Raw genomic sequence first — 136,492 nt, 5'->3', positions numbered from 1 at the left:
TGGGCCACCCCTCCCAGATTACCCAACTCTAAAATATCAACCCCCTCCATTACCATCTATGGCGGGGACACCATTGATTCTACTGAAAACTGCGCTGGTCTGGCTCTCCCTTTGTGTGGGGGCCTACAAAGGTGCAGATGTTGGTCTTGTTCATGTGTGCCCTTTCCCCTGCTTACAGTAGGGGCTTAGTGTATGTGGATTGAATGAATGAAAGTTCTCTCTAGTTCATTGCGTGGGACTAGCTGATGGCGTTAGAGACACCCTCTGCCCATATGTCCAAAGTGGCTTCAGATCTGCCCCGGAGGAACCCCCACTCTGGGAAGACAGAGCTGGACCAACAGCTGCTGTGGGGTCAGGGCTGGGACAAATGGAAGGACAGGAATGGGGTGTCCCAGAGGGCTCTCTGGCTGGGAGGAGGAAGGAGAGGGTAGGAAAGGGCATTGAGGCGGAGCAACAGAAAATGCAAAGAGAAAGAAAAAGGGAGGCCAGGAGCAGTGGCTCAAGCCTGTAATCCCAGCACTTTGGGAGGCTGAGGCGGACAGATCATGAGGTCAGGCGTTCAAGACCAGCCTGACCAACATTGTGAAACCCCATCTCTACTAAAAATACAAAAAAATTAGCCGGGCATGTTGGCACGTGCCTGTAATCCCAGCTACTTACGGAGGCTGAGGCAGGAGAATTGCTTGAACCCGGGAAGGGAAGGTTGCAGTGAGCCAAGATCAAGTCACTGCACTCCAGCCTGGGCAACAGAGCGAGACTCCATCTCAAAAAAAAAAAAAAAAAAGAAAAAAGAAAAAAGGAGCCCTTGTGGGTGGCAAAGGCAGCTTCCCATACTTAGGGGCCAGGAGAGGACTTCCCCATCCAGCCCTGAAGACCTCTCCTCCCCTTCTATGGAGGAGACAGAACAAGACACAGATAGGGGACAGACAGCTCTTAGCCAGATGGAGAGGACTGACGGCGGTCCTAGGGGACATGGTCAGGAAGGGTTTCTTGGAGAAGGTGGTGGGTTTTGAAGGATGAGTAGGAGTTCGCCAAGAGTGTAAGGGTATTCCAAGCTGAGAGAACTCAAAACCAAAGAACTGCAGTTACGTTTGGCCAAATAATACAATCATAGAAAGCATTTATTGACCCCTTACTATTTCTTTTTTCTTTTTTTTTTTGAGATGGTGTCTCACTCTGTTGCCCAGGCTGGAGTGCAGTGGTGTGATCTTGGCTCACTGCAACCTCCTCCTCCTGGGTTCAAGTGATTCTCCTGCCTCAGCCTCCCAAGTAGCTGGGACGACAGACGTGCGCCACCACGCCGGGAGAATTTTTGTATTTTTAGTGGAGACAAGGTTTCTTTTTTTTTTTTTTTTTTTTTTGTGAGCCGGAGTCTCCCTCTGTCACCCAGGCTGGAGTGCAGTGGCACAATCTTGGCTCACTGCAAGCTCCGCCTCCCAGGTTCACGCCATTCTCCTGCCTCAGCCTTCTGAGTAGCTGGGACTACAGGTGCCCGCCACCACGCCAGGCTAATTTTTTGTATTTTTAGTAGAGACGGGGTTTCACCGTGTTGGCCAGGATGGTCTCGATCTCCTGACCTCGTGATCCACCCGCCTCGGCCTCCCAAAGTGCTGGGATTACAGGCATGAGCCACTGAGCCCGGCCTAGTAGAGACAAGGTTTCACTATGTTGGCCAGGCTGGTCTCGAACGCCTGACCTCGTGATCCACCTACCTCAGCCTCCCAAAGTGCTGAGATTACAGGCGTGAGCCACCGCGCCTGGCCTGACCCCTTACTATTTCTTCAAATCCAATAAAAATCGCAATGCTTTTCCTTTCTCCGCCATCGTGGTGTGTTCTTGACTCCGCTTCTCACCATGTCTTCTCACAAGATTTTCAGGATTAAGCGATTCCTGGCCAAGAAACAAAAGCAAAATCGTCCCATTTCCCAGTGGATTTGGATGAAAACTGGAAATAAAATCAGGTACAATTCCAAAAGGTCACTGGAGAAGAACCAAGCTGGGTCTATAAGAAATTGCACATGCGATGGCACACATATTCGTGCTGTCTGAAGCTCACGATCACGTTACCATATCAAGCTGAAAGTGTCACCACTATCTGGAGAGTTCGACGTGTTTTCCTCTCTGAATCTGTTATGAACGCATGGATTGGCAGGGTTCAGTAATAAATATGTGAGACCTTTCATTTCCAAAAAAAAAATCGCGATACTCCACGAAGTAGGTAGGTTTATTTGCTCAATTTTCGTGAAGGAAAAACAGGCTTAGAGAGGTAACAGGCCTCTGTATCTCACCTGCCTGCCTCCAGGAAAATGCTCCACTCAGTTCAGGCTGTCTCAGCCTACAGTTCACCAGACCATCTCCCCAGCTGCCAAGGCTGAGGCCCCAGTTCAGGGCAGGGCCTCTGTGCGCCGCCCACTCACCTCCTGCCTTAGGGAGAGGCATGACCCCATCTCCTCCACCCTGGCCACACTGCACGGGGCCCAGAGAGGGGTTCCCAGGGCAGGGCTGGCTACAGGTCTGGGGGCTGGATCTTGTCCCACTAGGGATCTCTTTGTCCAGGGTAGACCTGGGCTAGAGAGCACAGAGACCCACAGATCTGAGTATGTACCTGTGTGTGTGTACCTGCGTCTGTCTATACAACACAAATATAGACAGACACAGGTGCACACACAGACACACACTCCAATAGGCAGACAGACACCTTCCTAACCTATCTAGAGACAAAACAAACCCACACCCCCAGTTCCCTGCCCTGGCAATTCAGATCCCAGGCCTGCCAGGCCAGGTCTTTAATATTATTATTATTATTATTATTTTATTATTTTAGGCAGAGTTTCGCTCGTTGCCCAGGCTGGAGTGCAATGGCGCAATCTTGGCTCACTGCAACCTCCAATTCCTGGGTTCGACTGATTCTCCTGCCTCAGCCTCCCGAGTAACTGGGATTACAGGCATGTGCCACCATGCCTGGCTAATTTTGTATTTTTAGTAGAGATGGTTTTTTTTTGTTTTTTTTTTTTTTTTGAGACAGAGTCTCGCTCTGTTGCTCAGGCTGGAGTGCAATGACAATCTTGGCTCACCGCAACCTCTGCCTCCTGGGTTCAAGCGATTCTTCTGCCTGAGTTTCCTGAGTAGCTGGGATTACAGGCATGCACCACCATGCCCAGCGAATTTTTTATTTGTAGTGGAGACAGGGTTTCACCATGCTGGCCAAGCTGGTCTCAAACCCTTGACCTCAGGTGATCTGCCCACTTCAGCCTCCCAAAGTGCTGGGATTACAGGTGTGAGCCACCGCGCCTGGCCTATTATTATTATTATTTTTGAGACGGATTCTTACTCTTTTGCTCAGGCTGCAATGCAGTGGTGCAATCTTGGCTCATTGTTGCCTCCGCCTCCCGGGCTCAAGCAATCCTCCTGCCTCAGCCTCCCAAGTAGCAGGGACTACAGGCATGCGCCACCATGCCCAGCTAATTTTTGAATTTTTAGTAGAGACGGGGTTTCACCATGTTGGCCAGGATGGTCTTGATCTCCTGACCTCGTGATCCACCCGCTTCGGCCTCCCAAAGTGCTGGGATTATAGGAGTGAGCCATCGTGCCCGGCCAGGTCTTTATTATTATTATTATTATTATTATTTTTAAGATGGAGTCTTGCTCTGTTGCCCAGGCTGGAGTGCAGTGGCATGATTTCAGCTCACTGCAACCTCTATCTCCTGGGTTCTAGTGATTCTCCTGACTTTCTCCAGAGCAGCTGGGATTACAGGTGCGCTCCCCATGCCTGGCTAATTTTTGTATTTTTAGTAGAGACAGGGTTTTGCCATATTGGCCAGGCTGGTCTCGAACTCCTGACCTCAGATGATTTGCCCGCCTCGGCCTCCCAAAGTGCTGATTACAGGTGTGAGCCACCTCGCCCAGCCTATTATTTTTTCTTTTTCTTTCTTTTTTTTTTTTTTGAGACGGAGTCTCACTCTGTCGCCCAGGCTGGAGTGCAATGGCGCAATCTCCGCTCACTGCAACCTCCGCCTCCCGGGTTAAAGCGTTTCTCCTGCCTCAGCCTCCTGAGTAGCTGGGATTACAGGCACCTGCCACCACACCTGGATAATTTTTTTTCTTTTCTCTCTTTTTTTTTTTTTTTTGAGACGGAGTCTTGCTCTGTTGCCCAGGCTGGAGTGCAGTGGCGCGATCTCGGCTCACTGCAAGCTCCGCCTCCCGGGTTCACGCCATTCTTCTGCCTCAGCCTCCTGAGTAGCTGGGACTACAGGCGCCTGCCACCACGCCCGGCTACTTTTTTTTGTATTTTTTAGTAGAAGCGGGGTTTCACCGTGTTAACCAGGATGGTCTTGATCTCCTGACCTCGTGATCAGCCTGCCTTGGCCTCCCAAAGTGCTGGGATGACAGGCGTGAGCCTCCGCACCCGGCCTAATTTTTTTTATTTTCAATAGAGACAGGGTTTCACCATGTTGGTCAGGCAGGGTTTCACCATGTTGGTCTCAAACTCCTGACCTCAAATGCCTGCCTCAGCCTTCCAAAGTGCTGGGATTACAGGCGAGAGTCACCGCGCGTGGCCGACAGGCCACCTTCTTGGTGATGAGGACAGCCTCCCCTATGGCCTTCATGCCCCAGGGCCGAGTTGGGGGCAGAGGCAGGTGAGTAAGGAGGATAGAAAAGGAGTAAGGCCAGGCAGACAAACTGAGGCTAGAGACCACCCACACAAGCAACCTTTTGTTGCATTCGCCTTTATTTTTTATTTTTTTTGAGACTGGAGTCTCGCTCTGTCTCCCAGGCTGGAGTGCAGTGGCACAATCTCAGCTCACTGCAACCTCTGCCTCCTGGGTTCAAGCGATTCTCATGTCTCAGCCTCCTGAGTAGCTGGGATTACAGGCACACCACCACACCCGGCTATTTTTGTTTTTTGTTTTTTTTTGTATTTTTGTATTTCGGCCAGTCTGGTCCTGAACTGCTTACCTCAAGTGATCTGCCTGCCTCGGCCTCCCAAAGTGCTGGGATTACAGGCATGAGCCACCACACCCAGCCCCGCATTCACCTTTAATACTGAGCATCCATTCTATACTAGGCCCTGTCAGCAGGCTCAACATAGGCAATGTCCCTGACCTTCAGGGACTACGATCCACTCCATCATTCTGGCAGATTCAGAGGCTACAATAAAGGAATAAAGTCTGAGGGTGAGGCACTTCCTGAAGACACATCTTTGCACTGGGGGAAGGGAGTACCAGGCAGAGAGCATAGCACGTGCAAAGGCCCAGAGGTACGATTAGTCCTGCAACTGGGAGGCCAAGGATCAGAGAGACTGAGGGGAAGGAGGTCAGGGAAAGGAGGGTGTGGGCTCCATTCAGACAGAGGTGGGGAGCTGGAGGGGTGCATGCAGAGGCTGTAGGTCAGATCCAGATGTCCTAAGGATCCCTTGTGAGTACTGTTAGGGTGGGTCCATCTCTCCTCCCTCACACCCCCTTCCCAGCCAGTCTTAATAGTGGCCCATTAAGCCCTAACAGCCAAGATAGTGATAACAAGCATGTGATAATTATAGCCGGCATTCCTGCCTCATCAGCCCAGCCCCTGGAGTTGGGCACCCTCTCCCAGGACATCACAGCCCTGACAGACCTAGGGTTAAAACGTGGGCGGCAGAAGGAAAGGGCTGCGCAGGGGCCTGGACTCCCAGGTTCTAGGGTTCTAAGGGTGGACGAGAACTCAGGCCTAATCACAGCCCTGGCCCTGCTGTGACTCCTAGCTAACTCTCGGGAGATGGTCACTCCACCTCTCTAAGCCCAGTTTCCCATCTGTCAAGGCAGGAAGTCGGACTCCTGGTTCTAGAACGCACTCAGTGAAAATGATCAGGATCCAAGCGCTTCCAGCAACTTCTGGCGACCCTCCTCTCCCCTCCCCTGTCTCTCCCTGAGCAATCACACGCAGGGTGGAGGGAGGGAGGGTGAGGAACGCAGACCTGCCCCACACCCCCGGCGAGCCCCCGAAAACCCCACCAGGCCTCCAGCCCCGAGTCCGCACAAAGCCTCTCCAGAAAGCGCGCTAGGGGAGGCGCTGGCGGCACAGCAGAACAGGAGGCGCCAAGGAGTTATTTATCCATGCGGGACCCCATCCCCCTCCAGTCCCCGGAGGCCGGCACCGCCCCCGCCCCCGCCCCCGCCCCCGCCCGGCCGGGGCCCCACGCGCGGACACGGGGCGGGGCCTCGGGGCGGGCGGGCGCCTGGTGGCCCGGGCCCATCACGCCACTCGGGACGTGCCTTGGCGGAGGCGGCGCCAGGGAGATCGGTCGTACACAGCGGTCCCGGGGCGGGGTGACCCGGCCCGGGCGCGCGGCCGCCCCCATGACGTCAACCCACAAGGCAGCGCGCTGTTGTGCCGTTTACCGCGCGTCGCCGGGGCAACGGCGGCCGGGCGGGCGCCGGTGGCTTGGCCCCGCCCCTCCATGCAAATGAGCGACGTCACCCGCACCCAATGGCGAACGGGGGCGGTGAGCTCATCGCGCCGAGCCGAGGCTATAAGAGGGCGCAAGAGTGGCGCGGCGCAGGAGCCGGCGCCAGCGGAGGGCCGGGCGCAGCGGCCGCGGCCGGGGCGGGCGCAGGGCCGAGCGGACGGGGGGGCGCGGGCCCCCCGGGAGGCCGCGGCCACTCCCCCCCGGGCCGGCGCGGCGGGGGAGGCGGAGGATGGAAACACCCTTCTACGGCGATGAGGCGCTGAGCGGCCTGGGCGGCGGCGCCAGTGGCAGCGGCGGCAGCTTCGCGTCCCCGGGCCGCCTGTTTCCCGGGGCGCCCCCGACGGCCGCGGCCGGCAGCATGATGAAGAAGGACGCGCTGACGCTGAGCCTGAGTGAGCAGGTGGCGGCGGCGCTCAAGCCTGCGGCCGCGCCGCCTCCTACCCCGCTGCGCGCCGACGGCGGTCCCAGCGCGGCACCCCCCGACGGCCTGCTCGCCTCTCCCGACCTGGGGCTGCTGAAGCTGGCCTCCCCCGAGCTCGAGCGCCTCATCATCCAGTCCAACGGGCTGGTCACCACGACGCCGACGAGCACACAGTTCCTCTACCCCAAGGTGGCGGCCAGCGAGGAGCAGGAGTTCGCCGAGGGCTTCGTCAAGGCCCTGGAGGATTTACACAAGCAGAACCAGCTCGGCGCGGGCGCGGCCGCCGCTGCCGCAGCCGCCGCCGGGGGGCCCTCGGGCACGGCCACGGGCTCCGCGCCCCCCGGCGAGCTGGCCCCGGCGGCGGCCGCGCCCGAAGCGCCCGTCTACGCGAACCTGAGCAGCTACGCGGGCGGCGCCGGGGGCGCGGGGGGCGCCGCGACGGTCGCCTTCGCTGCCGAACCTGTGCCCTTCCCGCCGCCGCCACCCCCGGGCGCGTTGGGGCCGCCGCGCCTGGCTGCGCTCAAGGACGAGCCACAGACGGTGCCCGACGTGCCGAGCTTCGGCGAGAGCCCGCCGCTGTCGCCCATCGACATGGACACGCAGGAGCGCATCAAGGCGGAGCGCAAGCGGCTGCGCAACCGCATCGCCGCCTCCAAGTGCCGCAAGCGCAAGCTGGAGCGCATCTCGCGCCTGGAAGAGAAAGTGAAGACCCTCAAAAGCCAGAACACGGAGCTGGCGTCCACGGCGAGCCTGCTGCGCGAGCAGGTGGCGCAGCTCAAGCAGAAAGTCCTCAGCCACGTCAACAGCGGCTGCCAGCTGCTGCCCCAGCACCAGGTGCCCGCGTACTGAGTCCGCGCGCGGGGCGCATGCGCGGCCACCCTCCCAGAGGGGCGGGCTCGCGGGGGGGTGTCGTGGGCGCCCCGGACTTGGAGAGGGTGCGGCCCTGGGGACCCCCCTCCCCGAGTGTGCCCAGGAACTCAGAGAGGGCGCAGCCCCCGGGGATCCCCCGCGAGGGTGCCCAGGACTCGGAAGGGGCGCCCCGGACTCGACAAGCTGGACCCCCTGCTCCCGGGGGGGCGAGCGCATGACCCCCCGCCCTCGCGCTGCCTCTGTCCCCCGCGCGGCCGCCCCGTGTTGCACAAACCCGCGCGTCTCGGCTGCCCCTTTGTACACCGCGCCGCGGAAGGGGGCTCCGAGGGGGCGCAGCCTCAAATCCTGCCTTTCCTTTCCTTTTACTTTTTTTTTTTTCCTTTGGAAGAGAGAAGAACAGAGTGTTCGATTCTGCCCTATTTATGTTTCTACTCGGGAACAAACGTTGGTTGTGTGTGTGTGTGTTTTCTTGTGTTGGTTTTTTAAAGAAATGGGAAGAAGAAAAAAAAAATTTTCTGCCCCTTTCCTCGATCTCGCTCCCTCCTTCCGTTCTTTCGACCGGTCCCCCCTTCCTTTTTGTTCTGTTTTGTTTTGTTTTGCTACGAGTCCACATTCCTGTTTGTAATCCTTGGTTCGCCCGGTTTTCTGTTTTCAGTAAAGTCTCGTTACGCCAGCTCGGCTCTCCGCCTCCTTCTTCCCCCGCCGGGGCCTGGCAGGCTGGGCGGGGCCTGGTTCGCGTCCCCCCTACACCCCCGCCTCTCTCTCCTCCCTCTGTCCCTAGCTCCTCCCCTTGTTGGGAGGGAGCAGAGAGCGGGTGTCCGAGAGGGGCCCGCACATCTGGCGCGCAGCGAGCGCCCCCTAGACGCGCCTGGGCGCGGGGCCGGCTGATGTCCAGGTTGGGGAGGGGTCTTGGGGTCTTTGATCTGCGTTTGGAACTAGCTAGTGCCCCCTTGCCTTTTGGGAAGGAGAGTTTTCGAGGTGGAAAGGGCACAACCCCAGCCCAAGGCAGGAAGGAAGAGACAGAAACTCAGTAAACTTTTTAACCTTTTGGGCCTTGATTTGCCTGTCCGTAAAATGGGGAGAACAGTCGAAAAACTTGCCTCATAAAGTTGTGACGATTAATAGAGTTTATGTTTACAGAGCAGTGCTTGGCTTACAGTGTAAGCTTTTCTCGTTTGGTGGATCGGGGGATGCTGAGGTCCAGGACAAGCTGATGGACCCAGTACCAGGAGGAAGGTGACACAGGTGGGATCTAACCCAAGAGGTCTGCCTCCAGGACTGGGATTTTCCAAGTATCTCCCTGAAGTTCGCTTCTCCTCCTCCTCCCAACATCCTACTCCCCAGTTTGAGGAAACCTAAGGTTCAGAGAGGTTGAGCAACTGGCTTGACATCACACAGCCTTTTAAGGAGACTGTGCAGAGACAGTCCGACCTTGGACTCCTCACTTTCAGAGCCTTGACCCCAGGCTTCCTGCTTCGCTTGCCTGCTCTGCCCTTTGCTGTTAAGACCCTGCGCTTTGGGCTTCCAACTCATTGGGGACCCTGAGGGATGTGAACATTAGTGGCCGAGGTCACACAGCAAGTAGGGTTGGTGGCCATGTGTACCTAGCCAGCCCTGTTAGGGAGGGCCACTGAACTGTACCCATTTTACAGATGAAGAAACTTGCAGAGAATGGCCACCATCCCTTGGTCATGGAGAAAGTCAGGCCTTGCCACCAACAGCTATGTTGGGGTTCGTTTGTTTGAGACAGAGTCTTGCTCTGTCACCCAGACTGGAGTGCAGTGGCGCCATCTAGGCTCACCGCAACCTCTGCCTCCTGGGTTCGAGTGATTCTCCTGCCTCAGCCTCCAAGTAGCTCGGATTACAGGTGCCCACCACGCCCGGCTACTTTTTTGGACTTTTAGTAGAGACAGGGTTTCACCATGTTGGTCAGGCTGGTCTGGAACTCCTGACCTCAAGTGGTACACCCATCTTGGCCTCCCAAAGTGCTGGGATTACAGGTGTGAGCCCCCACGTCCGGCCAGGGTTTGGTTTTTAGCTGTCACACTGCCTTGTGGGAGGTCATGCAGACGTTTCAGCAGGGCCTGGAGGAACCTGCTGAAGGGAACTGAGGCTGAGGTGGGAGAGCAGGGGTGTCTTGACACACAGGACACCAAGAACCACATCTAGGGCAGAGTGTCACTGGTTGGGAGACTGGGTCCCAGCTTAGGTTCCAGTTGGCATTTGTGAGATCTCAGGTGAGTCTTCCTCCCCCGATGGCCTCTACGTCTTGTGCTGTGAGATGGGCGTGTTTGCATCCAGCGTAACATCTCTCAGGTCAGAAGTCAGAACTGGGAGGTGCTCAGGGGACGGACAACAGTGACCGCACTCAATGATGGTACCTACTGTGGCCCCCAATTAGTAGAGAAGGGGAAGGGAGGTTTTGAGACTTGCCCAACACTCCTGTTTTTTTGTTTTTGTTTTTGTTTTTGTTTTTTTGAGGCGGAGTCTCGCTCTGTCGCCCAGGCTGGAGTGCAGTGGCGCAGTCTTGGCTCACTGCAAGCTCCGCCTGCCAGGTTCATGCCATTCTCCTGCCTCAGCCTCCTGAGTAGCTGGGACTACAGGCACCCGCCACCACGCTTGGTTAATTTTTTGTACTTTTAGTAGAGACGGGGTTTCACTGTTTTAGCCAGGATGGTCTTGATCTCCTGACCTCGTGATCCACCTGCCTGGGCCTCCCAAAGTGCTGGGATTACAGGCATGAACCACCGCACCCAGCCAACACCCCTGTTAAATGGCAGAGCAGAGATTCAAACCCAGGTCTCTTGCCTGCCTGCCCCCAAGTGGTCTAAGGCAAGAGGCCTCTGAGGAGCCCTGCAGAGAGGTGGAGGAAATACCTTTTCTTTCTTTTTTTTTTGTGTTGAGACTGAGTCTTCCTCTGTCGCCCAGGCTGGAGTGCAATGGCCTGATCTTGGCTTACCGCAACCTCCACCTCCCAGGTTCAAGCGATTCACTTGCCTCAGCCTCTCGATTAGCTGGATTACAGGTACCTGCCACCATGCCCAGCTAAATTTTTTTTTTTTGAGACGGAGTCTCGCTCTGTCGCCCAGGCTGGAGTGCAGTGGCGCGATCTCAGCTCAATGCAAGCTCTGCCTCCTGCGTTCACGCCATTCTCCTGCCTCAGCCTCCTGAGTAGCTGGGACTACAGGCGCCCGCCACTACGCCCGGCTAATTTTTTTGTATTTTTAGTAGAGATGGGGTTTCACCGTGTTAGCCAGGATGGTCTCGATCTCCTGACCTCGTGATCCACCCACTTCAGCCTCCCAAAGTGCTGGGATTACAGGCGTGAGCCACCCTGCCCGGCTAAATTTTTTTTTTTGTATTTTTAGTAGAGACAGGGTTTCACCATGTTGCCCAGGCTGGTCTCGAACTCCTGACCTCAGGTGATCCACCCACCTTAGCTTCCCAAAGTGCTGGGATTACAGGCGTGAGCCACTGGGCCCCACAAGTTTTTTTTTTTTTTTCTTTACAAAATGAGGTCTCGCTCTTGCCTCGGTCAGAGTGCAGTGGCGAGACCACAGCTCACTGCAGCCTTGACCTCCCAGGCTCAACTGATCCTCCTGCGTCACCTCAGCCTCCCAAGTAGCTGGGGCCACAGGTGCACGCCACCATGCCCTACTAATTTTTATTTTTTTATTTTTATTTTTATGTTTTCTTTGAGACGGAGTCTTGCTCTGTCCCCCAGGCTGGAGTGCAGTGGCTCCATCTTGGCTCATTGCAAGCTCCGCCTCCTAGGTTCACGCCATTCTCCTGCCTCAGCCTCCTGAGTAGCTGGGACTACAGGCGCCCGCCACCATGCCTGGCTAATTTTTTTGTATTTTTAGTAGAGATGGGCTTTCACCGTGTTAGCCAGGATGATCTCGATCTCCTGACCTCATGATCAGCCAGCCTCAGCCTCCCAAAGTGCTGGGATTACAGGTGTGAGCCACCGCGCCCAGCCGCCCTACTAATTTTTAAATAATTTGTTTGTAGAGATGGGATCTTTGTTGCCCAGGCTGGTTTTGAACTCCTGTGCTCAAGTGATCCTCCAACCTCGGTCTCCCAAAATGCTGGGACTATAGGTATTGAGCCACTGTACTTGGCCTCTATCTTTTTCTTTTTTTTTTTTTTTTTGAATCAGGGTCTCACTCTCATTCAGGCTAGAGTGCAGTGGTGCAATCCCAGCTCACTGTAGCCTCCACCTCCTGGGTTCAAGCGACTCTCCTGCCTCAGCCACCAAAGTAGCTGGGATTACAGGCATTTGCCATCATGCCTGGCTAATTTTTGTATTATTAGTAGAGACGGGGTTTTGCCATATTGGTCAGGCTGGTCTCGAACTCCTGGGCTCAAGCGGTCTGCCCGCCTTGGCCTCCCAAAGTGCTGGGATTATAGGTGTGAGCCATCGCGCCCAGCCTCCTCAGCCTTTATTGACACCTAGTTGTTGCATACTCCCAGGAGGCCAGCCCTCCAGTCTGATGGGGGAGTCAAGCACGCATGAGCTGTGATGTGAAGGGTTTTTTCTAAATCACAGATCTGACTCCTTACTTGAAAACTTTTTGGAAAATGTCCTGACTGCACCAGTCCCTGGGCTGGCCAGTGTTTCCTTTCAGGAGCCTCTCTACCCAAATTCCCAATATCCTCCCTTCCTGGCCTCAGGGTCTTTGCACGGCTGCAGCTGTAGTTCTGTACCAGCTACTCTTCCCCCAGTCATCCAGCTGAGCGCCACCTCCCAGCCTCAGCTGCACAGTCTTCGGAAGCCTGTCCCCAGTAACCCTCAGGCTAGGCCAGCACCTTACTGGGCTCCTACAGCCTCCAATTGCCCTGAAAACTCCCAGTTTGTGTTTAGCTCGTTGACAGCACTGAAGGGACCTGTTCTGATGTAACATCCAAAGGATGAGCTGGGCGCAGTGGCTCACGCCTGTAATCCCAGCACTTTGGGAGGCCGCAGCAGGCGGATCACTTGAGGTCAGGAGTTTGAGACCAGCTTGGCCAACATGGTGAAATCCTATCTCTACTAAAACTACATAAATCAGCTGGGCGCCATAGCGTGCACCTGTAGTCCCAGCTACTCAGGAGGCTGAGGCACAAGAATTGCTTGAACCCGGGGAGGTGGAGGTTGCAGTGAGCCGAGATCGTACCACTGCACTCCACCCTGGGCAGCAGAGCGAGACTCAATCTCAAAAAACAGACAAAGGATTTAAACCCCATCCAACTGCCATATGCCATGTCCCTGATTTTGTCTAAAGTCACACCCACAGTATAGAGAAGGTTTTGGAGGGGGTGATCTCTGCAGAGGGAGGCCAGGCACCCCTGCTGGTTCTTGTCCCGGCAACCCCCAGCGGCTCCCCAGGCGGAGGCTTCTGGGCCAGGCTGGCTTTGGCTGGAGCCAGCTGCACTGAGTCCAAGGTGCGTGTCAGCCTCGGCCCAGCCAGCGGTGACTCATGCTGGGCCCCAGCCCAGCCCCAGGAGGTGACCCAGGACAACGGCCTGACTTCCCGTTACAGTGCTGTGGCTCAGGGTCAGTACCCACTTTTGCCGGGCCCAGTGGGGATCCCAAGAGATGTCAAGTCCGGCCCCACCCCAAGGAGCCCGCAGTTTCAGAGCCAGACCCAAGATGTCGATGAGAACCCTGACTGGCCCGTTGTACCCCCTTTTTGGTTTCTTCCCATCTAGCCATTTTACACCCCCAAATTCTTTCAGTTGTTTGTATCCCCAGACCTGGGGCAAATTCCAGCATATAGTAGGTGCTCAGAAAATGCCCATGGGATGAAAGACTGAAGCTGCCTCTAGGTACATGGAGAGGGAGATTTGGGATTCCCTCTGTGCTGAGAACCCTTTGTACTCAGGATGAGCCGGTGTAGGTAGCAACCACCATGACCTTTGGCTCTGCCCTGCCCTGCCCTGCATCCTGTTCCCCAACCTCTGGCTGTGCCCTCTAGAATCCCCGCCCCCTAAGAGCTGCCAGGGATTGGCCAGAACTCGGCTTTGAGTCACAAAGCTGCTGCGGCACCAGGGCTCCAAGACTGGTCGTTCAGACTGCTGGGTTCAGCTTCAGGGGCAGGTGAGTGGGGCTGGTGGCTTTGGGGGCGGGTGAGTGGGGCTGGTGGCTTCGGGGGCGGGTGAGTGGGGCTGGTGGAGGGCTTGTTTGCGAGGGTTCGTGGGGGACCCTGTCATTCTCCTCTGGCCCCCAGTGCCTTTAGAGCCCTTCTGGGTGACTGCAAATGATGGGTCAGCTCCTTGGCCCCTCAGAGCAGGGGCTCGAGGGACCTCTAAAGCCTTGATGGTGGATTTGTTCACCTGTGATGGGGGACATCCTGGAGAGCCTGTTATGTCTCTTTATTATTATTATTTTAAATAAATAGAGACATGTTACCCAGGCTGTTTTCAAACTCTTGGGCTCCAGCGATCCTCCCACCTTGGTCCCCCAAAGTGCTTGGATTACGGGCAGGAGCCACTGCACCCAGCCGAGCCTGTTGTGTCTCTTTGGCAACCTGAGGATGGTGATCTTACGTCTTGTGACAGATAGGGAAATTGAGGCTCAGAGGGGTTTACTCAAAATTACCGAGCCAGTCGCTCGGCTTCTCTGTCCAGGGGGCCCCTGTTCGTTCTTCTCATCCCCCACAATCCTGTTTCTCACCCCTTCTGGTTGAGTTCCTCTAAAGAGCTGCACCGTTTGGTTGATGAAACCTCAGCCCCTGGAATGGGCCCATTCAGCTCCCAAAGCTGCTGTCTCCTGGGTTCAAGTGATTCTTCTGCGTCAGGAGTTCGAGACCAGCCTGACCAATATGGTCAAACCCCATCTCTACTAAAAATTCAAAAATTAGGCCGGGTGAGGTGGCTCATGCCTGTAATTCCAGCACTTTGGGAAGCTGAGGCAGGCAGATTACCTGTGGTCAGGAGTTCAAGACCAGCCTGACCAACATGGAGAAACCCCGTTTCTACTAAAAATACAAAATTAGTCAGGTGTGGTGGCGCATGCCTGTAATCCTAGCTACTTGGGAGGCTAAGGCAGGAGAATCGCTTGAACCCAGAGGCAGAGGTTGCAGTGAGCCAAGATGGTGCCATTACACTCCAGCCTGGGTAACAAAAGCAAAACTCCGTCTCAAAAATAATAATAATAATTAGGCCAGGCATGGTGACTCATGCCTGTAATCCCAGCACTTTGGGAGGCCGAGGCGGGCGGATCACTTGAGGTCAGGGGTTCGAGACCAGTCTGGCCAACATGGTGAAACCCCATCTCTACTAAAAATACAAAAGTTAGCCAAGTGTGGTGGCAAGTGCCTGTAATCCCAGCTACTCGAGAGGCTGAGACAGGAGAATCACTTTGATCCGGGAGGTGGAGGTTGCAGTGAGCCGAGATCGTGCCACTGCACTTCAGCCTGGGCAACAGAGCAAGATTCCGTCCGTCTCAAAAAAATAAAAATAATAAATATATGTGTGTCAATTATCCATGCATTGCCTCTTGTCTCCGAATGGACCCTTTCAATATGTGATAAACAAAGGAATTTCTTTCGTTATGTCTCCTTTAAAGTGAGCACAATGCTTGGCCGGACGCGGTGGCTCACGCCTGTAATCCCAGCACTTTGGGAGGCCAAGGTGGGTGAATCATGAGGTCAGGAGATCGAGACCATCCTGGCTAACACGGTGAAACCCCGTCTCTACTAAAAATACAAAATATTAACTGGGCGTGGTGGCAGACGCCTGTAGTCCCAGCTACTCAGGAGGCTGAGGCAGGAGAATGGCGTGAACCCGGGAGGTGGAGCTTGCAGTGAGCCGAGATCGTGCCAGAGCACTCCAGCCTGGGAGACAGAGCGAGACTCCGTCTCAAAAAAAAAAAAAAAAAAAAAAGTGAGCACAATGCTAAGAATTCTCAATAGAGGGCGCTGGTGAGGCATTAGGGATAGAGGTGTGAAGACACCAGGTGAAGCCTGCCCGAGCCCTGGGTCCAGAACGTGGTCCTGTGACTTTGCAGTCTTGATCTGGTGAAAACCTTTCTGCAGCCCTCTCAACACACACAAAAAACAGAGCCCCTAAGGCCGGGCGCGGTGGCTCATGCCTGTAATCCCAGCGCTTTGGGAGGCCAAGGTGGGTGGATCACCTGAGGTCAGGAATTTGAGACCAGCCTGACCAATATGATGAAACCCCATCTGTACTAAAAATACAAAAATTAGCTAGGTGTGGTGGCGGGTGCCTGTAATCCCAGCTACTCAGGAGGCCAAGGCAGGAGAATCGCTTGAACCCAAGAGGAGGAGGTTGCAGTAAAGGAGATCGCGCCACTGCACTCCAGCCTTGGCGACAAGAACGAAACTCAAAAGAAAAAAAAAAAAAAAAAAGGCCAGGCGCGGTGGCAGCACTTTGGGGGCCGAGGCAGGTGAATCACCTGAGATCAGGAGTTTGAGACCAGCCTGGCCAACATGGTGAAACTCCATCCCTCCAAAAACAAAACAAAACAAAATTAGCTGGGTGTGGTGGTTCATGCCTGTAATCCCAGCTACTCGGGAGGCTGAGGCAGGAGAATCGCTTGAACCCCGGAGGCGGAGATTGCAGTGAGCCAAGATGGTGCGTGCCACTGCACTCCAGCCTGGGTGACAGAGTGAGACTCTGTCTCAAAAATCATAAATAAATAAAATAATAAAAGAACAGAGCCCCCACGGTGGCCCATACACATTGAAGGCCTCCTGCCCCAACAACACTTATGTTTCCAGTGCACATCCACAGCACCAACTGTTGATAACCTGTTCCCACATCTGCACCCTGGAGGGTGGGCCTTTTGCTTGTTCTGCAACTCCAGACCAGCTCTGGCTTGGCCGATCCAGCAATTATCTCCGTTAACTTGTTAGGCGGGATCATACTTTCTGCAAGGAAGTCTGAATGTTCTCCAAATTTGCCTCTTTTTTGGGGATACTCCCTCAGCCCTAAAGCACCACATAGAGTTTCATTTTATCTTTTTTTTTTTTTTTGAGACTGAGTTTCGCTCAGTCACCCAGGCTGGTGTGCAATGGTATGATCTCAGCTCACTGCAACCTTCGCCTACCGGGTTCAAGAGATTCTCCCGCTTCAGCCTCCTAAGTAGCTGGGATTACAGGCACCTACCGTCATGCCTGGCTAATTTTTGTATTTTTAGCAGAGAGTTTCACCATGTTGGCCAGGCTGGTCTTGAACTCCTGACCTCACGTGACCCACCCACCTCGGCCTCCCAAAGTACTGGGATTACAGGCGTGAGCCACCGCACCTGGTTTTTGTTGTTTTTTTTTTTGTGAGACAGAGTCTCACTCTGTCGCCCAGGCTGGAGTGCAGTTGCATGATCTCGGCTCACTGCAATCTCCATCTCCTGGGTTCAAGTGATTCTCCTCCTTCAGCCTCCGAAGTAGCTGGGATTACAGGTGCGTGCCACCGTGCCTGGCTAATTTTTGTATTTTTAGTAGAGATGGGGTTTCACCATGTTGGCCAGGCTGTTCTCGAACTCCTGACCTTGTGATCCACCTGCCTTGGCCTCCCAAAGTGCTGGGATGACAGATGTGAGCCACCATGCCCGGCCTCCCAGGCTTCCTTTTATCTTATACTTACTCTTTAATCACAATCTTTTTTTTTTTTTTTTTTTTTTTTTTGAGACAGGGTCTCAGCCAGGCACCGTGGCTTGCACTTGTCATCCCAGCTACTTGGGAGGGTGAGGCACAAGAATCTCTTGAACCCGGGAAGCAGAGGTTGCAGTGAGCCGAGATTGTGACACTGCACTCCAGCCTGGGCAAAAGGGTGGGACTCTGTTTTAAAAACAAAAAAGAGATAGGGTCTCATTCTGTCGCTCAGGCTTGATTGCAGTGGTGCCATCATAGCTTACCGCAGTCTCAACCTCCTGGCCTCAAATGATCTTCCTGTCTCAGCCTCCCGAGTAGCTGGGACTACAGGTGCATGTCACCATGCTTGGCTAATTTTTATATTTTTAGTAGAGACGGCTTTTACCATGTTGCCCAGGCTGGTCTGGAACTCCTGGCCTCAAGTGACCTACCCACCTTGGCCTTCCAAATTGCTGGGGTTACAGACATGAGCCACTGTGCCCGGCCAGTTTTTTTTTTTTTTTTTTTTTTTGAGACAGAGTTTTGCTCTTGTTGCCCCAGATGGAGTACAATGGCACGATCTCGGCTCACTGAAATCTCTGCCTCCCGGGTTCAAGATATTCTCCTGCCTCAGCCTCCTGAGTAGCTGGAATTACAGGTGTCGACCACTATGCCTGACTAATTTCTTGTATTTTTAGTAGAGACGGGGTTTTACCATGTTGGCCAGGCTGGTCTGGAACTCCTGACTTCAGGTGATCCACCCTCCTCAGCCTCCCGGAGTGCTGGAATTACAGGCATGAGCTGCGCCCGGCCAATTTTTTTTTTTTTTTTTTTTTTTTTTTTTTTAAAGAGACAGTTCTTGCTTAGTTTCCCAGGCTGGTGTCAAACTCCTGTCCTCAAGTGATCCTCCCATCTTGGCCTCCCAAAGTGCTGGGATTGCAGGCAAGAACCACTGTGCTCAGCCTGGACACCATTTCTGATGCCTGGATATCATGCCCTTGTATGATTAATTTAAGCCTGTCTTCATTGATAATTTTGGTTTCTTCCAGTTTTTCCTCTGCTAAGCAATGCAGTGTTAAACATCCCTGAACATACTTCTGTATTCATTTGTAGCAGAACCTCTACTAATCACTGTTTTGGTTATTTCCAGTTGTTTTGTTTGATTTCTAGCTACAAAATAACACTGGAATAAATTTCCTCATCTTTGCACATTTCTTTTCTTTTCTAGAATTTAGCGTTTTTAGAATTTAGAAATTTTAGAATTTAGCATTTTTGCTTTTAACATTTCTTTTTGTGTTGGTCTTGAGCCAGCCCACGGCAGTGTTGCTGCATATTGCATGGATGAAAGGCTGAAGGCTGCCTCCTCTTGCAGGCTGGCTTCTGAGATTGCACCTTCTTCTCCTGCTACTCCTCCAAATCTATGACCCTTCAAGGTAAGAAGTTGGTCTATGGGCAAGGGGTCTGGCTAGTCCAACCTGAAGAGAGGGGCTTCTGCCAAACCAAGTGTGCTGTGCTCCAGGCTATGCATCAGGGTGGCTTGACAGTGTCCCAGCTCTCTCTGCATCCTAGTTACTTCTGAAAGCCACAGTCACCACTTTTTCTTCCTTCTTTCCATCCTTCCATATGCCATTTACCTATCCATCCCCTAAATCCACCCACCCACCCATCCACCCATCAGTCTACCTCTTGTTGGGTTATCTCTTCACCAGTCTCTCCAGCTCTCTTTAATTTCCCTTCCTCCCTCCCTCCCTCCCTCCCTCCCTTCCTTCCTTCCTTCCTTCCTTCCTTCTTTCCTTTTATTTGACACGGAGTTTCACTTTTGTTGCCCAGGCTGGAGTGTGATGGCGCGATCTTGGCTCACTGCAACCTCCTCCTCCCGGGTTCAAGCAATTCTCCTGCCTCAGCCTCCCGACTAGCTGGGACTACAGGCACATGCCACCATACCTGGCTCTTTTTTTTTTTTTTGAGACAGAGTCTTGCTCTGTCACCCAGGCTGGAGTGAGGTGGCATGATCTCGGCTTACTGCAACCTCTGCCTACCAGGTTCAAACAATTCTCCTGCCTCAGCCTCCTGAGTAGCTGGGATTACAGGCATGTGCCACCATGCCGAGCTAATTTTTGTATTTTTAGTAGAGATGGGGTTTCACCATGTTAGCCAGGCTGGTCTCGAACTCCTGACCTTGTGATCCGCTCATCTCAGCCTCCCAAAATGCTGGGATTACAGGCATGAACCACTGTGCCCGGCCTACTTTTCTGTATTTTTAGTAGAGATGGGTTTCACCATGTTGGCCCGGCTGGCCTCGAACTCCTGACCCCAAGCAGTCTGCCCACCTTGGCCTCCCAAAGTGCTGGAATGACAGACGTGAGCCACCGCACCTGGCCAATTTGCCTTTAACACTTTATTTACCTATTCATCCAAACCTTCATCTGTCTTTCCAACCCATCTACCATTCACTCATCGACTGATTCATCCATTCAGTATCTAGTCCTGTATCGTTCTGTCCATCCAACTTCCAATCCACTCACCATTTATCAGTCAAGATGCCCACCCACCCGATACCTACCCATTCACAGCTTGGAACCAAGCCCTGTGACTGAGATGGGGACACAGAAATGACTCTGTCTTCTAGGATTCACAGTCAATGGGGAGAGGCAAATAATCTCCCCCACCACACTTCTCTCTCTCTCTTTTTCAAACACACACACACACACACACACACACACACACACACAGGCAAACAGGAAATTTCCAAAACATTGTGATCAGTGCTAAACCCGGGGTACATCCAAGATAAAGTTTGAAAAGCAGGCCGGGCACGGTGGCTCACACCTGTAATCCCAGCACTTTGGGAGGCTGAGGCAGGTGGATCACCTGAGGTCAGGAGTTCGAGACCAGCCTGGCCAACATGGTGAAACCCCATCTCTTCTAAAAATACAGAAAAGTAGCCAGGCATGGTGGCGTGCACCTGTAATCCCAGCTACTTGGGAGGCTGAGGCAGGAGAATCGCTTGAACCCAGGAGGCGGAGGTTGTGGTGAGCCAAGATCACAGCATTGTACTCCAGCCTGGGCAACAAGAGCGAAACTCTGCCTCCAAAAAAAAAAAAAAAAAGAAAAGAAAAAAGAAAAGCAGGTAAGCGGTCATGCATTCAGGTGTCATGCACTGTGTGCCAAGATGAAGTGGCCGTAGGATGATGAGAGGTGGATATAAGGTTGGCAAAGGCCACTTGGGAGAGGGACGGATGGAAAAAGGGAGGCGGAAGATCGCAAGGTGCCAGGAGCAAGAAGATCTGGGTCTGGGGGGCCAGTGTCCACCCCAGCCAGGAGACCTCTTGTCTGCAGGACCTGCTACACTCTGACCACCCCCTGCCGCCCCCACAGGCAGAGCTGACCTGTCCGGTAATCAAGGCAATGCAGCCGGCCGCCCAGCTACAGTTCACAAGCCAGTTGTCACCCAGTGGGCAGTGCATCCTTCAGCCCCCGCCCACCCCTAGTCTCCCGGACAAAATGGAGAAAGCGCCTCCACAGCCCCAGCACGAGGGCCTCAAGTCCAAGGAGCATCTTCCGCAACAGGCTGCCGAAGCCAAGACGGCGTCCCGCCGCATCCCACGCCTCCGGGCTGTGGTCGAGAGCCAGGCCTTCAAGAACATCCTGGTAGACGAGATGGACATGATGCACGCCCGCGCAGCCACGCTCATCCAAGCCAACTGGAGGGGCTATTGGCTCCGGCAGAAGCTGATTTCCCAGATGATGGCGGCCAAGGCCATCCAGGAGGCCTGGCAGCGCTTCAACAAGAGACACATCCTTCACTCCAGCAAGCCGTTGGTAAAGAAAATGAGGGCGGAGGAGGGGGACATTCCTTATCACGCCCCACAGCAGGTGCGCTTCCAGCATCCGGAAGAGAACCGCCTTCTGTCCCCGCCCATCATGGTGAACAAGGAGACCCAGTTCCCTTCCTGTGACAATCTGGTCCTCTGCAGACCCCAGTTGTCGCCCCTCCTACAGCCCCCAGCAGCTCAGGGTACCCCAGAGCCGTGCGTGCAGGTTCCTCATGCTGCCGGAGTCCGGGGGCTGGCCTTCCTGCCACACCAGACGGTCACCATCAGATTTCCCTGCCCAGTGAGTCTGGATGCAAAATGCCAGCCATGCCTGCTGACCAGAACCATCAGAAGCACCTGCCTCGTCCACATAGAGGGTGACTCAGTGAAGACCAAACGTGTAACTGCCCAGACCAACAAAGCCGGGGCTCTGGAGACACCATTGTCCAGAAGGTATGACCAGGCAGTTACAGGACCATCCAGAGCCCAAACCCAGGGCCCTGTGAAAGCAGAGACCCCCAAAGCCAAAGCCCCCTTCCAGATATGTCCAGGGCCCATGATCACCAAGACTTTACTCCAGACATACCCAGTGGTCTCCGTGACCCTGCCACAGACATATCCAGCGTCCACGACGACCACCACCCCACCCAAGACTAGCCCAGTTCCCAAAGTAACAGTAACCAAGACCCCAGCCCAGATGTATCCGGGGCCCACAGTGACCAAAACTGCACCTCACACATACCCCATGCCCACAATGACCAAGATCCAGGTGCACCCCACAGCCTCCAGAACTGGCACCCCAAGGCAGACATGCCCTGTGACCATTACGGCAAAGAACCAACCTCAGGTTTCCCTTCTGGCCTCCATCGTGAAGAGCCTGCCCCAGGTATGCCCAGGGCCTGCGATGGCAAAGACCCCCTCCCATACGCACCCGGTCGCCACCCCAGCCAGAAACCCATTGCAAACATGTCTGGCAGCCACAATGTCCAAGACTTCATCCCAGATGAGCCCAGTTGGGGTGACCAAGCCCTCACCCCAAACTCGCCTGGCAGCCATGATAACCAAGACCCCAGCCCAGTTACGCTCAGTGGCCACCATCCTCAAGACTCTGTGTCTGGCCTCTCCAACAGCGGCAAATGTCAAGGCTCCACCCCAAGCGGCGGTAGCAGCCGGAACTCCCGATACCCCAGGCTCCATCCATGAGAACCCATCCAAGGCCAAGGCCACCGTGAATGTGAAGCAGGCTGCAGAGGTGGTGAAAGCCTCATCTGCCTCCTATTTGGCTGAGGGGAAGATCAGGTGCCTGGCCCAACCACATCCGGGAACTGGGGTCCCCAGGGCTCCAGCTAAGCTTCCTTTGGAAGCCGAAAAAATCAAGACTGGCCCCCAGAAACAGGTGAAAAAAGACATGGCATTTAAGACCAGTGTGGCAGTGGAAATGGCTGGGGCTCCATCCTGGACAAAAGTTGCTGAGGAAGGGGACAAGCCACCTCACATGTATGTGCCCGTGGACACGGCTGTCACCATGCCCCGGGGACAGCCGGCTGCCCCACTGACCAAGGCCTCATCCCAGAGACATCCACCCTGCCTGTCCCAGAGACCACTGGCCGCCCCGCTGACCAAGGCCTCATCTCAGGGACATTTGCCCACTGAGCTGACCAAGACCCCATCCCTGGCCCATCTGGTCACCTGTCTGAGCAAGATGCATTCCCAGGCACATCTGGCCACAGGTGCCATGAAGGTCCAATCCCAAGCGCCTCTAGCCACTTGTCTGAACAAGACGCAGTCCCGGGGACAGCCGATCACAGACATAACCAAGGGCCTCATCCCAGTGCACCAGGCTGCTGATCTCAGCAGCAACACCCACTCCCAGGTGCTCCTAACAGGGTCCAAGGTGTCCAACCACGCCTGCCAGCACCTCGGTGGCCTCAGCACCCCACCCTGGGCCAAGCCAGAGGACAGACGGACCCAGCCACAGCCCCACAGACACGTGCCGGGGAAGACCACTCAGGGGGGACCATGCCCGGCAGTCTGTGAGGTCCAGGGTATGCTGGTGCCACTGATGGCACCCACCGGACATTCCACATGCAATGTTGAGTCCTGGGGAGACAGCAGAGCCACACATGCCCAGCCATCAATGCCCGGCCAGGCGGTGCCCTGCCAGGAGGACACGGTAGGCTCCCTGCTGGCCTCCTTGTGTGCTGAAGTAGCTGGTGTGCTGGCATCCCAGGAGGATCTCTGCACTCTGTTGGCCAAAGCCCTCTCCCAGGGAGAAGTCTGGGCAGCTCTGAACCAGGCCCTGTCCAAGGAGGTCCTGGGTGCCACTGTCACCAAAGCCCTGCCCCAGAGCATGCTGAGCATGGCGCTGGTGAAGGCGCTGTCCTGGAGTGAGCTGCGCCTGACCCTGTCCCGAGCCCTGTCTCGGGGCGAGCTGCGGGCGGAACTCACCAAGGTCACGCAGGGTAAATTGGCCGAGGTGCTTAGCAAGGCTTTGACAGAGGAGGAGTGGGCGGCTCTGAGCCAGGCCCTGTGTCAGGGTGAGCTGGGTGCTCTCCTAAGCCAGTCTTGGTGTCGGGTGGCCCTGAGGACTGGAACCATCCTCCCCAAGGCCACCTTGAAATCAACAGGAAGCGGGGTGACTAAGACGCCGGCCCCGGCAGAGGTGGCCTGCAGGAGGAGTCCATCGGCCGCATGGGGGCCCTCCCTGGGCCCTGTGAGACCACAGACCAGCAAGGTCAGGGATTCCCAGGTTGGGATCTGGGGTTGCTTCACCATGGGCCAACCTGCCGGGCCCTTGGAGGAGATGGGGGATGGGGCCATCTTGTGGGAGTCACCCTGCTTATCTGTGGTCACTGTGGGAGCCTCCGTGATGGGCAGCGTCATCACCAGCATTCACCAGGGCCCCCTGATCACTGGCCTGTATCCCATGCTGTCCCGGGAGATGGAGTCCAGCAGGGACTTCTCCTCAAACCTGGATTTGAGCCCCAAGTTCCGGAAGGAAAAAGCACGCCCGACCCTAGAGCCTGGCGCATTGGCATCAGATTTTAACCCCGAGGGGAGTGGGGAGGGCCCCAGTTTGCTCAAGCTGTCCCACGTGCAGCCACCCCTGAGTCTGTGGCAGCCTCTCATTGCCAACTGTGTGGGCCCAAGCATGAACCAGCCCTCCGTGACCTATGGCACGGCCCCGAGCTGCCACAGGCCACATGTGGTCAGCAGGGTGGTCTCTCATCCATCGACCGGGGAGGGCAGGGTGGCCTCGGGTAGGCTTCCTTGCAGCGTGGGTGGTGGGAGGGCTGCCCATGTTCACCAGCCTTACCCAGCCTGTGGGGCCCCGCCTTGGTGTCAGTCCTCAGGGGTACATCCTGTTCTCTACCAACCCTTAGTGGCCAGAGGCCAGCAGCAGGCATCCAGGGCTTCCAAGGAGAGCCTGGGGAGGAGGTATCAGCCCCCAAATCACAAACAGGCCTCCCTGGGTACTAGGGAGGTGATAGACAAGGGGGCCCCAAGTCCCTTGCAGGTCACCATGGTGACCAAAACTCAGGCATCCAAGACTCATGGTCTGTTTCAAGCTTCCCCCAGCAGTGCGTTGGCTCAAGTTCGTCCCAAGACATCTGTCTGTGGACGGGGGAGGAATCGAACACAGGGTTCTGTGTCTGCCCTGCTCTGCCCCCAGAAGCTAGCAACAGACCACCAGCCGTCCATCCTCGGTGAGCCAGTAGGTGGTTTGCCACAGGATCGAGACAGTGACCTGGCCAGGAGCTTCTCCCAGGGCTTTGTGACCTACAGGCAGGAGAACAATTCCGAAAGCTCTCTGCAAAGCTCTAGTTCCCTCAGCCTTTCCACTATGTCTGTGGCCAGCCTGCCTGCTGTCAACAAGATAGATGAGTCATGGGAAGGCAATTTAGAAGGGGACCTTGCGGTGAAGTCCCTTTTTCCTCCGGAGTCCATGAGGACACTCCAGAGGTTTAAGGATACGCAAGAGACTGAAACTGGCTATAGGTACATGAGCCTACACTTCCCCTACCGGCCCACTCCAGCCTCGGAGAAAGTGCCCATTTTCCAACACAGCTCAGTGTCTAACTGCTTGGCCTTGCATGTTCAATGGGGCTCAGAGGCTGAGATCCACAAGTTCTCCTTAGGCAAGAGCTCTGTGAATCTGATTGAGGTGTCCCAGGCAACCGTCAAGACAGAGCTGAGGAGGACTCTATCTTTAGGTACTGTGGTCTCCACTGCATATAAGCCACCATCTGTGGCTAAGAGCTTGGCCCCAATTGTGTCCCAGGCTACACTGGCCAGTAGGGTAGCCCCAAACCTAGGCCAGGCATCAGGGCTCAATAGGCTGGCCCCAAGCCTATCCCAGCATATAGCATCCAGTAAGGTGTCCCCAAGGCTAACCTGCCCATCTATGGGTAATTGGGTGACCCCAAGGCTACCACACTCCTCTGTGCCTAATAGAGTGATACCAAGACCAGCACAGCCATCTGTGGTGACTAGGAGGTCCCCAAGCCGAGGACACCCATCAAGGACCTTTGGAGTGGCCTCAGACCAAGGTCACCAATCAATGGCTAACTGGGGGTCCCAAAACTTAGCCCAGCCATCTATGGACAGTGGGGAGCCTTCAAGCCTAGCCCAGCCATCTCAAGCCCCTGGGGTAACCTCAAACCTGGCCCAGCCATCTCAAGCCTTTGGGCTGTCTCCAAGTCCAGACTACCCATCTCAGGCTGTTGGGGAGTACCCAACCCTGGCCCAGCCATTTCAGCCCACTGAGGTGTCCCCAAGTCCAACCTACCCATCTCAGGCCATTGGAGAGTACCCAACCCTGGCCCAGCCATTTCAGCCCACTGAGGTATCCCTAAGCTCAGCCCACCCATATCAGCTCACTGAGGTGTCCCCAAGCGCAGCCTACTCATATCAGCCCACTGAGGTGCCCCCAAACCCAGGCTACATATCTATGGCCATTGAGATGTCCCCAAGCCCAGGATACCCATCTGTGGCCACTGAGGTGTCCCCAAACCCAACCTACACATATCAGCCCACTGAGATATCCCCAAGCCCAGGCTACCCATATCAGCCCACTGAGGTGTCCCCAAGCTCAGGCTACCTATCTATGGCCACTGAGGTGTCCCCAAGCCCAGGCTACCCATATCAGCCCACTGAGGTGTCCCCAAGCTCAGGCTACCTATCTATGGCTACTGAGGTGTCCCCAAGCCCAGACTACTCATCTCAGCCCACTGAGGTGTCCCCAAGTTCAGGCTACATATCTATGGCCACTGAGTTGTCCCCAAGCCCAGGCTACCCATATCAGCCCACTGAGGTGTCCCCAAGCCCAGGCTACCCATATCAGCCCACTGAGGTGTCCCCAAGCTCAGGCTACCTATCTATGGCCACTGAGATGTCCCCAAGCCCAGGCTACCTATCTATGGCCACTGAGGTGTCCCCAAGCCCAGGCTACCCATATCAGCCCACTGAGGTGTCCCCAAGCTCAGGCTACCTATCTATGGCCACTGAGGTGTCCCCAAGCCCAGGCTACCCATATCAGCCCACTGAGGTGTCCCCAAGCTCAGGCTACCTATCTATGGCCACTGAGATGTCCCCAAGCCCAGACTACTCATCTCAGCCCACTGAGGTGTCCCCAAGCTCAGGCTACCTATCTATGGCCACTGAGGTGTCCCCAAGCCCAGGCTACCCATATCAGCCCACTGAGGTGTCCCGAAGCCCAGGCTACCCATATCAGCCCACTGAGGTGTCCCCAAGCTCAGGCTACCTATCTATGGCCACTGAGATGTCCCCAAGCCCAGACTACTCATCTCAGCCCACTGAGGTGTCCCCAAGCTCAGGCTACCTATCTATGGCCACTGAGGTGTCCCCAAGCCCAGGCTACCCATATCAGCCCACTGAGGTGTCCCCAAGCCCAGGCGACCCATCTGTGGTCACTGGTGAGTCCCCAAGCTCAGCCTACCCATCTCAGCCCACCGAGATGTCCCCAAGCCCAGCCTACCCATCTCAGCCCACTGGGGAGTCTCCAAGCCTGACCCAGCCATCTCTGACCATCAGAGTGTCCCCAAGCCTAGCCATGTCATCTCAGACCATTGGAGTGTCCCCAAGCCTAGCCATGCCATTTCATACCATTGGAGTGTCCCCAAGCCTAGCTCACCCATCTATGGCCATTCGGGAGTCTCCAAGCCTGGTCCAGCCTCCTCAGGCCACTGGGGAATCCCCAAGCTTGACCTGGCCATCTCAGGCCACTGGGGTGTCCCCAAGTGTAGCCTATCAATCTGTGGCCAGTAGCATTTCCTGAAGCCTAGCCCAGCCATCTCAAGCCAGTGGGATGTCCCCTAGACAAGATTACCCACCAATGGTCTCCAGGGTGTCCCCAAGCCAACCTCACGCATCTATAACCAGCAGGATGTCCCCTAGCCGAGCTCATGCATCTATGACCTGTAGAGTGTCCCCAAGCCAAGTTCATCGATCTATGCCCAGTGAGGTGTCCCCAAGTCTTGCCCAGCTATCTCAAGCCACTGCAATGCCCTTAAGACCAGCTCATCAACCTATGGCCTGTGGTATATCCCCAAGCCTAGCCCAGCCGTCTCAAGCCACAGGGATGTCTTCAAGGCTAGCCCACCGACCTATGACCTGTGTGGTGTCCTTAAGCCCAGCCCAGCCATCTCAAGCCATTGGTGTGTCTCCAAGCCTAGCCCACCCATCAGGACCCCATGGGTTGTCTCCAAGCCTAGCTCATCCATATTTGGCCAGTGGGATGGGCCCCAGCCTAGCCCACCCATCTCAGACCACTGCAGTATCCGCAAGGCAAGCCCAACCATCTGTGGTCTCCAGCCCAGGCAAGACATATTCATCCTGTACCCTAGCCTCCAGCCTAGCCGAGCCAGCCATAGCCCCCAGCCTATTCCCACCATCTATGGCCCACACGGAAGCCCTAAGCCTGGCTCAGTCACCTCCGGACACTAGGTTGGCCCCAAGCCGATCCCAGCCATCTGTGGTCAGTGGTACATGTCATGGCCTCAATAAGCCATGCTGGGGCTCTAGGCTGGATTCAAATCTGCAGTGTTCAAGGGTGGACTCAGTAGCCCCGTGTCTGTGTCACCCATCAGCGTTTGTTTCAGTTAGCCCGGGTGTACCATATCCCTCTGTGGCTGGAAGTATGGACCAGGGTCCGAACCAGCCTTCCCTGGGTACTGGGGTGAACCTATGTGAAGAACCTCTGATGGTTAGTGAGATGGTATCCAGCCCCCCGGACTTCAAGTTCAACGACGTGTCCTTTGGGTTCCATCATCCACCCAGGGTTGGTGGAAGGCATGTGTGTCCACCCTCTGTGGTTAGTGTTTCAACACCACATTTCTCTCATGCTGATGAGGAGGCCTGTTGTGTAGGCCAGCGAATCACGCCTCTGTTCAGGGGTGTGGCTACAAGCCATCCCCAGGAGCCCTTGGCTGGTGCTATGTTCCTCAGTGGGTCTCAGGGGACCACGTCTCCTGGCTTAGCTGGGAGTCTCCCCCGGAGAACCATAGCAACTGGCATGGGCCAAAGTCAATGTCAGGTGGCCAATGGTGTGGCTTCCCTTGCATCCCAGGTCTTAGAGGCAGGTGGCCCTTTGACACATCCCTCTGGAACCACAGGGATGGCCCCCAGCCCCTCTCTGGCTTCAGCGCCCAACAGACTGGCCATGACTCAGTCTAATCTTTCCCTGAACAGCGTTGGCCCCAGCAGCTCCCAGATCAGTGTGGTTATTCCAAAAAACATAGACCGCTGGCACCCTTCTGAGGCACCCATGGTCCCACCCAGTTACCAGCAGAGAGATGTGATTCCGCAGGACTCTCTGAAGAGCAGAGCTGGTTGTGGTGCGGCAGGGGATTTTATAGCCAGTAAGATGAGCACGGGTGCAGTCCCAGGCGCTCTGCCTGGTGGCATAACCTCCAGCCTTCCCCCGGGGTCCGCCATCCGAGGCATGGGTCAGAGCCTTCCCGCAGGCTCTGAGTCCAGTTGGGTGGCTCCCAGTCTGATGGCAGACAGAAAGAAGCCGAGTCTATCTGTAAGACCCTCCGATAGCTTAGCTGCTCCAAACTTGCTCCCAGGTTCGGTAGTGAGTGGGGTGAGCCCAGTTGTCCCCCTTGGTTCTGTGCCAATGATAGGGGCCTCTAGTGTGGCTCAGAGCTGCTCCAAGGGGTCCATGGTGATTGACATCACTGCCTCTCCTTTCCTCAAAGCCCTGGCTGGGGAGAGGCCTATAGCCCCCTTGCAGATGCCCCACACCACCAGCCTGGCTCCAGGTCACTCCTCAGCCCCGGCAGCTAGTGGCACAGTGAGGAGTCTACACCGAGTGCCCACGGTTCTATCAAGACCCTTACAATTGAGCCAAGATGCTGGGATAATGCCATCTGGGGCCACAGGGGACCAAGCCGAGCTAGGAGAATTGGATGAGGCTGTGTCCCAAGTGTCAGTATCAAGTGGATCCAATGACCTAACCAGCAAAGCCAGGGTCATTGGCGCAACCCCGTGGATGTACCCCAGTCCTCTGGGACCTGATGGGGGCCGTGATCATAGGTCCCTGTCTGAGAAAGGGTCTCTTCCCCAAGGCCAAACACCATTGTTCAGGGAGGTGGCTCCCAGCCATGCTAGTGGCATGGTCCCTGTCCCTTTCCAGGCCCCGGGTTTAGCCACTAAGACCCCCTCAGTTTATCAACAGGGGTCTGTCATTCACGTCATACCCCAAAATCACTCTCAGGGTACAGTGGCTTCTAATGTAGTCTCAGGATCACCCCAGCTGGCCCGTGGCAGTACTGAGGATTTCAGATGGCTTTCAGTGTCTGTGGGCAGGATGGGGAATCCTAGTCTTCCTCAGAGGTCAGGGACTGCCAGCATGGTCTCACATGTTCCACCACATCCATCCTCGGCTAGAAGGGCATCGTCCAGTCCCTTCCAGACAGAAGCTGTCCCCAATCCACTCCAGAAAACAGTGTCTGTAAACCTGGCTCAGAGCAGCCGCTGGGACTCCATGGGCCCTAAAAATTCCTACAGATCCGTGCATGGTAGGATTGTTCCAGAACTGCTAGAAAGTTCTGTGGCCAGGGTTAGGCCCTTCCAGTATGTGCAAAGACAACCATCCCAGGCCTCAGCCCGAGGTGGTGCAAACTCCACCCATAGGCCCTCTGCAGAGGTAAGGCCCGTCATCCGCACTGGGGAGATGACACACTCCTTGGCCATTCCTCCCGGGGCCCCGGGAGTTCGGAGGGTGTCTCTAGGCTACGAGTCTTCCCCGAGTGATTCCCTGCCGCCCCTTTTTAACCAGGAGTCACCGTGGGGATTGCAGGACTCCTGTAGCCCCCAGAATCCTGCCGTTAATCACAAGGCATCCCTGAACTCCACTATACTCCAGGGCCCCACGGACACTGGTGTGGCTAGTGGCCAATCGTGGAACCGCGTGTGGGAGCCAGCCAGGGGTGCTGCGCCCTGGGACACCCGGCGCAACAAGGCGGTGGTGCATCCCAGGTGGTCCGGGGAGCCGATGATGTCCATGCAGGCTGCAGAGGAGATCCGCATCCTTGCAGTGATCACTATCCAGGCAGGCGTCCGTGGCTACCTGGCGCGTCGCAGGATCCGGGTGTGGCACCGGGGGGCCACGGTCATCCAAGCTACTTGGCGTGGCTACCGTGTGCGGCGGAACCTGGCACACCTCTGCAGAGCCACCACAATCATCCAGGCTGCCTGGCGCGGCTACAGCACCCGCCGGGACCAAGCCCGGCACTGGCAGATGCTCCACTCCGTCACGTGGGTGGAGCTGGGCGGCCGGGCCGAGGTCATGTCTGACCGAAGCTGGTTCCAGGATGGCAGAGCCAGGACAGTATCTGACCATCGCTGCTTCCAGTCCTGCCAGGCACATGCTTGCGGCGTCTGCCACTCCCTGAGCTCCAGGATCGGGAGCCCGCCCAGTGTGGTGATGCTAGTGGGCTCCAGCCCTCGCACCTGTCATACCTGTGGACGCACCCAGCCCACCCGCGTGGTGCAGGGCATGGGCCGGGGCGCTGGGGGCCCCGGGGCAGTGTCTTTGTCCTCCGCCTACCAGCAGGCTGCCCCGAGTCCCAGGCAGCCGCATCGCCAGGACAAAGCGGCCACAGCCATCCAGTCCGCCTGGAGGGGCTTTAAGATCCGCCGGCAGATGAGGCAGCAGCAAATGGCAGCGAAGATGGTTCAAGCCACCTGGCGAGGTCACCATACCCGGAGCTGTCTGAAGAACACAGAGGCGCTCTTGGGACCAGCAGACCCCTGGGACAGCTCACGGTACACGCATTGGCCCGGCATCTAGGACCCTGGATCCCTGCAGTGGGGACTTCGTGGGAGGCACTCATGGCTCTCTGGGTCTAATGAATAAAGTCCTCCACAGCCTAGATCTTGGGTGATGTGTTCTGGGTTAATGGAAGTGGCTTGTGTATAGTAGGGGAATCTGGAACATCCCAGAGGGAAGAGAACTCTGAAGTTTCCAACCATGCAGTATGCATCTGGGGTCTGTGGCCAGCGTGGGGATCCAAATCTTTCCTGGAGGTCAGGCACTGCCAATGTGGTCTCAGCTGTGCCCCTGCCATATCCACGTACAGGTAGTGGGGTGGTGTCCAGCCCGTCCCAGATGGAAACTGTCCCCAGTGCACTCTAGAAATGTGCCTGGGACCCGGCCCAGAGCACTCACCTCAAGTCCCTCACCCCTAAAAAATCCTACAGGATGGCTGGGTGTGGTGGCTCATGCCTGTAATCCCAGCACTTCGGGAAACCAAGACGAGTGGGTCACCTGAGGTCAGGAGTTAGAGCTATCAGCCTGGCCAACATGATAAAACTCCATCTGTACTAAAAAAAAATACAACAAAAAAAGGCCAGGCACGGTGGCACATGCCTGTAATCCCAGCTACTCAGGAGGCTGAGGCAGGAGAATCACTTGGACCCGGGAGGCGGAGGTTGTGGTGAGCCAAGATTGTGCCATTGCACTCCAGCCTGGGCAACAAGAGCTAAACTCAGTCTCAAAAAAAAAAAAAAATTAGCCGGGCATGGTGGTACACGCCTGTAATCGCAGCTACTTGGGAGGATGAGGCGGGAGGTTGCTTGAATCCGGGAGTTCGAGAATGCAGTGAGCTGTGATTGTGCCACTGCGCTCCTGCCTGGGCGACAGAGTGAGACCCCGTCTCTTAAAAAAAAAGAAAAATTGGGGGCTGGGCACGGTGGCTTATGCCTGTAATCCCAGCACTTTGGGAGGCCGAGGCGGGTGGATCACTTGAGGTCAGGAGTTCGAGACCAGCCTGTCCAACATGGTGAAACCCTGTCTTTACTAAAAAATACAAAAATTAGCCAGGCCTGGTAGCGGGCGCCAGCTACTCAGGAGGCTGAGGCAGGAGAATTACTTGAACCCGGGAGGCAGAGGTTGCAGTGAGCCGAGATTGCATCACTGCACTCCAGTCTGGGTGACAGAGCAAGACTCCGTCTCAAAAAAAAAAGAATAAAAGAAAGAAAAATCCATAACAGAAATGCTAGAAGGTTAGAAGGTTCCAGTCATGTCCCCAAAAGGCCCCAGTCTGGGTGAGACAGAGGACAGAGGAGGACGAGGACAGAGGAGAACAAGGACATCCCCAGCCCTGTGGGTTCAGGGATAGGAGGGAGGTGGGAGTAATTGGTGCTCCCAGAGTGGGCAACCTGCTGGAGGAGCGGCAGAGGGAGTGACAGCAGGGGTTTGGGCAGCTGTGGAGCCAGGAGCAGCGGGAAAGAGGACGGCAGGGGCAGGGTGTCTTTAGTGGATGACTGGCTTTGAGAGCTTCTGGGTCGTCGTGTTTAGAAGGGGTGGAGTCCAGGTGAAGAGGGCGAGAACCGCACCCGGGGGAACAGGAGCGCCCCGGGGAGGTCCCACACCCTGAAGCCCCACCTGCGCCTCGCCCCTGCACAGCCCCGCGCTCCGCCAGCAGGGAGCGCACGCGCAGGTGCAAGGAGCTGGCACCTGGGCACACACCTGGCCACACACCTGTGCAGAGCCGGTGGCAAGCCCTCCCGGCACAGGAATGGCATGCCCCCAGCTGCTGCCACTTCTGCTTTTGGTGCTGGTGCTGCTGCTGAAAGCTGATGGGAATTACAGTACTACTTCCTTTACAGGTAAGAGCTGGTAAAAGGGAGGCTCAGCTTCCAGAAAGTGGAAGGGTGGGGGTGGGGGACGCACAGCCCAGTCACACACCTGGCTTCTGGACCCCTCCCTCAGGCCACGCTGGTCCGCCAGCCCTCCGAGGAAGGCTGCCCTTTCCCCCAGAAACAAACGGAGCAGCTGTGAGGACAGATGAGGCACCGCTGCTCCCAAGCCCTGGGGCTGTGGGTTCTGCAATTCCAGTGAGCCCTGAACCTGCTGGAGGCCACAGATGGCCTCACACCTACTTTGGGCCTCCTTTTCAAATCTGTTCCTTTTAGCCAAAAAGAGAGAATGGTGAAGACCGCAGGGCCATGGGGGTTCCAGGGAACAGGGACTCACTTCCTGGTCATCAAACATCTGTGGTTCCCATGAGAAGTTCTTCTGGGTGTCTGACTTAATTCCCTCTTGCTCTCCTATAAGACAGTGCCTAGGGTGGAGGGGAGGAGCCTTGAGCTTCTCGCATTCCCTTTTTCTGCCCTTTACCTGCCACTATGTCGTCACTCTCTGACCGGTGTCCTACCTCACAGACCTGTAATAGCAGAGCAGAGGCCACCATGGCTGCTGAAATGCTCATTGCAGGGAAGGGTTTCATTCAGAAGGCACCACTTTTATCCCCATTTCATAGCTCAGGAAACTGAGGCTCAGTCCAGCTTGTCCCAGACCCAGATTAGGCTCATGTGAGCCTCCCAGTCTAGAAGACTCTGGGAAAAGTAAACACCCAGCACAGTGCCTAGAAACAGCTTTATTTTTACCTTCCGGTCAACTCTTCAGCAGCTCACCAGTGCCTACTCAGTGCCAGGCACTCAGCAGGGCTTGTGTCCTCCAACTCTTCCTTTTTCAAGTCCGCAGCTTTTCCTCAGTTCACTAAGCACTCAGCTCACCAGAATTCTGACTTGGCTTGGGGTCCACTATGGCCTCTGAATCATCTTCATTTCAGCAGAAACAGAAGACAAAGGTCCTTGAGGGGCCTTCTGCCCAGCTCCCCAGTCACCTCAGGCCAGACCCTCTGCTACTCTGAGCCTCAGTTTCTCATCTGTCAAATGGGGATGAAGTCCAGCCTGAGTTCCATGCCTCTTCTATACTCAGCTGTCAACCCCACAGGGCCTGGGGGGCTACACAGAGATCTGGGGAGGGTGGCATGTGGACCCAGCCCCCTCTCAGGGCCAGTGCTGTGTGTTATTTCCGCATTTCTGCTGCCTAGGGTGAGTCAAGGAGGAAGCACAAAGTTTGGCCCAGAGCAGAGTGGATGGGTGGAGCAGAGAGTTGATGAATGAACTTGTAAGTGCCTAAGAGGCCCAGTCACCTGGAACTGGGTGGGAAGTCGTTGTGGGAGGTGGCTCATGAACTGCTTACCCGCCCTCAGCCTGGTCCCTGGACTCCATGCCTGGGATGGGATGGGAACCACGAAGTGGCTGGACCAACACGCAGAAGGGTGGGTTCCAGAGACATGTTCCCAGCGCCTGTGTCTTTGTGTCTTCCATTAAAGTTGAGGTTAGCCTAGGGGTACCTGGAGAAAATTAGGGCTGATCCTCTCTGAGCTCATAGGTGGATCTTTATAGTTGAGTGTCACTGTGCACCCACTGTGTTTCTATTCTATTGTGGGTTTTTTTTTTTTTCTTTTTTTTTTTTTGAGACGGAGTCTCACTCTGTTGCCCAGGCTGGAGTTCAGTGGCATGATCATGGCTTACTGCAGCCTTTACTCCTGGACCCAAGCGATCCTCCCACCTCAACCTCCTGAGTAGCTGGGACTAGGCATGCACCACCATGCCTGGCTAATTTTTGTTTTATTTATTTTTTGTAGAGACAAGGTCTCGTTATGTCTCCCAGGCGGGAGTGCAGTGGCGCAATCATGGCGCACTACAGCCTTGAATTCCTGGGGTCAGGCAATCCTCCCGCCTCAGCCTCCCCAGTAGCTGGGAGCACCTGGCTTGCGTACACCCACTATGAACCTGACTGATGAACTGTCAGAGGCACCAACTCCACATGAATTCCATTTTACAGAAAAGAAAACTGAGTCCCAGAAAATTTAAAGGAGCTACCCAGCACTGCCTGGGATGCAGTCACTTCCCATATCCAAAGGACTTATAGAGCTCTCAGCCAAGAGGACTGGAAACGCTGATCTGCACTTGAACCCGGGCTGTGGGACTTCAGACCAGGAGCACGAATTTGAGGGGGAGCTTCAGTTTTCCACTTAGTGCTCACATGGTGTCCTAAATCTTTCAGGTCTCCCTATGATCTGGACAAAAAAATTAATTAATTAAAAATAAAAATGAAAAGGCTGGGCACGATGGCTTATGCCTGTAATCCCAGCACTTTGGGAGGCCAAGGCATATGGATCACCTGAGGTCAGAAGTTCGAGACCAATCTGGCCAGCACAGTGAAACTAAAAATGCAAAAATTAGCCACGCGTGGTGATGCACGCCTGTAATCCCAGATACTTGGGAGGCTGAGGCAGAAGAATTGCTTGTACCCAGGAGGTGGAGGTTGCAGTGAGCCGAGATCGCACCGCTGCTCTCCAGCCTGGGTGACAGAGCGAGACGCCATCTCAAAAAAAGAAAAAAAAAAAAAAAGAGAGAGAGAGAGAGAGAAGGTCTCGCTATGTTGCCCAGGCTGGTCTCTAATTTCTGGGTTCAAGTGATGCTCTCACCTTGACCTCTCAAAGTGCTGGAATTACAGGCGTGAGCCACCGCGCCCAGTTTCCAATGATGTTTTTCTTTCCAGATATTGTGACCTCAGAGAACAGTATGGAGACATCACCTCTCAGCTCTCTGATTTCTTCTCCCTTCGCCCACAGCACCCACAGTTCAGGGGAACCCCTCAAATCCTACTCCAGCACCATGAGTTTGGAGACAGACTCCATAACCCACCTCAGTCCCTCAAATTCAGGGACAACCCCTACCATCCAGCCGAGCCCCAGCTCCACAGATTCAAGGATGATTCCCTCCTCCCCACAACCAGAGATAATCACGCACCCTAGTTCTGGCTCCCCCAGTGCAGAGCTCACCCCCTCTTCCCATTCCACCATCCCCAGTTCCGAATCCCTGACCTTGCACTGGAGCCCCACTTCCCACAGCCCCAGAACGGAGCCCTTGACCTCCACTGACCAGAACTTGGAGCCCCCTGGCCCAGGTGAGTATTAAGAGATTTGGGTGTTTGTAGGGAGGTGGCGGGTGTAACAGGCTGCAGTTTGGAAACTGACCACCAGGGGGAGGTACAGCCCCGAGAATGCTCTAGGAAGGGCTTCCTGTCTCTGCTCCATTGTCTAAAGCCCTTCATGCTATGCGCATTTATTAAGTGCCTAGTGTATGTCACGGCTGGGCACGCAGCGATGGGCAAAGAGAGAAACTAATACTTGCTGTGGTGGGGAGACAGGTTATACGTTATGTATTTGGGCCTGGGCAAAATAGCAGGACTTTGTGTCTACAAAAAAATCTAAAAATGGCGGGGCGCGGTGGCTCAAGCCTGTAATCCCAGCACTTTGGGAGGCCGGGGGGGTGGGCAGGGAGAGGGTGTATCACGAGGTCAAGAGTTCAAGACCAGCCTGGCCAAAATGGTGAAACCCCGTCTCTACTAAAACTACAAAAATTAGCCAGGCGTGGTGGCAGACGCCTGTAATCTCAGCTACTCGGGAGGCTGAGGCAGGAGAATCGCTTGAACCCAGGTGGCAGAGATTGCAGTGAGCTGAGATCGTGCCACTGCACTCCAGCCTGGGTGGCAGAGTGAGACTCTGTCTCAAATAAATAAATAAATAAATAAACAAATAAATAAATAAATAAATAAATAAAAATAAAAATGGCTGGGCGTGGTGGCTCACATCTGTAATCCCAGCACTTTGGGAGGCCAAGGCAGGAGGATCACCTGAGGTCAGGAGTTCAAGACCAGCCTGGCCAACGTGGGGAAACCCCGTCTCTACTAAAAATACAAAAATTAGCCAGGCATGGTGGCGGGTGCCTGTAATCTGGGCTACTTGGGAGGCTGAGGCAGGAAAATAATTTGAACCCAGGAGGCAGAGGTTGGAGTGAGCCCACATTGAACCACTGCACTCCAGCCTGGGAGAGAGAGCAAGACTCCATCTCTGGAAAAAAGAAAAAAAAAAGACTCCATCTCAAAAATAAATAAAGTAATTAATTAAATAAAATTTAAAAATTAGGCTGGGCTCAGTGGCTCACACCTGTAATCCCAGAACTTTGGGAGGCCGAGGCTGGTGGATCACCTGAGCCAATGAGTTCAAGACCAGCCTGGGCAACATGGTGAAACTCCATCTCTACTAAATATACACAAATTAGCTGGGTGTGGTGGCACACACTTGTAGTCTCAGCTACTGGGGAGGCTGAGGTAAGAGGATCACTAGATCCTCGGAGATGGAGGTCGTAGTAAGCTGAGATAACGTCACTGCACTCCAGCCTGCATGACAGAGCGAGACTCTGTCTCAAAAAAAAAAAAAAAAATATTGGCTGGGCATGGTGGTGCATGCCTGTAATCCTAGCTACTTGGGAGGCTGAGGTGGGAGGATTGCTTGAGCCCAGGAGATAGAGGCTGCAGTGAGCTGTGATCGCACTACTGCACTCCAGCCTGGGTGACAGAGTGAGACCCTGTCTCTAAAATAAATGATTAAAAAGTGGCAGCCTCAACTGGAGAGGGAAGAGAGGTCAGCTTCCTGAGAACAGATTTAAAAGGCTCTGGGCCCTGGTGGGTGTCTTAGGCTTGTGGGGAATAGGGCCCAGTGCTGACTCTGAGCTCCTTTCCCCAGCTCCAGGTGACACTAGGCCCCGTGAGTTACACAGGAACCCGAGCGTGGTGGTGGTCGTGTGTTTGCTGGTGTCTCTTTTGCTCATCGGGTCTGTGGTCATGGCTGTGAGATTTTGTCACCGGGATGAGTCCAAGTTTGAGAACCTGGACGAGGTGTCCATGGTAAGGTAGGGCTGGGCTGCGGGCTCAGCCCTGGGGCCAAAGCAGGGTTGGGGGAGCTGCCGTCCCAAGCAGGACCAGCCTGGGCTTCAGAGCCTGTTGGTGTCTGAATGCTTCCCTGTGTGTTCCTTCCTCAGGGATCCGTGAATGACAGATTGTCCTTTGCCCACCACCTCCAGGAGTGAGCCCTGAGGAGCCAACAGAGATGGGGGCATGGATGCGGCTGGGGTCCCTGGGGAGGAGCAGAACCTGAGGAAATAAAGCCCTTACCATTCATCCAAGGCCTCCTGAGTTATGGACTCGTGTGACAAACATTAACTGAGCACCTACTATGTGCTGGGCTCTGTGCTGGGGTCACAGTGGGGACCATGTCTTTACTTTCAGGGGATCCACACACTCAAGGTGCAGGGACAGATAAGAATCAGGAGATCACTTGGCTGGGTGCGGTGGTTCACACCTATAATCCCAGCACTTTGGGAGGCCAAGGCGGGCAGATCTCCTGAGCTCAGGAGTTTGAGACCAGCCTGGCTAACATGGCGAAACTGTCTCTACTAAAAATACAAAAATTAGCTGAGCGTGGTGGCGGGTGCCTGTAATCCCAGCTATTCAGGAGGCTGAGGCAGAGAATCGCTTGAACCGGGGAGGCGGAGGTTGCAGTGAGCTGAGATCGCCCCACTGTACTCTAGCCTGGGCAACAGAGCAAGACTCCATCTCAAAAAAAATAGAAAGAAAAAGAATCAGGAGATCACACGAGATCTCTGCACGTGGCATGGAAGGCCATGGAGTCACAGATTGAGACTGTGGCCAAACCAACCTGCGGTGTCCAGGTTTGCTGAGAAGGTAGGGAGGCCTCTTTGAGGAGGTAACTTTTTTTTTTTTTTTGCTTTGGGATAGGATCTTGCTCTGTTGCCCAGGCTGGAATGCAATGGTGCAGTCTTGGCTCACTGCAGCCTCAACCTCCCAGGCTCAAGTGATCCTCCTGCCTCAGCCTCCTGAGGAGCTGGGACTACAAGGGCACGACAGTATGCCTTGCTAATTAAAAAAAAAAAAAAGGCGGCCAGGTGTGGTGGCTCACGCCTGTAATCCCAGCACTTTGGGAGGCCGAGGCGGGCGGATCACGAGGTCAGGAGATCGAGACCATCTGGCTAAGACGGTGAAACCCCATCTCTACTAAAAATACAAAAAATTAGCCGGGTGTGGTGGCAGGCGCCTGTAGTCCCAGCTACTCAAGGAGGCTGAGGCAGGAGAATGGTGTGAACCCGGGAGGTGGAGCTTGCAGTGAGCCGAGATCGCGCTACTGCACTCCAGCCTGGGCGACACAGCAAGACTGCGTCTCAAAAAAAAAAAAAAAAAAAAAAAAAAAAAAAGGGCCAGGTGTGGTGGCTTACACCTGTAATCCCAGCACTTTGGAAGGCCAAGGTAGGTGGATCATTTGAGGTCAGGAGTTCAAGACCAGCCTGGTCAACATGGTGAAACCCCATCTTTACTAAAAATACAAAAATTAGCCAGGCTAATTTTTGTGGTGGTGTGTGCCTGTAATCCCAGCTACTAGGGAGGCTGAGGCAGGAGAATTGGTTGAGCCTGGGAGTCAGAGGTTGCGGTGAGCTGAGATTGCACAACTGCACTCCAGTCTGGGCGACAGAGTGAGACCCTGTCTCAAAACAAACAAACAAAACTGGGGGTGCCGGGCATGGTGGCTTACCACTGTAATCTCAGCACTTTGAGAAGCTGAGGCGGGTGAATTGCTTGAGCTTGGTAGTTTGAGACCAAATTGGGCAAAATGGCAAAACCCCATCTCTCTCTCTTTTTTTCTTTTTTGAGACAGTCTCCCTCTGTCACCTAGGCTGGAATGCAGTAGTGCAATCTTGGCTCGCTGCAGCCTCTGACTCCTGGGTTCAAGCCATTCTTTTTTTTTTTTTTTTTTAATAAGACAGAGTTTCGCTCTTGTTGCCCACACTGGAGTGCAGTGGCACGATCTCAGCTCACTGCAGCCTCTGCCTCCTGGGTTCACACGATTCTCCTGCCTCAGCCTCCCAAGTAGCTGGGATTACAGGCACCTGCCACCACACCCAGCTAATGTTTTGTATTTTCAGTAGAGATGGGGTTTCACCATGTTGGTCAGGCTAGTCTTGAACTCCTGACCTCAGGTGACCCACCCACCTTGGCCTCCCAAAGTGCTGGGATTACAGGCATGAGCCACAGCACCTGGCCTCAAGCCATTCTTGTGCCTCAGCCTCCTGAGTAGCTGGGACTACAGGTGTGTGCCACCATGCCCAGCTAATTTTTGTATTTTTATCATATTAACCAGGCTAATATGGTAATAAACTTCTGGCCTCAAGTGATCCACCCATTTCAGCCTCCCAAAGTGCTGGGATTACAAGCGTGAGCCACCGTGCCTGGCCCCTGTCCAGACTTTTCTATCAGAATGGGGACACCGAGGCTCAGTGCTGGGTGTGAGTCGTGTGCCTTGTCCTGGGAGGTGTCCCCAAGCCGTCTTCCCGACTCCAGCCTGGAGCTGCCCCCTCAGGGCTGGCTGTGAAATGGACATTCAGGGAAGCCACGGGGTCAAGGTCACCCAGCACAGAGGGACAAACGCTGGCTTGAGGCTGGGTCATGCTTTGATGATCTTTGGAGGGGAGACGCTGTCAGGGCCTCCTGTGCAGCTGGCGATGCTGGTGAAACATTAACTTACAGCAGTGCTGGAGGCCAACAGCCTCACACATTAGCCCCTTTCCCCTGGCCACAGCCCCCTCCCACCTCCCACCCCACCCCATCACCCTCCTGGGAGCCCCATTTCCAGCTGCATCTGCAGCCCCAACAGTTTGTGGATAGGGGGTCAACCAGAGAGGGTTGTTTTTTTTTTTTTAGGTGGAGTCTCACCCTGTCGCCCAGGCTGGAGTGCAGTGGTGCGATCTCAGCTCATTGCAAGCTCCGCCTCCCGGGTTCACGTCATTCTCCTGCCTCAGCCTCCCGAGTAGCTGGGACTACAGGCACCTGCCACCACGCCTGGCTAATTTTTTGTATTTTTAGTAGAGACGGAGCTTCACCATGTTGGCCAGGATGGTCTCGATCTCCTGATCTTGTGATCCACCCGCCTCGGCCTCCCAAATTGCTGGGATTACAGGTGTGAGCCACTGCGCCCAGCCAATGACCAGAGAAGGTCTTTGATCTGCCTGGGGCGGCACAGCGCAGCCAGCAGCTTTCCTGGAGCCCCCAAGCTCCTTAGGCCACACCCCATGGGCTCTGCTTGGAAGCAGATATCCTAGACTCTGAGTTGATAAAATCCCCCCATTCCCAGAGCTGCTCCTCCCCTACCACCATCTTCCTTCGAGCCCTCTCTCTCACGCTATCATATGCAAACACATGAACAATTAATCTTAACACCTCTCACCCAGCCTCCTCACTCTTACGCCTCCCTTCCCTCCTTCCCCCCTCCTTCCTCTGCCCTCCCCTGCCCCTCCCCCTCCATGCCCGGCCACCCTCTTGGCCACTCTCTCTTGTCCCCTCAGGCCCTCTTGGACACTCTGCCCTCCACCCACTGGGAGCCTCACCCAAGGAAAGTGTGTGGATTATGTCCTGGCCTGGTGCCCAGACAGTTAAGGGGCTCTGCTGAGTGGGTGTTGAGGGAGCCCTGGGCCTCCCTCTTGGCCAGGTCATTTTCTCCCCTCCTTCCCTCACTACCCAGGAGGTCATGGGACCCAGGCAGGACTCCGCAGTGGGGGTAAGTGCCAGACATGCCTGGGTCTCCTGGAGCAAGCTTATTCTTGAGCTTGAGGGGGTCTCAGGAGAGGGGCTGGGGTCTCGTAATCCCCCTGAAACCATCAGAGCCACTCTGGGAACTGAATGGGTCTCCCATGTGTCTGGGACCGGGAGACCTTGTTTCGCCAGTCCTGATGCCCCCACCCAGGCTGCTGAACCTGGACAGGTGTGGGGAGGGGTTTTGGGCACCTGGCTGCTGTCCCTGGATGGGGACCACTGCAAAGTCCGGGCGGGTGTCTCACGCTGGTGCCTGTGATGTGGTCCATGCCACCTTGATTTAATGTCCTTGGGGTTCAAGGGAGGGTGCAGAGAGTGTGGGAGTGAGCTCCTGTCTAGGGGGTGCCCCACAGGGCCGTACCTGGGCTCCCAGTGGTCTGGAGGTCTCACAACCATCTCCGCAGGGCCACAGATGCCAGCAGCATGAGGCACAGTAGGACAACACTCTTCTTCCTGCTGAGCGAGGTGAGTAGGGGGTGGGGGTGGCCCAGGCCATGCAGGGGGAGATCCCAGAGACCCGCTACTGAGAAATACCCAGAGCTGGCCAGGCGCGGTGGCTCTTGCCTGCAATCCTAGCACTTTGGGAGGGCGAAGCAGGCGGATCACTTGAGGTCAGGAGTTCAAGACCAACCTGGCCAACATGGAGAAACCCCGTCTCTACTAAAAATACAAAAAAATTAGCCGGGCATGGTGGCTCATGCCTGTAGTCCAGCTACTTGGAGGCTGAGGCAGAAGAATTGCTTGAATCTGGGAGGCGGAGGTTGCAGTGAGTCGAGATCATACCACTGCACTCCAGCCTGGGAGACAGAGTAAGACTGTCTCAAAAAAAAAAAAAAAAAAAAAATTAGCTGGGCACGGTGGCAGGTGCCTGTAATCCCACCTACTTGGGAGGCTGAGGCAGTAGAATCGTTTGAACCTGGGAGGTGAAGTTTGCAGTAAGCTGAGATTGCACCACTGCACTCCAGCCTGGGCAACAGAATGAGACTCCATCTCAAAAAATAATGATAATAATAAATAAATAAAGGACCTTCTGATGACCTCTCCCACACTCAGCTCACAGAATCAGTCATTTCACCTGCACTTGGGCACCCACTGTGTGCCAAGCCACATGCTGAGTGTGTAGGACACAGAACTGCAGTGACAGGCCCCGAAATGACAGGGCTCATGAGACAGATGTTAAGGCAAGAAAAAAGAGAAAATGTGGGGGTGGGTGAGTGTTCATGAGACTGCTCGAGCTGGGCAGGAGGGCCTTCTCCCGGGAGTTGACATTTTAGCTGAAGTATGGATGGAAACAAGCAGCTAGCCATTTTAACAGCCGGGGGAAGGGTGTTCCCGGCAGGTGGCACAGCACGTGCAAAGGCCCCGAGGCAGGTTTAAGGAACAGCAAAGCGGCCAGGCACGGTGGCTCACACATGTAATCCCAGCACTCTGGGAGGCTGAGGCAGCTGGATCACCTGAGGACAGGAGTTCGAGACCAGCCTCGCCAACATGGAGAAACCCTGTCTCTACTAAAAATACAAAAAATAAGCTGGGTGTTGTGACAGGCACCTGTAATCCTAGCTACCTGAGAGGCTGAGGCAGGAGAATTGCTTGAACCGAGGAGGTGGAGGTTGCAGTGAGCCGAGATTGTGCCACTGCACTCCAGCCTGGGCAACAGAGTGAGACTCTGTCTCAAACAAACAAACAAACAAACAAAAAACCAACAACAGGCTGGGCACAGTGGCTCATGCTTGTAATCCCAGCACTTTGGGAGGCCAAGGCAGGCGGATTATGAGGTCAAGAGATCGAGACCATCCTGGCCAACATGGTAAAACCCTGTTTCTACCACAAATACAAAAAATTAGCAGTGCGTGGTGGCACGCACCTGCAGTCCCAGCTACTAGGGATGCTGAGGCAGGAAGCTCACCTGAACCTGGGAGGCAGGGGTTGCAGTGAGACAATATCGCGCCACTGCACTCCAGCCTGGGCGACAGAATGAGACTCCATCTCAACAGAAAAAAAAAAAGAAAGAAAGAAAGAAAAAGAAGAAAAAAGGCTGATCACTGTGGCTCATGCCTATAATCCTAGCAGTGCGGGAGGCCGAGGCAGGTGGATCACCTGAGGTCGTGAGTTTGAGACCAGCCTGATCGACATGGAGAAACCCCGTCTCTACTAACAATACAAAATTACCTGGGTGTGGTGGTGCATGACTGTAATCCCAGCTACTCGGGAGGCTGAGGCAGGGGGATCGCTTGAACCCAGGAGGCGGAGGTTGCGGTGAGCCAAGATCGCGTCATTGCACTCCAGCCTGGGCGACAAGGGCGAAACCCTGTCTCAAAAAACAAAACAAAACAAAACAAAACAAACAAAACAACAACAACAAAAAAACCCAACAACAACAAAAGGGAGCTCTCAGCTGGGTGTGGTGGCACTCGCATGTAATCTCAGAACTTTGGGAGGCTGAGGTGGGAGGATTGCTTGATCCCAGGGGGCTGAGGCTGCAGTGAGCTGTGACTGTGCCACTGCACTCCAGCCTGGGTGACAGAGTGAGACGTCGTCTCAAAAACAAAAACAAAAAACAAAGGGGAGGGAGCTCTGGGTCTCCTACGAGGGCCTTTCCCACCCAGGAGCCCCCCATCAGGCCCTCCATCCCCATCCCAGCTTCTTAATGAGGAGGGCAATTAATCAGGAGTAGCAGGGCCAGGTACAGCAGTTCATGCCTGTAATCCCAGCACTTTAGGCCGAGGTGGGTGGATTACTTGAGGCCAGGAGTTAGAGACCAGCCTGGCCAACAGGGTGAAACCCCGTCTCTACTAAAAATAAAATAAAATAAAATAAAATAAAGATTAGCCTGGCATCATGGTGGGCACCTGTAATCCCAGCTACTCAGGAGGATGAGGTGGGAGAATCATATGAAACAGGGAGTTGGAGGTTGGAGTGAGCCGAGATGGCACCACTGCACTCCAGCCTGGCCAACAGAGCAAGACTTTGTCTCAAAAATAAAAGATAAAAAATCAGGAGTGGCAGGTTGATGTGTGCTGCGGCTGAGACCAGAGGACACCCCCCTATACCCCATCCCTAGTCCCTGGGAGCCCCATCCTTACCCCATTCCACTCCAGATGGGGGAGGGATAGCCGGCTGGGTCCCAGGAATCAGGGCTCTGGGGAGCACCCCCGCATCTGACCAACAGCCAGATGCTGGCAACTGCCCCCAGACCTGTTGGGTCTGTTTCACCTTCAGTTGAGCCAGGTCCCCCATAATTCCAGATCTAAACATTCAGCTGCCTCCACTGGCTCCATCTGGGACTCATGTGATGCTCCAGGGAAATTGCAACCTACTCAAAGCCTGGTGCTTCCCCCCAATTTTCCCCATGCAGGTAATGGCAGCCCCATTCCCCAGGTAACTGTGTGACTCCTGGCTTTCTGAAAAACAAGTAATCATGCTTAATAATCACCAGTCACGGCCGGGTGTGGTGGCTCACGCCTGTAATCTTAGCGCTTTGGGAGGCTAAGGTGGGTGGATCCCCTGAGGTCAGGAGTTCGAGACCAGCCTGGCCAACATGGCGAAATCCTGTCTCTACTAAAAATACAATTAATTGGGCTTGGTGGTGGGCGCCTGTAATTCCAGCTACTCGGGAGTCTGAGGCAGGAGAATTGCTTGAAAATAGGAGACAGAGGTTGCAGTGAGACTGTGCCATTGCACTACAGCCTGGGCAACAAGAGCGAAACTCTATCTCAAAAAAAAAAAAAAAAAAAAAATTCACCAGGCACCCTTGAATCTTCTCTTTCTCACACCCCGTGGCTATGGCCTGTCTTTCAGCCCCCAAAACATATCTCAGATCCACTCACAGGCCCTGCTTTGGTCCATATCTCACCTGGCCACTGGTCTAGCCTCTGCCCCAGGGATAGGCCCTGTTCCCCAAATCGGCCACAGCAGGCTTCCTATAATCCCCAAGTAGATCACATTCCTCAAAACCTCAACATTCTCCCAGAATCAAATCCCAAGTCCTCACCCAGCGCCTGAAGCAACGAACTTCCCTCCACCCTGTCCCTTGGCTCCCAATTCCCATTCTTTTTTTTTTTTTTTTGAGGTGAAAGTCTTGCTCTGTGGCCCAGGCTGGAGTGCAGTGGCGCGATCTCGGCTCACCGAAACCTCCGCCTCCCTGGTTCAAGCAATTCCCTTATGTCAGCTTCCCAAGTAGCTGGGATTACTGCCCCATGCCACTACGCCCGGCTAATTTTTTTGTATTTTTAGTAGAGACAGGGTTTCACTATGCTGGCCAGGTTGGTCTCGAACTCCTGAACTCAGGCAATCCGCCTGCCTCGGCCTCCCAAAATGCTGGGATTACAGGTGTGAGCCACTGTGCCCGGCTTTTTTTTTTTTTTTTTTGAGATAGAGTCTCCCTTTGTTGCCCAGGCTAGAGTGCAACAGTGCAACCTCGGCTCACTGCAGCCTTCGCCTCCCGGGCATAAACAATTAACTTCCCTCAGCCTCCCAAGTAGCTGGGCTTACAGGCACGCAACACCACACCCAGGTAATTTTTGTATTTTTGTAGAGACAAGGGTTTCACCATGTTGGCCAGGCTCGTCTTGAATTACTGACCTCAGGTGATCTGCCTGCCTCGGCCTCCCAAAGTGCTGGAATTACAGGCGTGAGCCACAGTGCCTGGCTTACCAACTCCCATTCCTTAAACCTACCAACTTGTTGCCACCTCCGGGCCTTTGCAGATGCTGTTCCTTCTGCTTGGTATGCTGTTCCCCTAGCTTTCTCCTGGCCAGCTCGTTCTCCTCTTTCAGGCCTCAGCTCAAAGTCACCTCCTCAGAAAATTCCCTAACTCACCCCAGCAACATGACCCACTCCCTCATTCCCAGACCCTTGTCCAGTTTTCTTTTCTTCCTAACACGAGGTGAACTATTTTTTTGCATGTGTTCAATGAATACATGAACAAATGGAAATGTGTGCAGGGAGTTCTCCCATCTGGAACCTTGTTTTCCCAGCAGGAAAATGGGCAGACAAGCCTGGCGCCATGGCTCAAGCCTGGAATCCCAGCACTTTGGGAGGCTGAGGCTTGTGGATCGCTTGAGCCCAGGATTTCAAGACCAGCCTGGGCAGCATAGTGAGATCCTGTCCCTACAAAAAATACAAAAATTAGCTGGGAGTTGTGGTATGTGACTGTAATCTCAGCTACTTGAGAGGCTGCGGTAGGAGGATCCTTGAGCTTGGGAGGTCAAGGCTGCAGTGAGTTAAGACTGCACCACTGAACACTCCAGCCTGGGTGACAGAGAAAGACCCTGTCTTGGCCGAGCACGGCGGCTCATGCCTGTAATCCCAGCACTTTGGGAGGCCAAGGCAGGTGGATCATGAGGTCAGGAGATCAAGACCATCCTGACTAACACGGTGAAACCCCGTCTCAACTAAAAATACAAAAAAATTAGCCAGGCATGGTGGCGGGTGCCTGTAGTCCCAGCTACTTGGGAAGCTGAGGCAGGAGAATGGTGTGAACCCAGGAGGCGGAGCTTGCAGTGAGCCGAGATTGCGCCACTGCACTCCAGCCTAGGAGACAGAGTGAGACTCCATCTCAAAAAAAAAAAAAAAAAAAAAAAAGGAAAGAAAAAAGAAAGAAAGAAAAGAAAAAAGAAAATGAGCAGCTGACATCTCAGGGGCCTCCCATCTGGGAGGTGCTCACTGTCCCCACACACCCCACCCTCTTCCTTCCCGATACACCCTCCCAGCTACCAGGAACTCTCCCGAGGGAGGCCTCTTGTAAAGCACTTGCATTTCCGCCTTCAAATTCAGGTGCCCCTGGGAGAGCGTGGCTCAAGCCCCCAGCTGTGTGACTTCCAGCAAGCAGGTCATTTTCTCTCCAAGCTTTGATGTCTTCCTCCACAACATGAGAGTCAGAGGACCCCCAACTCATAGGCAAGGAAATGAGCTATGCTGCATCCCTTACACACACAGAAATTCAAGTTCAACTCACATCCATTCTCCTCACCCTCTACCTCCCACCCCACTTTGCCCTAGCTCTGGTCCTGATTAGCGGCATGGTCTTGGACCTCAGTTTCCCCATTTTTTTTTTTTTTTTTTGAGACGTAGTCTTGCTGTGTCACCAGGCTGGAGTGCAGTGGCATGATCTCGGCTCACTGCAACCTCTGCCTCCCGAGTTCAAGTGATTCTCCTGCCTCAGCCTGCCAAGTAGCTGGGACTACAGGTGCGCACCACCAGGCCCAGCTAATTTTTGTATTTTCAGTAGAGATGGGGTTTCAGCATGTTGGCTGGGCTGGTCTCAATCTCTTGACCTCATGATCCACCCACCTTGGCTTCCCAAAGTGCTGGGATTATAGGCATGAGCCACCGTGCCCAGCCCCATTTTTTTTTTTTTTTTTTGTGACAGTTTCCCTTTGTAAGCCAGGCTGAAGAGCAGTGGCACAATCATAGCTCACTGCAGTCTCAACCTCCTGGGCTCAAGCAATCCTCCTGCCTCAGCCTCCTTGGGAGCTGGAACTACAGGCACATGTACCACCACACCGGGCTAATTTATAAAATGTTTTGTAGCGACAGGGTGCCCATGCTGGTTTTGAACTCACTTTTGGCCTCAGCCTCCCAACGTGCTGGGACTACAGGCATGAGCCACCATGCCTGGCAGATTCCCAGCTTTTTTGTTTTTATTTTTACTTTTTTATTTTTTGAGATGGGGACTATGTGTCTGTAGTCCCAGCTACTCGGGAGGCTGAGGCAGGAGAATCACTTGAACCCAGGAGGCAGAGGTTACAGTGAGCGGAGACAACATCATTGCACTCCAGCCTGAGTGCTGTTGCCCAGATCTGTTGCCCAGATCTTTCCACTGCAACCTCCACCTCCTGGGTTCAATCAATTCTCCTTCCTCAGCCTCCCGAGTAGCTGGGATTATAGGTGCAAAGCACCATGCTCGGCTAATTTTTGTATTTTAGTAGAGACAGGGTTTTACCATGTTGGTCAGGCTGGTCTCGAACTCCTGACCTTAAGCGATCTGCCTGCCTCAGCCTCCCAAAGTGCTGGGATTACAGGCGTGAGCTACCGCGCCTGGCCAGTTTCCCAGTTTTAATGCTCAGACTGGTGGTGGAGATAGGCTCATTGGTGAGGCTCAGGAGGACAGTAGGGGAAGACTGGGCCATCTCTTTGAACCCCACCTCTCCCATCTCCACATTTGTCTTCTCTGATCCCCTTACCCCAAAGCTGTGAGTTCCAGTTTTGTGCCCCATTCTGGGGTTAGCACCGCGGACAGCACACAGCCTGTGTCTGATGCACGTGGCTCCCATTGTTTGATCATCAACACCTCTGAGGGATTCCTACCCCTTTCGTCTCCATTTCCCAGATGGGCAAACTGAGGCCCGCTTGCCCTAGACCATGTGGCCTGGATTGAACCCAGATCTGTTGCACTGAAGAGCTCACACTCCCAACGCATCCGTTCAGCCTGATTCTGCCTGTTCTTAAAATGTATCCAGCATTTACCCAGAGCCTGCTTGGAAACAGCATCTCATTTAGTTTCTCCCATTCAGTCCTTCCTTCAAGGAACTCAGCACTGAAGCTCAGAACTGCTTTTATTTACGAATTGCAACCTTGGGCTCTAGTTACTTAACCTCTGAGCCTTCATTTCCTCCTTTGTTAAATGGAAATAATGGTGCTAAATGGCTTCATTATGCCTTCATGAGCCCATCCATGTACTATTGGAACAGCATTTATACGCGGTGATTGTGTGGAAAATGTTAGCCATTAGTACTATCGTTATTATTCATTTGCTTATTTACTGCATGTTTTATTGTTTTACTTTTTTTTTTTTTTTTGAGACAGGGTCTTGCTCTGTCACCCAGGCTGGAGTGCAATGGTGTGGTCTCCACTCACTGCAACCTCCGCCTCCCGGGTTCAAGTGATTCTCCTGCCTCAGCCTCCTGAGTAGCTGGGACTACGGGCGCGTGCCACCACACCCGGCTAATTTTCGTATTTTTAGTAGAGACGGGATTTCACTATATTGGCCAGGCTGGTCTCGAACTCCTGACCTTGTGATCCACCTTCCTTGGCCTCCTAAAGTATTGGGATTACAGGCATGAGCCATTGTGCTGGGCCTTACTTTTATATTTTAATAAATAATATATTGGGATCTCAAATGTAAGAAAAAATATATGATAGAATATCATTATGGTGCATAGCATTATAATAAATAGCATTATATAGCATATAATATGTTATAAAAATAAACATACTGTTTTATTTATTTTTATTTTTAGAGACAGGGTCTCGGCCGGGCACAGTGGCTCACGTGCTGGGATTACAGGCACGAGCCACAGCGCCTGGCCCGGACCAGGCACTATTTATATCCCCCCACGTTTGAGATCCCTACTTCACAGATGAAGAAACTGAAGCTCAGAGAGGTAAATTCATTCAGGAGAGTAGGACTGAGATACAGCTCTCTGGGCCAGTCCAGGTGTCTGGGTGAGGGCATTTCAGGGTCCTAGAGAGGTCCCATGACCAAGAACTTGCTCGTGTCTTTCTGGTTTCTTCCAGTGGGTCTGGGAGTTGGTGGATTCTGGCTTGGCCCCTGTGAGCCCCCTTGGTGGTGGTATCATCCGGAGAGGCTTCTCGGGGACCCCATTGCTGCCATCGCTGCTGGGCCACCTTGTGCCACCTGGAGAGGTCGAGCCCAGTACCCATGTGGTGTTCACCACTGAGGCTTAAGGGACAGAGAAAAGACAGCGTGGTCCCAGATAGGTGAGAAGGCTGATGGGGATTAAAGGGGCCGGCCCCAGGAGAGGAAGAGCAGTTCGTCCATCTGAACCCTTCTTGACCTTATCCAGAAAGCATTTATTAAGTTAGCACCCACTGTGTGCCAGGCCCTGTACTGGGCACACAGTGGGCACACAGCGGGCACACAGCCATGCACAAGGAGGTGCCCACAGGCTGATGGTGGAGTCAGATCATACCAGGCAGAGACAAGACAAAGTAATCATGCTGTGATGGAGAAGACCAGAGGAGCCCAGAGGAGGCTCCTGACCTCGCATGGAGGGGACTCAGGGAGGATTACCTGGGAGAAGTGGCATTTAAACTTAGCCTGAGGGCCTGGGTATGGTGGCTGATGCCTGTAATCCCAGCACTTTGGGAGGCCAAGGCCGGTCCGTCACTTGAGATCAGGAGTTCGAGACCAGCCTGGTCAACATGGTGAAACCCTGTCTCTACTAAAAATACAAAAATTAGTTGTGGAGCGCACCTGTAGTCCCAGCTACTCAGGAGCAGAATTGTTTGAACCCGGGAGGTGGAGGTTGCAGTGAGCCGAGGTTGCAGTGAGCCGAGGTTGCACCACTGCACTCCAGCCTGGGTGACAGAGCAAGACACCGTCTTAAAAAAATAAAAACAGGCTGGGTGCGGTGGCTCACTCCTGTAATCCCAGCACTTTGGGAGGCCGAGGTGGGTGGATCACGAGGTCAGGAGATCAAGACCATCCTGGCTAACATGGTGAAACTCCGTCTCTACTAAAAATACAAAAAAATTAGCCGGGCGTGGTGGCGGGTGCCTGTAGTCCCAGCTACTCAGGAGGCTGAGGCAGGAGAATGGCGTGAACCCGGGAGGCAGAGCTTGCAGTGAGCTGAGATCGCACCACTGCACTCCAGCCTGGGTGACTCTGTCTCAAAACAAACAAAACAAACAAACAAACAAACAAAAAACAGCAAAACAAATCCTTAGCCTGAGGGATGAAGAGAAGTCAACCAGTGGGAGTGCAGGGAAGGGCATTCCAAGCAGAAGGAACAGAATGTATAAAGCCTCAGACTCAAGAGGATCAGGTGTGTCAGGAGCTGAAAACAGATCATTGTGGCTGGAGGGTGGGAGGGGAGCCCCGGGAAGCAGGCAGGAGCTGAAACCACACATCAGACCTCATGGGGGTGCCCTGGAGAGTGAGAGGTGTGTTTTCCAGAGAGAGAGTTGGTCAATATTGGCATTAAAAAATTCCCCGTGGTTGCTGTTGTGGAGCATTGAGTGTCAGGGATAGGAATGGAAGGAGACCAAGGAGACTAGGAAGGAGGCGTGGGCAGTGTCTGGGCAGGAGATACTGGTGCTTGGACCAGGGTGGGAGCCATGGGCTGGAGAGAAGTGAGGAGATTTGGATGACATTTACAAAGCAGACACACCACCGGGGCTGGGCGTGGTAGCTCACGCCTGTAATCCCAGCACTTTTGGAGGCCGAGGCGGGTGGATCACCTGAGGTCAGGAGTTCGAGACCAGCCTGGACAAGATGGGGAAACTGCGTCTCTACTAAAAATACAAAAATTAGCTGGGTGTGGTGGCTAGTGCTTGTAATCCCAGCTACTTGGGAGACTGGGGCAGGATAATCACTTGAACCTGGGAGGCAGAGGTTGCAGTGAGCTGAGATTGCACCATTGCACTCCAGCCTGGGTGACACAGTGAGACTCCATCTCAAACAAACAAACAAACAAACTAGACACACCAGTTGTTGGTGGATGCTAGCAGGAGCTGGGGAGAGGGGGCACCGGTATACACAGCTCCTGGTCTCAGACCCTTTACATCTGGCATCACTTTTAGTTCTTGCAATGATGCCAAGAGTTGGAGACACCATTATTATTCCTCTTTTCCAGAATATTAAAAAAAAAAAAAAGGCTTTGGGAGGGGAAGTGACAGAGCCAGCCAGTGACCATGTCCCTCACCATTGAGCCAAGTTGTCTCCCACAGTCAGTTCTTGGGGGTGGTGGGGGGGTGGAGAACAGGGACTGAACCACCCAAGCATAGAATAGAGAGGGAGTCATTTGTCATGCATCACACAGCAAGACATGATGGTACTGGGGCTTGAATTCAGTCTGTCTGACATCCTGGCCCAAATGTTTTCCTTTTCTCCAACCTGGGGACATGGCTGGGGTCACTGGGAGATGGTCTCCATGGGAAAGACATTGTTGAGTGCTTCTGAGACTTCCAAAAACATCGGGGCTCTTCCCAAATCTGATGCAGCAAGAGGCACCCTAATGGCCCTAAATGCCTCCCTGCCCAAGCCCAGAGCCCACAGGAGGCCTCCACCAAGTCATGACCCTGGGAGTACAAAATCTCACCTCTTTCTGCACCACATTCACCCACCCAGCCCTGCTGCTGTTCATGCCTACTTCAGTTAACCATGATGGAAAATGTTCTCACCCATCCTTGCACTTCCCAGGAAATTACCCCTGAGACTAAGATGCCTGGTGGGTGGGGACTTGAGTTTCCAGAACTGGGAGGGAGGGGCAGGCCTGGGGTTTGAGGGCAGGAATCGTGGCTGTGAGGTGGGGCCTGGGCCTTTCTCAGGGCGAATGAGATCCTGCCATTTCCACTGAGGGTCTGAGTGTTGGTGTGGCTTTAAAAGCACGAGAGTCTCATAGATACTCCTCCTGCCTGTCCTGAGCTTCTACAAAAGGTGGGTTTTCTGCCAGTCCTCCCCCAATTCAGCTGCAGCATGGCTTTGGGGTGGGGAGGGTCTTAGAAGCAGAACTAGGATGTTTCTTAGAGAGACCTGAATTCCCCTCTTTGCACATCCCTACTGGTAGCTGTTTGGAGCTCTGGCCAGAGGTAGCCTCTGTGTGCCCATCCCAGACATGGGAGCCCTGTCACAGCCTTGCCAATTTCCCTGTCCTTCTCATATCCCTGCCTGGCATGGGTGGAGGTTTTAGGGCTCCAAAGAGACCCCTTCTGGGGCTGAACCGCGGAGCCTACCTTCCTGGGCTTGGCAGAAAGACTGCTATCTGTACGTACCTCCGAAGACCAGAACCTTGACTGCTTCCAGACTCCTTGTTGCCATTGTTGCTGGGGAAGGTTGAGGGACCGTCACTGCTCATGTTTCAGCACCTTCTGGGCGGATGACGCCCTGGTCTGGGGGTGCTCCTGAACCCCGGTCTCCCTCCCCTGCCTTCAGCACCATCAGGTCGCGGACAGCTCTTCGCTGTCTCATCCACCCGGAGAACCCAAAGCTACCTTTTTCTCTTTCAACACGGTGCGAGGCACAGCGTCTCGGCTCCGGGGGTCTCCTGAGACCCTGTCTCCCTGCCCTCCATTTAGCAGCGATCAGTGGACAATTTCTGTCTTCTCCACTCCAAGTCCTTGTCTTGGTTCTTTTCCATGCAGCGCTATAGGGGACGGCAGACAGTTTTCGGGGCTGGTGGAGGGGGGGTCTCTTAAGCCCCTAGCTTCAACACCCCCTCGCCACGTTCTTCTCCCCTGTTCTACCCTTCAGCACCATCTGGGCATCGACAGCTCCTCGGTGTCGGCCCCACCTTGAGCCCCTGTTCCACCTTCTACCGCTTCAGCACCTCCGGCGCGGACAGCTCCTCGCTGTCGCCTCCACTCCCGGCCCTGGGCCGGACCCGGGAGCAGACGCTCCCCGGCGCCCGCTCACGGGGACGAGTCCTGCTCTCTGCTATCCCAGACCCCTTTCTCTGGAGCATGGAGAACCTGGGGGTCGGCGAAGGGGCAGAGGCGTGCAGCAGGTTGAGTCGCTCTCGCGGCCGCCACAGCATGACCAGAGCCCCGAAGCACCTGTGGCGGCAACCCCGGCGCCCCATCCGCATCCAACAGCGCTTCTATTCGGATCCGGACAAGTCCGCGGGCTGCCGCGAGAGCGACCTGAGCCCGCGGCCCGAGCTCAGGAAGTCTCGGCTCTCCTGGCCCGTTTCCTCCTGCAGGCGGTAGGTGGCTGGGGCAGGGGCCTCCTGCAGCGCGGGGGAGGGGCGCGCGGGGCCTGGCGGGAGTGGGGGAGGGTCCTTGCTTCTCCAGGGGGCGGGGGTCTCTGCTGCTTGGTTGAGGCTGGCGCCTGGAAGGAAAAAGCTATTTCTATGTAGGGGTGGAGCTGAGGGTGCTGGTGTCATCATGGCTTGTGGGTCTGTGTGACCGGGTGTGCCCACGTGCGGTTGGGACTGAAAGAGTGTGTGTGTGTGTGTGCGCGCGCGCGTGAGACTGGGGTGACCAGATGTGTTTGGGGTGCTCCTGTACGTTCATGCTTGGGTATGATTCCATGTGTCCCAGGTAGTTGTGGGTGTGCCGGTGTGTCTCCCCTTGTGGTGCCTGTAGGTGTGTGGCTGAGTGACTGTCCTTGTGCTAACACAGCTGGGGGTCCGAAGGTTTTCGGGATTGTGGAATGTCCGCAGGCCTGTGGGGGAAGTTTGTGACCACCTCAAGCACCCGAGGTAACCCTGGGGTGCTTGGATATAAATACACACACACAGAGACGCGCACACACACACACACGTTTTTATTTTTGGGACAGAGTCTCATTCTGTTGCCCAGGTAGAAGTGCAGTGTCTTGATCATGGCTCACTGCAACCTCCGCCTCCCAGCTCAAGCGATCCTCCCACCTCAGTCTTGAGTAGCTGGGACTACAGGGGCATATCACAACGCCTGGCTAATTTTTGTATTTTTGCTAGAGACGGGGTTTTGCCATGTTACCCAGGCTGGTCTTGAATTCTTGGCCTCAAGTGATCCTCCCGCCTTAGTCTCTCAAAGTACTAGGATTACATGTGTGAGACACAGCACCCGGCCTGTTTAATATATCATAGATATATAAGAGCCAGGGCAGGCTGCCACCAGTGTTGGGGGGAGGAGCCTTCTCTTGCTACCTCCCCCGCCCCCACTCCCTCACCCCACCCTGCTCCCCTGTAGGAGGAAGAGAAGTCCCTTGGGAAGCTCGTGCACAGGAAGTTTCTTTCACTTAAGTAAGGAGGGGCTGCTTCTCCTGTTTCGTGTAAGTTGAGTGGGGTGGGGTTAGGACAGAGACAGAAGAGACTCATAGAAAGGTAATGTAGAATCCTCAGGGGGCCCTACATGAGGGTCTCCAGCTACCAGGTGGAGGCTCCAGGGCCAGGGAGGAGGGTCCAGGAACTCCAAGCCCTCCTTAGGTTGGAGGGGGAACCAAGTCAGCAGGACCAGAGTCCCAGGTTTCAGTCCAGGCTGGGTGGCCTTGGATGGGTTGCTTCCCTGCTCTGGAGCTTGGCTTTCTTGCGTCCTGGTGCATGGACCCCCTAGGGGCCACTGGCTTCTGACTCCATCAGCAAGCCTGGCCTCTGGCCCCCAGCCTGGCCCTCCAGCAGCCTGGGAGGCATCTGGGGTATATGGTTCCCACAGCCCAGAGGGGTTGGAGCTGTTCTCAGGTGACCCAGGAGCCCCTTCTCCCGCCCCGGCTTCTAGTTCCTCCTGCCCCATCCCTTCTGGTGACTCATGATTTTCCATTTTCAAGAAAGAACAAACAGAGCCTTGGTATGAGCTCTTCTAGGGGAAGCCCCCGCTTGGCTCTGGGAGGCAGGAGCGGTGGATTGAGTGTCCCTGTGCACGTGTGTGTGCACACACACATCGTTCTGCGCATCGTATGCACTGCAGTCACACATATGTGGATGAGCATGCAATGTGGCCCACTGTGCTTCTCTGTGCTGATATGAGGGTAGGGGTTCACCCCAGGGGGAAGCCCAGAGAAACTGAGTTCAAGGCCAAGCCCCAAGGCCAACCTGCTGTGTGGTATTGAGCAAGCCGTGGTGCCTCCCGGAGCCTCAGCTTCCTCATCAGAGAGATGACTATTCTGTGTTTGAGCCTGGTACACACTGGGTCCCCAGCTTGTGGCTCTTTACCCAGCCCTAGAAACTGTTGGGGGAATGTGCTTCCCCACAGCCCCAGATGGATCACAGGGGTATGGGAGGGTCTAAGCATTTTGCTGACAAGGCATTTAAGCACCTACTGGATGGCAGGCCCTGTGTTGGAGACACAACCATGGACAAGAAGCTGTGTCCCCTAAGGCTGATGGTGGAGACACTCATACCAGGTGGAGAAGGCACAGGTTGATGGGGAAAGATCAGAGAACAAGCCCAGAGGAGGCTCCAGACCCAGCAGTGGGGTGGGAGTCAGGGAGGACTGCTTGGGAGAAGTGACATTTGAGCTTAGCCTGCAGGAGGAAAGAGGTCAGCTAGGGTGAGTGCAAGAAGGGTATTCTAAGTAGAAGGAACAGAATGTGTAAAGCCTCAGACTCAAGAGGATCAGGCATGTGAGGAGCTGAAAACGGATCAGTGTGGCTGGAGGATGGAAGGAGAGGCTCTCTGTTTATGCTACAAGCATTTATTTATTTATTTATTTATTATTTTTTAGATGGAGTCTCTCACTCTGTTGCCCAGGATGGGTGCAGTGGCACAATCTTGTCTCACTGCAACCTCTGCCTCCTGGATTCAAGTGATTCTCCTACCTCAGCCTCCCCAGTAGCTGGGATTACAGGTGCCCACCACCACACCTGGCTAATATTTGTATTTTTAGTAGAGACAGTTTCGCCATGTTGGCCAGACTGGTCTCAAACTCTTGAACTCAAGTGATCCCACACCGTGGCCTCCCAGAGTGCTGGGATTGCAGGCATGAGCCACCACACCTGGCCGCTACAAGCATTTACTAAGCATCTACTAAGTGCCAAGTACTGAGGGAACAGCAGGGAACAAGGCAGACCTGGCCTTGCTCTCCAGAGACTCACAGGCAAATAATCATGACAATAAATGTGAAGTTGTACCCATGGCTGGAGGGTGCTCTGAGGCATTTACCTGGCTAGTCAGGGAGGGCTTCTCGGAGGAGGTGACTCTCTAACTGTAACCCAAAAGACAAAGCATCAGCAGGCGACAAGCATTCAGGTAAGGGCCATGGGGTGGAAATAAGCCTGGCTGATTCAGGGAACAGTGAGGAGTGGGGAGAGACTGGAACAGTGTAAGTCAAGAGAAGTGAGGTGGGGATGGGCCACATGGGACCTCTGGGGAGGTGTGAATTCAGATCTGAGGGCAATGAGGGGGCCATGGGAGGGTCTGCAGCAAAGGAGTGTGTGATTTGACCCATTTGAGCATCTACACATGTGACTCGGCCCCCATCCTGCTCATTCTGCTTGACTCCTCCGTGGGGACTTGGGCAAGTCATCTCCTCTCTCCACGTCTCAGTTCAGTCATCTGTAAAATGGGCAAAAACACCCATTTAAAAAATCTCTCTGGGGCCACTTGGTGGGCAGTGGAGAAAAGTGCCTGCCCAGAGAAGGGACATTCAAATGGGGGAAATTGAGGCAGTGGTGTGCTAAAGGCATCAGAATGGGCACAGTGGCTCAAATCCCAGTACTTTGGGAGACTGAGGCAGGCGGATCACCTGAGGTCAGGAGTTCAAGACCAGCCTGGCCAACATGGTGAAACCTTGTCTCTACTAAAAATACCAAATTAGCTGGGCATGGCGGCAGATGCCTGTAATCCCAGCTACTTGGGAGGTTGAGGCAGGCGAATCGCTTGAACCCGGGAGGTGGAGGTTGCAGTGAGCCAAGATTGGACGACTGCACTCCACCCTGGGCGACAGAGTGAAACTGTGTCTCAAAAAAGTAAGACCGGGGACAGTAGCTCACGCCTGTAATCCCAGCACTTTGGGAGGCCGAGGCAGGTGATCACCTGAAGTCAGGAGTTCCAGACCAGCCTGACCAATATAGTGAAACCTCGTCTCTACTAAATACAAAAAAAAAAAAAAAAAAAAAAAAAATTAGCTTGGCATGGTGGCACATGCCTGTAATCCCAGCTACTTGGGAGGCTGAGGCAGGAGAATTGCTTGAACCCAGGAAGCAGAGGTTTCAGTGAGCCAAGATTGCGCCATTGCACTCCAGCCTGGGCAACAGGAGCAAAACTCTGTCTCAAAAAATAATAATAATACGTAAATAAAATAAAATAAAATAATAGAGGCACCAGAGACTACTGGGCACCTCTACAGGAGATGCAGTAATGCAGGGATGGAGTCAGGGTAGGGGTGCTTCTGTCCAAACCTCTTTCAGCTTTTGTCCCTTACCCAGCGGGGCTTGGAGAGCCTCCCAGGGCCAGGTAGGAGCCAGGCTCTGAATGCTGAGTCCTGGCTCTGTGGCCACCCCTTGCAGTGACTCTTTCTCCATCCAAACAGCTATTAATTAACACCTTCCTGTTAGAACTGTTAATAAAATATTTAAAATTAAATATATGAATGAAACATTAATAGTAAAACTACTGATAAAATATTAATGTGAGACTCGCCCCTGGGACTACAGAGGGGATGAAATGAGTTAACGCATCCAGTGCGGGAGGACCCAGGCTGGGAAGAACACCGCCTGCCCGGGTGCAGATGACCCCAGTCTTGCACCTTATGGCTGTGTGTCCTTAGGCAAATGACTGTGCCTCTCTGTGCCTCAGTAACCCCATCCTTGAAATGGGAATAGTAGTCCACACTTTGTAGGTTTCGTCTGAAAATCCATTGACTTTTCCCTTCACTGCTGTTGGCTGAGTGCTGCATGTTTTTGAAGCACTCAGTTTATATCATTTTGTTTAGTCTTAGCCTCCTATTTTATGTCTGTGATTTTGGGGGAGGGGCTGAATCTCTGTGCCTCGGTTTCTCCTTGGGGACATGTAACTATTGTCACTTCTCTCACAGTGGCGGGGAGGTGGTGTCAAGACTGCTGAGACCTTGGCTCCAGTGTCCCCACAAGGCCAATCCTAGCAGCCTGTGTCCCCTAGGGATGGCTATAATTAGGTCTGGCCCCAGCAGACAACGATGGTATTTTTGTCTTGGGGACAGCGAGGTCTGGTTCCCACCAGGTGTCTGGTTGCAAGACTGCGGGGGTTAGGGGGGCTTCCTGGCCAGATACCTGAGGCTCTCTGTCTTTCTGGGCTGTGTGACTCCTCCTCTGAGCCACTGTTTTCTCATCTGTAGAATGGGGAGACTCTCATGTATCTGGCCATAGCATGGTTGCCTCAGGATCTCCTATGGGATCCCTGATCAACGGGCTTCTCCAGGACTGCCAGAAACATGGGTACCATGTCTGGGGACACCAAGACTGAGGCAGCCACCCCGGGGGGGAAGGCCCAGCAAGGGGCACGATCAGGCCTCAGTTGCTGGGAGGTCCCCTGGGCCTCTGCCTGTGACATGGCTGTTTCTAGGTCCCTCCTCCTTGTGTGACACATGCTAAGCCTTGGTTTCCTTTTCTGTAAAGTGGAACAAGGCCAGCCTGACTCCAGCATTCCAAGGGTAGAGCACCTGGTACAGACTCTGGGAATCCTCCCAGACACCAGAGGCCCCCCCCCCAGTCCTGGGACAGTGAGGTCCCTCAGAGGGCAGGGGTGGGCGGCTGAGGCTTCGCAGGACAGAAGACTTGGCAGAGGTGATGTGCGGATGTTTGTCTAGGAGGAGACAGCAGGAGAGGTGAAGGCATCCAGAGACAGGGCCTGGGGAATGTCAGAGCAGGTGGGGGATCACGTGGGGACTCGCGTGGAGGGGTGCTGGGAGACGGGGACCTGAGTTTGGGTCTCGCTTTCTGCAACAAAGACCCATGCCCATGACCGCTTCCATGGAAGCCTCAGTTTCCCCACTTGGCAAAGGATTAAGGGTTTGTAGTTTCTGGTGCGCTGTTTGGTGGTGCTGGGCCTCAGTTTCTCCATCTGGAAAATGGGCGGAGGAGGATTAGAAACATTGCGTGGGATCGGACATTGGCAAACTCTATACCTCGGTGATGCCCTCAATAATGGAAGGCAGGACAGCTGTTTCTCTGGGCACCTTGCTTTCTGACTCCCTCATTCTACACTTTTTAGCAGTTATTGGCCCAGCAAGCTGCACTAACCAGGGGCGTACAGAGGAAGGCTGAGTAAGATCCAGGCTCTGAGATCTTAGGGGCAGCCCCCTAAAGAAATGCAGTTGGGCCAGGCGCAATGGCTCACACCTATAATCCCAGCACTTTGCGAGGCTGAGGCAGGAGGATCACTTGAGTCCGGGAGTTCGAGGCCAGCCTGGGCAACATAAGGAGACCCCCCCCCCCATCTCTCCAGAAAATACATTAGCCCGGGCGTGGTGGTGTGCATCTGTAGTCCCGGCTACTCGGGAGGCTGAGGTAGGAGGATCCCTTGAGCCCAGGAGGTTGAGGCTGCAATGAGCTAGGACTGTGCCACTGAACTCCAGCCTGGGCAACACAGCGAGATCCTGTCTCAAAAAAAAAAAAAAAAAGAAAGAAAGGAGCAGAGAGTTGCGTCTGACTCTGTGCCTCAGTTTCCCCGTTTGTCCCGGGGGTCGTCAGGGAGCCGCCGGCCGCGAGGCGGGGCCGATGCGCCCTTTGCCCCCTCCCCGCTGGGCCCCGCCCCCGCAGCTGTCCAGAAAAGGTCCCGCGCAGCCGGCGCTCGGTCCAGCCTCCACGCAGTCCTGGCGATGCAGGGCCCCCCCGCGCCCGCCCCGGTCCCGGGACCCGGCTCCCCTCGGGGATCCCCGCGCGGCTCCCCCGGGCTCTTCAGGAAGCTTTTGGTGAATCAGAGCATCCGCCTGCAGCGGCGCTTCACGGTGGCCCATCCGCTGTGGTGAGGCTGGACAGAGGGCCTGGCGGGGTCACCGGGACGCCCGGTGTGGAGGTGGGAAGGGCAGGGACAGGGACAAGGGCAGGGACAGCTGGGGCCGGGGCCAGAGTCAGGGCATGGACGCTCTGCCTCTCCCTCGCTTTCTCTGTATCTCTCTCCCTCTACCCTACCCTACCCTACTTTTGTCTCGCAGTTGGTGACTCTGTCTCTCTCTGTCTCTGCCTGTCTCCACCCGCCGCCTGGATATAGGCCCAGGGGACCAGCCGTCTGTCTCCTTCCAGCTGTGAGGCCCAGAGTGGGACGGGCTGAGGCTCACGTCTCCTCCTGACCCTCGCCGGCCTGGGGCAGGCAGGCTGTGCGTCCTGGCAGTGGGAAGAGGGGGAAGGGGCACTCCTCCCCTTGGTGCCCCCTCCCACCAGCATCCTGTCCCAGTGCCAGCAAAGAGATGCCCTGGGGGCCTCACAATGAACTCTGGGTGTCCACGGAGGAAGACCTGAATTGAGGGGGTTTTCGAGGCAGGGCGTTCGGGAGTCCCAGGCTGAGCGCGCGCCTGCGCCCGGCAGCTGCTTGCGCTGCATCCTCTAAGCACTCGGTCCACCCCTCTGGGTTCGAATCCCTGCCTTTCCAGAAACGACTGTGACCTCATGGGGAGGGATGGGGGCAAGGCTGGGGTTTGGAGTGGCGCTTGTGGGCGCCGACTGTGGCTGGCATCCTGCGCTTGGTCCGCGCCGAATTGGCACCCACTTGGTAAGTTTGGTACCCAAAGGCTGAGAGGGGAGGTCCCTCTGCAAGGTCATAGCTGGGGTTGGAGGGAGAAGGTATGACCGTGGTTCCTGGTGGTTCCATTTCAACCAGGGAGTGGGAGAGTGGGGGTTCCGTGTCCTGGAGAGCGACCTCGGGGCACCAAACACTAGTGAAGCACGTTCCCTTTTGAAGGCGCTAGAGAGAGCGCAGGGACGTCGAGGGCGCGTCGCGGGTACTCAGAAGTGAGGATGAACGAGGGCGGGCCCCGCGCAGGCCGGACCCGAACCCAAGTCCGAGTCTCCCTGGCTCAGTTTACCCCCCTGGCCAATGGGCAGCCGCGCTGTTCCCACAGCCGGGGGGCCCTACCCCCGCACCGCCCGCGTCATGGAACCACAGCCTGACCCCGCCGCTCCCGGCTAAGTTTAGAGCAGAAAGAAAAACAGCCTCCCCCGCCCCAAGAAAACCCGGGCCCAGCTCTTAACCCTCCGCGCCCAGGATCCGGATTTGCACGCCCTGTGGCCGCTCCTGGCCTCAGTTTCCCTATTTGTCCATAGACGAGCTTTTCTGGAACCCTTGGGGAGAGCTGAGAGAGGGGTAGGGGGTCGCGATCCGCATGCCTCCCCCTCGAGGGGCAGATCTGGGTTATCCGCCGCCTCCAGTCCGCCCCTAAGAGCGTCTCCCATTGCGCCACAGCGCCCACGGCGCACCCCAGACTGGCCAAGGAAGGGTTAAGAAGCCCCGCCCCCTCGGCTGGCCATGGGGTTCATCCCGGTGCTGCTAAACCCGCTGGAGTCGGACGGAACAGGCCGAGCGCGGCCGGTCTTAGTCGGAGATGCCCGAACTAGCCCCCGTGTAGCCGGACGTGACCGAACATGCCCGACCCGGCCCGAGCGTCACCCGGACTTGTTCGAAGCAGACCGAGCGTAACCGGACTTAGGCGAGCAAGCTCGAACTTATCCGAACTCTCCCGAGCTCAATCGGACTTAGCCGAATTCTCCCGAACTCATCGAACGAACTCTTCGAGACCAAGTCCAATTCGACGTGATCAAACCCAACTCAGACCCGGTCATACTTGGACCGAATGCTGCCAAATCCCCCACCTCTACCCAGATCTGAGCCTACGCGGGGGTGCCAACCCAGCTCGTGGACGGGGATACGATGACCTTTGACCCAAAAGTCATGGCTGGGACCAGCCGGACACTGGCCCTCGGCCGGGAGCGAGTCTCGGGCGGTCCCCGTTGTCTTCCTGTCGGTGCCGCTTCCGCCTGCCCTTCTTGAAAACCCCACCTCCAGGTCACCGCCTTCTCTAGCGCCCCAGTTCTTGCCCTACGCCCTTTCTGTGACCTCTGACCCCAAAGAGGAGGGGCAAGAGGGTGTGGCCAGAAGGAAAGACAGGGTTTGAGGGTAGAACGGGACAGGTAGTGTGGAGAGGGAGGAGGCTGCTCCGGGCAGAGAGCACGGCCTGTGCAAAGACCCGGAGGTGGAAGAGAACAGGCGGAACGTTCAGGGTGAAGATGAAGTGGAGGAGTGGGGGAGCCTACAGCAGGACCCGCCTAGCTGGGGGCGTGGTCGACGGCCGTGGGGTGGAGCCTTATGGGCTGAGGGTGGAGCCTGGAACGCTGGGGGCGTGGCAGGTAGCCAAGGATGTGGTCAAGGTGGCTGGGAGTGGGGTCTCTCTAGACTAAGGCGCACGCAGGAGCTAGGCAGAACCCCGGCCTCCTCCAGGTAGAAGAGCCCAAGAAGCTGTTTCCAGTCCACGTGTCCACCATGTGAGCTAGATCTCAGTTTGTCCCTTTGCAATATGGTCATCCAGTCGCAGTCTTTGGATGTTCGGTTGTAACCCCCTCAAAGAGCTCTCAGGGATGGGCTACATCAAGCACATGTTAGAAACAGGGGAGGCCGGGTACGGTGGCTCATGCCTGTAATCCCAGTACTTTGGTAGGCCGAGGCGGGCAGATCACGAGGTCAGGAGTTCAAGAGCAGCCTGGCCAACACGGTGAAACCCCGTCTCTAGTAAAAATACAAAAATTTGGCCGGGCACAGTGGCTCACGCCTGTAATCCCAGCACTTTGGGAGGCCAAGGCGGGCGGATCACCTGAGGTCGGGAATCCCAGACCAGCCTGACCAACATGGAGAAACCCCGTCTCTACTAAAAATATAAAATTAGCTGGGCGTGGTGGCACACGCCTGTAATCCCAGCTCCTCGGGAGGCTGAGGCAGGAGAATCGCTTGAACCCAGGAGGTAGAGGTTGCAGTGAGCTAAGATTGTGCCATTGCACTCCAGCTTGGGCAACAAGAGTGACACTCTGTCTCAAAAAAAAAAGAAAAAAAAATTAGCCGGGCGTGGTGGTGCGCACCTGTAATCCCAGCTACTTGGGAGGCTGAGGCAAGAAAATTGCTTGAACCCAGGAGGTGGAGGTTGCAGTGAGCCGAGATCGTGCCCCCACTGCACTCCAGCGTGGACAACTGCACTCCAGTGCAGGCAACAGAGCGATATTTCATCTCAAAAAAACCCCAAAAAACAGAAAAAAAAGAAACGGGGAGGCCGGGTGTGGTGGCTCACTCCTGTAATCCCAGCACTTCGGGAGGCGGAGGTGGGAGGATTGTTTGAGGCCAGGAGTTCAAGACCAGCCTGGGCAAAATAGTGAGACCTGGTCTCTACAAAAAATTTAAAAATTAGCCGAGTGTTGGGGCATGCTCCTGTAGTCTCAGCTACTCAGGAGGCTGAGGCTGGAGGATGCTTGAGCTTAGGAGATTGAGGCTGCAGTGAGCTAGGATCACACCACTGCACTGCAGCCTGGGTGACAAAGTGGGGCCCTGTCAGAAAAAAAAAAAGAAAAAAAGAAAAGAAAGAAAGGTACAGCGAGAGAGAGAGAAAGAAAGAACGAGAAAGAAAAAAAGAGAGAAAAAAAATAAAAGAAACAGGGTGGTTGAAGTCCAGAGAAAGTCAGTACCTGTCCATGGCCACACAGCCACTTTGAGGAAGATCTGGAACTGAGGTCCTGGAGTCCAGGGTAGACTCAAAGACCAAAGTGTGAGGGGTACAGGGTTCCTGAGGGTGTAGCTAGGGGCAGGTGAAAAGGCTGGAAACCACACTTGCCTGACTGCCAAGCAGCCCCAGGGAGGACGCACCAGGCAAGGTGGCCACGACCCGGCACCCAGTTGTCATGACCCTCGTCTCTGACCATGCCTTCTCTCCTTTCAGCTTTGACCTGGAAAATGGGCTCTCGTGCGGGAGGAGGGCCCTGGACCCTCAGTCCAGCCCTGGCCTGGGCCGGGTTATGCAGGCTCCAGTCCCGCACAGCCAGCGGCGCGAGTCCTTCCTGTACCGCTCAGATAGCGACTATGAACTCTCGCCCAAGGCCATGTCTCGGAACTCCTCTGTGGCCAGCGACCTGTGAGTCTGGGGCTGGTGGGATGACACCGCCTCTACCCTCCCTCCTTCCTTTGTTCCTCTATTCAGCAAGCTCCTTCAAATAGCCATTTAAGGAAGGTTTTGAAGTTTAAGTAGGAGTTTGCCAGACAGCTCATTTATTCAATCAAGTGTGTAGAGAACTTGGCCTTTTGCTGGGGTAGGGGTGGTAATCCAAAAACATTAAGGTTGGCTGGGCACAGTGGCTCACGCCTGTAATCCCAACACTTTGGGAGGCCACGGTGGGCGGATCACCTGAGGTCAGGTGTTCAGGACCAGCCTGGCCAACATGGTGAAACCCTGTCACACCTAAAAAATACAAAAATTAGCCAGGTGTGGTGGCTCACGCCTGTAGTCCCAGCTACTCAGGAGGCTGAGGCACGAGAATCGCTTGAACCCAGGAGGCAGAGGTTGCAGTGAGCCGAGATGGCACCACTGCACTCCAGCCTGGGAGAAAGAGCAAGACTCTGCCTCCAAAAAAAAACCACATTAAGGCCAGTTAGTGGCAAATGAAGAAATACTTTGATTTGAGCTTCCTAGTGGGCATAATGAAAAGGGAAATACCTACTTGCCCCTGGGACTCAGTTTCCCCATTTATGAGATGCCGATAAAGTGAGCGAATGGTTGGAGGGGCTGTGCTGGGTTTCAGGGAGAGTTGCATGAGGGGACCCCAGGGACTAAGAAGGCGCCTGGAGGAGAAGTCCTGAGAGCAGGACCCCCTCAGCTGAGGGCATATGGTGTGGGTAAAAGCTGGAAGATGGGAGAGAGCTCTCCCTGATGGCCCGTCTCCTCGCAGACATGGAGAGGACATGATTGTGACGCCCTTTGCCCAGGTGGGTGTCCCCCGCCCTCCCTGCCCTGACCCCCCTCCGGATCCGGCCTCTCCTTCCCATCGCCTACCACCTCCTCCCAACAGGTCCTGGCCAGTCTGCGGACCGTTCGGAGCAACGTGGCGGCCCTTGCCCGCCTGCAATGCCTAGGAGCAGCCAAGTAGGTAGAGGGCGGGGCGGGGCCGGCAGAGACAAGGTGGGAGGGGAGGGGCGGGGCCTGGCGGAAAGCGGGCTGCAAATTGAGGCTGGGGCTCCGGAGCCTCCAGGTGGGTTTGAGGGGCGGGGCCTGGTGGACTTGGGGGCGGGGCGAGATGGGCGGAGCAGCCACGCCTGAGGCTGCTGTACCGCAGGCAGGGACCCGTCGGAAACCCTTCATCCAGCAATCAGCCCCCTCCGCCTGCAGGTAAAGTACCTGTTCCTTCCCTCCCCCGCTGAGGACAGCTGGGAGCTTCCTTTCCATAGTGATCTCCCCATTCCATGAGCCCCTTAGACTGGGGCTAATTGTAGCCCCGCCCCTGCAAAAAGAAACAATAACGCCCTCGGGGATGGACCCCACCACACTCATATTACAGATGAGGAGGCTGAGGCCCAGAGATCTCATGGTCACACAGGCACTCGGGGGACACATCTGGAACTGGGGTCCAGGAGTCCTGGGTGGCCCCCGTGGGAACAGTTTCAGGGTCCAGATGCAGAGACGAAGGCGTGAGAGGCATGGGGTCCCTGAGCGGGGGTTGGGCAGGCCCCTGACTGCCTCGGCTCCCAGAGGACACGGGGCAAAAGCTGGCATTGGAGACGCTAGACGAGCTGGACTGGTGCCTGGATCAGTTGGAGACGCTGCAGACCCGGCACTCGGTGGGGGAGATGGCCTCCAACAAGGTGAGGTGGTGCAGATCGCTGAGCTCACCTGCCTCCGCCCACGGTGCCCCATCATCACGGTCTTCACCTTCCCTCCGCCCCAGTTCAAGCGGATCCTGAACCGGGAGTTGACCCACCTGTCCGAAACCAGCCGCTCTGGGAACCAGGTGTCCCAGTACATCTCCCGGACCTTCCTGGGTGAGCTTTGTTGAGTCACTGCCTGGACGATATTATAGGAGTACTAAGAAACAAGAGAAAGAAAGATTTCTATGATAGACCTCAGTCTGGGGGAGATACAGCCAGACACAGACACCTTCAGCCCCATGAGTCAGGGCTGGATCAGAGGGAGGAACAAGGGGAACTTCCAGGAGCAGGGGACATTAAAGCTAGGGTTTTGAAGCATGAGTAGAAATTTGCCTAGGAGGAGATGGAGGGAACCAGACTCCAGCTTGGGAGATGGAAAGGACACTAGGCTGTTTGGGGGAAAATGCTGAGCCCCAGGCACCCAGGGGCCAAGCCTAGCAGAAGGGTTTACTGAGATCAGCTGTGAACAGAGGAGAGGGGTAGGTAGCTACAGGCAAGACAGGATCTTTTTTTTTTTTGATGCAGTTTCACTTTGTTGCCCAGGCGGGAGTGCAGTGGTGCAATCTCAGCCACTGTGCAACCTCCGCCTCCTGGGTTCAAGCAATTCTTCTGCCTCAGCCTCCCGAGTAGCTGGGGTTACAGGTGCCCGCCACCATACCTGGCTAATTTTTGTATTTTTAGTAGCGATAGGGTTTCACCATGTTGCTCAGACTGGTCTCGATCCACCCACCTCGACCTCCCAAAGCACTGGGATTACAGGCGCGAGCTACCGCGTCCGGCCGACAGGGTCTTTACTCCGAACTTACTTTGGTTCCTGTAGAAAGGGAAATAGGTTGATCCTGGGGTTTGGCAAAGTTCAGGTCCTGAGGCCAGGCCCCAGCAGGTGAAATCGGCTTCTCTGAGCCTCACCCTGGCCCATCCACAGACCAGCAGACTGAGGTGGAGCTGCCCAAGGTGACCGCTGAGGAGGCCCCACAGCCCATGTCCCGGATCAGTGGCCTACGTGGGCTCTGCCAGAGTGCCAGCCTCTCCTCAGCCACTGTCCCACGCTTTGGGGTCCAGACTGACCAGGAGGAGCAGCTGGCCAAGGTGGGTCCCCAACCACAATGCCAAGATCAAGGTTTGGTCCCTGGCTCTGTCTGGATGCCCTATCTCGGGCCTGTTTGCCCACCTATATGCTGGGCAGTTGGGGCTCACTGTGGAACCTGGGGTGGGAGGATGGAGGCTCTAGAGTCTGGGGAAGTTGGGGTGGGGTTAATTAAGCTTCAGTTCTTCACATCTTAGGAGCTAGAAGACACCAACAAGTGGGGACTTGATGTGTTCAAGGTGGCGGAGCTAAGTGGGAACCGGCCCCTCACAGCTATCATATTCAGCATTTTTCAGGTACCTACCCTGCCCTTGGCTTCCAAGGAAAAACTCCTGGGGTTTCCTTCACCGCTTCCTACCACAGACCTCAGGGACACTCATTTTTCAAATCCTCCCTGACATTTCTGAAGGGGATAATTTGAGCAGGGTATTGAAGGATGAATAGGAGTTCACTCAGATGAACAGTTCGTTGTCCAGAAGCCTCAGCCCTGGCCCGGCCCCTGGCCCTGAAGAGGAGAGAAATCTGGAGAGAAGAGCTGGACACAGACACCCCCAGTCCTGTAGGGTCAGGGATGGACCACCAAATAACACAGAGTGGAGGAGTTCAGGAGAGCAGAGAGGGCATCTCAGAGGAGCAGGAGCTTGAGGCATGGATAGGAGTTCAGAAGAGAGGGGTAGGAACAGCGTGTGCTACAGCCCCAAGGCCAAGGCCCTGAGCCAGGATCTGTGATGGACCAGGAGCGGGACCTGCTGAAGACATTCCAGATCCCAGCAGACACACTGGCCACCTACCTGCTGATGCTGGAGGGTCACTACCACGCCAGTGTAGCCTATCACAACAGCCTACATGCCGCCGACGTGGCCCAGTCCACGCATGTGCTGCTGGCTACGCCCGCCCTCCAGGTATGGCGCCACAACTGCAGGCAGGCGTGGGGGTGCAGGGCCCAGAGAACCAGCCCCTCACCGCCTGTGCCCTCTGCCTGCTCAGGCTGTGTTCACAGACTTGGAAATCCTGGCTGCCCTCTTTGCAAGTGCCATCCATGATGTGGACCATCCTGGGGTCTCCAACCAGTTTCTGATTAACACCAGTAAGTAGGAGTGGGAAGTGGGTGCAGGAGGGGAGGCGGACCCTGCCTCCACCCTGTCCACCAGGTGATCTCAGGGGGTTCCCATCTGCCCTGAGCCCAGTCTCCCTGTCTATGAAATGACTGCGACAGTTTTCCCTCCCTTCAGGGTCTTGGAGCAGGTCTGGGTACACAGTAGGTGCCAATAAATGACAGAATAATGAGCTGTGGCAGAGCTGATCTGGTTCCACCAAGACCTTTATTTATTTATTTTTAAAGACAGGATCTTGCTCTGTCACCCAGGCTGGAGTACAGTGGCACGATTTCGGCTCACTGCAACCTCTACCTCCCAGGTTCAAGCGATTCTCTAGCCTCAGCCTCCTGAGTAGCTGGGATTACAGGTGCACACTACCATGCCTGGCTAATTTTTGTATTTTTCGTAGAGACAGGGTTTCACTATGTTGCCCAGGCTGGTTTCAAACTCCTGGCCTCAAGCGATCTGCCTGCCTCAGCCTCCCAAAGTGCTGGGATTACAGGCACGAGCCACCACGCCCGGCCAGTTCCACCAAGATCTTAAAGTTTAGGATCCTATGAGGAATCTGAAAAACTCAGTTGACAGGCAATTATTGGGCACCTTTTGTGTACAAGCCCTGGAGTGCTGGGGGTGAGAGTGGAGGCCCCTCGCTCAAAGGACCTAGAGTCCAATAAGACAAAGACGCAGTTGTTTATTTAACCAGCACTGAGAGACTGGGCGCCATGGCTCACACCTGTAATCCCAACACTGTGGGAGGCCGAGGTGGGAGGATTGCTTGAAGCCAGGAGTTTGAGACCAGCCTGGGCAAGACTGTGAGACCCTGTCTCTCAAAAAATAACAAAAATTAGCCAAGTGTGGTGGCACACACTTGTAATCCCAACTACTCAGGAGGCTGAGATGGGAGGATCACTTGAGGCCAGGAGGTTGAGGCTGCAGGGAGCCGTGATTGCACCACTGCGCTCCAGCCTGGGTGACAGCAAGACCCTGTCTCTAAAAAAGAAAAAAAAAAAAACATTACTGAGTACTCACTGTCTCTGGCCATAGTGGGTCCGTGAGGAGCCTTCCCAGTCTTGGGTAGGCAGAGCCAAACACAGACACCCCTAGCCCTGCAGTCAGGGAAGGGCCAGGGACCTGGACGGTTTCTTACAGGAGGGCATGCTAGAGTTGGGCCTTCAATGCATGGGTAGGAGTTTGCTAAGGATTTCCAAAAGCTGCTTTTGGGTAGAGTGGGTGGGGTGGGTGGATCTTGGGGCTCTCAGTCCCATACCCTCACAGACTCAGAGCTGGCGCTTATGTACAACGACGCCTCGGTGCTGGAGAACCACCACCTGGCTGTAGGCTTCAAACTGCTGCAGGCAGAGAACTGCAATATCTTCCAGAACCTCAGTGCCAAGCAGCGACTGAGTCTGCGCAGGATGGTCATTGACATGGTAAGGCCAGGGCAGTAAGCGGGGCGGGAGGGGCAGAGGGGAGCGGGGCATCCTTCTCATCTGCAGACAGCAAGGTGGGGTGATATTGGCATGGCCGGCGGTTCATCCAGACCCAGGCATGTCCTCACTCTGTCTGAGCTTCCTCATCTGTGAAATGGAACAGTGGGGCCAGGGGCGGTGGCTCATGCCTGTAATCCTAACACTTTGGGAAGCAGAGGTGGGCGGATCACCTGAGGTCAGGAGTTCGAGACCAGCCTGACCAACATGGTGAAACCTCATCTCTACTAAAAATACAAAAATTAGATGGGTGTGGTGGTGCATACCTGTCATCCCAGCTACTCGGGAGACTGAGGTAGGAGAATTGCTAGAACCCTGGAGGTGGAGGCTGAAGTGAGCTAGTGAGCAGAGATCGCGCCACTGCACTCCAGTCTCAGCAACAGAGTGAGACTCCATCTCAAAAAAAAAAAAAATTGGGGCCAGTGACTGCCCAAACCCCAGGCCCTCTGGTGGGCCCAGCAGATTCTGGCTGTACACAGGCGATGTGAAAACCGTTTCTGGGGTCTCAGGTGCAACTTTTGCTAAGCCTTAAATTAAGCACATCTGGGCTGGGCATGGTGGCTCACGCCTGTAATCCCAGCACTTTGGGGGGCTGAGGCGGGCGGATCACTTGAGGTCAAGAGTTTGAGACCAGCCTGATCAACATGGTGAAACCCCTGTATTTACTAAAAATACAAAAATTAGCCGGGCCTGGTGGCGGGCACCTGTGATCCCAGCTACTTGGGAGGCTGAGGCAGGAGAATCGCTTGAACCCAGGAGGTGGAGGTGGCAGTGAGTGGAGATTGCACCACGGCACTCCAGCCTCAGCAACAGAGTGAGACTCTGTCTCAAAAAAAAGAAAGACAAAAAATTAAGCAGCCGGTCATGGTGGCTCAGGCCTGTAATCCCAACATTTTGGGAGGCCGAGGCAGGCGGATCATGAGGTCAAGAGATCAAGACCATCCTGGCCAACATGGTGAAACCCTGTCTCTACTAAAAATACAAAAATTAGCTGGGTGTGGTGGCATGCACCTGTAGTCCCAGCTACTCGGGAGGCTGAGTCAGGAGAATCATTTGAACCCGGGAGGCGGAGATTGCAGTGAGCGGAGATCGCACACTGCATTCCAGCCTGGCAACAGAGCAAGACTCCGTCTCAAAAAAAAAAAAAAAAAAAAATTATGCACATCTATCCATTTGATTTTTTTTTTCTTTTTTAGGTAGGGGCACATCAGTAAGTTTTGGGGTCTTGTGCCTCATTCATTCACTTAAGCATTTATTGAGCACCTATTGTGTGCTTGATCTGTGCAAAGACAGTTCCGGCTGTTATGAAATTCTAACCCTTGACTAGGGACCTGCAGGCAGAGCTGTGAGGAGGAAGGTTCAAGGTGCTTTCGGAACCCAGACCAGCCAAAGAGGTCAGAAAGGGCTTCCTGGAGACATTGAAGCCAGGGTGTGCAAAATGAGGAAGTCTGTGTTCTCAGCAGAGGGAACCCCATGGGAGGGAGGGCTTAGAGAAAGCCAAGGCTTGGAGTGAGAAAGAGCTAAACGTTTGGTGAGGTGGAGTTGAGGTCTTGAGTGGTGGGTACCCACAGGGTGGGGAGACAGCATTTGGGACAGATGAGAGATTTGAGGAGAAGTTTTGAGACTTTTGTCTGATTCTCAGAGAAGCCTGTGAACCACATCTGAGTCACTCCTGGCTGGGCTGAGTCCACACGGGTGGGTTAAGTTTTTTTTTTTTTTGAAATGGAGTCTTGCTCTGTCGCTCAGGCTGGAATGCAATGGTGTGATCCTGGCTCACTGCAACCTCCGCCTCCTGGGTTCAAGCGATTCTCCTGCTTCAGCCTCTGAGTAGCTGGGATTACAGGCGCCCGCCACCACACCCGGCTAATTTTTTGTATTTTTAGTGGAGATGGGGTTTCACCATGTTGGCCATGCTGGTCTTGAACTTCTGACCTCTCGTAATCCACCCACCTCTGCCTCCCAAAGTGTTGGGATTACAGGTGTGAACCACAGTGCCCGGCTGGGTTAATCTGGTTTTTAAACATCTGTGCCTAGAAATAGCCCTCCAGGGCACATGGTGGCTACATGGAAGTTTGAGGGGTATGAAGTCACATCCCTCCCCACAGTGAACTGCAAACTCCCCTGTGGCTCCCATAGCCTCTGGACAAGTTCCCCCAGCTGCCGGAGGCCCTCGGTCTCCTCAATCTTGCCTCCCTTTCTCTTGAGCTCACTTCTTCCAGCCACAGCCACCGCTTTTAGGTCCCTCCCATGTACCCAACTCTTCCAGCCCCTTTGCACAGAACTCATCCTCCCCACCGTCCTCAGGCACAAGTCACCTTAGCCCCTAACCAGCCCTGTGGGGTCACAGTTGGGGTTGGAGGAGGCCAGAAGGGTCAACAGAGGCATCCTAGAGGATGGGTTATTATTATTATTATTTTTTTGAGACGGAGTCTTGCTCTGTCGCCCAGGCTGGAGTGCAGTGGCACGATCTCGGCTCACTGCAAGCTCCGCCTCCTGGGTTCATGCCATTCTCCTGCCTCGGCCTTCCGAGTAGCTGGGACTACCGGTGCCCACCGCCATGCCTGGCTAACTTTTTGTATTTTTAGTAGAGAGGGGTTTTCACCATGTTAGCCAGGATGGTCTCGATCTCCTGACCTCGTGATCCGCCTGCCTCGGCCTCCCAAAGTGCTGGCATTACAGACGTGAGCCACCGCGCCCGGCCTGAGGATGGGTTATTTGAAAAGGGCTTTGAAGGATGAGTAGGAGTTGGGAAGCGGCATTCCAGGCAGAGGGAACAACATGGCTAAAGATCTGGAGGCTGGATTGGTTCTAGGGTTTGCTGTGACTCAACGAATGCCTTCCTGCCCCACCCACCCCACAGGTGGGTTTCACTGACTACATTGCCCACCCACTGTGGGAGACTCTGTCTGACAAGTCCCAGGTGCACAGGTTTGATCACCTCCCCCCTACACCCTGTCACACATGTGGAATTCATGGCCAACCCAAACAACCTCCCAATAGGGGCCCCTGACTGAGCCCCTCTTTTGAGCAGAGTTTGCAGTGAATGCAGTTGCATCTTTCCATTTCACAGATGAGTATGCTGAGGCCCAGAGGGCTGAGTGTGAGCCAGAGTGGCATCTGGGAGTTGGGAGTGAGGGTCGGGGTGGGCAGGGTCCTCGTGCCTGTCACCTTCCCTTGCCTGCCCCCAGGTGCTGGCCACAGACATGTCCAAACACATGAACCTCCTGGCCGACCTCAAGACCATGGTGGAGACCAAGAAGGTGACAAGCCTCGGTGTCCTCCTCCTGGACAACTATTCCGACCGAATCCAGGTGTGTAGCTGGATGGGCCCTGGGGCTTCCTTTTTAAATTTTGGTTTTACTTTATTATTTATTTATTTATTTATTTATTTATTGAGACAGAGTCTCACTCTGTCGCCCAGGCTGGAGTGCAGTGGCGCCATCTTGGCTCACTGCAAGCTCTGCCTCCTAGGTTCACGCCATCCTCCTGCCTCAGCCTCCCGAGTAGCTGGGACTACAGGTGCCCGGCACCGCGCCCAGCTAATTTTTTTTGTATTTTTAGTAGAGACGGGGTTTCACCATGGTCTCAATCTCCATGAGATTGAGATGCGCCCACCTCGGCCTCCCAAAGTGCTGGGATTACAGGCATGAGCCACCGCGCCCAGCCGGTTTTACTTTAAAAACAACTTTAGCAGCTGGATGCAGTGGCTCACGCCTGTAATTCCAGCACTTTGGGAGGCCGAGGCGGGCAGATCGCGAGGTCAGGAGTTCAAGACCAGCCTGGCCAAGATGGTGAAACCCTGTCTCTACTAAAAATACAAAAATTAGCTGGGTGTGGTGGTGGGCACCTGTAATCTCAGCTACTCGGGAGGCTGAGGCAGAGAATTGCTTGAACCCGGGAGGTGGAGGTTGCAGTGAGCCGAAATTGCCCCATTGCACTCCAGCCTGGGTGACAGAGCAAGACTCCATCTCAAAAAACCAAACCAAAACAAACAAACAAAAACAATTTTAGCCAGGCTTCTTACACATTTAGAGTGAAGGCTGGGCGCAGTGGCTCATGCCTGTAATCCCAGCACTTTGGGAGGCCAAGGTGTGAGGATTGCTTGAGGCCAGAGGTTAGAGTCTGCAGTGAGCTGTGATTGCACCATTGCACTCCAGCCTGGGCAACTGAGTGAGACCCTGTCTCTTAAAAAAAAAAAAAAAAAAAAAAAACCTGGGCTCAGTGGCTCACACCTGTAATCCCAGCACTTTGAGAGGCCGAGATGGGTGGATCACTTGAGCTCAGGAGTTCCAGCCCAGCCTGGGCAACACCCCGTCTCTACAAAAATACAAAAATTAGCCGGGCATGGTGGCACATGCCTATAGTTCCAGTTACTCGGGAGGCTGGGGTGGGAGGATCATTTGAGCCTGGGAGGCAGAGGATGCAGTGAGCCAAGATCTTGCCATGCACTCCAGCCAGGGTCACTGAGTGAGACCCTATCTCATTAAAAAAAAAAAAAAAAAAATTGGAGAGGGCCTCCATTTTTGCAGTTCTCATTTAGCTTCATTTATGAAGTGCCGACTGGATGCCAAACTTGAAGAAATGGCAAGAGTCACATGCCTGTGCCTTAACCATTTCTTCAAGTCTCAGGCCTCAGTTTCCCCACCTGTAAGATGAATGTGTCCATGGCAACCAAGCCTGTCTGTGGAGGTGGCAGGTCTAGGTGTGGCTGGGCCCCGCCAGTGCCCTCCCAAGCCTCGATCTCTGTAGGTCTTGCAGAACCTGGTGCACTGTGCTGATCTGAGCAACCCCACCAAGCCGCTGCCCCTGTACCGCCAGTGGACGGACCGCATCATGGCCGAGTTCTTCCAGCAGGGAGATCGCGAGCGTGAGTCGGGCCTGGACATCAGTCCCATGTGTGACAAGCACACAGCCTCAGTGGAGAAGTCCCAGGTTGGCAGGGGACTGGGCTGAGCCGGTAGACACTGGGAGGAAGTAAAAGGGCGGGGCTGAGCCAACCCCACGAGCCCTGGTTTGGCCCTGGCTGGCTAGCCAGGGAGTGTGGCCGAAGGGTGCTGTCTGGGCCGAGTTAGACCTAGGATCCATTCTCTCTGGGTTTCAGGGAGAGGGACATGCACTTCTGGGGTTTGGAAACGTCTGTTTTAGGTTACATGCGGGACCCTGGAGGGGCTTCCAGTCTGGGGGACATGTACATTCAGCCCCGTGGGGTCAGGGTTGGGGTTGGAGGAGGCCAGAAGGGTTAAGGGAGGCATTCTAGAGAATGAGTTATTTGAAAAGGGTTTTGAAGGATGAGCAGGAGTTGGGAAGCGGCATTCCAGGCAGAGGGAACAACTTGGCTAAAGATCTGGAGGCTGGATCGAGTCTAGGGTTCACTGTGACTTACCAAATGCCTACCTGCCCCACCCCCCGCCACAGGTGGGTTTCATTGACTACATCGCCCACCCACTGTGGGAGACTTGGGCTGACCTGGTCCACCCAGACGCACAGGACCTGCTGGACACGCTGGAGGACAATCGAGAGTGGTACCAGAGCAAGATCCCCCGAAGTCCCTCAGACCTCACCAACCCCGAGCGGGACGGGCCTGACAGATTCCAGTTTGAACTGACTCTGGAGGAGGCAGAGGAAGAGGATGAGGAGGAAGAAGAGGAAGAGGAGGGGGAAGAGACAGCTTTAGACAAAGAGGCCTTGGAGTTGCCTGACACTGAACTCCTGTCCCCTGAAGCCGGCCCAGACCCTGGGGACTTACCCCTCGACAACCAGAGGACTTAGGGCCAGCCCTGCGTGAACTGCAGGGGCAGTGGATGGTAAAGCCCTTTGGCTCTTGGCAGGCAGACTTTCCAGGAAGAGGCTCCATGTGGCTCCTGCTTCACTTTCCCACCCATTGAGGGAGACAATCAAGCTTTTAGTTATAGGTGGCTCCCAGGGTCTAATTGGAGGCACCTGGCTGGGGTCCACTCTGACCCCAGACTTGCCTAAAAGAGCTCTCTAAGGGGCAGCCTCTTACAATGCCCTTGGTGTCTTTCTCCTGGGCTTCTATCCCTGTGAGGAGAGGTGCCGTCTGCTGGAGCCTCTAGTCCACCCTCTCCAGTGGTCACTCTTGAGCCACATCTGTCACTTAATTATTTCCTTCTTTATCAAATATTTAGTGCCCATCTACTTCGTGCCAGCTTTATGCCTCTGTAGTAGCCCTGCACAAGGGGTGGGGAGTCAGGAGACCATCCCAAAGGCATCTCCCCATCTTCCTCTACCAAGCGGCTCTCTGCAAGAGCATGGAAATGTAAATGGGGAAATTTTCAGCACCAAAGCTTCATTCATACCCAGTTTTGTTTCCAAAACTGCGGTAGGAGGCAGGAAGAGGAGCAGAAAAGAGGGAGTGGGCAAGGCATGGTGGCTTATGCCTGTAATCCCAGCACTTTGGGAGGCTGAGGTGGGAGGACTGCTTAAGCCCAGGAGTTTGAGACCAGCCTGGACAACATAGCAAGACCCCCCACCCAGTCTCTGAAAAAAAAAAAAAAAAATTAGCCAGGCATGGTGGTGTGCACCTGTAGTCCTAGCTACTCAGAAGGTTGAGACAAAGAGGATCGCTTGAGCCCAGGAGTTGGAGGCTGAAGAGAGCTATGATTGCATCACTGCACTCCAGCCTGGGCAACAAAGCAAGATCCTGCCTAAAAATAAAAAGAAAAGAGAAGGAAAGGAAAGAGAGGGGGCTCTGAGGCCGAGCACAGTGGCCCATGCCTATAATCCCAGCACTTTGGGAGGCCGAGGCAGGTGGATCACCTGAGGTTAGGAGTTCGAGATCAGCTTGGCCAACATGGTGAAACTCCATCTCTACTAAAAATACAAAAATTTGCTGGGCGTGGTGGCGGGCGCCTGTAATCCCAGCTACTCGGGAGGCTGAGGCAGGAGAATCACTTGAACTCAGGAGGTGGAGGTTGCAGTGAGCCAAGATCATGCCACTGCACTCCAGCCTGGGTGACAGAGCAAGCACTGTCTCAAAAAAAAAAAAAAAAGCTGGGCCAGGTGGCTCATGCCTGTAATCCTAGCACTTTGGGAGGCTGAGTGGGGGTGGATCGCCTGAGATCAGGAGTTTGAGATCAGCCTGGCCAACATAGTGAAACCCTGTCTCTACTAAATATACAAAAAATTAGAGGCTGGGCGCGGCGGCTCACGCCTGTAATCCCAGAACTTTGGGAGGCCAAGGCTGGCGGATCACGAGGTCAGGAGTTCAAGACCAGCCTGGCCAACACGGTGAAACCCCATTTCTACTAAAAATACACAAATTAGCTGGGCATGGTGGTGGGCACCTGTAATCCCAGCTACTCAGGAGGCTGAGGCAGGAGAATCGCTTGAACCCAGGAGGCAGGGCTTGCAGTAAGCTGAGATCGTGCCATTGCACTCCAGCCTGGGTGACAGAGCAAGACTCTGTCTCAAAAAAAAAAAAAAAAAAAATTAGCCGGGCATGGTGGCAGGCGCCTGTAATCCCAGCTACTTGAGAGGCTGAGGCAGGAGAATCGCTTGAACCTGGGAGGTGGAGGTTGCGGTGAGCTGAGGTCGCAACACTGCACTCCAGCCTGGGCAACAACAACAACAACAAAAAGAGGGGGCTCTGTGCCCAGCATGTCTCTGAAGACTGATTGAACCTATGCACCAATTGTTGCTTTAAGTCGGTTTATTTTCTGTCTTCGGTGTCTCTGGATGTAGGAGCCCCCTGCTTCTCTGTCCTCAGAACTCCATGCTGGGTCCCCTACATGTTCCTCCTTCCCTAGGACAGCAACAAAAACACAATTTTCCCTCTCTAGCAGGTCTCTAAGTCTCCTGATTCCTGAAACTGCCTCAGACTCCCCCTAGAGGGAGGGAGGCCCCTGAGGCTTTCTTGCCATCATAGCCCCTTCTGGGCCTCAGTTTCCCCTCTGTAACCTGATCCTAGTACTTGGATAAACTCGGACTGGGTGTGGGGGGTTGTTGTCTGTGACCTCCCTGAAATATCCTAGACATTTGGGGTTCTGAGCATTTATCTGGGGTTAAATAAAATCTTTACATCTTAAGACATTCGATTGACCAAATTGAGTGTCCTGGCCATTTCACTGATGAGGAAACTGAGGCGCAGAGAGGTCCTCTTGCCAGCTCAAAGTCAAGCATCTGGGCGCCCAATGTTAGCCAGCGGCGCCCCCTGGTGGCGGGCGTGGGAGACACGGCGGGGCGCGCTTGTCGGGGGTTGGGGGGTGGGTCGGAGGAGCGGCATCCTCCAGCCCTCATGGTCCCACTTACCGCACCTCGCCGGGAAGAGCTCGTCCTGCTGGTCGGCCCTCCGAGCGGACTGGGCAGCACCATGCTCAAGCCTAGGGTTCGATCCCCGCCTCCGGAAGCCTCAGTATCCATCGCTCCCCTCTGCTTCCCTCTTCGCGTGCCTGAATATTTATACAAGATACAGGCGTCATCACAGCCGCCCTCGGCTTCCAGAGCAGCTGGCTTCGTTCATAAATATTATAACCACTCAGAATTCATCTCATCACAGTTAATGATAAAATTCCACAGTGCCAGAACTAAAAGTCATCCGGGTTCACGAACTTGGTGCATTTCCTTCCAGACTTTTAAAAAGCAGACATTTAGGGAATTTTTTTTTCAAGATTTTTCCCCCCAGTCTGCTTACAAAGTAATAACAGGTTCGCTGTAAAAAATTTGGAAATAATGGAAATGTATAAAGAAGGAAATAAAATTCTGCTGTATCTCCACCCATAGATTATCTGCAGTATGTTGACTTATTTCCCTCCAGTTTTTTCTCCATCTGTTATAAGATATTCATATTTTTGGCCGGGCGCGGTGGCTCACGTCTGTAATCCCAGCACTTTGGGAGGCCGAGGTGGGCGGATCACGAGGTCAGGAGATCGAGACTGTCCTGGCTAACAGTGAAACCCCGTCTCTACTAAAAATACAAAAAATTAGCCGGGCGTGGTTGCAGGCGCCTGTAGTCCCAGCTACTTGGGAGGCTGAGGCAGGAGAATGGCCTGAACCCAGGAGGCGGAGCTTGCAGTGAGCCGAGATCGGGCCACTGCACTCTAGCCTGGGTGACAGAGCGAGACTCCATCTCAAAAAAAAAAAAAGAAGATATTCATATTTTTTTCTTTCTTTTCTTTTCTTTCTTTCTCTGTCTTTCTTTTCTTTTCTTTTCCCTTTCTCTTTCTTTCTTTCTTTGAGTCTCGCCTTGTTGCCCAGGCGGGAGTGCAATGGTGTGATCTCAGCTCACTGCAACCTCCGCCTCCCAGGTTCAAATGATTCTCCTGCCTCAGTCTCCTGAGTAGCTGGGATTACAGCTGCCCACCACCATGCCCAGCTAATTTTTGTATTTTTAGTAGAAACGGGGTTTTCACCATGTTGGCCAGGCTGGTCTTGAACTCCTGACCTCATGATCCGCCTGCCTCGGCCTCCCAAAGTTCTGGGATTACAGGTGTGAGCCACTGCACCCGGCCCTAGAATATTCATATTTCTTATAAATGAATATTCATATGTTCCCCTTCAGTTTGGGCCAAAGGCATTTGTCCCTCTACCCTTACTGACTGCATCTACTCTGGCCACACTGCAAGCCTGGTCCCACCATAGGGCCTTCAAACAAGCTGTTCCCACTACCTGGAATGCTTCTCCCTCAGCCCCCAGCCTCACCCATTGGGTTTTTGTTTTTGTTTTTGTTTTAGACGAAGTTTCACTCTCGTTGCCCAGGCTGGAGGACAATGGCGCAATCTTGGCTCACTGCAACCTCTGCCTCCCAGGTTCAAGCAATTCTCCTGCCTCAGCCTCCCGAGTAGCTGGGATTACAGGCGACCGCCACCATGCCCGGCTAATATTTAGTAGAAATGGGGTTTCACCATGTTGACCAGACTGGTCTTGAACTTCTGACCTCAGGTGATCCACCCACCTCGGCCTCCCAAAGTGCTGGGATTACAGGCGTGAGCCACAGCGCCTGGCCCCCCATTGGGTTTTAAGTTAGTGTCTTCTTCCCTGAGAAGTTGCCCCTGGACCCATATCTGGGATACTTTTTTTGTTTTTTTCTTGAGACAGAGTCTCCTTCTATCACACAGGCTGGCATGCAGTGGTGGCGTGATCTCAGCTCACTGCAACCTCCGCCTCCCTGGTTCATGCGATTCTCATGACTGAGCCTCCTGAGCAGCCTCCTGGGACAGGCACCACCACACCGGGCTAATTTTTGTATTTTTAGCAGAGATGGGGTTTCACTATGTTGGCCAGGCTGGTCTCCAACTCCTGACCTCAAGGTCAAGGAGTGATCCTCCTGCCTCAGCCTCCCAAAGTGCTGGTATTACAGGCATAAGCCACCGCACCTGGCCACATTTTTATTTTTATTTGTCTAGTGTAGACGATAGGGTGGGGCTGTGGGGAAGCCTCTGGACTTTCCTCTGAGTGGGGCCGGCCTGGAAGCCTAGCCCGTTCTCCCACCAGCTCTGTCTCCCCTGCCACAAAGAAAATGCCCCAAGCCGGCAGCCCCTCCCCCAGCTCAACCATTTCTAATTCCAGAGCCCAACGCTGCTCTGGACAATCAAGGGCTTGCATTCTTTTTAAATTTAAATTAAGTAATTAATTTTTTGAGACAAGGTCTCACTCTGTCGTCCAGGCTGGAGTGCAGTGGCACGATACGGTTTCCCACAGCCTCGACCTCCTGGGCTCAAGTGATTCTCCTACTTCAGCCTCGGGAGTAGTTGGGTCCACAAGCACGCGACACCACATCCAGCTAATTTTTAAATTTTTTGTAGAGATGGGGCCTCCCTATGTTACTCAGGCTGGTTTCCAATTCCTGGGCTCAAGCGATCCTCCCGCCTTGGTCTCCCAAAGTGGTGGGATTACAGGCGTAAGCCGCCGCACCAGGCTATTTTTACTTTAAAATACTAAGTCAGTGACAGAAGCTTCTGCACATTCTCGTGGCTCACTTTTCTCTTCCTGGGGAAAAAAGGCAGGAGGTATTTCCGAGAGAGCAACCCATGTAGGAAGCGTGCCTTTGGGCGATCAGCGAGCAGAGCAACCGAAAAACCTCCTCCCCTCCAAGGGGGAGGCAGGCCAGGGCCTGGACCAGCTGCCCTGGAGCCCCCCACAGAGCACGGACTGCCGCGTGGGCGCGGAGGGCGGGGAGAATGGGAGGTGGATTTCTTTTTATTTTATTTTTTGTTTTTCTGAATTTTCCCAATTTCTCTGCAGTGGATTGGTGATACTTTTATAGTCCGAGTGGGGGAGGAGGGAGCAAACCTGTTACCCTAAAAAGAAAAAATAAATTTCCCAAATGTAAACGGTGCGGGGACGTGGGGGTGGGCGTCCCAGTACTCCCAGGGCACTGGGGGCGGGCTGGGGACGGGGTTGGCGGCGGCTGGGCCTCGAGGCGCTAAGTTATTCTGGTCTCTCGGCGCCTCCGCAGCTGGCGAGCTTTTTATAAACAGGACGAGTCACCCCCCCCCCCACACACACGCTCCAGCCCCGCCTACTGGGAGGGGTGGGGGAGAATCTAGGGGATCAGGACTCTCCTGGGGGCCACACACCCCTGGAGGGTTTGAAAGCTGGAGTAGAGGGCGCAGGAGACCCAAAGTGGGGGCTGGGGTTTCGGGCTCCTCCCCCCTCCCCAAATTCTGACTTCTTTCCCTAAAGATTTGGAGGAATAAAAGATGGACCATTTTAGCTCCCAAAAGCCTCCATTCTCTGAGTTTTGCTTTCCCAGGATGGAGGGAGGGGGTCTCCCAGCCCCCGGGTCTTTGAATCCGAGCATTGAAGAGCTGGAGGTTTCAGCTCGTGCCCTCCCTGTTTCCCGGGGCATTTACCGCAGGCTTTAAGGGGTTTCCGGGACAGGTCGCTTCTCTGTCCCTGCTAAACCTTTTCTTCGAATTTGACTCTTGATGACGAGGCGCAGGGAGGGGAGGGGGTTCCCAGAGAGTCCATCAGTCCCTTCCTCCTTTTCTGGGAATGGTGGGGAGGGAAGGCTCTCTTGACCTCTACTTCTTTCTTTTCAAACCTCAGAAACGGGGGAGGGGTGGAGTCTTTACTAGCCCCTCCCTCAGTGGGGGGTCTTACGCCTCGGGAATGGGACGGGGGTCCCTCTTCACCCCTGTTTATTCTTTTGTATTTACTTTGAACCCCATATATGTGAGGGCATAAAATATCTCTTGGGCCTCGGTTTTTCTTTTCTGCAATTGGGAGTCAGGGGCATTTAACAGGGGTCACAGAACCTTGGACTAGACGGTGGCCTCAAGAGCCCCCTACCTGGGGTGGGTGCGGGCGGGTAAGGGAACCGCCCCTCGAAGACCGGAGCTCAGCCAAGGCCTCAGCCTCTCGGCCCTTCAATCTCCCAGATGCCACCATTGGACAAGAGGAGGTGGTAGACAATCTCTGATTGGCTATTCCGCCCGTCGCTCGAGGGCTTAAGCCAGTGAGAGAACGCTGAGGGGCCCCGCCTCCTCGAGGCGGACAGGAGGCGGACGAGAGGCGGAGTCGGCCCCCGCGCCGCTTCCGCCCCTACTGGATGCACACGCTAGGCCCCGCCCCATTTTCACGTCAATCTGCTCGGGAGCCCCGCCCCATCTGGCTCTGCGTGCGTCAATGGGCCACATCTCTCCGCGCGGCTCCGCCTCCGTTTGGCGTCACGGACTTATCTACATGTGAGGCTCCGCCCCTCCCTTTGCAGGACGTCACCGAGGACTGCAGGGGCCTGAGCCGCTGCTGCCGACGCCGCCGCGCAGCCCCACATCAACGCATAGGGGTCCTTTCACCGCCATAGCCAAAAAAGTCACCGCCGCTAGGGTCGCCGTTGCATCGGTGCAGGGCAAGGTGAGCTCTTGGGCAGCCGGGTGTGCTCAGGCTCCGAGCACCTGCATAACCTTCATTTGACTGATGGGCTGATGGAGGTGGGGGACGAGGTTGACTAGGGTTGAATGGGGGGAAGGATGCGGCGGTCGCGAGGCTGGGAATGGGTAGGGCCCGGGCGCCCCACTCCTGCCTGATCCTCACCACTAACCCCCCAACCCTCCTGCTCTGCGGCGGAGGGGGAGGGGAGCCGAGCTCCTTGCGGGAAGCTGTGCGCGCGGGAGGCTTTTGCGTGCGCGTGCGCGTGGTGTGCACACGCGTGTGCGCGCCTGCCTGTGTCAGCGGGTCTGTGTGCACCCTTGCTTGTGTACCTGGATATGCTCGTGTGACCCCGTGGGGGTCTGGGCCTAAGTGTGTGCGTGTTGCACGCGCGTGGAGAAAGACGTGTGGACCACCTGTGCATGTATGGCCCGTGCATACAAGCACGGGGATCCGTGTCCGTGTGGGTGATGTGCACACGCCTGCATGGGTGGAGGGGCCTGTGCGCACGGGTGGTTTGCACATTTCTGTAGGCGAGTCGGTGTGCAAACAGGTGTCTGTGTCTTTGTCCTGTGCACCCCAGTGCGTTCACACACTCCTGTATGTACGGATGAGCGTGTTAGAGGCTGTGTGCACGTGAGCGTGTGCATGCCCCGCCTGTATCATATGATGCAGCTGCCTTGGCCGGAGCTCTCCGGCCTGGAGGTTTGTGGGGAGCGGGGGCTGCAGATGAGCGTCCTCGAGGGACCATGCACGCGGTGCACGTGGGGCCGCGCGATCGGGTTCTGAGGACCATGAAAGATTGATGGGGGGTGGAGCCAGCCGCAGTCACCCCCTCCGGGCTCAGCCCTGGGTTTAGGGTTACAGCCCCACCTGGGACACCTGCCCCTTGGAGGGGGCTGCTGGGGTGTCCCCATCGGCGACCCTCTAAGCCCCTCCTCTGAAACGCCCAGGATTTCAAGGTCACAGGCTGCCCTCTGCTAGGGGCACCACCAATTAATACTGGGGCTCCTGATGGGATAAGGGTGTTCTCCGTGCACCGGCCGTTTTCTGGAGCCCTTGCCATCTTCTGCCTGGGCTTGGGCACATGAGGATGGAGAGAGCCCCCCTCACGGCTCTGCTACACCCGGTATCCCCAGATGGCATCCGCCACAGACTCGCGCTATGGGCAGAAGGAGTCCTCGGATCAGAACTTCGACTACATGTTCAAGATTCTCATCATCGGCAACAGCAGCGTGGGCAAGACGTCCTTCCTCTTCCGCTATGCTGACGACTCGTTCACGCCTGCCTTCGTCAGCACCGTGGGTATCGACTTCAAGGTCAAGACCATCTATCGCAACGACAAGAGGATCAAGCTGCAGATCTGGGTGGGTCCCAGGTGGAGGGCTCCCGCCCGGCTCGGTTGGATTCCTGTCCTTGGAAAAGCAGCCCCAACCTCGTCTATCTCTTTCCCGACTGGAGTCATTCACTTACACACTGGGCATTTATCAGGTGCCCACTGTGTACCAGGGGCAGAAACAGCACCTGCATTCTCCCATAAGCGCCTAATCCTGGTCCCTCAGTTTCCCCATCTTCAAGTTCTTCCATGTATGAGGTTTCAGCTGGATCTTGGTCCCCATTCTCTTTTTTTGTTTGTTTTTTGAGACAGGGTGGTCTTGCTGTGTCACCTAGGCTGGAATGCTGTTGCGTGATCACGGCTCTCCACAGCCTTGACTTCCCAGGCTCAAACCATTCTTCCACCTGAGCCTCCTGAGTAGCTAGGACCACGGGCGCCTACCACCACGCCTGCTGATTTTTTTCTTTTTTGTAGAAACAGGGTCTGGCTATGTCTGCTCAGGCTGGTCTTGAACTCCTGGGCTCAAGCGATCCTCCCACCTCAGCCTCTCAAAGTGCTAAGATTACAGGCATGAGCCACCCCACCTGGCCTTGTTAGTTTTAAGAGACAGAGTCTCACTCTGTTGCCCAGACTGGATTTGAACTCCTGGGCTCAAGCAATCCTCCCGCCTCAGCTTCCCAAGTAGCTGGGAGTACAGGCAAGTGTCAGCTTCCTTTAGTTTTTAAACCTAATGGAAGTTAGGAAGTTAGGAAGATGGAGTTAAATTCTCTCCATCTTCATCTGGCTTGATTTTTCTCCTTGGTCCTTGTCACTCTCCAATATAGGATACATGTATACCATTATTTTCTATTTCCCACACTGGGTGTCACTTAGCAAGGGAAGGGATTTCTGCCCATCTTGTTAACAACTGTGTCCCCAGTGTCCAGTTCAGGGTATGGAAAAGATCAGTGCCCAGTCCATGTTTGTTTATTTGTGTTTTGAGACAGAGTTTTTGCTCTGTCACTCAGGCTGGAGTGCAGTAGCGCAATCTTGGCTCACTGAAACCTCTGCCTCCTGGGTTCAAGTGATTCTCCTGCCTCAGCCTCCTGAGTAGCTGGGATTACAGGGGCTCACCACCATGCCCAGCTAATTTTTTTTTGTATTTTTAGTAGAGACAGGGTTTTGCTGTGTTGGCCAGGCTAGTCTTGAACTCCTGACCACAAGTGATCCGCCTGTCTTGGCCTCCCAAAGTGCTGGGATTACAAGCATGAGCCACCATGCCTGGCCCCCGGTTTTGTTGTTGTTGTTGTTGTTGTTATTGTTGTTTTGAGACAGAGTCTTGCTCTTGTCACCCAGGGTGGAGTGCAATGGTGCGATCTCGGCTCACTGCAACCTCTGCTTCCTGAGTTCAAGCGATTCTCCTGTCTCAGCCTCTTGAGTAGCTGGGATTACAGGTGCATGCCACCACGCCCAGCTAATTTTTATATTTTTAGTAGAGACAGAGTTTCACCATGTTGGCCAGGCTGGTCTTGAACTCCTGACCTCAGGTGATCCACCCACCTTGGCCTCCCAAAGTGCTGGGATTACAGGCGTGAACCACCACCGCACCTGGCCCCCTGTTTGTTTTTTGAGACAGGGTTTCACTCTGTCACCCAGGCTGAACTGCAGTGACGCGATCTCACCTCACTGCAACCTCTGCCTCCTGGGCTCAAGCAGCCCTCTCACCTGAGCCTCTTGAGTAGCTGGGACTACAGGTGTGAGCCACCACACCCTGTTAATTTTTGTATTTTTTGTAGAGATGGGGTCTTGCTATGTTGCCCAGGCTGGTCTGGAACTCCTGGGTTCAAGCCATCTGCCCACTTCAGCCTCCCATAGTGCTGGGATTACAGGTGTGAGCCACGGCACCTGGCACAGTACGTTTGGTGAATGACTCTGGAATAATGGAGCACTCATATATTCTGAGCACTGGTGACCCAACTTGCTCTTCCTGACACTTTGTGCCCCTGGGCAAGCTCCTGCTTCTCCCAGGGGGCTGAACTGGATGATATCAGAGCTCATTTCCTCTTCGAGGGCCTTATGTGCGGGTCCTCTCTGACCTTCATCTCTTCCTCCCTAGGACACAGCAGGGCAAGAGCGGTACCGGACCATCACCACCGCCTACTACCGGGGCGCTATGGGCTTCATCCTCATGTATGACATCACCAATGAGGAATCCTTCAATGCAGTGCAGGACTGGTGAGTGTACCCCACTTGCTCTTTTTTTTTTCTTTTCTTTGAAAGAGGGTTTTCTTTCTTTTCTTTTCTTTTCTTTGAGAGAGGGTTTTATTCTGTCACCCAGGCTGGAGTGCAGTGGCACAATCAGGGCTCACTGCAGCCTCGACCTCTTGGGCTCAAGTGATCCTCCTGCCTCAGCCTCCCAAGTAGCTGGGACTACAGGTGTATACCACCACACCTGGCTAATTTTTTTGTATTTTTAGTTGAGATGGGGTTTCCTCATGTTGCCCAGGCTGGTCTTGAACTCCTTGGCTCAAGTGATCTGCCCACCTTGGCCTCCCAAAGTGCTGGGATTACAGGCGTGAGCCATCGCTTCTGGCTTTCCGCACTCATTCTGGGGCCATTGTCTCTGAGCCAAACTTTCTTCAAAAAATAATAAATAAAACGTAGGGGTCAGAGAAGGATGTCAGATGGAAAAGTAAAACTATAACCATATAGAAAAAAATATCTGCAAGTGTAGGGTGAAGAATATAGAGACTATAAGGAGAGTTGGCATGGCCAGGCATGGTGGCTCACACCTATAATCCCAGCACTTTGGGAGGCTGAGGCAGGTGGATCACCTGAGGTCGGGAGTTCGAGACCAGCCTGATCAACATGGAGAAACCCCATCTCTACTAAAGAATGCGAAAATTAGCCAGATGTGGTGGCGCACAACTGTAATCCCAGCTACTTGGGAGCCTGAGGCAGGAGAATCACTCGAACCCGGGAGGTGGAGGTTGCAGTGAGCCAAGATTGTGCCATTGTGCTCCAGCCTGGGCAACAAGAGCAAAACTCTGTCTCAAAAAAAAAAAAAAAAAAAAAAAAAAAAGGAGAGTTGGCATAGGTTAGAGATTGCAAATATTTCAATTTTCTGCTCAGAAGTAATAACTTTAAAAAAAAAAATTTCTGGGCTGGGCACAGTGGCTCATGCCTATAATCCCAGCACCTTGAGAGGCCGAGGTGGGTAGATCTTGAGCTCAGGAGTTCAAGTCCATCCTGGCCAACATAGTGAAACCCTGTCTCTACTAAAAGCACAAAAAATTACCCAGGCATGGTGGCTCATGCCTGTAATCCCAGCTACTTAGGAGGCTGAGGCAGGAGAATCACTTCAACCTGGGAGGCGGAGATTGCAGTGAGCCTAGATCGCGCCACTGCACTCCAGCCTGGGTGACAGAGCAAGACTCTATCTCAAAAAAAGAAAATTTCTGGGCTGGGTGGCTCAAGAAATTTTGAGAAGCGAAGGCAGGCAGATACCCCAGCCTGGGCAACAGACCCAGACTCTATCTCACAAAGAACCCCAAAACACAAAAACAATAATGTGTCAGCCGGGGGCTGGAGTGGGGTGAACAAGGGGCATACTGGGGGAAGGGATGGTTGGGAGGATGGAGGGCCAAGCTTCTGGGTCTTTCTTCCTCGGATAAGGACACAGGCTCCACATCAGCCCGTCAGGGTGGAGCTGGGATCCTCCAAGCCCTAACCTGCCCCCATTGCTGCCTCCTATAGGTCCACCCAGATCAAGACCTACTCGTGGGACAATGCCCAGGTGCTGCTGGTAGGAAACAAGTGTGACATGGAGGATGAGCGGGTGGTGTCATCAGAACGTGGCCGGCAGCTAGCTGACCACCTTGGTGAGTGCCCAGCTGGGCCGGAGACCCACAAATCTAGAAAAAGGACACTAAGAGAGGGGAGGGCACACACCCAAGGTCTTACAGCTAAGCCAGGTAATTCACACTTTCTGCAAACTAGCCTTCATCCAGGAGCCATTTGAATTGGATCCTGAGGGATGTGTAGGAGTTCGCCATGCAGAAAGTTTAAGGATTTATTCTGACACTCACCGTCCAACGCTTTGTTGGATGTTGCTGGGCTCAAGAGGCATCTAGGGGTGCTTCGAGGGACCCCTGAGGTGGAGGGAGGGACCTGGATGGGAGGAGCACATGAGAGGAGCCAGGCTTCCTGGAGTGGTGGGTAGTGAAGAAGGATCTTTCAGGCAGAGGAAATAGCTTGGGCAAAGGCTTGCAGTGAGAAAGATCCTGTGTGCTTTGGTAATAATTTCACAAGACTGGAATATGAGAGTCAGCTGGAGGAAATGTGGCCGATCATAGAGGGCCTCAACCATGTGCTGAGAGGCTGGGACTCCTTGGAGGGCAATAGGGAGTCACAGAGGGTGTGTGAGCAGGGGGAGGTCACAGCTGGATTTGAGTGTCAGAGCCTTCCAGGGCCAGTGCATGGGGCTGGGCTGGATGCTGCAGGGCATGTCTTGCCAGGTCCCTAAGGACAACGAGACACAATTTTAGGAAGGAAGGGCAGGAGGCCAGGTGCGCTGGCTCACACCTATAATCCCAGCACTTTGAGAGGTGGAGGTGGAGGATCACTTGAGCCCAGGAGGTCGAGACTGCAGTGAGCTATGATCACGCCACCATACTCCATCCTGGGCAACACAGCAAGGCCCTGTCTCAAAAAAAAAAAAAAAAAAAAAAAGGCAGGAAATGCAGAGCTGACCCAGTTCCATGTTGCTTCTCTGCGGGATTTGTCAGTACCTTCAATAAGTTGCTTCTCTGCGGGATTTGTCAGTACCTTCAATAAGTTGCTTGGCACTGGGAATCTCCAGGTGTTCCCTTTCCTCAGAGAAGCATCTCTGGGAGTTGGCATAGGGTGTGGCCAGGGTCCTCATCCCTGCCTTCCCTGACCACAGGGTTCGAGTTCTTTGAGGCAAGCGCCAAGGACAACATTAACGTCAAGCAGACCTTTGAGCGCCTGGTGGACGTCATCTGCGAGAAGATGTCCGAGTCGTTGGACACGGCGGACCCTGCGGTCACAGGCGCCAAGCAGGGCCCACAGCTCAGTGACCAGCAGGTGCCACCGCACCAGGACTGTGCCTGCTGAGAGCCACCCCACCCCCTTTCCCCTCTTCCCTGTCTTCCCCACCTTCCCCCAACTACCCGGGCCTGACCCGGCCCCTACCAGCCACGGGCACAAGACCCCTGCTCCTGACTTAGCCCGTCACCCTTATTTATTATTGTAGCTATTTATTTATTTATTGAAGATGTCCCCCAGGGGCCCAGGCTCCCCTGCCCACCCCAATCCCTGCCCATCCTGTACATATAGCCCTTTCCCCACTCAACCGTGGTGTCTCGTGGCCCCGTGAACTCACTGCTCACCCTCCTGAACCCCCCCGCCTTTTTTTTAAATTCACCCCCATCCACAGTTGTCAGTTGTGAAGAGGGGCCAGATGACACCCTAAAGCAGGCTGATCGGGCAATGGGAGGTGGCCAGGCCTGCCAGCCCCTCGGCTCTGCCGTGGTGGGCCGAGGCTGCTGTTGGGGGTTTCCCTGTGCGGACCATGGGGGTCAGAGTCTGGCCTGCCAGGCTCCTCTCCCCATTTTCTCTTTTGGTGGGGGGGTGTGCTGTGGGTATTCACCACCCTGGGACCCTCCTGCCCACCGGACCTGTTCTGACCTCATGAGTGTCAAACGTGCCCCCTAGTTCCTTAGGAGATGTCATGACAACACTACACACACCCAATAAAGCGAATGGACCATGTGTGTCCCTGTGAGCACCGGGCCCTGCCCACCCTGGTTTTGATCATCCACAGCATTTTCTTTTGTTATTTTTATTTTTCAATATAAATAGAGATAGGGTCTTGCTATGTTGCCCAGGCTGGTCTCGAACACCTGGCCTCAAGCAATCCTTCCACCTCAGCCTCGTGAAAGGCTGAGATTACAGGTGGGAACCACTGCGCCCAGCCAGCAGTTTGTTACATTATAGAGAGAATTTAATGGCATTTCCACAGTTCACGACCAGGGAAAGAAACACAGAGGCTGCCTGGCCCTATGTGAAACTTTTGGGGGCCAACTCCGGGCCTGAGCCTGCTCTGAGGGGATCGGTCATGTCCCCGCCTTAGTCCCAGGACCTGAGGGAGCTCTGGATTAGTGGCTTGGCCCAGAGCCAGGTGGATGGCAGTGTTGAGGGGCTGGTGCTTGAGACTGGTTGGCAGGGTGGGCCCTGTGCTGAGGATGGGACATCTTGGTCACAGGTCGCATGAGGTTCCTGCTGAGAAGGGCTAGGGGATGATCATCCATCTTCACGGGTGTGTTCCGGTTGGGGAAACTGAGTCCCAGAAGTGAGCTTGGAAAGGGCAGCTCAGCCCAATGCCTGGGAGCTGGAGTGGTGCTGGGATGTGGCCCAGGACCCGAGCTTGCTGCAGGAACCCATTCCCCTTCTGGTAGAGGGGGTGGTCTGCCAGGAGTCAGTCTTGCATCCGGTCCAGGAAGCAGACAGTTCAGTCTGCTCGGGTGTCCAGGGCCACACAGCCTGGGGGTGTCAGAGGAACTGGGCTCTGTCCACACAAGACAAGGCATCTGGTCAGAAGCCTGGCTCATCCCTCCCTGTCTGGGCTGAGGTCACATCAGACAGCAGAGAAGGGTTGGGTCTTTTTTTTTTTTTTTTTTTTTGAGACGGAGTCTCGAACTGTCGCCCAGGCTGGAGTGCAGTGGCGCGATTTCGTCTCACTGCAAGCTCCGCCGCCCGGGTTCACGCCATTCCCCGGCCTCAGCTTCCGGAGTAGCTGGGACTACAGGCGCCCGCCACCACGCCCGGCTAATTTTGTTTTTGTATTTTTAGTAGAGACGGGGTTTCACCGTGTTAGCCAGGACGGTCTCGATCTCCTGACCTCGTGATCCACCCGCCTTGGCCTCCCAAAGTGCTGGGATTACAGGCGTGAGCCACCGCGCCCGGCCTGGGTCTTTTTTTTTTGAAACGGAGTCTCGCTCTGTCACCTAGGCTGGAGTGCAGTGGCATGATCTCGGCTCACTGCAGCCTCTGCCTCCTGGGTTCAAGCGATTCTCCTGCCTCAGCCTCTCAAGTAACTGATTACAGGTGCGTACTACTAATTTTTTGTATTTTTAGTAGAGAAGGGGTTTCACCATATCGCCCAGTCTGCTCTCTAACTCCAATCTCAGGCGATCCACCCGCTTCGGCCTCCCAAAGTGCTGGGATTACAGGCCTGAGCCATGGCGCTCAGCCACGGCTGGGTCTTAACTGCTAGTGAGGAGCTCTCCGCCAGCCCACTGTTGGGTATGGGTTGTCAGGAGCACAGGAGACTCCTACCCTCCAGGGTGGCTGGCTACACTGCCACTTGGAGCTCACACGTGTAGCCCCCTGGGGAGTCCCCTGGGTGCCTGGTATGCCCTCCACACTCACCCGGTACTTCAAGTAGGACAGGTACGTGTCCCAGCCCAGCGTCAGGCCGTTGATGTAGGTGACTCGAAATTGGGGGGGCACGAAGAGGAAGTTCACGAACTGCGCAGCAGGCCACACGCACCAGTCTGCCTGCGGGGAGAGGTAGGGCATGAGGGGCGGGGCCAGAGCTGGGCGGGGGCGGGGCGGCCATGAGGGGGCGGGGCCGGACATGTGCAAGGGGCAGGTGCTCCCACCTTGTAGAATTCCCAGAACTTCTCCCGCAGCTCCTGGCAGCTCTCACCCACTGTCTGACCCTCCAGGCAGCCAAGGCCTGGGAAGGAAACCAAGAAATGAGAGTGTTAGAGGCCAGGAAGTACTGTTGAGATGACAAAATGGGCTGACGATGGAGAGGGCGGGGTTGGGTCCCCGAGAGCCCGCGCCGTCCACCCCAGGCAGAGGGACAGGGACTTTCAGATGGGATGGACAGAGAATTAGGGTAGCTGGTGTAGGGACAAAACAGAGCAAGTCAGTCCCAGTGAGAGGGAGAGAGGTTATAAACATATAAACACGTGCCCCAATGGAGACACCCTGAAGTTGAGGCAGTTGTGTTACTTTTCCATCACAGACCAGGAAGCCGGGCTGGGAGGTGGAGAATGAGAGACTCCTCTATTAATACCGCTGTCTTTACCGAGCCTAGGGCTGGCGCGCTTGCACCCCATGAAGTCTAGCCTCAATTTCTCTTCCTTCAGGCCTCAGAGCCTTTGCATTAGCTGTTCCCTCTGCCCGCTGGTTCCCTCTTTATGTCTCAACTGAGTGTGGTCCCCTTCTTTGGGAAATGCTCTCAACCTCCCGCCCAGGGCGGCCCCAACAGATACTGTCCTCGTCCCTCCTACACTCGCCAGCGTTCACATCGGCCGAGTCTCTCCTGTCCCCGCTGTGACCTGGCTCCTAGTCCAGGGCCACCCAAACAGGGGGCACATTGGAAATGCACCTCTGCATCCTTCTTAACACAAAGCTGGCTTCACCCCTCCCGACCTATGAGAGGCAAAGCCTAGGCTTAGGAGGCTCCTTACCCAAGAAGTACCAGACGCCCAGCAAGGGAGAGGCTACCAGCTGATCCACGAGGACCTTCTTGAGGACATTTGGGAAGCCTCGGAGGCCAGACGCAGGGAATAGGCGATCCAGCGACAAGTACCAGTAGTGAAGGAAGGGACCCATGCTGCAGCCCACCGCAAACATGCTCGCTATAAGAGTGTAAGTCAGGGGGCTGAGTCGGGCCGGCAAATTCCCCAGTCCATTCCCTCCCTCCCTGGCTAAGACCTGGGTAAGCCCAATGACATCCCGGAGCCTCAGCCTCACCGGGAAAACCGGAAGAGGCCACCCGTGCATTCTTCTACTACAAGCCCCACCAGGAGGCGCGGCTCCAGAGGCTCCTAGGTAGTGGGCAGAGACCTCCGGGGGTTGGGAGGTGATGGAGACCCAGGGCTGCGGGGAGACAGACACCCGGGGAGAGGTGCGGTCAGTGCAAGGGTCCTGCGGGGGACTGAGGCCACGGGTCAGGGGTCACGGCCCGCAGTCGGGTGTCGGGATCAAAGGTCGCCCGGGGTGAAGGGCTAAGCAGCGTGGCGTCCTCACCGGAGCGCCGTGGGTCGAAAACCTGGCCGGGCCGGGCGCGGATCTCCCAGGACTGGCGCACGCCATCACCTGCCGCCATGAGCGCGCCGCAGCCCAGCGTGTTAGTGACGAGCAGCGCGCGGCCCTGGAATAGAAGCTGTCCCGCGGATAACAGGCGGCGCAGCCGGCGCCAGCCACCCGGCGCCATCGCCCTCGGGAGCCAAGGAACCGGCGCGCCGCTCTGCTCTCGCCGCGCCGACCAGTCGCGAGTCACTGTCGATCCCAAATTGCCCGCCCCTCCGGCGTCCCGGCCAATCGCATAAGGATCTTCAGTCCGCAGGTCCGCCCCGAGCCGCGCCGCGTTCACCAATCGCAGGCAGCCTCGGGGAGCCACATTGCCCGCCCTGAAGAGCATTGACCAATAAAAGGCAGGCGTTCTACCCCAAGGTCGCTCTCCCAACGACCTCCCGAGCTTCACGGACCAATCGGAAAAAAGAATTGCGTTACGTCCCGCATGCCCATTGGTAACGTTGCACTCTTGTTTCCCCGCCCCTTTCTGTACCAGCCTATGGGAAACCGTCGCAGCCCCGTTCTACCGACACGCCCAGGACGGCACTGGCCAATCGCAGACCGGAGTCACGCTGGCAAATCAGTGACCGTCGTCCCGCCTCCCGCGTTAGGGTTGGTCAATCGTAGGCAGTTACAACGCCTTCTGGCCTGGTTGCCCTCCGTATTGCCAGATTCTTCTGGACTTAACCAGAAGGGATGTGATCTGTGGCCAGAAACAATTATATCCTAATTATACCGTGCCCACAGGGAACAATGATTTTTTCTTTTCTTTTTTTGAAATGGAGTCTCGCTCTGTCACCCAGGCTGGAGTGCAGTGGCGCGATCTCGGCTCACCGCAACCTCTGCCTCCCGGGTTCGAGATTCTCGTGTCGCAGCCTCCCAAACAGCTGGGATTACAGGCACGGGCCACCACGCCCAACTACTGTTGTATTTTTGGTCTAGACAGGGGTTTTGCCATGTTAGCCAGGCTGGTCTCGAACTCCTGACCTCAAGTGATCCACCCGCCTTGGCCTCCCAAAGTGCTGGGATGATAGGCGTGAACCACCGTAACTGGCTTAAATGATTTTCAATGGAAATTCCTGTGCATTCTCTACTACAGTCGCAAACTACTGCCTGTGGGCTGTTAACTGTTGAAGGTGTGCAGGTTCTTGGCATCTTGAACAAAGAATTGGACAAAGTGCACAAACAAAGCAAGGAAAGAATGAAGCTTAACAAAAGCAGAGATTTATTGAAAACGAAAGTACACTCCACAGGTGGGAGCCAGTGGAGCATACGGACTCAAGAGACCTGTTTAAGAATTTTCTGGGGTTTAAATGCCCTCTAGAGGTTTTCATTGGTTACTTAATGTACGTCCTATGTAAATGAAGAGGATGAAGTAAAGTTACAAAGTCATTTACTGGATGTATGCCCTCTTTAAATGGAGAAGATATTTCCTGTCATAGCTGAATTGTTTCCATTTGATTTGGCCTTAAGTTCCCTGCCTCCAGACCTATTCTCCTGCCTCAGGGCCAAATCCTGTCCCTGCCTGTTTTGTGCTGCTCACGATGAGCTAAAGGTGTTTCTTACATTTTTTAAATGGTCCGTCAAGAAGGTGGGGATTGGCCGGGCGCAGTGGCTCACGCCTGTAATCCCAAGCACTTTCGGAGGCCGAGGCAGCTGGATCACCTGAGGTCAGGAATTCAAAACCAGCCTGGCCAACATGGTAAAACCCCATCTCTATTAAAAATACAGAAATTAGCCAGGCGGCTTGGTGGTGGGCGCCTGCAATCCCAGCTACTCCGGAAGCTGAGGCAGGGGAATCTCTTGAACCCGAGAGGTGGAGGTTGCAGTGAACCGAGATAGCTCCAGTCTGGGCGACAGACCGAGACTGTCTCAAAAAAAAAAAAAACAAAACAGACTGTGCCTAGGGCCGTGGTCACTTATATTTGGCTCAGAATTAACCTCTTTAAATATTTTACGGAGTTTCTTTTTCTTTTTGAGACGGAGTCTCGCTCTGTCGCCCAGGCTGGAATGCAGTAGTGCGATCTCGGCTCGCTGCAAGCTCCACCTCCCGGGTTCACGCCATTTTCCCACCTCAGCCTGGCGAGTAGCTGGGACTACAGGTGCCCGCCACCACGCCCGGCTAATTTTTTGTATTTTTAGTAGAGACAGGGTTTCACCGTGTTAGCCAGGATGGGCTCGATCTCCTGACCCCGTGATCCGCCCACCTCGGCCTCCCAAAGTGCTGGGATTACAGGCGTGAGCCACCGCGCCCGGCCCATATTTTAGTTTCACAATTTTTGTCAACAAATGGCATGATTGTGTTTCAATACAGTTTTACTTATGGACACAAATTTGCATTTCATATGATTTTCAGGTCATAGAATAAGCGAAACGTCATTGAAACAATCATACCATTTGTTGGCCTCTAAAAAGTAAAACTGAAATATGGCTTTTTTTTTTTTTTTTTTGAGATGGAGTCTTAAACTCTGTTGCCCAGGCTGGAGTGCAGTGGCACAATATTAGCTCACAGCAACCTTTGCCTTCCAGGTTCAAGCGATTCTCCTGCCTCAGCCTCCTGAGTAGCTGGGATTACAGGCACCCGCCGCCGTGCCTAGCTATTTTTTTGTAGTTTTGTCGAGACGGTTTCACCATGTTGCCCAGGTTGGTCTCGCACCCGATCTCAAATTATCCACCTGCCTCGGCCTCCCAATGTGCTGGGATTACAAGAATGAGCCACCACGCCCAGCCTACACTATGGGTTTTTACAACAAAAATTGGCCTAGTCAGAGTGTCCGGAATCGGTGGGTTCTTAGTCTCACTGACTTCAAGAATGAAACCGCGTACCCTCGCGGTGAGTGTTACAGCTCTTAAGGTGGCGCATCTGGAGTTTGTTCCTTCTGATGTTCGGATGTGTTCGGAGTTTCTTCCTTCTGGTGGGTTTGTAGTCTCACTGGGTCAAGAGTGAAGCTGCAGAGCTTCGCTGTGAGTGTTACAGCTCTTAAAGCAGCGCATCTGGAATTGTTCGTTCCTCCCGGTGGGTTCGTGGTCTCGCTGGCTCCAAGAGTGAAGCTGCAAATCTTCGCGCTGAGTATTACAGCTCATAAAAGCAGCGTAGATCCAAAGAATCAGCAACAGCAAGATTTAATGCGAAGAGCAAAAGAACAAACCTTCCCCAGTGCAGAAGGGGACCCGACCGGGTTGCCAATGCGGGCTCCAGCAGCCTGCTTTTATTCTCTTGTCTGGCCCCACCCACATCCTGCTGATTGGTAGAGGCGAGTGGCCTGTTTTGACAGGGCGCTGATTGGTGCGTTTACAATCCCTGAGCTAGATACAAAGTTTCTCTAAGTCCCCATCAGATAAGTTAGATACAGAGTTTTGACACGCAGGTTCTCCAAGGCCCCACCAGAGCAGCTAGATACGGAGTGTCGATTGGTGCATTCACAAACCTTGAGTTAAACACAGGGTGCTGATTGGTGTGTTTACAATCCCTGAGCTAGACATAAAGGTTCTCCAAGGCCCCCCCCCAGAGCAGCTAGATACAGAGTGTCAATTGGTGCACTTACAAACCTTGAGCTAAATACAGGGTGCTGATTGGTGTGTTTACAAAGCTTGAGCTAGATACAGAGTGCCGATTGGTGTGTTTACAATCCCTGAGCTAGATATAAAGACCCTCCACGTCCTCACCAGACTCAGGAGCCCAGCTGGCTTCACCTAGTGGATCCCGCACTGGGGCTGCAGGTGGAGCTGCCTGCTAGTCCTGCGCCATGCGCTCACACTCCTCAGCCCTTGGGTGGTCGATGGGACTGGGCGCCGTCGAGCAGGGGGTGGCGCTCGTTGGGGAGGCTCGGGCTGCACAGGAACCCATGGAGGTGGGGGAAGGCTCAGGCATGGCGGGCTGCAGTCCCGAGGCCTGCCCCGCGGGAAGGCAGCTAAGGCCCGGCGAGAAATCGAGCGCAGCGCCGGTGGGCTGGCACTGCTGGGGCACCCAGTATACCCTCCGCAGCCGCTGGCCCGGGTGCTAAGTCCCTCATTGCCCAGGGCCGGCAGGGCCGGCTGGCTGCTCCAAGTGCGGGGCCCGCCAAGCTCACGCCCACCCAGAACTCCAGCTGGCCCGCAAGCGCCGCACACAACCCCGGTTCCCGCTCGCGCCTCTCCCTCCACACCTCCCTGCAAGCTGAGGGAGTGGGCTCCGACCTTGGCCAGCCCAGAAAGGGGCTCCCATAGTGCAGCGGTGGGCTGAAGGGCTCCTCAAGTGCCACCAAAATGGAGCTCAGGCAGAGGAGGCGCCGAGAGCGAGCAAGGGCTGTGAGGACTGCCAGCACGCTGTCACTTCTCAAGAGGACACCCTTCAGGGTTTTCTGATTTTTTTTTTTTTTTTTTTTTGAGACAGGGTCTTCCCCTTCCTTCCCCCAATTTAAAACTTTTATTTAAAGAGAGGTTTGTTTTTTTTTCCTCTTTAGGAGAGACAGGGGTCTCACTATGTTGCCCAGGCTAGCCTTGAACTGGACTGAAGCAATCCGCCCACTTTTGCGTCCAAGAGTGCTGAAATTACAGGCATGAGTTACTGAGAATTGGTAAAATGACATGTCCCCCTGGGCAATAGGAGAACAATGAGTTTCGTAAAGTGGGACAAATAAACAGAACAATACAAAAAAAACCTGATCAATGCCAGGCGAGGTGGCTCAGGCCTGTAATCCCAGTACTTACGGAGGCCAAGGCGTCCGAATCGTGAGGCCAAGTGATTGAGACCAGTCAGGTCAACACGGTGAAACGCCGTTTCTACTAAAAATGCAAAAATGAGCTGGGCATGGTGGCACGTGCCTGTAGTCCCAGGTACTCAAGAGGCTGAGGCAGGTGAATCGCTTGAACCCGGGAGGTGGAGGTTGCAGTGAGCCGAGATCGCACCACTGCACTCCAGCCTGGCAACAGAACGAGACTCCGTCTCAAAAAACAAACAAACAAACAAACAACTGGGTGTGGTGGCCCCCACCTGTGATTCCAGCTACTCCGGATGATGAGGCAGGGGAGTCGCTTGAACCCTGGAGGCAGAGGCTGCAGTGAGCCGAGATTGCGCCACCGCACTCCAGCCTGGGTGACAGAGCCAGACTCTGTCTCAAAAAAAAAGAAAGTGGGAGTTGAACAATGAGAACACATGGACACAGGCAGGGGAACATCACATTCCGGGACCTGTCAGAAGGTGGGATAGGGAAGGGATAGCATTAGGAGAAATATCTTTTTTTTTTTTTCTTGAGACGGAGTCTCGCTCTGTCGCCCAGGCTGGAGTGCAGTGGCGCGATCTCGGCTTGCTGCAAGCTTCGCCTCCCGGGTTCACGCCATTCTCCTGCCTCAGCCTCTCCGAGTAACTGGGACTACAGGTGCCCGCCACCACTCCCGTCTAATTTTTTGTATTTTTAGTAGAGACGGAGTTTCACCGTGGTCTCGATCTCCTGACCTCGTGATCCGCCCGCCTCGGCCTCCCAAAGTGCTGGGATTACAGGCGTGAGTCACCGCGCCCGGCCAGCATTAGGAGAAATATCTAATGTAGATGACCGGTTGATGGGTGCAGCAAACCACCATGGCACGTGTATACATACCTATGTAACAAACCTGCACCTTCTGCACATTCTGCACATGGATCCCAGAACTTAAAGTATAATAATAATAAAAAAGAATTCAATGTAGATGCATGGATTTGGTTCTGGGTTCTCCATTCTGTTCCATTTGTGTATGTGTCTGTTTTTGTGCTGGTACTATGCTGTTTTTGTTACTGTAGATCTATAGTATAATTGAATGTTGGGTAATGGGATTCCTCCAGTTTTGTTCTGTTTGCTCAGGATAGTTTTGGCTATTCAAGGTCTTTTGTGATTTCATATAAATCTAGGACTGTTTTTTAGAACTGTTCTGTTTTGCGTGAAGAATGTCATTGGTATTGTATTTTGATGGAAATTGCATTGAATCTGTAGGTTGCTTTGTGTAGTATGGACATTTTGACAATATTGATTCTTCCAATCCATAACCACAGAATATCTTTAAAAAAAAAAATAATAAGGCCGGCGCGGTGGCTCACGCCTGTAATCCCAGCACTTTGGGAGGCTGAGGTGGGCGGATCATGAAGTCAGGAGATTGAGACCATCCTGACCAACATGGTGAAACCATTGTCTCTACTAAAAATACAAAAATTAGCTGGGCATGGCGGCAGATGCCTGTAATCCCAGCTACTTGGGAGGCTGAGGCAGGAGAATCGCTTGAACCCGGGGAGGTGGAGGTTGCAGTGAGCCAAGATCATGCCACTCCACTTGCACTCCAGCCTGGCGACAGAGCTAGACTCTATCTCAAAAAAAAAAAAAAAAAAAAAAAAAAAAAAAAAAAAAGAAAGAAAGAAAAAGAAAAACCTGATTAATTTCAGGTTACTTTTTTTGGTAAGTGTTAAAGCAGAGGGGACTTCCTTATTGGGCTAATTCAGGTAGACTAAAATCTTTTTTTTTTTGAGACAGAGTCTCGCTCTGTCGCCCAGGCTGGAGTGCAGTGGCACGATCTTGACTCGCTGCAAGCTCCGCCTCCCGGGTTCACGCAATTCTCCTGCCTCAGCCTCCCCAGTAGCTGGGACCACAGGCACCCGCCACCACGCCCGGCTAATTTTTTGTATTTTTAGTACAGAGGGGGTTTCACCGTGTTAGCCAGGATGGTCTCGATCTCCTGACCTTGTGATCCGCCCGCCTCCCAAAGTGCTGGGATTACAGGTGTGAGCCACCGTGCCCGGCCCAGGTAGACTAAAATCTATTTTTAGGAAAGACAGCTGGGCACAGTGGACCATGCCTATAATACCAGCACCTTAGGAGGCTGAGGCAGGAGGATCGCTTGAGGCCAGGAGTTCAAGACCAGCCTGGGCAACTTGGCCAGAACCTCATCTCTACAAAACAAATTTTTTTTAAAAAATAAAAAACTGATCTGTTTGGGATATGTCTGCTTCCTCAAAGTTTTAGTTTGATTACATGGCATTTAGCACGAGTGACTCCATTCTGGTTTCATCTGGTCTGTTGGTGCCTAGTGTAGGAGCTCAGTCCCATAGTTTTGTTTGACATTGATCTGACCATCTGGTAATCTATAAATGGATTGCTGGTTGTTGAGAGACAATGGTGGATAAATTAAGAATTTATTGGCCGGGCACGGTGGCTCATGCCTGTAATCCGAGCACTTTGGGAGGCTGGGGTAGGTGGATCGCTTGAGGTCAGGAGTTCGAGGCCAGTCAGGCCAACATGGCAAAACCCCATCTCTACTAAAAATACAAAAATTAGCTAGGTGTGGTGGTGCGTGTCTGTAATCTGAGCTATTTGGAGGCTGAGGCAGGAGAATCGCTTGAACCTGGGAGGCGGAGGTTGCAGTGAGATGAGATCATGCCACTGCACTCCAGCCTGGGCGATAGAGCGAGATTTTGTCTCAAAAAAAAAAAAAAAAATTATTGCTTGGCCGGGCTCAGTGGCTTATGCCTGTAATCCTACCATTTGGGACCTGGATGCAGGAGGATTGCTTGAGGTCAGGAGTTGGAGATCAGCCTGGGCAACATGGTAAGACCACATAACGTGGTAAGACCGGATAACAAAATTATCCGGGTATGGTAGCACACACCTGTAGTCCCAGCTACTTGAAAGGCTGACATGGGAGGATCGCTTGAGTCCCAGAGACTGAGTCTTCAGCTGGCTGAGATGGTTGACACTACACTCTGGCCTGGATGACCGAGCGAGACCCTGCCTCAAAAAGTAAAATAAAAAATAAAATTAAGAGAACTTATGGGGCTGGGCGCGGTGGGTCATGGCTGTAATTCCATCACTTTGGGAGGCCGAGGCAGGCGGATCACCTGATGTCGGGAGTTCAAGACCAGCCTGGCCAACATAGTGAAACCCCGTCTCTACTAAAAATACAAAAATCAGCCGGGCATGATGGCGGGTGCCTGTAATCCCAGCTACATAGGAGGCTGAGGCGGGAGAATCACTTGAACCCGAAAGGCAAAGTTGCAGTGAGTCGAGATCTTGTCAGAGCCAGGCTCTGTCTCAAAAAACAGAAAAACAAAAGATACTTTATTGCTTCCGAGGAAGAGCAGCTTTTGATACCTGGCTGTAATTTTTGTATGTTTCTGTTGATAGTGTTCAGGACATGTCACCCATAACATACCAGCATACAATTTTGGCATACTGATATTGAAAATTTTGAGTTAAATACACTTGCAAACAGTAGATGCAAGAAGGGCTCTTCTTTTTATTTTTTTGAGATGGAGTCTCACTCTGTTGCCCAGTCTGGAGTGCAGTGGCACGATCTTGGCTCACTGCAACCTCCACCTCCTGGGTTCAAGTGATTCTCTTATCTCAGCCTTCCAAGTATCTGGGATTACAGGCATGTACCACCATGACCGGTTAATTTTTGTATTTCTAGTAGAGACGGGATTTTGCCATGTTGGTCTGGCTGGTCTTGATCCCCTGACCTCAGTTATCTGCCCACCTCAGCCTCCCAAAATTCTAGGATTACAGGCACGAACCACCGCGGCCGGCCCAGAAGGGCTCTGTGATCTATCTTTTTATTTTTTCTTTATTTTTGAGAAGGAGTCTAACTCTGTTGCCCAGGCTGGAGTGCAGTGGCGTGATCTCAGCTCACTGCAAACTCCGCCTCCCGGGTTCGGGTGATTCTCCTGCCTCAGCCTCCCAAGTAGCTAGGATTATGGGTGCCCACCACCATGACTGGCTAATTTTTGTATTTGTACTAGAGATGGCGTTTCGCCAGGCTGGTCTTGAACTCCTGACCTCAGGTGATCCCCCAGCCTCTGCCTCACAAAGTACTGGGATTACAGGCATGAGCTACTGTGCCCGGCCAAAATTTTTTAAAAATTAGCCAGGTGTGGTGGTGTGCAACTCTAGTCCCAACTACTTGGGAGGCTGAGACAGGAGGATTGCTTGGGCCTGAAAGGTCAAGGCTTCAGTGAGCTGTGATCACGCTACTGTACTCCAGCCTGGATGACACAGCAAGACCCTGTCTCAAAACAAACACTTAGGTCTAGTTACTTTTTTCGGTCTCCATTTTTCTCGTGAGGGCTCCCATCTATGATGAATAAGCTTTGTGTGCTATTGTTTTGTTAATCTGTCTGTCAGTCTGTCTGTCAGTTGGAGAGAGGAGGAAAGCTCTAGCCCTGCTAGTTTCTGGTGATGAGGATGGGCTACAATTGGCTGGGAAAATCTGCTCCCTCTGGGGTCTGCAGGGGAGAAATGCTGGGACCTGACTAAGCCAATGCAAAGTAAGAATTTGGCGGGACGCGGTGGCTCATGCCTGTAATCCCAGCTTTTTGAGAGGCTGAGGTGGGTGGATTACTTGAGGTCAGGCGATCAAGACCAGTCTGGCCAACACGGTGAAACCCCATCTCTACCAAAAAATAGCAAAATTAGCTGAGTGTGGTGGTGTGTGCCTGTAGTCCCAGTTACTCGGGAGTCTGAGGCACGAGAATCACTGAAACCTGGGAAGCTGGGGTTTCAGTGAGCTGAGATAGCACCACTGAACTCCAGCCTGGGCAAGAGTGAGACCTTGTCTCAAAAAAAAAAAAAAAAAAGGCTGGCACGGTGGCTCACACCTGTAATCCCAGCACTTTGGGAAGGCCGAGGTGGGTGGATCACCTGAGGTCAGGAGTTCAAGACCAGCCTGGCCAACATGGAGAAACCCTGTCTCTACTAAAAATACAAAAAAGTTATCCAGGCGTGGTGGCAGGCGCCTGTAATCCCACTAATTGGGAGGCTGAGGCAGAAGAATTGCTTGAACCTGGGAAATGGAGGTTGCAGTGAGCCGAGAAAGCGCCACTGCACTCCAGCCTGGGCAACAGAGCCAGACTCCATCTCAAAAAAAAAAATGAAAAGGACGAATTCTTAACAGGCTGGGATTATGGCTCACACCTGTGATCCCAGCACTTTGGGAGGCTGAAGCAGGAGGATCACTTGAGCTCAGGAGTTTGAGACCAGCCTGGGCAACATAGCAAGACCCCATCTCCACAAAAATTTTAAAAATTAGCTCGGGTAGGTGGTGCATGCCTGTAGTCCCAGCTACTCAGAAGTTTGAGGCAAAGGGGATTCTTGAACCCAGGATTTGGAGACTGCAGTGAGCTATGATCACATCACTGCACTCCAGGCTGGGCAACAGAGCAAGACTCTTTCAGGGAAAAAAAAAAAGGTGCTGTATAACACCACCAGGTCACCCTTGGATACTTTCCTAGAAGAAGCCAAGAGCCCTCCTGGGCTAAGCCCAAAATTTGGGGTTCCCCTGCAATGGATCAGAACTGTGTTCTCAGATGGCAATTTGGAAACCAACTGGCAAGTGAAAAATTTTAACAGTCTTTACAAATGTTAGCACAAAGCTTTCATGATCTGAGTAGGTAATCTTAACTCATTTCATCTGGAGAGACAAATTGGATCTCACTTTATTTATTTATTTATTTATTTATTTATTTATTTATTTATATTTTTTGAGATTGAGTCTGGCTCTGTCACCCAGACTGGAGTGCAGTGGCATGATCTCAGCTCACTGCAACCTCTGTCTCCTGGGTTCAAGTGATTCTCCTGCCTCAGCCTCCCGAGTAGCTGGGACTACAGGCATGTGCCACCACACCCAGCAAATTTTGTATTTTTGGTAGCGACAGGGTTTCTCCATGTTGGTCAGGCTGGTCTTGAACTCCCAACCTCAGGTGATCAGCCCGCCTCGGCCTCCCAAAGTACTGGGATTATGGGTGTGAGTCACTGCGCCCGGCTAATTTTTGTATTTTTAGTAGAGATGGGGCTTCTCCATGTTGCCCAGGCTGGTCTTGAACTCCCTGGCCCCAGATGATCTGCCTGCCTCGGCCTCTCAAAGTGCTAGGATTACAGGCATGAGCCACTGTGCCCGGCTCCACCATTTTTTTTAAAACTAGTGAGTTTTGTATTATCACACCTGTCTCACAGCTATAATTTTAAAATGAAAGCTATAAGATCTCTGACTGCACCTGTCTATTTATGTTTATATATATATGTTATAGATATGTAACACTTTCTCTCTCTTGATGGAATTCCTAAAGATTAACTTGTAAAGGAGCTCTGTTTCATTGACTTTAGAAAACCACATTTGCTTATGTAAATTAAGACTAGTCAAACAGGCTTATGTTATCTTTAGATGTTGAAGATTATAAAAGTGTAAACTGTAAAACTATAAAATAAACCTAAGAACAATACATGCAATAAAAGTGAATTGCTTGGCCGGGTGGTGGCTCAGATCTGTCATCCATCCCAGCACTTTGGGAGGCTGATAGAGGTAGGTCATTTGAAGCCAGGAATTCAAGAACAGCCTGGGAAACATGGCAAAACCCCATCTCTGCAAAAAAAAATACAAAAATTTACCGTGCATGCTGGCTCGTGGCTCGCGCCTGTTGTCCCAGCTATTCGGGAGGCTGAGCAGGGAGGATCGCCTGAGCCCTGGAAGTGGAGGTTGCAGTGAGCCGTGATCACATTACTGCACTCCAGCCTGGGTGACAGAACAAGACCCTGTCTCAAAAAATAAATAAAAAAAAATTTCACAAAGTGAATTGAGGGTGGGCACGGTGGCTCATGCCTGTAATCCCAGCACTCTGGGAGGCCAAGGCAGGCGGATTGCTTGAGTCCAGGAGTTTGAGACCAGCCTGGGTAACATAGTGAAAAGCTGTCTCTCCTAAAAATATAGAAAATTAGCTGAGTGTTGTGGCTCGTGCCTGTAGTTCCAGATACTCAGGAGGCTGGGGTGGGAGGATTGCTTGAGCCCTGGAGGCAGAGGTTGCAGTGAGCTGTGATGTCACCTCACTGCACTTCAGTCTGGGTGACAGAGTGAGACCCTGTCTGAAAAAAAAAAAAAAAAAAAGGTGATTTGCTTAATGGATGTCAAGCCTGACAGTAAAATTAATTTTAAAAAGTAAAGGAGAGACCCATATGTGGGCTTTTAATTTTTTTGGTTGCTTGGATGGTTATTTTTTGAGATAAGCTCTCTGTCGCCCAGGCTGGAGTGCAGTGGCATGATCTCAGCTCACTGCAGCCTCCCAGGTTCAAGTGATTCTCTTGCCTCAGCCTCCTGAGTAGCTAGGATTACAGGTGTGAGCCACCAGGCCTGGCTAATTTTTTTTTTTTTTTTTTTTTTTGAGATTGAGTTTCACCCTTGTTGCCCAGGCTCGAGTGCAATGGTGTGATTTTGGCTAACCGCAACCTCTGCCTCCCAGGTTCAAGCGATTCTGCTGCCTCAGCCTCCCGAGTAGCTGGGATTAGAGCTACCACCACCACACCCGGCTAATATTGTATTTTTAATGGACATGGGGTTTCTCCAAGTTGGTCAGGCTGGTCTTCAACTCCCAACCTCAGGTGATCTGCCCGCCTCAGCCTCCCAAAGTGCTGGGATTACAGGCACAAGCCACCACGCCCGGCCAATTTTTGTATTTTTTATAGAGATGGGATCTCACTATGTTGGCCAGGCTGGTCTTGAACTCCTGGTCTCCAGTGATCCTCCCACCGTGGCCTCCCAAAGTGCTGGGATTACAGGTGTGAGCCATGGTGCTGCACCCCATATATTTATTTTTTTAGGTTCTTTGCTTCTTTGATTTTTGATACTTGATTTGTCAACAAGAAAAGTAACTTAAGATGATGAATATTTTTTCAATGTTTTATGAAATGTTTATGAGTAATTAAGCATAATTGTTGAACACAAGTAAGTTAAATGAAAGTGAGATGAAAGCTTATAAATAAGCTTTTCAACAATAATTATGTTTTATAATATGCCTGCTTAAATATTGTTTTCAAAATCTGTTTGTAAATGTGAACTTCGGGGTGGGGTGCAGTGGCTCACGCCTGTAATCCCAGCACTTTGAGAGGCCGTGGAGGGTGGATCACGAGGTCAGGAGCTCAAGACCAGCCTGTTTCAAATGGTGAAACCCTGTCCGTACTAAAAATATAAAAATCACTTGGGTGTGGTGGCATGTGCCTGTAGTCCCAACTACTGCGGAGGCTGAGACAAGAGAATCACTTGAACCTGGGAGGTGGAGGTTGCAGTGAGCCAAGATCTCGCCACTGCACTCCAGTCTGTAGTCCCAGCGACTTAAGAGGCTGAGGCAGAAGGATTGCTTGAGTCCAGGTCGTCACGGCTGCGGTGAGCTATGATTGTGCCACTGCACTCCAGCCTGGGCAACAGAGCCAGATCCTGTAGAGTAGGAAAGGAAGAGCTGGGCGCAGTGGCTCACGCCTGTAATCCCAGCACTTTGGGAGGCCAAGGCGGACAGACTGCTTGGGCCCAGGACTTTGAGACCAGTTTGAGCAACATGGCGAAACTCCGTCTCCACTACTAACACAAAAATTAGTGAGGTGTGGCTGGGCGCGGTGGCTTGCGCCTGTAATCCCAGCACTTTAGGAGGCCGAGGTGGGTGGATCATGAGGTCAGGAGATCGAGACCATCCTGGCTAACACGATGAAACCCTATCTCTACTAAAAATAAAAAAATTAGCCAGGCGTGGTAGCACCTGCTTGTAGTCCCAGCTACTTGGGAGGCTGAGGCAGGAGAATCTCTTGAACCCGGGAGGTGGAGGTTGCAGTGAGCTCAGAATGCGCCACTGCACTCCAGCCTGGGCGACAGAGTGAGACTCCGTCTCAAACGGGAAAAAAAAATTAGCCAGGCGTGGTGGCATATGCCTTTAGTCCCAACTACTCTGGTTGAGCCCAGAAGGTGGAGGCTGCAGTGAGCTGAGATCGCACCACTGCTTTCCAGCATGGGTGACAAAGCAAGACTTTGTCTCAAAAAAAAAAAAAAAAAAAAGAAAGGGGAAGGAAGGAAAGTGAGGAAAGTGAGGGTGGGGAGACAGAGAAAGAAGAAATGCTCATTAAATGCCTGATTGCTCACACCATTTAGAGACCTAACTTAGATAGGTTCCCAACTCCCTCCTAAGCCACAACCTTCTAAAATGAGACACAAGGCTGGGTGCAGTGGCTCATGCTTGTAATCCCAGCACTTTGGGAGGCCGAGGTAGGCGGATCACTTGAGGTCGGGAGTTGGAGACCAGCCTGGCCGACATGGTGAAACCCCGTCTCTACTAAAAATACAAAATTGCTGGGCACGGTGGCTCACGCCTGTAATCCCAGCACTTTGGGAGGCTGAGGTGGGCGGATCACCTGAGGTCAGGAGTTCGAGACCAGCCTCAACATGGAGAAACCCCCGTCTCTACTAAAAATACAAAAAATTAGCCGGGCATGGTGGTGCATGCCTGTAATCCCAGCTACTCGGGAGGCTGAGGCAGGAGAATTGCTTGAACCTGGGAGGCGGAAGTTGCAGTGAGCCGAGATCATGCCATTGCACTCCAGCCTGGGCAACAAGAGCGAAACTCTGTCTCAAAAAAAAAACAAAATTAGCTGGGTATGGTGGCGCATGCCTGTAATCCCAGCTACTTGGGAGGCTGAAGCAAGAGAATCGCTTGAACTCCAGAGGTGGAGGCTGTGGTGAGCCAAGACCACGATCATGCCATTGCACTCCAGCCCGGGCAACAAGAGCGAAACTCCGTCTCAAAAATAAATAAATAAATAAAATAAAATAAAATAAAATAAAATGAGACACAAGTGTGTAACCAAGCTAACCTATTCTCAGGACAAAGATACTGATTTGACAATATCTAGCATAGTGTGCTTATATTTATTCCTTTCTATTTGTTCTAATCTGTCTTTTTCTACCCCTTCTATAGATGTCTTACTTCAGAACTTCTACCCTGAATTTTTCTCCACCACCAATTCAGCCAGGGAATGAGGAAGTTCAGGACGTGCCACCTCAAAACATGCCACCTTTGCTACTTGATGATTTTTATTTATTTATTTATTTATTTTGAGATGGGGTCTCACTCTGTTGCCCAGGCTGGAGAGCAGTGGCGTGATCTCGGCTCACTGCAACCCCTGTCTCCCGGGTTCAAGCCATTCTCCCATCTCAGCCTCTGGAGTAGCTGGGATTATAGGTGTGCACCACTACACCTGGCTAACTTTTGTATTTTTTTTTTTTTTTTTTGAGACGGAGTCTTGCTCTGTCGCCCAGGCTGGAGTGCAGTGGCACGATCTCGGCTCACTGCAAGCTCCGTCTCCCAGGTTCATGCCATTTTCCTGCCTCAGCCTCCTGAGTAGCTGGGACTACAGACGCCTGCCACCACGCCCAGCTAGTTTTTTGTATTTTTAGTAGAGACGGGGTTTCACCGTGTTAGCCAAGATGGTCTTTATCTCCTGACCTTGTGATCCACCCGCCTCGGCCTCCCAAAGTGCTGAGATTACAGGCGTGAGCCACGGCGCCTGGCCAACTTTTGTATTTTTTAGTAGAGACAGGGTTTTGCCATGTTCGCCAGGCTGGTCTCAAATTTCTGACCGTAGGTGATCTGCCTGCCTGGGCCTCCCAAAGTGCTGGGATTACACGTGTGAGCCACCGTGTCCAGCCTAATTTTTGTATTTTTAGTAGAGACGGGGTTTTGCCATGTTGGCCAGGCTGGTCTTGAACTCCTGACCTCAAGTGATCCACCCATCTCAGCCTCCCAAAGTGCTGTGATTACAGGTTTGAGCCACCGCGCACAGCCAGGGTATTCTTTTTCACTTTCCCTGTTCTACTCTTTGGAATCAAGTTACTAAATCTAGTTCACTATCAAGGTGGTTGTAGGGCTCGGCACACTGGCTCATGTCTATAATCGCAGCACTTCAGGATCCTCAAGAAGGATCGCTTGAGCCCAGGAGTTTGAGACCAGCCTGGGCAACACAGCTAGACTCCATCTCAAAATAAAGAGAAACAAAGATATTTGTAGGGAGTGGAATTAAGCCTCACTTCCTCAAAGGAAGAATATATACATCTATGATTTGACCAGTCCATCAGTAGGAACAAATACAACACGGAACATGTTCTTTCCCTTCTTTTTATTTTAAAAGGCAGAGTCTTGGCCGGGTGTGGTGGCTCTCGCCTGTAATCCCAGCACTTTGGGAGGCCGAGACAGATGGATCATGAGGTCAGGAGTTCGAGACTAGCCTGACCAACATGGAGAAACCCCGTCTCTGCTAAAAATACAAAATTAGCTGGGCGTGGTGGCGTGTGTCTGTAATCCCAGCTACTTAGGAGGCTGAGGCAGGAGAATTGCTTGAACTGGAGAGGCAGAGGTTGTGGTGAGCCGAGATCACGCGTTTCTCTTCAGCCTGGGCAACAAGAGCGAAACTCCGTCTCAAAAACAAAACAAAACAAAACAAAAAAAAGAGGCAGAGTCTTGCTCTCTGGCCCAGGCTGCAGTGCAGTGGCATAATTATGGCTGACTGCAGCCTTGACCTCCTGTGCTCAAGTGATCCTCCTGCCTCAGCCTCCCGACTACCACAGTTGCTCACTGCCATGCCCTGCTAATTCTTTTTATTTTCGCGTTTTGTAAAGACAGGGTCTTGCTCTGATGCCAAGGCTGGTCTCAAACTCCTGTCCTCAAGCAATCCTCCTACTTTGACCTCCCAAAGCTCTGGAATTATAGACATGAGCCACCTCACCTGGCCACAACCAGTCATTTTTTAAAAATTTTGAGATGGAGTTTTGCTCTTGTTGCCCAGGCTGGAGCGCAGTGGAGCGATTTTGGCTCACTGCAACCTCTGCCTGCCGGGTTCAAGCAATTCTCCTGCCTCAGCCTCCCAAGTAGTTGGGATTACAGGCATCCACCACCACGCCCGGCTAATTTTTGTATTTTTAGTAGAAAGCGGGTTTCGCCAAGCCTGGGGAAGGGGGAATGGCTGACTTATCAAATGAATTACACCATCCAGAATGGCTTATTAAACTAGTTTTACTTTAGCACCATTCTTAGTGGAGCAAGATTCTTGATCATGGGGTGGAATTTTGTGTATCTGGGCTTCATGGCATGCATAGAAATTTTCCAGTTGGTGAGCAGCAGGTGCCGAGGGTCTGGATCAGAAAGAAAGGCAGGCAGCCGGGTTCCCACTCGCCTTCCATGAGATCTCCGCAGCGCACCGGCCATCACTTGAAGCAGACACTCCTGAGGGAGCTGGTTGAGGGAGGGCAGACATCCGGCTTCTTGCCCTGGAGGTGAAGGCCACGAGTTGGGGTCCTGGAAGGAGACCCTACCCCCACCACCTGAATCCCACTGCTCCCCTCCCAGCTTACCTGGTACAACTGGCAGACAAGGGTCAGGAGCTGGGTCAGATCTTCCAAGGGTTTCTGCACAAAGCAAGACAGGGGTCGCACATTCCCAGCAGCTATCCCAACCCATGCACCCTGGTTCTAGCCCAGAAACGGCTGCACATATTCCCAAGTCTGGCCCCTGCCTCCCGCCTCGCAAATCAGTGGCACATCTTTCCCAACGGGGGTGGCTAGGGATGTTTAATACTTCGAATTAATACATACTTTTTTTGCCTGATGGACTCCTACTCACCTTTCAAAACCCCAGCGTCAATGCCCTTTTTCCCTATGCAAAGCTATCAAGTTTTGCTCTTGTCGCCCAGGCTGGAGTGCAGTGGCGTGATCTCGGCTCACTGCAACCTCCGCCTGGGCTCCTTTATCTCTGGTCTCTCTATCTTGTCCATCCCTGACTCCATGGGACTATGAGTGTCAAGCTGAGGGCTAAAAAGATTCTTACCCCATTGACGGTGACCCAGGGCACATACTCGTGAGGTGGCTGGAGAGCATCTGTCCGCTGGGCGTTGGCGTGCATGAGCTGCATGCCGCGGTCCCCCATTGCACACTCCATGATAGTGTCTGGCGACAGCCCTGGGGCGTAGAGCTGCAGGCACTGGGTGGGTGGGGAGCAGGGGGTTGCCTCAGCTTCCTCCCCGTTATCTCAATGGTCCCGCCCACCAGCCCTGAGCCAAGCCTGTTTCGTCACTGAGAAGAGGGTACAGTTGGCTTCACAGTGATGCGACAATGCCCACAAACAGCAGGTGCTCAATACATGCTTGAGTGGAGGCCCCTAAGGCAGGGCTTGGGCTGCTCCTGCCTCCTAGCTCCCTTGGTTTCATCCCTAAGACCACACCCACTGCCTCTGACCCCCATAGTATCTCACTTTACTCAGGACCTCCATACAGGCTGATCCCTCTGCCAGGAACACCCTTCCTCCTCCTTCCACAGTGTCTCCTCAGTGCCCTCTCCTTGCCACTCTCTCAGCCCTGATCTAACCCTGCAGGACTAGGGTGTCACTAGGTGAGGCCTCTTGGGTGACCCGGATGTTTGATGAATGAATAAATGATTGGAGACAATGAGTCACTTCTCTGGGAGTCATTCTTCACAATCCCCTGGAGAAGTAGGTGGGGTCTGTCCTATCATCTCCACATCCCATCATCTGTGTCTCTGAACATTCCTGCTCATCCTTCCATGCCCAGCTCAGAAATGCCTCCTCCAGTAAGTCCTCTGTGATCACTCATGCTCCTAAGAGACCTGCATTCATTCGCCTGATTCAGAGATGGAGGCTTCAAGAGGGGAGGCTGGGGCCGGGCGTGGCGGCTCACATCTGTAATCCTTTGGGAGGCTGGGACAAGCAGATAACTTGAGGTCAGGAGTTTGAGACCAGCCTGGCCAACATGGTGAACACTGTCTCTACTAAAAATACAAAAATTAGCCGGGCATGGTGGTGCACGCCTGTAGTCCCAGCTACTGGGGAAGCTGAGGCAGGAGGATCACTTAAACTGAGGAGACAGTGGTTGCAGTCAGCCAAGATCGCACCACTGCACTGCAGCCTGGGTGACAGGGCAAAACCCTGTCTCAAAACAAAAACAAAAACAAAAAAAACAACAAAAAAAAAACGGCTGGGTGCAGTGGCTCACGCCTGTAATCCCAGAACTTTGGGAGGCCAAGGCGGGCGGATCACGAGGTCAGGAGTTCAAGACAAGCCTGACCAACATGGTGAAACCCTGTCTCTACTAAAAACACAAAAATTAGCTGGGCATGGTGGCACACAACTGTAATCCCAGCTACTCAGGAGGCTGAGGCCGGAAGAATCACTTGAACCCTGGAGGTGGAGGTTGCAGTGAGCTGGGATTGCGCCACTGCACTCCAGCCTGGGCGACAGAGCGAGACTGTGTCTCAAGAAAAAATAAAAAAATAAAAAAAATAAAGAAGGGTAGTTGTTTTCCTGGGCTGCACAGACAGCAGAGGTCAGGGCTAGGACTTGAATTTGGGTCTGCCTGGATGCAGGGAAGGTTACCACCCTTGTCCCCCTCCTCGTGTGGAGTGAGGGGCGTCACTCACTAGTGGCAGACTTCTCTCCATGTCCTCAAACTCTTCCATGCAGACAATGGTCAGGAAGGCTAGCTCAATGTCAAGTTCATCCAACAGGCAGGCCTGGGGTTTGGAGAGGGGGCCGGAGAGGGCATGAAGAGGGCTCAGGGTACCCTGACACCCTCTCATAATAATCACCAGTACCCACCCAGGAGATAGGGAATAAAGATGTGATTAAATGGGAGCACACGAGGCAGAAGACAGAGCTGGCATCCTCGTATTTGCCTCCTGTACGTGGGGCAGTTTTCTCCCACCCCGGTGTGGGGCCCTGGGGCCGCTCACCTCCACCTTGTTGAATTTGCACTCCTCTTCTCCATGCTGGCACTTGAACTCCCACCTGCCGCTGACATTTTGTTCCTGCAAGGCAGCAGGGTGACAGCCTGCTGGTAGGCTGGGTCCCCTGCTCCCCTGCCCACGTGCCTCAGTTTCCCCAGCGCCCACGCACGCACCTGTGCGTTTCCGTAGGGCACCAGCGTGACATTGAGGATCTCCATGACCAGCAGCCATGTTGGGAAGAGCTCCCGGATCAGGAAGGCTCGGCAGCCACCGCACAGTGCTTCATAGTAGAGGGTCACATTGACAAGCGGTGCATTGGACTTCTTCAGGGGCCCCCGCAGGTACAGATTGCCCATCTGTGGATTAGGAAGGGGTGGGAGGCAGGTGTAGCCCTGGGCAGTTCCCCACTTCTCTGAACCCCACTTGGTAGTCTTGTAGAAAGGGGGCTGTGATAGGCAATTCATCTTGCACACCTTCCAGAACTTGCCAGGTGGAATCTTGACTTTGAGACTTTTTTTTTTTGAGACGGAGTCTCACTGTTGCCAGGCTGGTGTGCTGTGGCGCGATCTCAGCTCACTGCAACATCCGACTCCCTGGTTCAAGCAATTCTCCTGCCTCAGCCTCCTGAGTAGCTGGGATTATAGGCACATGCCACCACCATGCCCAGCTAATTTTTGTATTTTTAGTAGAGACAGTGTTTCTTCATGTTGGCCAGAATGGTCTCGAACTCCTGCCCTTGTGATCTGCCTGCCTCAGCCTTCCAAAGTGTTGGGATTACAGGCGTGAGCCACCACGCCCAGTCTGACCTTTTTTTTTTTTTTTTTTTTTTGAGAGGGAGTCTCTGTCGCCCAGGCTGGAGTGCAGTGGCGTGATCTCGGCTCACTGCAACTTCCACGTCTTGAGTTCATGCGATTCTCCTGCCTCAGCCTCCCAAGTATCTGGGACTACAGGTGCCCACCACCACACTCGGCTAATTTTTCTATTTTTAATAGAGACAGGGTTTCACCATGTTGGCCAGGCTAGCCAGGCTCGAACTCCTGACCTCAGGTGATCCACTCACCTCGGCCTCCCAAAGTGCTGGGATTACAGGCATGAGCTACCGCCTCTGGCCTTGGCCCATGCTCATTTCTTGTCACTTCACCTGGAGACCTTGGCTCTGAGCTGTGCAAGGGACCCACGTGAACCCTTTCCAAGTCCGACTGAATAGAGGCGGTACTTAATAGATGCTGACTTCCGGCTTCAGCTGAGGGGTGGCAGGTGACCCATGTCGCTGGAGCCGTGAGCAAGTCGCTCAGCCTCTAGGGCATCTGCCTAATAGGTCCCAAAGACACGCGAGCCCTGCCCTGGCTGGAATGAATTCATCAGGGGTAGCAGCAAGAATGCATGCCGGCGGCCCTTGGCCAGCTGCTGAACTTGTGCCCTGGGCCACAAAAGGAGACCCCAGCTCCTGCCCCAAAAGTACACAGTAGGCGCTCAATGAACCCTTGGGCAGGACGAGGCGGGTGGAGGCAGCTGCGCGTCTCAGATGCGGGATGCGAAAGCGAAACGGCACGGAGGGAGTGTGGCCACAGCGCTGGGAACTGAACAGGGTTTTTCCAGGAACCCGGCAGGGACAGCGTCCCCTCGGGGCCCTGGTCTTCCCCTGTGAAGTCTGGGGAGAAAGAAAGAGCCGCGTGCCCCGACAGGGCGCCTGTTCCCTCCAGCCTGCCCGCCCTGTCGCCGTCCCTACCTTGTAGTTAACTGGTGGCCCATTCCCAAAGATGTCTAACGCTTGCAGAGGGGACGCCTGCACCGCCGCCGTGGGGACGTCCAGCAGCAGCAGCGGTGGCAGGAACAGCAGAAGTGGCGACAGGGTCATCGCGGCAGGGGCAAAGGTGTGGCGGCTGCAGCGGCTGCCTGAGAAATGAGCGCCTTTAACCAGGCGGCGGTCCCGCCCCTAACCCGGGCCCGCCTCCCGATGCCCACGCCCCTCTGGTCCCGGGCCAGCGTCTCTCCCTCCTCCACTCCTTCCTCTGACTGTCCTGCCCCCACCCCTGCCAGGTGCTGGGTCCCCAGTCACGAGGCCATTGGGCCCCTTGGCAATCAGCCCTGCCCAGGCATGTGAGCCCTGGCGCAAGAGTACCTTTAGGGGAGGTGAGGTGGGGCCTTTGAGACAGACACAGAGAGGCTGAGAGGAATTATGGTGTCTCCACGCACCCCTAGACCTTCCAGGGGCGGCCAGGGGACTTGAGGCCCGAGACCCACTCTCAGTGTGGGCCTGTGACCTAACAGGGGTGATGTCGGATGGAGGCTGGGGATGGGATGGAGGCTGGGGATGGGATGGAGGCTGGGTGTTGGGGGAGTAACTGAAATATTCAGCCCCCTGAGAGCGGGTAAGGCCTGTGTGTGGCCAGGTGCCCTCCCTCCAGCCTTGCCTGTGACCTCTCTCACACCCAACCCCCACATCCTGCCCCTCAACCCTTCCCCCCTCAAACTCCTGACCCAGACGCTCCAGACTCCCCACCGTGGTCCCGTGGGACTGACTCAGGCTTGACCACAGCCATGCCGGAAAGCAGAAGCTGGCGAAGGGAGTGGCGTGTCATTTCTCAAGGGTACCCCCCAGCCCCACTTCTGGCTTGGGGTGAAGAGAACTGGCCTTCCTTCTTTTCATCGTCCAAGGCTTGTGGGGGGTGGGGGGCAACCTGGCTTTCAAGGGACGCCCATGGGGGAGAGAGGCAGCCTGTGCTGTCTGGGATAGGGGTGGGGCGGCTTGGAGTCCACCTGGCTTTGGATTTGAGTGACAGAGCCTCAGCTTTCCCTTCTGTGTAATGGGGAGAAGGATAAGGTTTGGGGAACAAAAGTCACCATGGAGGGCTCAGAGGCAGGTGAGGGAGAGTTGTCCCAGGCTGGGGCTTCTGGATGGCATGGTCAGGCCTTGGTGCCTACACAGGACAGTGGCCCCAACAGTGAAGGCAGAGAGAATAGCCTGGAAAAAAGGCCCAGATGGAGGCTGGAGTGTTGGGGGAATAACTGAGACATTCCGACCCTGCAGGGCCTTACATTCAGGGCAAGACGCACCGGATCCTACGGAAGAAAATGTCCCAAACCCAGCTGGAAGATATAGCTGAGTCCCCAGCTGTGCTCCCCCTAGTTGTGGGGAAGACCCCGGCCACACACACAGCAGCTGGTTGGGGAGCTGGAGTTTCTCTGAAGTCCCAGTGGCTGGATGGTCCCCGAGCCCATCCCTCAGACGACCAAACCCTTAGCAAAGGCTCCCCAAGACTCACTACCCCAACTTTGGTGCTTAACCTATGCCGGGTGGGACTGAAGAAATAACCATAAATATAATTGCTACAGTTTTTCCAGTAGTTACCAGGCACCAGCCCTATTGGAAGAAATCATAAATGTAACCCCACAATGTATTGCTCTCTGGCTTGGTGCCAGGCAGAGTGGGCCCACAACCCATTTTATCATTGAACCCTCAGAAGCATCCAGTTGGGGCTGGGGGTAGGGGCTACTAACTCCAGTTGGTAACAAAGAAATGGCTGATCAGAGAGGGAAGGCTATTTTGCCAAGGACACACAGCCAGTGGTTGAGTGTTTTTAGAGACCACACAGGATATTCTCTTCCACCCCCAGCTCAGCATAGCTGGGGCCATGAAGATGGCAACCTTTCTCCTGTGAGCACCTATGCAGTGAGAAGCACTATCTGGGCTGGAGTTATTTATGGGTTATCTCCAGACAGGACACATGGCAGGGACAGTGCCTGGCAAGGCTAGGGGGCTCTGAGGCTAAGGCAGGCAGCTCCTGTCCCAAGGTCCCAGCAGTAGACTGGGTCAGAGTGGAGCTTTCTTTATGGACTTGCCCCAGGTTCAGCCTTGTTGGGCCTTGAGAGGTGGCTGTACAGAACAGACAAGGACGTCGCAGTGGGGGTGTGGATTCTGGGTGTGATGGGGATGGTGGTAAACAGGAGTCCAGGTCAAAGACGCCATGAGGCCACGTGTGGTGGCTCACGCGACTCAGGGAGGCTGAGGCGGGAGGATCACTGGAGGCCAGGAGTTTGAGACCCACCTGGAAAAGAGCAAGACCTTTTTTTTTTTTTTTTTCCCTTGAGACAGAGTCTCACTCTGTCACCCAGGCTGGAGTACAGTGGCACGATCTTGGCTCGGTGCAGCATTGACCTCCCAGGTTCATCTGATCCTCCTGTCTCAGCCTCCCAGGTAGCTGGGATTACAGGCATGCGCCACCATGTCTGGCTAATTATTTTTGAATTTTTAGTGGAGACCAGGTTTTACCATGTTGGCCAGGCTGGTCTCAAACTCCTGACCTCAAGTGATCTGCCTGCCTCGGCTTCTCCAAGTGCTGGAATTACAGGTGTGAGCCACTGCACTCGGCAAGATCTTGTTTCTAAAAAAATTTAAAAATAATTAGCTGGACATGGTGACACACACCCGTAATCCAGTGACTCTGAAGGCTGAGATGGGAGGACTGCTTGAGGCTGGGAACCAGGAGCTTGAGGCTGTGAGCCGCGAGCCGTGTTCGCACAACTGCGCTCCAGGCTGGGTGACAGAGCGAGACCTTGACTCTTTAAAAAGAAACACAAAAAACCCCACAGGGCTTCTGCTCAGCGTCTCCTGGGACCCGGTGGGCTGTGCATGGGAGTGGGTGAGGAGAGGTCAGAGAAGAGCCTCCAACGCTGGCTGGAGGTGCCGAAGACTTGATAACATCAAAGACACGGGAGACTCCTCCCTGTGGCATGGGAGGGTTGTGACTTTTGACGCCACTTGGCAATGAATGAGGAAGCTGTGGATCAGGGAGGGGATACAACTTTCCCAAGGACACAGCTGATGGCTGCGACAGGATTCAAATTTGGGGGTGGCGGGCGGGGGAAGCAGCTTGGAAGCACTTGAGGGGCTGGATGGGGTCTGGGGTCCCCTGAGCAGTCAGGAGCTCAGGATTTGAATCTCTCTCCTGTATGACCTTCCGGGCTTGAGCAGCTAAACTGGGGGAGGGAGGGGTTGTCAGGTCTCAGAGGAGCTTGGAGTTACACCCACAGGTCCAACCTGCTGTGACCCCCGTAAACACCAGGGTCCCCGACACGCAGAGGTGGTACTGAAGCCCAGTCACTGACAACAGAATCACCCACGACGTTTGATGTTTTATATCATATCAATAACAACGTACCGTACAAAACCTGCCTCCCAGCTCGTGGGGCAGGCAGTGTGGTGGCCAAGGGCAGCGTAGAAAACCAGGGCTCTTGTCCCAAAAGAGGAGAGGAAAGAGGGTTTTGCAGTCAAGGAAAAACAGAATCAAAACCCAACATGATCGAAGAGAAGCCCTGAATCTGCATCAGAGGGAGGGGCCGTGGGCAGTGTCGCAACTTGGCCACTGCGGCGGCACCAGTACGGGAAGCTGTGATTCCTAGGAGGGGTTGGGGCCAGCTCACGAGTTTATTTATTTATTTTTTTGAGACGGAGGAGTCTCCCTCTGTTGCCCAGGCTGGAGTGCAGTGGCACGATCTCTGCTCACTGCAACCTCCATCTCCCGGGTTCAAGAGATTCTCGCGCCTCAGCCTCCCAAGTAGCTAGGATTACAGGCGGCCGCCACCACGCCCGGCTAATTTTTGTATTTTAGTAGATATGGGGTTTCGCCATTTTGGCCAGGCTGGCCTCCAACTCCTGACCTCAAAAGATCCGCCCGTCTTGGCCTCCCAAAGTGCTGGGATTATAGGCGTGAGCCACCGTGCCTGGCCTGCGAGTTTAATTATTTTTTCGGGGGTGGGTGAACTTCTCGCAGCGGCGCCATGGTGGGGGTAACCCGGTGGCGGGTTTCACTTCGGGGTTTGGAGAGGAAGTTGGAGTCTGTGGGGCGGGTCCCGCCCGGCCCCGAATGTCACGGCCGAGGTTCTCGGAAGCAGCGGAGTGTAGTTCCTTCCTGCCCTGACCCCAGGTCTATGGCTTAAAAATCAGGGTGCCCAGGCTGGGGCCGCGCAGCCCAGGGGCCCTCTGTAAACATGGCAGGTGCAGCCAGAAGGGGCTTCCGGGACCCCGGGGGACCTGCGGTGGGCAGGGCAGAGGGTCAGGGTGACCAGAGCCATGGAGAGGGCAATGCCCGGGGGACATGGAGATATGGGGTGGGGGAGGCAGGACCCCCAACATGGAGAGAGACAGGGGCCAAGAAAGACAGAGAGAGAAAAGGAGACAGAGGGAGATCTGGAGAATGGGGGAGGGAAGGAGAGGAGGGAAGGAGAGAAGGAAAGAGAAAGAGGGTGAGAGAACCCCAAACAAGAGCCAGAGCCGGAGAAATGAGGACCCCTGGATGTGGCTGGTCTGGTCCGTGGCTCCCGCTGCCACAGCCTCCGGTGCAGACGGGCCCAGGGGCGGCTCTGCTTGGGGCGGGTCCTCGGCGTTCAGCGGGCGGCAGGCGGCGGGCCGGGGCCCGGGGCGCGCACTGGGTGCGCCAGGGTGACGGTGAGTGCGTCGTTGTGCTGCACGAGCGAGGCGTGCTGGTAGTGCAGCACCAGCTCCTTCAGCGACCCATACAGGTTGTAGGGCTCCGCGAAGCCGAAGCCGGTGGCCGTGCGGTAGATGACGCAGTGCTTGGTGTCGCCGTCCACTCTGTGGGGGCAGACAAGAGGGCGGGGTCTGGAGGCTGGCCTCCCCACCAAGCTTTCCCCGTTCCAGGGCCGCGTGCTCCCCTGTCCCGGATGACCCCACCAGGGACTCCTTCCCAAGGCCTGGCACGCGGCAGGCATTCAATGAGAGCTCTTGGAGGGACGCGGGGATCCCCACCGCTGCGGTCCACTCACACCACGGAGCAGGCGTAGCAGCCCCGCTGGCTGCTCTCGCGGATGAGGAAGGTGCCATCCCGCTTGCCGCTCAGCATCTCCTCTGCCTGCGTGCGGTTGATCTTGCCCACGTACCAAGTGCGTTCCTCGTGGTGCGGGAGATCGTCCTCGTCCTCCATCAGTGCGTACTGGCTGAGGTGGTGGGGGGCGGCGGGGGATGGCGGGGAGGGCCCTGGTCACTCACCTGCCAGCCCTCCGAGGCTCCCCAGCTGCCTGGACAACTCTTCCTGCCTGGTGAACTCCTGCTCATTCTTCAAAACCCACCCCAAATGGCCCCCTCCTCTGGGAAGCCCTCCCTGCCTCCCTCCAGGCGGTCACTCACTCCTCAGTCTCATTTTTAATCCCCAGCCACTCGTTGATTTTCTTCTGCCGGGCGCCTTTCTGGGTGAGCCACCTGAGAAGGAACAGGAAAGGTGGGCTTGTGCAGTTGTGTGGGTGCTGAGCCCACAGTGGGCCTGTCCGGTGGGAGGCAGGGTCTGGCTGAGGAGAGAGGGCTCTGGGTACAATATCTCCGGTTGCCACAAGAGGGCAGCGCTGACCTCGCTCAGGGTAGCCTGAACCCAGGGTGGCTCCCCCAGCTCTGCTAGGAACCCTGACCCACATCTCTCATTTTTCTGTTTCTGTTAATGCCTATGGAGCCCCCCTAGAAGATGCCAGCCCAGGCACCTCATCATCACCAGAGGCTCACTCCAGCGCTGCTGGCCTTTGCACAGGGCAGCTGTCGGTTCTGTGCCTCAGTCTCCCCAGCTGTAAAGGGCAAACTTTACAAAGGGCTTGGAAAGGACCAAATGAACTCATAACGAGCACGGTGCTTAGCACAGCACCTGGCACGCGACAGTGCCCTCCCTGAGGCCCAGGAGGGAGGTGGAGGCTCTGGCTGAGGTCTTCAGGAGGTTGGTGGGTGGAGGCAAGATTTGAACTGATTTGAACCCAGGACAGGGCTGCCGCAGCCACCCAGCATGGTAGGTTGCACAGCGGGCGATTTTTTTTTCTTTTTTTTTTTTTTCCTGAGGCAGAGTGTTGCTCTGTTGCCCAGGCTGAACTGCACTGGCATAATCTCTGCTCACTGCAAACTCCACCTCCCGGTTCAAGCAATTCTCCTGCCTCAGCCTCTTGAGTAACTGGGATTACAGGCACCCACCACCATGCCTGGCCGATTTTTCTATTTTTTATTTTTAGTAGAGATGGGGTTTCATCATGTTGGCCAGGCTGGTCTCGAACTCCTGGCCTCAAGTGATCCATCCGCCCGCCTCAGCCTCCCAAAGTGCTAGGATTACAGGTGTGAGCCATCGCACCCAGCCCAGCAGGAATTTTTGTAGAAGGCTCCCAACTTTCCACAAAATGGAATGGGATACGAGTGACACTCTCATTGCACACACGTCTGACTAAGCTGAGGCTGACCTATGGGAAAACTTTCAAGGGGCCCAGGAGGAACTGAGTTTAAGGGGTCTCGGGGCCCAGGAAGGGCCACTTGGTGGAGAGAGAGAGACTGAGACTCCTGGAGAGATCTCCATGTGCCGCAGCAGTCACCAGGGAGCCACAGGGAAGCACGGAGCCACCACTTACACGAGGTACTGGTCTCGGATCTTGCGCAGCTGCATGAGGTCCGGCTTGAGGCTGTTCATGCGCTTGTCGATCTCCCGGTTGTCCGAGGCCTGGGCCCGCAGCTGCTGCTCCAGCTTCGTGCGGCTCTCATGGATCTCGGCAATGCGGGACTTGAGCCGCTCGGAGTTCAGCAGGATCCTGTGGGAGGGGTGGGGTGGCGCAGAGACCTCAGGGTTTTATCTCGGCTCACTGCACCCTCAAACTCCTGGGCTCAGGTGACCCTCCCACCTCAGCCTCCCGAGTAGCTGGGACCACAGGTGTGCACCACCATGTCTGGCTAACATTTTAATATTTTTTGTAGAGATAGGTTTTGCCATGTTGCCCAGGCTGGTCTCAAACTCCTGGGATTAAGCAATCCTCCTGCCTCGGCCTCCCACAGTGCTGGGGTTGCAGGAATGAGCCACTGCACCCAGCCTCCAGGGTTTTCTCAAGGACCTACTTTGCACCAGACTATGTGCTTCCAGCCTCCGAGCCTGTGCATATGCTGTTTCCTCTGATTTCTCTTTCTAGTAAACTCCTATTCATCCTTCAAAGCCCATTTCCTTTTTTTTTTTTTTTTTTTTAAGACAGTCTTGCTCTGTCACCCAAGCTGGAGTGCAGTGGTGCGATCTTGGCTCACTGCAACCTCCAACTCCAGGTTCAAGCGATTCTCCTGCCTCAGCCTCCCAAGTAGCTGGGACTATAGGTGCGTGCCATCACGCCTAGCTAATTTTTGTATTTTTAATAGAGACAGGGTTTCACCATGCTGGCCAGGCTGGTCTCAAACTCCCGGCCTCAAGAGACCCACCCGCCTCGGCCTCCTAAAGTGCTGGGATTACAGGCCTGAGCCATCGCACCAGGCCCAAAGTCCATTTCAACAGACTACTCTTTGCCTCCAAGTGGCTGGCCTCCTTCTGCTTCCTTCCCTCCCTGGCTTGTACCTCACCAGATCAGGGTGGGGTGGGGCAGGGCAGAGGCGCCAGACTCACCTCTGCATCTCTTTCTCGTTGCCCTCACGCCGGAAGCGCTCCAGGTATTCCTTGCTGCACTTCTCTTGAGTCTGGCCCTGCTCTTCAAAGATCTTGATAGTCTCATTGAAGGCCTCAATTGCGGTACGCTTCATCTGCAGCTCCTGGAGGAGGGGGCGCAGCTCAGCACCTCCTGGGACTCCCCAAAAGGCCCTCGTGAGGGGTAAAATCACATCTCAACTCTGATATGGAGACTGCTCAAGCTGGTCCCTCTATCGGAGTGTCATTCTTCTAATGCCTGCTGCACCAAATGAACTCCTATTCAGCCTTCACAACCCCACCCCCCCAAACCCTCTTCTTCTTTACATACTCCTATAGGTATCCACAAACACCTGGACCTGTTAACACTGCTGAGAATGAATGAGAGATCTAGTTGCTACAGCTCACAGGGCTTCTTGGGGGAGATGCTGCACTAGGACTTTCCTTACATTGTCCCATGGACCCTTCCAACAACCCCTAACAAAGTAACAACTATTAACAGGGAAACTGAGGCTCAGGGCCAAAGTCAATTCTGAGGTTACAGTGCTCCTAACTGATCCTGGACAATTGTCTTGGCCATTTAGAGCCTCAGCTAACACATCAGTAAAACAGGGACAGAGGCCAGGGGTGGTGGCGATTGCCTGTAATCCCAGCTAGTCGGGAGGCTAAAGTGGGAGGATCTCTTGAACCCTGAGGAGTCTGAGGCCAGCCTGGGCAACATGGTGAGACAGCACCTCAAAATTTTTTTTGTTTGAGATGGAGTCTCGCTCTTGTCGCCCAGGCTGGAGCAGTGGTGTGATCTCGGCTCACTGCAACCTCTGCCTCTCGGGTTCAAGTGATGATTCTCCTGCCTCAGCCTTCCAAGTAGCTGGTATTACAGGTGTGCACCACCATGCCCGGCTAATTTTTTTTTTTTTTTTTTTTGAGACGGAGTCTCACTCTGTCCTAGGATGGAGTGCAATGGTGTGATCTCGGCTCACTGCAACCTCCACCTCTCAGGTTCAAGCTATTCTCCTGCCTCAGCCTCTTGAATAGCTGAGATTACGGTTGCATGCCATGATGCCTAATTTTTTGTATTTTTAGTAGAGACAGGGATTCACCATGTTGGCCAGACTGGTCTTGAACTCCTTACCTCATGATCCACCTGCCTCAGCCTCCCAAAGTGCTGGGATTACAGGCTTGAGCCACTGTGCCTGGCTCGGCTAATTTTTTTTATCTTTTTGGTAGAGATGGGGTTTCACCATGTTGGCCAGGCTGGTCTCAAACTCCTGACCTCAGATGATCTGCCTGCCTCGGCCTCCCAAAGTGCTGGGATTACAGGCATGAGCCACTGTGCCCGGCCCAACTTTTAATTTTATTAATTTTTTTTTTTTTTTTTTTTTACTTTGGGAGGCCGAGGCAGCCAGATCACTTGAGGCCAGGAGTTCGAGACCAGCCTGGCCAACACAGCGAAACCCTGTCTCCACTAAAAATACAAAAATTAGCCAGGCATGGTGGCACGTGCCTGTAGTCCCAGTTACTTGGGAGGCTGAGGCAGGAGAATCGCTTGAACCAGGGAGGCGGAGGTTGCAGTGAGCTGAGATCGTGCCACAGCACTCTAGCCTGGATGACAGAGCAAGACACTGAAAAAAAAAAAAAAAAGAGGACAGAAAGAAAACCCTTAGGGTACTAGGGAGGACTGAGGAATTCCCAGCTGTTCCACCTGAATCTACTCCCTCTTAACTTGCAAAAGAAGCTTATTAGCACAGTCCTTGAGTGGCAAAACCTCTCACTTAATTTTTATTTTATTTTTTTGAGACAAAGTCTTGCTATGTTACGCAGGCTGTTCTTGAACTCCTGGGCTCAAGCGATCCTCCCGCCTCAGTCTTCCGAGTAGCTGGAATTAGAGGTGCATGCCCTGCACCTGGCATGACTTCATTTTGAATAACATCTTGGTTGAAGGGGACATAAGTAATCAAGATCCATGGTTCCATTCTGCAGATGGGAAAACTGAGGCCCAGCCGGAGATAGGCTCATCCTGGACACTCCCCAGGTCCTGGCTCAGCCACTCCTGTGAGGCTGGTTGGGCCCTTCTCATCTGTGCTTTTCTGGTTTTGTAAAAGCTCATACACTTATTTTTTTATTTTAATTATTATTATTTTTTAGATGGAGTTTTGCTCTTGTCACCCAGGCTGGAGTGTAGTAGCACGATCTTGGCTCATTGCAATCTCTGCCTCCCAGGCTCAAGTGATTCTCCTGCCTCAGCCTCCTGAGTAGCTGGGATTACACGCGTCCGCCACCATGCCCAGCTAATTTTTGTATTTTTAGTAGAGACAGGGTTTCAACATGTTGGCCAAGTTGGTCTTGAACTCCTGACCTCAGGTGATCCACCCATCTCGGCCTCCCAAAGTGCTGGGATTTCAGGCGTGAGACATCCCACCCAGACTCATATGCTTATTTCTGTTTTTATTTGTTTTTAGAGACAAGGTCTTGCTCTGTCACCCAGGCTGGAGTGCAGCAGCATGATCACAGTTCAATGCAGCCTCAAACTCCCAGGCTCAGGGGATCCTCCCACCTCAGCCTCCTGAGTAGCTGGGAGTAGAAGCATGCACCACCGCACCCAGTTAATTTTTAAATTTTTTTGTAGAGGGGTCTCCCTATGTTGCCTAGAATGATCTTGAACTCCTGGGCTCAAGTGATCCTCCTGTCTCAGCCTCCCAAGTGCACAGACGTGAGCCACTGTGCCTGGCCTTATTTCTATGTTTTTAGAACAGCCCTTGGTGCTAAGTGCCTGCTCTGTGACCTGCAACCGGATATTCATCCTCAAGTCCTCTGGGGATGGTCGTCCTGCTCCCGGCCTTGCCACTGCCCCTCTATGCCTCGGTTTCCCTCGTGTACGGGGCCTGGAGTACCTGGGAGGTTCGTGTGTACTCTTCATAGAGCTGGTCATACTCGCGGCTCTTGTCCTGGTACTGCTGGTGATAGACCTTAAGCTGGGCGCCCACCGCCTCCACGCTGTCCTCCTTGACAATCTGGTCCTGGAGATATGTGGGGGAATGAGGGGAGATGCATAGCCTGGTTGGGTCTACCTAGGAAACTGAGGCCTGGGTCCAGCCAGGTGCTACCCTCCCTGGCTCCAGGCCGGCACGGACCTGCTGGTATTTGGACACAGGGTAGAGGAGCCGTGTGTCCAGCTTGGCGTTGTACTGGGCCAGCGACTCGTGGCGGTAGTGATTGATGAGGTCCACAACGGAGCAGAAGGTGAGTGGCTCTGAGAAGCCATAGTGCCCATCTCGGTGGAAGACCTTGATCAGCTTATTGTTCCCGCCTTTCCTGGGGGAGGAGAGGGGGTGTCGGCACCCAGTGGGACCCCGCACCTGACCCTCAATCCCCGTCCCTTTTTTTTTTTTTTTTTTGAGACGGAGTCTTGCTGCTCTGTTGTCCAGGCTGCAGTGCAGTGGTGCGATCTCGGCTCAATGCAACCTCCACCTCCCAGGTTCAAGCAATTCTCCTGCCTCAGCCTCCCGAGTAGCTGGGATTACAGGTGTCCATCACCATGCCTGGCTAATTTTTTTTTATTTTTTAGTAGAGACGGGGTTTCACCATGTTGGCCAGGCTGGTTTTAAACTCCTGACCTCAGGTGATCTGCCAGCCTCAGCCTCCCAAAGTGCTGGGATAACAGGTGTAAGCCACCGTGCCTGGCCCCCCATTCTTGAAACCGCACATGTTCTATCCCCTCTGAACTCCCAGTCTCCATGACCTGTGACCCCCATCTATCCTTGCAGGGACAGGCCCCCACCTGAGGGTCAGCGTGTACTCGCCCTGGATCTTGCTAGAAGCATCTCGGACTAGGAAGGTGCCATCAGGAGTGTCCCGGAGTTTCTCGTTCACCTCCTCCCTGTGGGAACATCCAACATTGGGACTGCCGAGCCGCCTGGAGACCCCGCTCACCCTGTGACACCTCCTTGGTCCCTGGACCCCTGCCAGCAACCTACCTTGAAATGTCCCCCCAGTACCACTCAGCATCCTGCAGGGAGGGTGGGCTCCCTCCATTGGCCAGGCCTGTAGGGGCCGGCTTTGCCTTGGGGGGTTTAGGCGGCAGCGCTGGGGGACAGGAAAACAAATGCATCCTGAGCACCGACTGTATACTGTGGCTGCTTCCCACTGCAACCAGCCTGCTGATGCCGGCAGCACTCAGGGATCAGTATTTACGGCCCCCAACGGGAAGAAATGACAGCAATACAGGGGACTCACCTGGGGGTGCAACCTCCTGCTCTTCCAAGTGCTCCTGAAGCAGCTTCTCCACCAGCAGCGCCGGGAAGTCAGGGCTGGGCTCACTCCTTAGGGGGAAGGGGAGTGTGCTGAGGGCTGGGTAAGGCCTGTCTGCCCACGCATGTGCACAGGATTGTGCGTGCGCTTGCACGCCTGGGGGTATATTACGAGACGGTATGTGCAGGGCGGAGGAGGAGATGATACAGGCACATGTGTGAGGCCAGCTCCCTCATAGCTGTATGCAGTAAGTGCTCCATAGATTCTCACACAAAGGCGAGCGAGAGAGCAGTACCGGAGCTGCGATGAGCAGAAGGGAAGGTGCAGGCACCACCCACATGCTTCGGGACTAGGCCCCTTCACCTTCTGTCCCACGACTCAGGAGCCCAGGTCCCCTCTCCGTCATCACAAGAACGCAGCTTCTCACTCTGGACCCCGTCCCCCTCTCTTCTTAGGGTCTAGACGCCGCTCACTCTGGCCATGCCCCGCCCACCCCACCCCAAACTCCACCCCTGCTCGCTCCGGCTCCGCCCCGCCCCTCACCCGTCGGGAGCGCCCCCTGGCGGCGGCGAGGACGGCGGCGGCGCGCGCAGCAGCAGCGGCCCAAAGGTGGCGCCCAGGGCCCGGACCGCGGGACCCAGGGCCGGGGCGCGGCGGGCCACGCGGCCCAGGTGCTGGAGCAGGAAGCGCAGCGTGAGCGCGCGGTGCAGCGGCAGCGTCGGTGGCTCCAGCGCCGGCCCCACGGGTCCCGCGGCCTCTGCGGACAGATGGCCAGGGCAGGGTGAGCCGGGCCTGGGCCCTCCCGCCCGCTACAGCCCCCTCCTTCCCCCGGGCTCCCCGCCAGACTCACCCCGCAGGGCCCGGCGCGCCTCGGCCGAGGCCTCGGGGGTCACGAGCGGCGCGGGCAGTGCCAGCAGGAAGCTCTTAATGCCGTCAGCCAGGGCTGCCGCGTCCCACTGATCCACGTCGCTCAGGGACCAGTCTGCGGGTGCAGGGGGGCACATGTCCAGCTCATATGTACTGGGGCCCTCAGCCTCCCCCTAACCCCATTGAGGCTCCCCTTCACCTGTACGCGGTGCGGGCAGCTCCGGGCGGTAGTGAGATTCGCTGTCCAGCCCTGGGGATGAGGGGGACAGGCGAGTCAGCTCTCAAATGCTGCCCCGACCCCCTGTGAGGCCTGGACTGGCCGCTCAACCCCCCTGCAGTCTCCCTTTGCTGCCCAGAGATAAGGGCATGGGAGGGGTGGGGAGGGAGAACTGGGAGAGGACACAGCACATGCAGTGGCCTGGTCATGTTCACCTTCCCATCTTCCCTTAGGAGTCACTCTGTGCCCTATTCAACATAGAGGCCCAGGGCATCCAGGCTCAGCCTGTTTCCGTGCAGCATGAGCTTGGAGGCCCTGTGAGGGGATGAGTCGCCTGTCACTAGAGGTAAGCAAGCAGAATCCAGGGGCTGCAGCCAGGCTGGAACTCACCTGTCCTTTCAATGGCCTCCACAAGCTTCACCAGAAGAGGGGGAGCCACATCAGGTGGGGAGAACTGCTCAGGCAAGTCGGGGAGTGTGAGGCCTGGTGGGGGAAACAGGGGGGTTGCATGTTGGTGGGGTTCCCGGAAGGAGCCCAGCCCCTCTCTTTGCCGGCTGGACCTCAGCTGGGGCAGTTTGAGGCAGGGCCCAGCTCAGGCAAGTGCTTGGCACCTTGACTCCCGTCTGCAGGAGGCTGCAAGACCTTGGGTGGAGGGGCTGGGAGAGGACAGAATTGATGGGACACAATTTTCTGGGTTAAAATACAAGGAGTTCACACAACTTCACAGACTAGGTGGAGTGCGCTGAATAAAGTCCCCAAAAAGATATGTCCAAGTTCTCATCCCTGGTACCTGTGACCTTATTTGGAAATAGGTCTTTGCAGGTGTAAGGAAAGCAAGAATCTGTATATGAGACCAGCCTGGCATTAGGGTGGACACTAAACCCACTGGCTGATGTCCTTGTAACAAGAGGAAGCCGGCCAGCATGGCGGCTCAAGCCTGGAATCCCAGCACTTTGGGAGACCGAGGTGGGTGGATCACCTGAGGCCAGGAATTCGAACCAGCCTGACCAACATGGCGAACCTGTCTCTACTAAAATCAGAAAAATTAGCTGGGCGTGGTGGTGGGTGCCTGTAATCCCAGCTACTCGGGAGGTTGAGGCAGGCGAATCGCTTAAACCCGGGAGGCGGAGGTTGCAGTGAGCCAAGATTGCACCACTGCACTCCAGCCTGGGCGACAGAGCAAGACTCCATTTCAAAAATAAATCAATAGGCCGGGCACGGTGGCTCACGCCTGTAATCCTAGTACTTTGGGAGGCTGAGACCAGCAGGTCACTTGAGGTTAAGAGTTGAAGACCAGCCTGGCCAACATGGTGAAACCCCATCTCTACTAAAAATACAAAAAAAAAAAAAATGAGCCAGGTGTGGTGGTGCACACCTGTAATCCCAGCTACTCGGGAGGCTGAGGCAGGTGAATTGCTTGAACCCAGGAGGCGGAGGTTGCAGTGAGCTGAGATCATGCCACAGCACTCCAGGCTGGGTGACAGAGTGAGACTCTGTTTCAAAAAAAAAGAAGAGAAAGCCAAGGCAGAGACTGGAATAATCAACCCACGCACGAGAGGAATGAATGCCTGGAGGCACCAGAAGCTGGAAGGAAGGAGACTTCAGAGGGGGCACGACCCTGATTTTGGACTTCCAGCCTCCAGAAACATGACGGAGTAAGTTTCTGTTGTGGTGGGGCACAAAGGCTCACGTCTGTAATCTCAACGCTTTGGGAGGCCAAGGCGGGAGGATTGTTTTGAGTCCAGGAGTTCAAGACCAGCCTGGGCAACAGAGCGAGACCCCATCTCTTAAATAATAATTAAAAAAAAAAAAAAAAAAAAAAAAAAGAGGCCAGGCGCGGTGGCTCACGCCTGTAATCCCAGCACTTTGGGAGGCCGAGGTGAGCGTATCACTTGTGGTCAGGAGTTTGAGACCAGCCTGACCAACATGGTGAAACCCTGTCTCTACTAGAAATACAAAAATTAGCCAGGTGTGGTGGCGCGTGCCTGTAATCCCAGCTACTCGGGAGGCTGAGGCAGGAGAATCGTTTGAACCCGGGAGGCAGAGGCTGCAGGAGCCGAGATTGCGCCATTGCACTCCAGCCTGGGCGACAAGAGCGAAACTCCATCTCAAAACGAAACAGAAAGATACGTTAATTAATAAATACATTTCCATTGTTTGAAGCCACCTAGTCGGTGGTAATTTTTGTGGCAGCCACTGAAAGTCATATAGCAGGTTTTGGGCTCCGCCACAACCTGCTGTGCAATCTTGGCCACAGGACCTGCCCTCTCTGGGCCTCAGTTCCTTCAAATGAAAAATGGGCCAATGACATTGCCTTTTATTTTTTTTGAGACAGGTTCTTGCTCTGTCACCCAGGTTGGAGTGCAGTCGCGCAATCCTAGCTCACTGCAGCCTCGAACTCCTGGCCCCAAGCGATCCACTTGCCTTGGCCTCCTCGTTTTTTTTTTTTTTTTTTTTGAGATGGAGTCTTGCTCTGTCACCCAGGCTGGTGTGCAGTGGCATGATCTTGGATCACTGCAACCTCCATCTCCCGGGTTCAAGCGATTCTCGTGACTTAGCCTCCTGAGTAGCTGGAATTATAGGTGGGTGCCACCGTGCCTGGCTAATTTTTGTATCATTTTAGTAGAGACAGGGTTTCACCCTGTTGGCCAGGCTGGTCTTGAACTCCTGACCTCAAGTGATCCACCCGCCTTGGCCTCCCAAAGTGCTGGGATTACAGGAATGAGCCACTGTGCCCGGCCCGCTTCTCCCTTCTCGATGCAAACAAAAAAGCGGTTGAAAGGAAAGAAAAGAAAAATATCCCAGCCTGGGTCAGAACAGCTTCCTTCCAAGGACCATGACCCGTTTTCTTAATCATTTTGCTTCTAAAAAATTATTTCTTCCCCAAATTAAAATTTAGAGGAGAAAAAAAATTATTGCTCCCCTTTTGGAAAAGCTGAAACCCCTCCTAGCGGGTGCCAGCGGCATCCTGGGCCCAGCCCCCTCCCAGCCCTGGCTTCCCAGCTCCACAGGGCCTTTTGTGTGCAGCATCCCCGTCTCAGCAGCTCGCTGTCTGCCACCATTGGACGCTGCTCTGGCCCTCGGCAGGGACGCCCTGGCACACAGCAGGGGCAAGCTGGGGCCTGCGGGGCCTCCCTGAGTGATGGGCCAGGTGGCGCCTCAAGCTGGAGAAAGGCCCAGCTGCAACGAAAACGCCAAAAAAAAAAAAAAAAAAAAAAAAAGGAAAAGGACAAGGAGGAGGTGGGTGACACTCTAGCCGGTGGGTTGGGAAACTCAACCCTGAGAGTGGCCTGGGATCAGTCTGCAGAATGGGGAGGGGGTTCCCATCAGAACTACATCACCCCGACTTCACAGGTGAGGAATTGTGGCTCAGAGGGGCTGCAACCTCCCCCGTGGGTGCACAGCCAGGTGGGGCTCAGGTGACTTTGGCACATTTCCGAGGGGTTGGGTCCCAGCATCCCCAGGGACCAACCCTGTTGTTTCCAGATGAGGAAACTGAGGCCTCGAGGGGGCGGGTTCTGGCCGAGGTCACATAACCCTGGAAGATTCAGAGGGTGGGGCTGGGCAGCCGCCCCACGTGGGGCCATGTATGGTGGCTGGACAGAGGCCAGGCAGAGGAGGGAGGTGGCTGTTACCAGGGGGAGAGGCAGATTCTGGCCGGGAGCCCGGACGGGGCCGCCTCCTGCTCCTTCAGGCCGAGGCGGGACTCAGGCCTGGGCCCTGGAGATACCAGATGCTGGGAGGCCGGGGCCAGCGTCGCACCACCTTGGCATCCCCTATTCCGCCCTGCGCTGGGGAACTCTGGTTTGCCTTTAGGCAATGTCACCCTGGCACAAAGCAGGCCTGGCACCTCCTGGGGCTTTGGCCTCCCTGGGTGACCAGCTAGTTCCAAGTGCGGCATTTGACGGCCTTGCACTCAGACCTCCCAGTCTGCACACAGGGCCTTTTGCTGGGCTGCTGGGAGGGTCGGAGCAGACTGTGCTGGGCATGCAGCACCTCTCAGCCTCCTCCTTGCAACCTAGGCCTCAGTTTCCCCTGCCAGAGCCCACACTCCCTGCCCATCAAACAGCAGTCACTGAGTGGGCTTGGTGCCTCTGATTCTCCACACCTGGCACACCCCTGGCAAGTGGCGATGGCCAAGGGTCTTTGAAGAGGGATGTGGGGTCCTCATACCCCACTGTGCTGTGTGGCCTCAGCTGAGCAGCCCACATCCCACCCTCCTTGTGGCTTCATTTTGGAAATCAGGGTCTCCAAAGGGGTTCTTCAAGGGACCCTGTCTGCAAAATGCAGGATGAAGATAGGCTGAGCCTCTGAATCCTACTGAACACTCTCCATTGTCCTCAAAATCAATCCCAATAAGTCCTCCAGGCCAGCGCACATTGCTCTCCCCTTCCTCCCTCTGGTCCTCCTGCTGGCCGTTCCTGCCATTAGAGTTCTACTCCACAGCCTCTGCCCTCACTGCCCCCACTGCCTTGAGCTTCCACTCTCTCATCTTCCCATGCAAGCCCCCTTCCTCATGACATGTGTCACCTCCTAAACACACTCTCATCCCTTCCTGAACCAGAAGCTCGTCAGGGCAGGAACAGGCCTTGTGTCCACTGCTGAGTCTAGCACTGAAGACACTTGTTAAATGACCAAATGTCCTTTTTCCTCCTTCCTTGGAGATCCCATTGCCTCACTGGACAGAAGAGGAGACCAAGGGTCTGAGGGGACCACCCCCCCTTTTCCAGGGCCCCTGCTTGCTGCTCACCTGGCTCAGGGGCCCCATCACGGGGCCTGGCGGGCAGTGGGCGGGGGCCCCGTGGGCGAGGGCCGGGCCGGGCCAGGGCCACGGGCCCTAGGAACTCCACGTAGGTGCCAGGGAAGTCACCTCGCTGCCGTGTGCGCTCATTGAGGCCGGGCATCCAGCCCACGCTCTGTGGGCAGCGCTCGCCACCCTCGGCCACGCCCAGTGCCTGCAAGGCCGCCCGGCTCACTACCAGCACGTCGCCGGGCAGCAGCTCCAGGTCCTCCGGCCGCTCCCGGCGGAACGGGTACAGAGCGCGGTACTGGAAGCCCTCAGGGCCCGCCATGGCCACGTGGGTGGGGTGGGGTCTGGATGGTTAGGTGGCTGCTTGGAGCCCCACTGGCCCCATTGGCTGGAGCAGGGCTGGGAGGGTCCGCTGGGTTGGCTTGGGGTGCTGGGACCTCTATCTCCAGCAGTCACAGGCGACCACGGGGGCCGCTCATGCCTCGCTTCAAATTATTCCATGACCCTTACAAGGGCCACTCGTCGCTGGGTCCACCATTCGTCAACTGGTGGGAGGGAGTTGGTAGCGTGGTGTCAGGTCACTGGGCCATTGAGTCCTCCATCAGCAGGTGAGGCTGGGGCAGGCCGCTCACGCCCTCACACGGAGGGCCATGGGCGCCCAAGGCTGGCGGCTCTGCTGGCTGCACCAGACGAGGAGCCAAGGGTGCAGGCTGCCACCATGCTCGGCCAGCCGAGGACGCCGACCTGGGGAGACAGGGATAGGGCAGCGTTAGCCAGGCCAACTCCTCTCACCCCCAACATGGAGATGGGCCTAAATCCTGATTTGGAATTCCCTGAATCACTGGGTGACCCTGGGGCCAGTCCCTCTCAGGGCCTCAGCTTCTCCATCTGTAAAATGGGTATACTGACAGCCTTCCCTTGGAGCTGCTGGGAATAGAGTTCCCAAGAACCTGCCCCAGGTATACTACATGCTCAGTAAATCAGTTTTTTTTTTTTTGAGATAGAGTCTTGCTATGTTGCCCAGGCTGGAGTGCAATGGTGTGATCTCAGCTCACTGCAACCTGTCTCCCAGGTTCAAGCGATTCTCCTGCCTCAGCCTCCCGAGTAGCAGGCCACCACGCCCAGCTAATTTTTGTATTTTTAGTAGAGATGAGGTTTCACCATGTTGGCCAGGCCGGTCTTGAACTCCTGACCTCAAGTGATCCGCTCGCCTTGGCCTCCCAAAGTGCTGGGATTACAGGCATGAGCCACCTTGCCCAGCCTTTTTTTTTTTTTCCCCAATAGAGGTGGGGTCTTGCTATGTTGCCCAGGTTGGTCCCAAACTCCTGGGCTGAAGCAGTCCTCCCGGCCAGTAAACAGGCTTTTCATCACCCCTGTTACAGATGGGGAAACTGAGGCTCAGAGCAGGGAGGTATCTAGGGCCGTGCAGTAGGCCAGGAGGAAGCCAGGACTTACACCTAGATCTGCCGACTTGGCCCAGCTGGACATGACGGGGCAGCAGCCAGGTGGCCATATACCTAGGGCAGGGAGGACGCAATGGGGGCCACTCCGGGTGCTTTGGGAGCTCCATGGAGAGGTCAGGCCAGCTGAACTAAGAGGTAGGGAACGAAGTCCAGGAAGAGGCCCCTGCCCAAGCAAAGGCCTCGAGGTGAGTCCAAGGAAATGGACCTCCAGTCTCTGCAGAGGAGGAGTGAGTGGGCTGGCAGGTAGCTCCAGCCTGGGGCCCAGAGTAGGCACAAAATGCAGATGGGGAGGTGCTTAGAGGGAATCTTAGCCCCAGGAAGGGACAGGGAGCCAGGAGAAGGTGGGGGTACTGCAGCTGAGGAGGAGGGGAGGCTGCCGGCAGCAGGGCATCGATCATTCCCCAGGAGCCCCAGCCTGGGGAGGCAGAGATGGGCACACATTCCCAGCCTAGCCCGGCGGGTTCAGACCCCCTGTGATGGACAGGGCTAGGGTGGGGGGATGGACTTGCTGTTCTAGAGAATGGATCATCACACCGGATAGGAAGGCGCGATAAGCAGAGGGAACAGCACATGCAAAGGCTTGGCAACGGGTTAAGTCGCTTGTCAAGGATTCAGGGTGGTTATAAGGATAGGTGCTATCCACCAAGAGGCCCGAGTGTCAGGTGGAGGCTCTGAGCATCCTTCAGTCATGGGGAGCCCCAAGAGGTGTCCGAGCAGGGCGGAGGGGCGCCACATTCTCGGGTGCCCAACTTACCCACTCCCAGGCCTCTGTTACCCTCATTCTACAGGTGGGGAAACTGAGGCCCCGAGAGGGGATGCCCAGGAAACCGCCTGGATCTGCCTGCCAGCCCGCCCCCACGCCCCGGTGTGCGCGTCCCGGGAGCAGCGCTCCCCGAATCCGGGAGGCAGGAGGGGCGGGGCAGGCAGGGCTGGGGGCTCCGCGGGTGAAGGCAGGGCCTGAGCGCTCACACAGACGCGCACTTGGGTCTGCGTGGACCCGGCCACCAGGCTAGGGGACCGGAAGTGGGTTCGAACCCCGGCCCTCCCGCACCCCATTCTGTCCCGCACAATGCCTGGGCGCCCCTCGGTACTATTCGAAGCCCCATTCCAGACAGGGCCTCCCTTCATTTGGGGCCGCGGCACCAGTCCGGTATCTTGGACGCGGGAAGTCCCCCCCATTCTGCCCCGACCGTCCCAGGGAGGCTGCACCGCTGCGGAGCCGAGCCCGAGGCCCCCCGTTCCCTGCGGCCCCCCCAGCTCCCGCGGGGCCCGACGCAGCCTGGCGCTTGCGTTCTGGCTTCCACCGGGGCCCGGCACTGCCCCCGGGCGCCCCGCATTTAAACACACTCCCAGCCGCCCCCGCCACGAGGGCCAGTCAGGACTCACCTGGTCGCGGCCGCCACCGCCGCCGCAGCCGCCGTCACACCAAGCCGAGCCCGCCCCGTGGCTCCACCGCGGCCACCGTCGCCGCAGCCGCGGGATCCCCGCCTCCGCCGCCGCCACGGTTCCGAGCGGTCTGGCCCGCCCCCGGCGGAAATGCCCGAGCGTATTCGGGCCGGGCGGGGGAACCGAGGCCGAGGCGGAGCCTGAGGGAAGGGGGCACCCGAGTGTTTCCGGAAGTAGCCGAACGTAATCCCGCGGGACTGGTGGACTAGCGGGTGCCCCGAGACAGCCGAGCATTTCCGGAGGTAGCCGAGTGCACTCGGGTCGGCGAGGGATCCGAGGCTGGGCTCGGCTGGGCTCGGCTGGGCTTAGAGACGCCCGAGCGCTTTCGGAAATGGCCGAACACTCTCTCCGGCTGCACTGGCACAACGGAGGCTGATCCCCGAGATCGCGGAGCGTTTCTGGAAATAACCGAATGTGCTCAGTGCCCAGTGGA

The 136,492-nt window shown here is 54.6% G+C and overlaps 8 protein-coding genes and 1 long non-coding RNA gene across 16 annotated transcripts; 5 read left to right on the top strand and 4 right to left on the bottom strand.

Moving 5' to 3' along the window:
* Positions 1-6,525: 6,525 nt before the first annotated feature.
* JUND (JunD proto-oncogene, AP-1 transcription factor subunit) lies at positions 6,526-8,406 on the top strand. The gene has a single exon (XM_054465548.2). It carries the CDS (start codon positions 6,672-6,674, stop codon positions 7,710-7,712), a length of 1,041 nt encoding a protein of 346 aa, XP_054321523.2. The 5' UTR covers positions 6,526-6,671; the 3' UTR covers positions 7,713-8,406.
* Positions 8,407-12,744: 4,338 nt separating this feature from the next.
* Positions 12,745-31,521, top strand: IQCN (IQ motif containing N). Its single transcript, XM_054464251.2, is given in 5 exon segments — positions 12,745-13,812; positions 18,617-18,738; positions 20,684-20,790; positions 20,792-23,854; positions 30,512-31,521. Coding segments are annotated over 4 exon segments (4,110 nt in total). The 5' UTR covers positions 12,745-13,812; positions 18,617-18,725; the 3' UTR covers positions 31,439-31,521.
* Positions 31,522-33,167: 1,646 nt separating this feature from the next.
* Positions 33,168-38,434, top strand: CIST1 (colon, intestine and stomach enriched 1). Of its 2 annotated transcripts, none has more exons than XM_054464250.1 (4): positions 33,168-33,258; positions 36,008-36,415; positions 38,037-38,197; positions 38,332-38,434. In XM_054464250.1, exons 1-4 carry the CDS (start codon positions 33,168-33,170, stop codon positions 38,377-38,379), a joined length of 708 nt encoding a protein of 235 aa, XP_054320225.1. In that variant the 3' UTR covers positions 38,380-38,434. The 2 variants fall into 2 exon arrangements, with proteins under 2 accessions (XP_054320225.1, XP_054320224.1); XM_054464249.1 differs by lacking the exon at positions 33,168-33,258 and adding an exon at positions 34,440-34,564.
* A 14,877-nt stretch (positions 38,435-53,311) lies between these two features.
* PDE4C (phosphodiesterase 4C) lies at positions 53,312-77,021 on the top strand. 5 transcript variants are annotated; one of them, XM_063658780.1, is made up of 16 exons: positions 53,312-53,351; positions 54,165-54,615; positions 65,219-65,410; positions 66,222-66,258; positions 66,342-66,415; positions 66,606-66,658; positions 67,019-67,131; positions 67,215-67,308; positions 68,120-68,283; positions 68,479-68,577; positions 69,019-69,183; positions 69,269-69,368; positions 70,654-70,808; positions 74,054-74,176; positions 75,615-75,797; positions 76,281-77,021. In XM_063658780.1, the coding sequence occupies exons 2-16, from the start codon at positions 54,374-54,376 to the stop codon at positions 76,632-76,634; spliced, it is 2,148 nt and encodes a 715-aa protein (XP_063514850.1). In that variant the 5' UTR covers positions 53,312-53,351; positions 54,165-54,373; the 3' UTR covers positions 76,635-77,021. The 5 variants fall into 5 exon arrangements, with proteins under 5 accessions (XP_063514850.1, XP_054320218.1, XP_054320221.1 ...); XM_054464243.2 differs by lacking the exon at positions 53,312-53,351 and having other exon boundaries at positions 54,103-54,615; XM_054464246.2 differs by lacking the exons at positions 53,312-53,351; positions 54,165-54,615 and adding an exon at positions 61,104-61,272.
* Positions 66,792-83,371, bottom strand: LOC129020211 (uncharacterized). 2 transcript variants are annotated; one of them, XR_008495781.2, is made up of 4 exons: positions 82,676-83,158; positions 79,134-79,273; positions 67,853-68,008; positions 66,792-67,351 (listed from the first exon to the last, which is right to left on the bottom strand). It is a non-coding gene; the product is annotated as an uncharacterized LOC129020211 (long non-coding RNA). The 2 variants fall into 2 exon arrangements; XR_008495780.2 differs by having other exon boundaries at positions 66,793-67,351; positions 83,115-83,371.
* Positions 83,372-83,517: 146 nt separating this feature from the next.
* RAB3A (RAB3A, member RAS oncogene family) lies at positions 83,518-90,814 on the top strand. The gene is made up of 5 exons (XM_054465598.2): positions 83,518-83,678; positions 84,833-85,060; positions 87,125-87,243; positions 88,765-88,889; positions 89,954-90,814. Exons 2-5 carry the CDS (start codon positions 84,833-84,835, stop codon positions 90,142-90,144), a joined length of 663 nt encoding a protein of 220 aa, XP_054321573.1. The 5' UTR covers positions 83,518-83,678; the 3' UTR covers positions 90,145-90,814.
* A 41-nt stretch (positions 90,815-90,855) lies between these two features.
* Positions 90,856-94,352, bottom strand: MPV17L2 (MPV17 mitochondrial inner membrane protein like 2). Its single transcript, XM_054465599.2, has 5 exons — positions 94,075-94,352; positions 93,513-93,683; positions 92,694-92,770; positions 92,461-92,589; positions 90,856-91,597 (listed from the first exon to the last, which is right to left on the bottom strand). Exons 1-5 carry the CDS (start codon positions 94,259-94,261, stop codon positions 91,541-91,543), a joined length of 621 nt encoding a protein of 206 aa, XP_054321574.1. The 5' UTR covers positions 94,262-94,352; the 3' UTR covers positions 90,856-91,540.
* Positions 94,353-110,914: 16,562 nt separating this feature from the next.
* Positions 110,915-117,118, bottom strand: IFI30 (IFI30 lysosomal thiol reductase). Of its 2 annotated transcripts, XM_054464405.2 has the most exons (7): positions 115,382-117,118; positions 113,826-114,008; positions 113,659-113,733; positions 113,347-113,439; positions 111,743-111,895; positions 111,271-111,324; positions 110,915-111,186 (listed from the first exon to the last, which is right to left on the bottom strand). In XM_054464405.2, the coding sequence occupies exons 1-7, from the start codon at positions 115,508-115,510 to the stop codon at positions 111,124-111,126; spliced, it is 750 nt and encodes a 249-aa protein (XP_054320380.1). In that variant the 5' UTR covers positions 115,511-117,118; the 3' UTR covers positions 110,915-111,123. The 2 variants fall into 2 exon arrangements, with proteins under 2 accessions (XP_054320380.1, XP_063513580.1); XM_063657510.1 differs by lacking the exon at positions 113,347-113,439 and having other exon boundaries at positions 115,382-115,568.
* Positions 117,119-118,776: 1,658 nt separating this feature from the next.
* On the bottom strand, positions 118,777-136,141 carry PIK3R2 (phosphoinositide-3-kinase regulatory subunit 2). Its single transcript, XM_054464403.2, has 16 exons — positions 136,000-136,141; positions 133,151-133,894; positions 128,791-128,883; positions 128,383-128,433; positions 128,167-128,298; positions 127,860-128,073; positions 127,302-127,387; positions 127,043-127,151; positions 126,847-126,945; positions 126,200-126,380; positions 125,960-126,085; positions 123,051-123,193; positions 122,044-122,220; positions 120,800-120,871; positions 120,439-120,609; positions 118,777-120,247 (listed from the first exon to the last, which is right to left on the bottom strand). Exons 2-16 carry the CDS (start codon positions 133,470-133,472, stop codon positions 120,040-120,042), a joined length of 2,184 nt encoding a protein of 727 aa, XP_054320378.1. The 5' UTR covers positions 133,473-133,894; positions 136,000-136,141; the 3' UTR covers positions 118,777-120,039.
* Between the last annotated feature and the right edge of the window lie 351 nt (positions 136,142-136,492).

The sequence above is a fragment of the Pongo pygmaeus genome, chromosome 20 (genome assembly GCF_028885625.2).
Source record: "Pongo pygmaeus isolate AG05252 chromosome 20, NHGRI_mPonPyg2-v2.0_pri, whole genome shotgun sequence".
In the NCBI taxonomy this organism is placed as follows: Eukaryota; Metazoa; Chordata; class Mammalia; order Primates; family Hominidae; genus Pongo; species Pongo pygmaeus.
The sequence above is the reverse complement of the archived record's forward strand: the minus strand, read 5'-3'. Positions and strand labels throughout refer to the sequence as shown.

Bases quoted from the DNA above. Each gene is read 5' to 3' on its own strand.
- JUND (XM_054465548.2), top strand. From the start codon at position 6,672: ATGGAAACACCCTTCTACGGCGATGAGGCGCTGAGCGGCCTGGGCGGC.
- CIST1 (XM_054464250.1), top strand. From the start codon at position 33,168: ATGGCATGCCCCCAGCTGCTGCCACTTCTGCTTTTGGTGCTGGTGCTG. The intron at 33,259-36,007 runs GTAAGAGCTGGT...TTTTCTTTCCAG, and splicing joins CAGTACTACTTCCTTTACAG to ATATTGTGACCTCAGAGAAC. The intron at 36,416-38,036 runs GTGAGTATTAAG...TCCTTTCCCCAG, and splicing joins CTTGGAGCCCCCTGGCCCAG to CTCCAGGTGACACTAGGCCC.
- PDE4C (XM_063658780.1), top strand. From the start codon at position 54,374: ATGGAGAACCTGGGGGTCGGCGAAGGGGCAGAGGCGTGCAGCAGGTTG. The intron at 66,416-66,605 runs GTAGGTAGAGGG...GCTGTACCGCAG, and splicing joins CAATGCCTAGGAGCAGCCAA to GCAGGGACCCGTCGGAAACC. The intron at 70,809-74,053 runs GTAAGGCCAGGG...GCCTGCCCCCAG, and splicing joins GCAGGATGGTCATTGACATG to GTGCTGGCCACAGACATGTC.
- RAB3A (XM_054465598.2), top strand. From the start codon at position 84,833: ATGGCATCCGCCACAGACTCGCGCTATGGGCAGAAGGAGTCCTCGGAT. The intron at 85,061-87,124 runs GTGGGTCCCAGG...CTTCCTCCCTAG, and splicing joins GGATCAAGCTGCAGATCTGG to GACACAGCAGGGCAAGAGCG. The intron at 87,244-88,764 runs GTGAGTGTACCC...TGCCTCCTATAG, and splicing joins TTCAATGCAGTGCAGGACTG to GTCCACCCAGATCAAGACCT.
- MPV17L2 (XM_054465599.2), bottom strand. From the start codon at position 94,261: ATGGCGCCGGGTGGCTGGCGCCGGCTGCGCCGCCTGTTATCCGCGGGA. The intron at 92,590-92,693 runs GTGGGAGCACCT...CTCTCCCCGCAG, and splicing joins AGTTCTGGGAATTCTACAAG to GCAGACTGGTGCGTGTGGCC. The intron at 91,598-92,460 runs GTGAGTGTGGAG...TTGTGTGGACAG, and splicing joins TGTCCTACTTGAAGTACCGG to AGCCCAGTTCCTCTGACACC.
- IFI30 (XM_054464405.2), bottom strand. From the start codon at position 115,510: ATGACCCTGTCGCCACTTCTGCTGTTCCTGCCACCGCTGCTGCTGCTG. The intron at 113,734-113,825 runs GTGCGTGCGTGG...GCTGCCTTGCAG, and splicing joins TGCCCTACGGAAACGCACAG to GAACAAAATGTCAGCGGCAG. The intron at 111,187-111,270 runs GTAAGCTGGGAG...CTTCACCTCCAG, and splicing joins TTGTCTGCCAGTTGTACCAG to GGCAAGAAGCCGGATGTCTG.
- PIK3R2 (XM_054464403.2), bottom strand. From the start codon at position 133,472: ATGGCGGGCCCTGAGGGCTTCCAGTACCGCGCTCTGTACCCGTTCCGC. The intron at 128,884-133,150 runs GTGAGCAGCAAG...TTCCCCCACCAG, and splicing joins TGATGGGGCCCCTGAGCCAG to GCCTCACACTCCCCGACTTG. The intron at 127,388-127,859 runs GTGAGGGGCGGG...CTTCCCCCTAAG, and splicing joins CCAGGGGGCGCTCCCGACGG to GAGTGAGCCCAGCCCTGACT.